General features: G+C 46.4%; 1 protein-coding gene and 1 long non-coding RNA gene across 5 annotated transcripts; one reads left to right on the top strand and one right to left on the bottom strand.

Moving 5' to 3' along the window:
- The first annotated feature begins 72,314 nt into the window (after positions 1–72,314).
- On the top strand, positions 72,315–141,572 carry BMP2 (bone morphogenetic protein 2). Of its 4 annotated transcripts, XM_071582166.1 has the most exons (5): positions 72,315–73,037; positions 73,790–74,148; positions 76,365–76,602; positions 133,693–133,827; positions 141,506–141,572. In XM_071582166.1, the coding sequence occupies exons 2-5, from the start codon at positions 73,797–73,799 to the stop codon at positions 141,552–141,554; spliced, it is 774 nt and encodes a 257-aa protein (XP_071438267.1). In that variant the 5' UTR covers positions 72,315–73,037; positions 73,790–73,796; the 3' UTR covers positions 141,555–141,572. The 4 variants fall into 4 exon arrangements, with proteins under 4 accessions (XP_071438267.1, XP_071438268.1, XP_071438266.1 ...); XM_071582167.1 differs by lacking the exons at positions 133,693–133,827; positions 141,506–141,572 and adding an exon at positions 80,473–80,557 and having other exon boundaries at positions 72,316–73,037; XM_071582165.1 differs by lacking the exons at positions 133,693–133,827; positions 141,506–141,572 and having other exon boundaries at positions 72,327–72,451; positions 72,595–73,037; positions 76,365–77,929.
- LOC139668504 (uncharacterized) lies at positions 118,909–121,338 on the bottom strand. The gene is made up of 3 exons (XR_011697082.1): positions 121,229–121,338; positions 120,129–120,198; positions 118,909–119,199 (listed from the first exon to the last, which is right to left on the bottom strand). It is a non-coding gene; the product is annotated as an uncharacterized lncRNA (long non-coding RNA).
- Positions 141,573–142,864: the final 1,292 nt, after the last annotated feature.

The following is a 142,864-nucleotide window of genomic DNA, read 5'->3' as shown; positions in this document are numbered from 1 at the left end:
GAAGTGGATTAAACCCCCTTACCTTTTGCTCCCTCCTGATTTCATTCTCTTTAAATATTTATGAGTGCTGCAACCCCACAGTAGCTGATGCTTCATGATTCCAACACTGTAGGATTCCTCTGAGGCAGAGAATTCCCACTCCATGCAGAGCAAGGTTCTTCATGACCTATCCAGGATTGCGCAGGTACCCTGAGCCGTACTCGAAACCCACATTTGCATCTCCCTGCTCCTGTTTCACTCATTGACTCAGCTCTCCTGAGGTGCTCCTCCTTTCCTACCCATCTGGGCAGTGCTAGAAGGCCTTCCTGTAGCCAAAAACCCCTAATGAAGCTCAGTAACTCCATGTGGGTAGGTATTTGCTTGAGGTGAGAGAAGCGTTTTCCAAGAGCCTGAAACTGGAATGCTGATGAAAACAAGCAGAGATTATTTTATAACTAGGAAACTATTTAAATCTTCTCTTTAGTGGAGGAGTTTCAAAGGATTTTCATGAAAGAGTAGGAAGCATGGTTTCCTGCTTCTGTAATTTTGTTGCTCTTTATAGTTGATTAGAAGTTGAAGAGAGATCTGAGAAGCTCGTTGGGGCTTCCTTTCCATGGAGATCCACAGTTGCTTTCTTGTAGGACACCCATTTGCAGCTCTGTTCTCAGCAATGTTGCTGTTGGAAAACTGGTATGTTTTTGTCAGATTTAACTTTCTGAAAAAGTCAAGTATCCCTTTGCAAGCTCTGAAATGTTGAAAGTCTCTTTTATCATGGCACCTTTGATCTACAGCTTGTGCCTTCACAGCACAGGCAGGTTGGGTTTTAATAGTTTGTCCTGCTTTATATCGTCTGTGTGCCATGCAAGACCCCACAGTGAGCTTGGCACTTCTATCAACAGGGACAGACCTGTGAGTGAGAGTTATAATGTGGCTTTGGGTTGGAAGGTAAGTCATTCCAGCCCATCTTGTCCTTTGGTGCCTTTTTACAGCTCACAACCTGCATTTAAAAGGGGGGACTGTTCTCTGGTAACTCCCTTGGTGGGAGCTGTGTGGTGATGCAGGGTCAGTAGAGTACACTTGCTTTGTGCCTGCTCACATCTACACTGAACTAACTCAGGTCCTGGTCACCAGAAGTAGTGATGGGGTGTCCTAAGCTCCCATCTTCACCAGAAGCTTGATTGTGAACTCCTGGAAATACTTATATTTGAGAAAAATCCATCTTATTTCAGCAAGTCAATAGGTGGGAAAAGCCTTCCATAGGCACTTAAATGGAAAACAGGAATTTTTATTGTTCAAGATCAATTATGTCTTTGATTGCAAGTCTGAGCATCAAAAGCCACAAGCTGCTACCAGAGTCTTGTATTAAACACTGGGCAGCTGACAGTGTCCCTCAGATGCCATTGTATCCAAAGAACATTAATTTCGCCTCTAGAGTGTGAAAAAACACCTCTCATTTTCTCAGTATTTGAATTGTTCTGTACAAATATATGCAAAAGGCTGTTTCCTCTAGTTTGATGACAAATCCATTTTTCTTCATGTCAAGAGTCAGAAAATGAGGATGACAAATGCAATTCTGCCTCCCAGGAGCTCACATGCAAATGTCTTCCATCCGATTTAGAGAGTTTCACAAGTAGAAAAGCAGCTGAGTGCACAACTCCTGCTAGCTCAGGAAAGGTAGTAGCCCTTAAAGAAGAATTAAGGGAAGTGGCCTTAAAAGACACTCTGTAGTCTTGTGACTGGAGAAGAGCAAATGGTCTTCTAAATTGTTCTTCTAATTCAAATCTACTAAAGAAATGGAGTGTTTCTCACTGACATTTTTCTTTGAATCCAGTCCACATGAATGAGGGCAGCTTTACTGGGCAAGAGTGTCCTGGCTGTACAAATCAGATATGCAAAAACAGTCCTTCTGCTTTGCATCTTCCAAAGGGCTGAAACATCAGATTGTCTGGTCCCAACCAGAACGGGGAGTTCCCTGGGAGCTGCTCCTTGGCTGGATGTCCCGGCTCTGCCAGTAGCGACTAATCTTTCTTTGGGTTCCTCCTGCAACATTCCCCAAGAGCCAGCTTAGTTTGCAACGATTTCCACAAAAGGAGAAATCCTGAGATCTAGAACAGTGGCTTTCAACTTGCCACCCACATATCCTGGGGAAGAGGCTGTTTGGGGCTGACAAAGCTTAGCAGAACTCCCTCTTGAGAAGATCTCCACTCTTGGTGTTCCATGAGTCACCGTCCCACTGCCTCTGCGCTTCCTGTGCAGGGACTGGGAGCTCTGCAGGGCAGGCAGTGCCCTTTGCTCGTGCTGGTGCCTCGTGCCCCCAGGGCCTCCCACAGTATAGGTCAGCTTGGCTGTAACTGATGGGAATGATTCTGCGTGAGGATGCACAAACAGCCAGGAGGATCCAGCTGGCACCTTTGTACATGTGTGTTCTCCAGTGCTAACAGAGGTAGGAATTAAGCAACTGAAGCTGCAGATGCTTGTAAAGACTTTGATTACCCACAGGAAGCACATCTTTAGAATAAATCAGTGTGGTAATTTCTCTTCAGACTAAAAGGGATATTGAAGTCAGGAACAAACTTGCAGTTGTTGGGAATATTCTGAGTGAAGTGGTGTTGTTTTTGGCAGTAGTTAATTATAGACATCTTAGGATGGTAACTGTGGGATCACTGATAATACCCAGGCAACATTCCTGCTTATTACTAGCAGGGATTTGGATCACTGCTTTCTTCTCAGAAGGTGATTATTCCAAGCAACTGAAGACTTTGAAACATGTCACTTCAGCGTACTTGCTTAGGAAATAGTGTGTTTGATCATTCTACTTAGAATAGTAGCAAGTTGTTCAGCAACATGTGGTTCAAAGGTCGAGTGTACTGTAAGTACTACCTTTTTAAAACGAAGTCTTGGAGATTTCTCTGCAACTTGTAGAAAATTGGGAAAGCAGAGGGAGTAGATGACTAAGAGAACTTAAAATGGCCATAGCCTTTACCTGGAAATGGTGCAGTTGGCAGGTACATGTTGTACCTTATAGGTGTTTTCAGCCCTGCCTCAGGTTTGCCTGGCATTAGTTTCAAACTCCAACTGTGTCATTGTGGTGGGGGATCTGATATGCAAGAATAGCATTTAAAAAAGCACAGTACTTTTAATTTCTAAAGTGACTTAGAGATGCAGGTATGACAGTCTGATGGGCAAGACGTAGAGTCCTATGCAAAGCTGATCAAACATTTGAGACAAGTTTTTTTGAAATTATGACACATTTACTTGAAGTTTAAATCTTTTGCAACAATGAATCAGTTTGGATTTTTTTTTTCAGTTTTTGTAAAGGAAAGCTCAGTTAAGTCAGCAATAAACATAATTGATTTGTTGAGGACTGGGGAGGAGATGGAAAGGCATTTGAGTCCTATTTTTCATTTAGGACTGGCTTAAGGGTTGACTGTGCTGAAGGTGTTGCTTGAAGTATATCAAGAAAATTAATCTAGGCCAGAGGGAGCTATTCTTCATCTAGTTCTTCTGGTCAGGCACTTCCCAAATGTCTTTACTCACCTGGCAGAGGGAGGATTGAGCTTGGATCATGGGCCCTTAGCCATGTATTAAAGAGGCAGTCCCCTTATACATGGTTGCAGCAGAGGTTTGAAGTCCTGAGTCCCCTCTGTGCCACTTCTGCTTACAGTGCAGGCTGGTACATCTCTTTTATTTCCTTTTTTTTTCTTTTTCCTTTTTGTTTTTCTTTTTTGAGAGAAGGGAATCTCTTTGGTTTGGGTTTTTATGTGGCCCATTCTTGGTGAAATGGAGGGGTTTGTGTCTGTAGCACAGCACTGACAACTTGGTACCTGCAATAATTTGATGACCTTTGCTTCCCTTTTGACATGTGCATGCTTGAAGAAAATTCAGTTTGAAATAAAATGCATCTCACTGCTAAGTATTTGAGTTATTTAGTAAACATTTTTCCACATGTGCCTAAAGGCAAGCCTGAACAATGCAGTGCAAAACAGAACTTTCTTTGTTTCTTATTAAAACATATTAAGCTGAGCTCTATTCTGGGCCTGACCACTTTTCCGTTTTACTTGATTTAGAAAATCCTGGGAAGGAATCATGCCACGTTATGCACTGCTCTGGTTCTCTCTTTGGAGGGGATGTACAGATACTGTTCCTCTCTTGGAGGGATCAGGATTTTTCATGCTCCAGCCCACAGGGTGTATCAGAGGACAGCAGGCATCTTCCTCCACAGGTCAGCAGGGAACCTGGACAAGCCTGTGCTTTGGGATAGACTGTACTGTCTCCTGGGGCTCAGAGTCCTTCTGTGTGACCTGCAAAAGGAGTCCTGCAAATTGACTGGTCCAGTCTGGTCACTGACCATGTGAAGCTTCCCCAGCTCAGTCATCAAAGTGCTTTTGTACTGAAAAAAAACCACACTTGCCATTGTCATGCCTGGGAACTAAAATAAGTGTTCAGCATCAAGGATTTTAAGGTACAGTTGAATTTCCTGCCCCATGTACGGCACTCTTATATTCCACTGGCTATAAATTATTTCTTCTTCCCAATCCTGTAAAGATTATCACCTTGCACTCTTAATTTTGCACTGCCAACATTCCCCATGAATAGCAGTTACTGTTTCTTGACTAGAGGGTCTCACTGGTCACATGTTGAATTAAACTCTAGGCAATACTTTTTTAAAATTTGCATTTAGTTTAGAATTTTGCTGCTTGTGTTTTAGAGCTGGAAGAAAAGGCCTGTGAAATACCCTGGAAGCTTGTCTGCTTTTCCAGATGGTACTGGTTGGTCTAATTAGGGCCATTCCTTCCACCTACAAACCCTGCCTTGCCATCTCAGATGACAGACAAGCCAGCAGACTTTGTAGGAGCTGTGGGTGTGGAACATATTGGTCCTGAATCTCACTTTTGTGATTCCTCTTGGAATTGGTAGCTTTGGGAAGGAGGTAGGTGTGGGAGAAATGGGGTGTGAAGGTGGAAAGCCTCCACCTTTGGAATTTGTGGGTATGTGGATATGTCCTGGAAATGCCACCTACTCTTAGCTCTTGTGTGAACTGTGCAGGAGTCAGGGGATTGTGCTGCAGACACGGTCTTGGATGGACAAGCCCTGCTGGCCAAATGTACATATTACAGTGGACCTTTATCCAATTGCTTTTCTGCTTATCACATGACTGTTACTGACTCATGTTTAGCACAAATACAGAGTAAGGGAAAGAACTGTAACTACAGTGATGAGAAAAAGAAAAGGTTAATAACCAGAAAATGCAAGGTGAAGGAGCAGAATATTTCTGTTTGGAAAAGCTGCCATGGTACCTGGCTCTAAACTTCTCTCTTTAAGCTTCTTCAAACCTGTCTTCTATTTGAACTGATCCTCTGTGGTCTCCTCCCTTACAGATGATAGATATATGACATTTGAAATGTAATTCATTTAAGGAGCTTGGCTTCGATGAAGACCAAAGAACAAAATCCAACTCCCATGGAACATTGCAAAGGCATGCAAAAATGTCTTTGTGCATGGCTGGAATACTTTAGTATTTTGAACAATCAGTTTCTTCAGGGGAAAAAAAAAGGATCCTTTTCACGCAGAATGGGCACTTTTCAGAAGAATTGTGTTACGAAAAAACCCCATTCTCCATCAAAACATCTGCAATTCATTTCCAGACCACTACTTATAATGATAGCTAATTTAATTCATATTTTCCTCTCTCTTCACAAGTTGGATGTGAAAAGATGGTGATTTTCACATATGGCTTTACATTTCAGCTATGCTTGTCGAATAGTCTTTGCCTATAGATCATTAACTGCCAGTTTGTTGAAAAGATTCAAGGTCCAAAATTTAATAGCTGTTGAGTTGCTGTGACACAGGATAGATGGTGGGATTTTCAAAATAGCTGGTTGATCCACCTTTGCTGCAACTGAAGCCAGGAATAGTATCTGGAATAGAAGATGAGGCTGCCTTGGAGACAAAGGTACCATTCCTGCCTGCAAATATTAGACCATTGGAGCTGTTCAGAGCAGTAGTAAATAGCAGAGCCCGGTTTTCAAAAGATCTCAACACCAAGTCACTTCAGAAAAGCAGTGATGAGTTCTGCCCTTCCCAGAGAGAATACAGGGTGGTGAAGAATGGTTGGGTGTGCTTGGCATCATTGAACAGCTGGGCATTCCTTTGATGTATCCACCAGGGAGAATGTGTCCTGCAGTGTGGATGGAGAACTGCTTCAAAGTCAGTCTTTTGGTGCTTATTTGTAGCTGGATTTACAAGGCTGGGGTTTTCAAAATGCATCTCTAGAACTCAGAGGCGTGAGTTCAATTGAAAATTGATAGTCTGTGTTGCTAAAGAATATCTTATGTAAGTGCAGTTTGGAGATGTGACTATCTGTAAACATCTGACCCCAAGATACCTCGGAAATTTGTACCCTAAATGACTCGAGAGGTTGGAAGTGCCATTGACCTTTTGGGAGGCAGATGCTGGCACTTACAGAACAGCATATACAGGTGCCAGAGTTCTGGAATTGTCTTGGGCATGGCCAGAGCAACAGAGACACAGGGAGGGAAGGACAGGCTCCTCCCACATCACTTTGCATGGCCACAACGAGGTAGGTGTCCAACTCTGGGTATGAGTGTCCTCACTGAAATCTTGCTCCATGTTCAGCTGCTGATGGGCTTGGAATGAGGGAGTCAGGGCACAGATGCCACTGAGTCCTGTCACAAAGGCAGATCTCAGCACAGCCTGTGGTGAGGCCTGTGTGTGTTTCTGGTGTTCCAACCAGACCCCAGGGGGATCACTGTGCCTGTCCTACCTATGGAGAGAAATCCCGGGGACTTTCCCAAGGAAAATGAGGTGGTGGCAGAGTCAGGATCTGGGAATGCCAGTCTGACTAGTAGAATTAGGACTGACTCCAGAAGGGGTTTTTTACTCATAACTTCCTCTTGAAAATGGGACTTTGACTCCTAAGTCAGTAAAGAGCTTTTAAAGACATGAGCTTTACCCCTTTTGAAAATCCCAGCCTTGATCCCTACACCAGTAATTTGCATTGGTACCATGTGAATGAAATTAGCCCAGTATGTGTTCTGGCATTACTTGCTTACTTGGAAAGTCTGACTATCTAGTCCTTCTGTGTCTGAATTCTCTTTTTTCTTGTCTCCAAGCCATCTGGGGCAAATGGGGTTTAATCTTATGCAGACCTTTGGAGTTGGGTTTTTTCCTCCTCTTTTTTTCTTTTTTTTCTCTCTCTCTTTCTTTTTTTTTAATTGTCAGACCTGAGGCATTTGGCTTAGAGCCCAGGGTGAATAAAGAGGATAGAGGAAGAGTATGACTGAAATGAGAAAACCTGGGAGAGCGATGAGCACAGAGAGGCAAAGGACAGAAAGTTGGCTGCCGTGGAGGTGGCGGAGTAGTGAGTAGTGGTAACGTACAGAGAGGGTGATGGCACAGACTGAAGGTTGTATTCCACCCTGGAACTTGGTGGTGGAGAAGGGAAAACTACATTGCATTCAGCCACAGGTTCTGGTGAGGTCTGACATATCCTTGTCAAGAAATAATTGGATAATTTGCTACCATGTCTTCTAAGGATGACACAGGGCTGACTTAAAAAGGAGGTAGAAATTAGTGAGGGAAACAGGAAGAAAAAGGATTAGGAAAACACAAGAAAAAAAAAGGAAGGATATGCTGCTAGGCTGAACAAGGAAAGAGGTAAAATGAATCAAAAGAGAAAGGGAAGTCACAGCAGCAGAAAGTTCAAGTGGAATATGAATTCCTTAATTTTCCAATTTTTCCCATATGGAAATAAACCCCAGCATTTACAGAGAGAACTGCAGTCCAGTGCAAGGGATTGGATAAGGATAACACTTAATATTGGGTTTCTGTTGAGAATACACACAATTAGGAACACTGAATTTCTTTCCCAAGAGCATTCCCCAGTACTGATTTAAAATGTACTATTTCTACAAATATTCCTGTCAGAAAATTAATCTGTTAAAATATTTGTTGAAAGCAAATATGGAAAGGGGGCTGGTACACATTTGAGGCAAATTAATATTAAGGATTCAAATGAATATCAAATCTCTTTTGCAATAGTACGTTCCTGTCTGATTATGGCTCTGGGTGAGCAGACGACTGTAAACTCACTCCTGGAAGGTGCACATACAGCAATCAGTGTGATAACAGCCTTGCAGGGCCACGTGGGTGGGTGACTTGAGCACTGTGGTAATGGCAGATGGAGCCTTCCCTATCCTGGACACAAATCCCACTCTGATCAATGGTGGGGTGTGCATTGTTGTCTGTGGAGAAGCTGTGACAGAGACATCCAGAGGCCATGGAATGTTGGCACTTGGTGGCCACAGCTCCGTCAGGGCCAGGAGCAGCAAAAGGCAGGAATGCAGGCCTGAGCAATGGGAGTCCATGGGCAATAGGCTGCTGTTGGGATACTGGCATGGATGGGAACTGCAGTGAGGAGGAGGTGACCACTCATTCAAACCAGCTTCAGACTTCTTAAGGTCATGTTCATGTAAGGCTAGATGCACTTTTAGGTGCCTGAAGCAAACAGAAGATTTTGGACTAAAATAAAGGATTTTGGGATGTAAAGGGCTGTGGTACACAGGACATCAGCCTCGGTGATCCAAGGGCTGTGGGAATCCTGTGTGGGATGGCCTGGCCTACGGGCACCTATTGTGGTAGAGCTGTGCTGGTTCCCATCAGCCAGACTCTGGCACTGTGTCTGAGGGTTCCTGCCCAGCACTCAGGGCCAGCTGCACGGTGTGGGGGGCAATTTGTCAGGAAAACAGCCTCCACCTTGTTTCTTGTCTTTCCCCCTCTTTTCTTGCTCCTTTGATACTCATATATATGGCCTTTTATTTATGACAGGTGGCTTTGGCTTCATCTTCCTCATGACATTGTTTTTCTTCAGTCTCTTTCCCCTTCTAGCTTTCCTGCTGTCCCCACTCCTTTCTTTCCCTTCCTCCACAGTTTGTGCCAGTAGATGGTGGTATTCAGCAAGCTCCTGGAGTGCCAGCATCGCTCCCCTGTCCCTGGCTGGTGGTTCAGCTCAGCAGCAGGAGAGCTGCTCCCGTGTGCAGTATGACTGTTCCAACAGTGCATGAACAAGAAGCACAAGTTCTACTAAGTTACTCTTTCTTTTCCTGCTTCTTAACTCTGTGAAAGAGCTGTCAGAATGACAAAGAGTCACAAGGATCACCAGGGCGATCAATTATTTGTTGTGATGTATGGGATTTGGGAGAACTTTGTGTACACATTTCTGTGGGGTTACTCAGCCAGCTGGCAGAGGCTGGTGTTGGTTTTGTATCCTGTTGTTTGACAAAAAGTAGGGCTGGAAATCATAGAATAATTGAATGGCTTGGGTTTGAATGGAACTTCAAGATCCTCTTGTTCCACTTGCTGCCATGGGCAGGGACACCTTCCACTATTCCAGGTTGCCCAGAGCTCCATCAACCTGGCCTTGAACACTTCTAGGGATGGGGCAGCCACAGCTTCTCTGGGCAACCTGTTACAGAATTCCCTTGTCCTGTCACTCCATGTTCTTGTAAATAGTCTGTCTCCATGTTTCTTGCAGGCTCCCTTCAGATACTGGAAGGCCACAATTAGGTCACCCCAAAGCCTTCTATTTTCCAGACTGAACAATCCCAGTTCTCTCAGCCTTTCCTCATAGCAGAGTTGCTCCATCCCTCTAATCATCTTGGTGGCCTTCTCTGGCCTTGCTCCAGCAGATCCATGTCCTTCCTGTGCTGGGAGCCCAGAGCTGGAGAGCTGGTGGCACCTCATCTGAGTGGAGTAGAGGTTCTGAATCACCTTCTTAACCCTGCTGCCCCCGTGCTGGGCATGAGCCCAGGGAATGAGGGAACAACATTCTGAGTAAGATCATCACTGCTGAAATAGCGGGCCTTGGGTCTGGATGCCCGGTGCCGGATAATAGGATTATAAAATCTCAGCCCCCTTTAAACTCTCTGGTGTCACGCACCGAAGAATTGAAGCTCATGGCACTTCAGCAAGTATGTTCTCAGCAAGCCTCACCCCTGCTTAAGGGCAGGATTGGCAGCAAGAGGCTGGCTGAGGGTTTTCCTCTTACCATGGAGAGCATAACGGGACTGCACTGCTGTGTACCCTCTGTGATGCCACCAGTGAAGGGCCTTAGTCCAATATGAGAGCACTGCTCTGTAGCTGAAAGTGCGGAAACAATTGTCTTTCACTTCTACATGTGTTTTATTAATTAACCCAATGTCCTATTCCAGTTTGGAAATTATTTTTATCCCATTTGAGTCAATTGAAGGCTACACAGAAGTGACAGAAACTGGATAGAAATTCTGTTAAGGATGAAAACAAAAATTTTCAGACTTGGTGGTGGAAGTAGCATGAAAAAGTCCTTCTGAAAGAGCACAGGCAGCAGCACAGGCAACATGTGTACTTTCGAGGTGCTGTCAGTTCTTGTTCTGCTCTGTGATGAGTCCTCAAAAATCTAACCAGCACTGACCGAGGTTATTTTGAGAAAAGAAAGGCTTGGAGTGTGAAACTTTTCCTGCCTTTTAACCTCTCTATAGTTCTCCCTTGAGTTGTTTCCATCCCAAACTCCTTTTGGGCAGGCTTTAGTGAGAATAGCATTTATTCCTTCTCCGAGGCTGGAATTTGGACTTCCCTTCTATGGAGAACTCAAGTCCAGAAGCAGATCTGAAGTAAATTTGCTGTTTACTATTAAGATTATAATTAGTCAGTTAAGAGTAGGCAGAAAACAAGAACTAAAATACTGAGGTGTGATGCTTTGATTAAACTTTTTGGCTGGAAACTTACTGATTCAACTATATGGAAAACCATGGAGAAATCTGAAGCCATGTGCTGGGTTGGGTGTCTAATTAAAAAGATTTTGCAGGTCTCTGGTATTCAAGAGATGCTGAGAACTTGCTTTCTATGACAAGTTGTTTCAAACATTTTTACCTGAGAAACAAATACTTTGCTGATCTGAAGCAAGAGTCGCTTGACCTTAGAAATCTTAAACATAAACATCAGGAAGACCTTGTTGTAAGAACTGCTGTGGTTTGGGTGCCCCAGCTGTCCTTGCAAACACGCTTATCTCTCCTCAGTAATGAACCTCAGCGAGGCATCTTGTCCCAGGAAGTGTCTCTGCTGCTCCTGCCGTTGCAGCACTCTATTGTTTCTTGTTCTAGCAAGGAGTGTTTCATAGCCAATGTGTCTCCTTCCCATTCTTTCTCCCCTTTGTCATTCCCTGGGGCTTTACCAGCCCAGTTGATAAATGTTCATCAGCATGCTGTGGATTACCTCATCCTAAGATAAGAACTCAATACACAGTTACAATTCTATTTCCAAATAACAGTTGGCCAGGCTGTAATGCCTTTCCTCTTCCTTGGAGAAGAATATTTGATTTGAGCTCCAGAGTCAAGTCCAATGGGTTTTAATTCACTGTTGCTTTTTCAGTACTTCCCTTCTTTAATTTTCATCTAGTTTTTATGGATGTATTCCAAAGATTGCTGTCCCACATCTGAAGTTTTTTGAATAAAAAAAGCATGTTCTGCAAGATCCCGAGATGAATGATATCTGTGTCTCCTAAAGGTTAGCAATGTTACTAGTGCTGCTTTGTCTCCACATGTATTAACAGCAGGACTGCTTTAGAGATGCCTTTCTATGTGGAAAAATCCTTCCTCTGTTATTTTTGATGTATGTTTTATCCAAGTTTCTTTGGTGAGAAGGTTGCAACAAGAAACAAAAGCAGGAACTATTTGAAAGGGGAATTTCAACATCTGAAATGATGTTTCATTTTTTAAAATCAATGGTACTTTCTGATACACAATCAGCATGTTTGGTTTGGGGTTTACATTGAAACTGAGTTTTCAGTGAAAGCCCCAGAATTTTGCCAACAGTTGCATTGCATTAGTTGAAGAAGCCAATTTCCTTCAGCAGAAGTCTTGCCCAGTTCTAATCAGCAGTGCTGGAAAAGACTGTTGGATCCTGCCGAAGTCCCCTTCAATCAATGAAAAGGCATAAGCAGCTCTGTACTTGTTTCTGTTTATGTAACCCTGACCCACATTGCTGCTGCTCTACCGAAGGATCCTGCTGAGCACAAACTGCCCCAGCGTGGGGTTGGAATTGCCAGTGGTGCACTGGAGTGTTGGAGGTGGTGAGCCAGAGCTTGGAACAGCAGTGTCTGCAGCTTGGGGTTGGCTTCCAGAGAAACACATCAGGACAACTGAGAAGCATTTGATTAACCCTAAATCTAGTCCTCCTTTGCAGGAGAGAGCTGCAGCTTGAGTAGCACCTGTTTCTAACCTGTTTGCCCCCTGAAATGCTGCTGTCCTGGAACCAGCAGACCCCACTGTGGGAGTGTGTGTTGGATACTCATCCTGTCCCTTGTTCTCAGCACTGGGTTTAGAGGGGAGGCTCCTGAGCAGGGAATAATAATAAGTCACAGACAGGTTTCTCATGAGCTGTTAATTTTAGGATTCCTGGCTAATTGCCAGGTGGACACTTGATTGACTTAATAGTAAGTACAGCTCAATTCAGCCATAGAACTGCTGGAACCATCAACTACTTTTGCTGAACCAAAGCATTAAGGAGCCATGAGTCAAACTTCTCAAACCATAGCACTGGTTAATAATGGTGAGATTTTGTAAATAACACCTTCTGGGTGTTTATTTGACTGGTGCTTGTTCAGGTTCATGTTTCTGTACTTCATTATCTGCAGCTGTGGCAATTAGAGTTTTACTATTTTTTTTTCTAATGGCAGCTCTGATCATCTCCCCTGAGATTGTCTCACCTATGTCTGTGTTTACAGAGTGTTTGTAAAGGTCTTAAAAATCAAATTGGCTGAGAGCTTTTGCCTTCTGGCCTATGAAGTTTAACTCCCAAACCTGAGCATAACTTCCCCCAAAAATTCTAAAGACAATCATTGGAGCTGGCAATTCATTATTGCTTTAACTTGGTTCATGTGGCATGAGATAGACATTATAACGTGGAAATTTTATAATTTTGTGAGGATTATGTGGTCCAGTGTGAGTCCCATCCATGTTACGTGTGCCAACAAAGCCTGCCATGATTTCTTAAAATGTGTGTCGGATACCGGCACATTGTGTTCCCACTGAAGGCAAGGAGGAGAACAGGAGTCCTCAGGGGGCACATCCAGCATTTTGTTAGGGAATTTGCTGCATTTCTGCAAATTATGATATATTTTAGATGGGCAACTTTGAGCAATCTCTGTTCAGAAAATACTGGATGTTTTACAATATTCTCTCTCACGGCCTATGTCTGTAAAACATTTTAATTCTTTCTTAGTCAGGCCAAATTCAACAGAAGTTTTGCCTGAGTAAGGAGTGTGGAAGGGGTCTATGAGGGGCTTAGAGGTTTTCCTGTGTGTGAGCACATCTGGGAGTGCATCCTGCGCTGAGCATTTAGTGAATCACACCCATCTTTGAGTTCAAGGGAATGACCATTCCCAAATGGAGGTCCTGGGAAGGCCTGCTCTTGTGTAACATTCCAAGCTCACAAAATTTGGGTTTTCGTGAGCACTGGGTGAGGGTCATCATGTGGTGGCACCTCTAGAAGAGCATCCTGTGATGTCCCTTCTTAAAGGGATTCTTTACTTTCCTCACAGGTCTTCCTTTTCCCAGCTTTTATCCACTTGGACATCCAGGGAGGCGTTGAGCCAGAAAGGCGGTTTGTGTAGTAGGGAGCTACTAATGCAGGGCAGAATGGGAGGCCACGTCACTGCTTTCTCCTTTTGTTCTATTTAAATAAAAGGGATTTCCTTTTCAGAAATGATCATTAGTTGATAGTTAGGAAAAGCTGAATAATGTTGGGATGAGTCTCCCCTTCAGCCCCTGGTGTCTCCATGCTGCACACACAAGCCAAATGAAGCTGCAGGGTCTCTTTCCAGTTTGAAGAAGGCAAAGGAGAAAGTAGTTAATTCCTACTGTCTGTGGCTCCTTGGTAAAATGCCAGTTTGTGGAGTCCCAGACTTGCTCTGGGAACTTCTCTGGTAACCAAAGATGTACAGGTGGTTTCTCTTGTATTCCAGGACTCTCCAGGTGTTGCAAAGTATAAAACAGGCACTGATGCTGACGAGATATTCATGCCAGCTCCTGTCCTTTCATCTGCAGTTGGTAAGGAACCTCCTTTGAAAAGTTTTTTTTCTAGAAGAAAGAAAGTTTCTCCGAAGGATCAGTGCCATCACAGGGAAAGGAAATGAATTGTAACACAGGACATCTCCCATCTCCATCTCTTTCATCCCCTACCAGAAGCTCCACTTCAGCACCCAAAGTATCCTCAAATGTAGCATGTACTGTCTTGTATTAGGCTTCCCTAGATACTGCAAGAGGAGCTTCAAGGGCTTTAGACTGAAGAACTCTGCAATTCCATCAAAATGAATTGCTTGTCTAAAGGCAGAACATCAGATTCTTTCCTTGATCTTTGTTATTTAGGTTTAATTTAATTTTTCCTCTTGTAAACAACAAAAAAAATCAGCAGGAAATCACTGCTTTTAAAAACACAGGAAATCTTTTTGTTTCTTTAAACCTTTTGGTAGAAAATCTTTCTCACTTTCCTTCTGGTTGTGATTGGAATGTCATCAGCATTTCTCAGGTGTTATCTCGATCTAATCTGAGCAGGCACAAGGAGATACTTGAAGCTGTCACACTGGCAGATGTATCAGAAAAGCATTCCCTGGAATAAGCTCCGTGCAAGTTGGTGGTGGGGGAAGGGAGAGGAAAACTTAATTTTAAGCTGTTTGGGAGAGGCACTGTCATTATGTGCTGTATGCATTAAATGCAAACACAGAACAGGTTCAGGTCTGTGGCTGGTGCTCTTAGGTGTGACAGCAGTACAAATGAAATAATAAGATCAGGTAATCTCAGTTGGTCATTAACCCTGCAGTAAATGCCTGTTTCATTTACCAGGTAGGAGCACTCAGGGATCTCAGCTAAAATTGGCACCTTATTGTGCTAAGCACACACAGACACCTAATTAAAGACAGTCTCTTTCAATGAAGTGTTTTTTTGGTATAGATGGGCAAGACAGATAAAGGATAGGAGTGAGAAAGCATAATCCTCCCTGTTCCACAGCAGGGGAGCTGAGGAACTCCGGTCTCACAGGACTCTGCTGAGGGTTTCCTGTGCTACCTGGGGACGTGCTGGGGGTTAGCAGGGTCTCACACCCCAGCCCTGTGCTTCAGACACAAGACCATCCGTCCCCTGCATTGAGTTTCTTGTTACTTAAATGGAAACCTCAATTTACATGTTCCTTGTTCCTCTTTAAAAAAACTCCCTGACCATTTTGGTTTCTCTCATCCTCTCAGTGTGTTAGTCATCATTTAAAATACACACAATGATTAAAATGAGTCTGATCATGTTCAAGTACAATATTTCAGGGAGGCTACTTGGTATGACTTGCATGAGGACATGAAATGCCAGAAGGACCAGTGCAATCAACAGCAAACCTCTCTGCCAAAAAGAGTGGGTGGGGTCATGTGCCATATACAAGGGATTCATAAATGTTTACTATAATTTGCTGCCTGATTATATTTGACCTCTGTGGGTTGGCACATGTACTGATTTATTGCATCCATGCTATCTTAATTACTAAGGACACAGCTGAGAGCTTTTTGAAATTAAAAGGGACTTATTTTCCTCAATTACTTAAGTGCAGAGGCTCAGGCACATACGCAGTTGTATTTTTCTATCAGGAGAATATATGATTTGTACAGCCAGTTACACTTGTTTGTGGTTCCCTGGACTTTGGGTATGTGCAGAGACAGGCTCTGGTGCTGGCTCACACAGATATGTTTACCAAGACTTAGCAAACTTTTCCTTCTCCCACTGCTGGTCCTGCTTACAAAATATTGCTCTTCCGGGTCTCAGCTGGAATTGGAAGGCAAAATGAGGAAAGTCTCTGAAAAGTTGCTCCCACTGTTTTTCTAGCCCAGCTGGATGCAGGTATTATTGGAGACCTCATGAGAAGGATTATTCCAACAATATTTTCACTCTGGCTTCATGGACTAAGGGATACAAACAACTTTTAAATAAGTGTCCAAAGTTATCCTTGCTTAGCCAAAGTGAGACACTGGAGCTTTTGACGCAGCTCTGCTAACGTGGACATTGTTGGGCCACTTGAAGTGAATGACACTGAGCAGTTGTGTAGCAGGTCAGCAGCAATTCCCCAGTGCTTGGGTTTCAATTTTTTCATAGTTCTCATGTTGAAAATGTCTCTCAATAATCAGGTCAGACATCAGGGAAGCTGGTTTTCTGTCAGCCATAGCCCTGTCTTGACTGTTGCAAATTTAGGCAAAGAGCTGTTTGCAATTTGAAGTTCTCTGTCTGGGACCTGAGACTTCCTCAAAGGCTCCACCTTGTAGAGGCCCTCTCAGTGTAGCGTCTAAAAAGAGAAGAGTCCAAATTGCTTCTATTTTTCTCTTACTGTTGCACTTCTGTGTGCAGGTAAGATACATCATTGAATCTATGGATCTGAATTTGCAGTTGCAGACTTAGGTACTTACAGATTTTATTCTTATTTCACATTAGTTGTGCTCACACATAATTCAGCTTCAGCTGGTGGCTTTTTAATTCATGTTAGGCAGCAGATCAGTGCAGTGATTTTCAGCATCTGGTTCTGGGACCCCAAGAGTCCTCTGCAGGATCCAAGACAAGTAAAATACTCACCTTTCTTCTGTAAGTGGATAGAAGCTGTAAAAGCTGAACTGGTATAAGAAAGGTGGTAATTCAATTTCTGTAAATCTCTCTAATAGTTCATCTCATGCTCATTCTGGGATTTAAAATACACAATGCAAGCACAACTTCATCTAGAAACGTATTTCTCCCTTTAACAGATCTCTTGTTGAGAAAGCAGCTAAAATAAATCCAGGCTATCCCAATCCTGAGCCTGTCTTCTTTTGCAGAGAGTAGGGAGGAAAGGGACAGACTGAAATATCCCTGAGTGTCAGCTGCTCTCAGAATCCCAGCTGCTGTGGGACAAACAAACCAAGCAGGACCCCCTCAGTCCAGCCTTCCAGCCCCCCTTGTTGTCACACCTCAGTACAGCACAGAATGGGGAACGGTCCCTGGTCACCCATTGTGCACCTACACGGCAACTGGAGGTGTGATTGCAGTGCAGATAACCAAATAACACTCAGCTTTAATCTTCCCAGAGCTGAGGGCAGGCAGGACAAGCCTGCCCGGGGATGCCACATGCATATGCGAGAGCCAGTGCCTGAACGAGGAGTCTGCATGGCTTAAGGTATGCAGAGGAGCAAGGTTGGAGCTGGTCAGTGTGCTCCTGTGGTGCCTTTGACTGCAAGGCAAAGTCACAGCTGCAAGTCAAGGTGTTGGAAGTTCTCTGTCCAGAATTACAGTGGAGATGCTCTCAGTTCTGTCCAAACCTCAGGTGCCACTGCTCTCCCTGCTGTGAGTCCTGAAGGACCTGCAGTTGGAATGTGCAGGACATCGCTCTGTGTAGGCAGAGGCAGATCTGGCATTCTTAATGGTCATGCCAGAAGGCTAAAAGGACCTGGAAACAGAGCAAATTGCCAAGCCAGACCCATAATAATAACAACAACAACAAATAATTTTACCTAGGTCGGGATCTGTTTACAGACCTGTGCAGCAGAAGGGTGTTAAATACATAAGACCTGATCATGGAGATGAGAAAAGCAGAAGGGAAAAAAAATTTGAAACTTGAGACAACAAAGGAGAGAAAACTGAAGTGTTAGTATGTAAATATGGATGATGTGTATACAGATACCTCTGGAACAGGGGGCTGTATCTGTGGTTGTACCAAAGGAAGAAGAGACGCATAAGGAACAAAAAGCTTTCAACAGGCCCCTGTAACAAGTCAGAACTAACCCTTGGAGTGAGATTGGAGGGAAATAAGCCTTGTAGAAACCTAGAGAGCCAGTTAGTAAAGAGTTGTGTAATTAAACCTTGAGTCCAATGGCAGCAGAGTCCTGCATGAAATCATGGTTCTACTGAAATCAGTGGCAGAAATCCCAGTGATGTCAGTGGAGCAGCTCCAGGCATTTCCCCATAGCACTGTCTGCTAGTTCTGCTCCTGAGCTGTGGGACTGTACGTGGTACCACAGTCTGCATGAAAAGAAAAGGGCAGTAATAGGTAGTCTCACATATGCACTGAAAGCATGTTGTTCAGAAATGTGGCTTTTTGATCAGGTATGTTTCTTTGAAAAGTGTTCATTTTCTTTTGGGTAGTGCCACTACTGCATCAAAGTCTGTGAAATCATGGAAAACAGTAACTTTTCAGCTGATGTAGATGACCATCCTGGAAAATCATTTACCTTGAGAACCTGGCCCAAAGGGGAAACACGATTTCATTTCTGGTGGGACACCAAAGCCACCCTGTCAAATCCCAGTGTTCAGGGCCTGGCTGGAACAGTGCAGCCGTGTTTCACTCCATGTCAAACCTCGTGGCACAAACCCGTGTTCTGTTTTGTGAGCAAAGCAGAAGCCGAACTCGGAGGCCTGCTTGGACAAAACCCTGTTTGTCCAGCTGCTGCATAGGAAAAATCAGCTTCTTCCCAGGATAAGCCAGCATCTTGCGTGTATTGTCACCTCTCCAAGGGTAACAGCACCCCAGGCGGAGTCCCTGGATGCAGGAATTGGACCGGGACCGCCTGTGGTAGTCAGTAGAGGGGGGCAGAGAGCCACACGTGGAGCTGAGCCCGCGCTGGGCTGTGCCGCTTTGGGAGCAGATGTGTGAGAATCTGCGATTTGTGCTGTGCTTTTACAGTGCACTGGAGGGTTGGTCAGTGGGCAGAGACCCCGCGTGCTTCGGTCATACGGGTGGAGAATAATAGCTCAACAAAGGAGCATTGTTGCACGGCTCTGACTTAAAATAAAGGCTGGGTTTGCAAACAAAACTCAAAGCCATGACAGGCAAGACTTTTCCTTTTATCTGCTGCTAAAAGGAAGATGCTTAAGGGCCTGTCTCCAAAGGGAAAATATGTGTGTATTTAATTGCATCTTTCCTGGCAAAGAAGGAGTGCATTATTATTATTATTTTTATTAGTATTAGTGTTACTATTATTGTTAGACATATTAGAACGAGCTGTATGTTGTAATATCCTTCATTGCAACCACATTGATTAGCACTAACTGAGAATGTAGTACAATATGAGCACGAGGCACACCGGACTCGTTGGGCCTGTCCTGTTTGTTACTAATTATGCATGCATAAAATGTATCAACAGAGAGGCACAGCACCTGTAGAGATTCCGGGCGGCTCCTGCTACGCCGAGGCAGGAGCTGCCGAGTACGAGAGCAGTAACCAAATCCCGCGAGCCTGTTTGCATTCTGAACTTACCAAATCTCCCCAAGTGGAATGCAGGGTCCGGTTTCAGCCAAGGAACTGTTAGCAGTGAGTGAGAGTTAATGGATCAATCTGCTGTCTCTTGTCAGTGCTTTTACTGTTGACTTCTGGAATGTGTTTGATGAAAAGAAAGCAACTTCTTGAGACAGAAGATACAGATGTAGCATGTTAAGGTTGGGACCTACACGAACAATAAAGCAATGTTATCAGTGCTTCACTTCCCCAGCTCTGCTTGCCAAAACTGACAACAGAATAGCAGCAGAGTATTTCCTATTTTAACTACCCTAATGCACATTAACCATTTGCTCTGATCCTTTTTGGAGACACAGTCAGATGTTGTGCTGGTGTTATAAGAGAAAGATGCTGGATGCTTAATTGGGACCATGTTGCACAGCCCCCCGCTGCCTTTCTGTGGCCAGTGGCAGCTGAATTAAAATGGAATTTGTAGGATCATTCGGCAGAACTAAACCTGCTGGCTGCCTGTGCTTTCTCTGCTGCTCACCATGAAGATATTATGGGATGCCCTCATTCTCCCTGTGTCCCAACAAGGCAGGCTGTGACCCAAACTGCAGTGCTGTGGAGGTACCCAGGCTGGCTCCTGGGAATGCTGTGGTGAGGGCTATCCACAATCAGATTATGTTCCACTCTTGGCTGAATGGTAGCCCAGCACCAGGATATTGCTCTTCTACTGGAGCCAGGGTGTTAAGAGTCAGCTCCGATGTGCCTGCTGGTACTATGGATACCCTTGTGCTGTGTAGACATAACCACAGAGGCTAAACCCCAGATCCATGGAGGTATTTAGGCTTTTAACTCTCACTGAAACGAACAGGAGTTAAAAGCCTAAATACCTTCGGGGATTTGGGCCTAAGTGGCTTACAGCAAGCCTGTGGCCCAGCAGAGGCTCAGGTATTTTGACTCGGAGGCCAGCACCTCCGATACGAAATCATTCTTGCTCCCTACATCTGGTAGCAGTTTGCATTCACATTTCCCAGCTCAGGCCATCAAAAATATGCCCATGCTTAGGACAGGAGGTGAAGAATAATTTAGGTAATTGAAACTACAGCAGGAATGTGGTTCTGTCAGAGGGCTGTTGCCTGGCCTGGAATTTAACCAGACAAGTAGGGATTGGGGAAAATGCGCTGCAGCTCTCGCCTTTCAGGTGCACAGAAGGCAGTTGGTTTCTCTGGTGGGAGGGGGGTAAATAATTGAGCTTATGTGTCTGTTGAAAAGGAAGCCATATTGCTGGGAGTGAAAGCAGGAGACGTGCCAAACACTTGCCTTGTTATCCACATGACTGTTTATCAGTTATAAGTAGAGCTGAGCCAATAATTCTTAATGGGTAATTCATATGATGAATATCTCCCCCTTACACTATGTTTGAATGGTGTATGAACCAGCCATTACTTTCAAATATTTATTTACTAGTCACAATTATTTGTTTAATACTGTGAATAATTCATGGTTTGTGGAATGTTTTCAGGCACTTCTCTGAAAGTAGCCAATACCCAGGCTATTTTCACTGGGCAGAGAAGTAAATGTCGCCTTTTTCTGATTACGCCAGTGTTAACTGAGGATAACTTGAAGTCAAAAACTGGATCCTTCACTGATGTAATTTGGCATAGCTCCATTTTTTTCCATTGATTTCAAATGACCAGTGTTAATTCACACCAACTTACTTGATGGCCCTGAAAAGAAGAATTGTAAGAAGGAAGAATGACTCCCACACCATATTGTCCCAGGACTGGCTAAATGTACTGCATTACACAGTCACATCTTTTCATTAGAATTCTCCTGTTCAGAAATTCAAAATTCACATTTAAAAATCTCATTCTGCATTAATATCTCTGTTACCTGTTATGCATAGCTTTGCAGTGAATTTTGCTTGTGTGGTTGTACACACAAAGCGACAGTTCCTGAAGAAATAGCCAGAGTTCATTTTTTATTTTCAGGGCAGGCGGAAAATTGTTTTGAGGACAAATCTGTGGCTTGTGTTGAGGTTAACCTGAAAAACTTCCTTGTTCAGTGTGCAGGACTTTTCAGTTCCAGTATTACTTTTACCATTACAAAATCTTCCCTTATATAAGTCTCACTGACGTCAGTGGAGCTTTGCCACTTGTATTTGCCTTATCAGATTTCCAATCCTTAAAGCTATTTTAGAAGACATTTTTGACTGCCTTCTCTGCAGTACCCAGCTAATGATGGGAAAAGCAGAGCAGGGAGCTGTGTTGGGTTGCGTCTCTCTGACTCTTGCACCAGTTGTCCGTGGTCTCCAAGGGGTGTCTGCCAGAAGGATGTGGAGCACCTCATGCCTTGCCTGTCTCCTGTATCTGTCCCTCTCTGTCCCATTTCCCTTTCTTACAGCAGCAAATTATATGCAGTGATACCACAAGAGAGCCAGGTATGAATTAAAGTCTTGGTCCTTAAAAGCAGATTTCTGGGTAGCTTCTGTTTCCAGCTTTCCAGAGCCACACACCAGGCTTGCACTCAACATTGCTGCAAATTTCCCAGCTGAATCTCTACATATCCATGTTTTTCTTTGGTGTTTCTTGTCTAGCTGTACAGCAAAAACTGTAAATGCTGCCACTCAGATTGTCACCATAATGTGGCCATGGTCTTGGCTGCAGGACCCTTGTGTTCACAGCAAAGGGATTATTAACAGCACTCCTAGAGAGCTTTTCTTTCTTCTGCTTCATTGTTGCTCTTTGGCATTTCCTCTCTGCTGATGCTATGGCTCCAAGAAATACAAAAGTATAAAGAAAAATATTGCATTTCAGAAAAATCTGTTGCTTTTTTTACTGAAGTAGCACAACTAGTTTGAATGTTAAAGAATCTACGCAGACTGAATGTCCAGGTGCATGTCATTGCTCACTACATGTAATTTACTAATGAGTGGATCCAGACAAACAAACTGAGGATCCAGCATGCCCTCTGGCTGCCTATAAAAATGGAGAAAGATAATGGGGTGGTGTGAATCAGGACCTTTCTGTAGCAGTGAGGCATGAAAAAACTGGAACACAGCAGCTTTTGCTGTTAGGTACCAAATATCTCAACAGTTCTGTACCCAACCATGGGAGCAAGTCAGTTTCACAAACCTTAATAGATTCACACTGTTGGCTGTTTAATATTTTTCATGTCTCAGTTTCATGTTTCTGGTTATTTCCATTGTGAAATTTGTATATATTTGCGGTTTGGCCATGCAAAGGTGAGTGTGATTCTCAGAAAGGCACAGCTCCTGACCTTTCTTTAATCACAAGCAAATGCAGGGTTGATGGATATTGCAATACTGTTGGTCTCTTCTGTTGAGTGAACATCAGTGAAGGGCCTTCTGGAAAACAGTGGGGTCTTTGTCCCGCAGGCTGCAGCTCACCAGGAGCACACCTCATTACACCAACCTCGTTTAAAGCAGAGCCTGCACAGTGTCAAGGGAAAATGTTTTATTGTGAGTGTGGGGAAGAGCAGATACATAAAAGAAAGGACAAAAAAGAAGAGAACCAATTGACCTGCTAAAACAGAGCACCTCTGGGAATTCTTGGCAGAGAACCTCTTTGTCTTCTGACTACTGTGATGGTGCAACCTTCAGTCAGAAAGGACTGCTGTGAGCTGAAAGATACAGTATCTGTTTCTATAAAGACCTTCGAGCCAGTTCAAAGGCAGTAGTTGTTCTTCAGCCATGTACTGGCATTACAGCCGTTTCCTGGACTGTGATTCAGGGCTCAGTCCTGCAGACACTTGGTTGCCCATTTGTGTTTGTACCTGTGTGACTCTTGCTTCCTGAAGCCCAGACCTCAGAGACACAGGATTGTAAAGTTGCCCCTATGGACAGCAGGAGTGACAGGGACAAAGAGCACATCCAGACCCTCACAGGGGATCAGCTCCCCACGTGCTGGTGCAGCCATGTTGTGCACTGCTGTTTGGGGACATTCCTGTCACCCCCTGCAGACCAGCATCAGGTGTTGTACCGGGCTATTGCAGCATGACAGAATAGCCTGGGCACAGTGTCACTCTGACTCTGTCACGCTGCTACAGTTCTCCCTCTGTAGCCACCTCAGGAGGCGTTTGCTCCTGAAATAAATCCCTGAAGGATCGTGTGGGTGTCAGCATGTGTATCCCCAGACCCTGGTCCATGCCCAGTTTGGAGATGCCTCTAAGGGGGACACTGGCCATTAGCACTTTATTTGAGCTAATAGTTCTGAAACAAGTCTCTCAGAGATTCCCAATAAACTGCACTTTTATGTCACAGGGCAGTCATGGAGGACATCAACTGGATTCCTCTGGGGTGGCTTCAGGGCTGCACCTGGCATAGGTCACCTCGTGCCGGTTGCTACTGCCATTGGACTGCAGCTAGTCTGAAGTAAAGCAGGTAAGGAATGGAAATGTCCCATGTGGATGTCAGTTCCTCAGCAGCAACTGTTTCTCTCTGTGTATCTGTTCTGCTTGTTCTGCACTACTTGCTGTCACAGATGTGGTCAGAGATGCCACAAGTCCCATCCCAGTACATTGACCTTTCTTACCCCCTCCTGGGCTGTGCTGAGCAGGCTATTTTCAACATGTGTGTAAGACTTGGGCAAATCAGGTTTTTTAAGACCTTCCACACGCTTACAGTAATTTCTTTACATACACATCTTGCTGAATGGGAACTGATGGGTTGGATCAATGCAGCACAGACCCTGGAACTCATGTATAGCTGCAAAGCTCTGAAGTGTGTGAAGGGCAAAGGGTGAATTTCTTCTCTCTCTCCCCTTGTTGAACACTATCTGATCACATCTCATGATAGTCCCCTTCCCCTTCCCTGCACTCATGTAATTACCAGCCCTTGCTCTCTCGTGCTGCCTCTGGAGACTGACACTGTTGAAGCTTGTATTTAGCTCTGCTGTGGACCCTCTGGGGCAAAGATAGGAAGAAATACTGAAATTAGACGTAGGTGGGGTAGCAATGATAATTATGTTGGATCATAACTTCCACTGATCTAATTAATGCCACCTAAGTTGTGGCTTGTGCAATTGCCTTGATTTATTGGTGATATTCACAGTTGGCAGAATGACGTTTTTGCAGAGAGCCCATGGCTCTGATAGACAGAGTGATAGAAGTTGGATTTCATGAGCATGGTGCCCTACAGTTACAGTGTGTGTAACAGGCTGAAAGGTGCCTGTTTGTGATGCTCTTCAGAGGCACTGGAAAGTGATGATCTGATAGTATTAATTGTGTAGGCTGTGCAGCCCAATTGACTTGTTTGCAACCCAAATCCCTTCACACTGCTCTTAAAGTGCTGTTTTCCTCTTGAATGTAGTGTAACAAGCTCTAGGTGTTTCTAGCATTAAGTGACAGTAAAAGATGACTCTCATCTAAGTTCCAGTTTATGTATTTGTTTTATTACTCAGGATATGTCTGGATTTTACAGCTGAGTATGTTAGGAATTTAGTTACAAGTTGAAACCGCTTTATAATGCGTGGCTATAAAGATCAAAGGTTGCAAAAACCACCCTTGGAGAGCCAGGTCCTGCTCTTTCAAGGCTCATCAATCATGACTGAGTTCTGGCCCATCTCACATGATTTTACACCATGTACTGTCATTCAGATAAATGTTTACCTGTAGCAGTAGACCAGAGACTCCAATAACTCTTAGGCTGAGTATTGCCATTGGGTCCTGGCAGCACTTTCCTTTTTTATTTACCTGGTATCTCTTTTTCCTCCTCAGACTTTTTTCTTTACTTGCAACTGGTAATTCTAGGTATGTGCCTTCTGCTAGTGGCACACTGGGAGTTCTCCTTTCTTCCAGCTGGAAAAAAATCAAGATCAATATAAGATCAAGATAAAGAACTTCCTTGGTTCCCCCTGGGTATTTGCTGAGGACCATTACATTTGTACTTGCTGAAGTTCTGCAATGCTCTGCCAGCCCATGTAGCAGAAATAAAGTGAGAAACCAAAATAAAGTTTTTATCAGTCTGACCATACCTATGGTCCTACCAGACAGGTCAGTAAGGAAGAGCCAAGGTGAGCCAGAGTCTGCTGGGGCTGCTGCTGTCAGTCTGTGCTGTGGCACCAGGCAAGGACAGCTGTCCTTGGCTTCCCATCTGTGCCTCTCCTTCAGTGCTGAGCCCCTCCAGTAAGGGCCAGTCCTGACATCCTGAGGCACACACAGGCTTAGGAGGCTTCTCAATGACACTGGAGGAAAAAAATTATCTTTGCCCAATTCATCATCCCAACTTTGCCTTCAAAAAGTGAAATGCGTATTTCTTATGAAAGATGTCTTGGTGGGAGATATAAGAACAACTGGTAGGCACTGAGATCACTGCCAGTTCTGGGGTTTTAGGTCTTCCTAAATTAATTTTTTGTCAAGATACAAATTCTGTCAAAAACTTTTTAAGAAAAATTACTTTTCTCTCAAATAAAATGCATTGTGCTATCAGGGCCAAAATATTTAATTTTTTTACTTCTTTTTTTTTTAAGCAAGTGATTTTAAAAGTGAAGCAGTTTGTTGAATGGAGAAGCCCAGACTTTTCTAAATGAAATATTTAAATAAAAATGAGCATTTGTAAATTAGTTCTAATGTCAAAATGGAACAGCTGTTAACTTTGGGGTTCATTTTTGCCTATTTTGGTGAGAGAGTTTGAAAGAGGCAGTGTGATAAAATGCATTTTAGTATTTCTGAGACCTAAAATTTTCTCTACTTCTATTTCTGTGTGAACTGTTTTGCAGAAACCCAAGGAGGAGATGGAGTCTATATTCACTTGTCATTTTAGTTACAGGGTTAGAAATGCGAATTGATCTCAGTGGCTGTCCAAATAACTCACTTGTTTCCTTGCTGAAATGGCTGTTTCTGTAGATCCAGCCCTTTTTTTTGCCCTGTGCTGCCCATCGCTCGCAAGGATTGCTAGGAAGAATAATGAGGAATGTAATTTGCTTGTTATTGTGTCTGTCACTGTCATGGCTGGAGGGTCAGAGTCATATTTGACAGTGAAAAGCCAGATTTTCAGAAATGATTGCTTAGCCTGGTTGCTTGTTTTTGGAGTTTTTTTACTGTCTTGTCTTTGGATATGTGAGAGAAGCTCAAAGGACTGAGCTTTATTTTTGAAGGTGCTTGAGAAAGAGTCTCAGGCAGAACTGCTTCCTGTTCTACTTAGTGCCTTTGAGGATACAAGAAAGTTGCATCAAAAGGGAAACCAGCAAAAAACATGAAACAGGGAAGCGTGGTTGCATTATCATTCTGAAGAAGCATTTTTATGCAAATGCATGTAACAGTTAAAATAAAGCTCATGTTGTGTTGCCTTTGACTTTTGTAACTGTTGGGGTGTGACAGGATTTAAACTTTTCATGGCATGCCAAAAATATTTCTTAACATAAAGTTACTTTGCCTAGCTAATGTAATTATGTCCATTACTCACAGGGCTTCCATCTTGTCCTGCACTTTGTCTTATTCCCTTATTTACTGCTGCCGGGAGCTGGGGCCGGGGCTGGTCCCGGCGTTCTGATGTTTCTTGCTGCTCCTGCTCACCCCAGGGGAGCCCGGAGGTTCCACGAGGAGGAGAAGGATGGGCATCCATCTCTTTTGAGGGCTGGGAATGACGGGAGCTGCCGGGGTGGGGTAGAGCTGGAGGTCAGGTAGGATTTGAGCTGGCGGCTGCTGCAGAGCTGGGGCAGTGCTGGGAGAGTTGCGCTGGGTGAAGCCCCTGTGGAGTCACAAGCTCTATGCCCAGCTGGCAGAATCCCTGTGGATAAACTGAGCTGACAGTGGCTGGGGCTGGGGAGGCTGGCTTGAGTGGGGAGTGGGTTCGTGCATGTCCTCAGGTGTGAGGTTGTGGAGGGGTCTGGAATTGGTGAGGACATAAGCCCGTGTTGGCAGCGTTGGACTCCTCTGCTCGGATTCTCATCTAAGGCTGGCTAGGATTTAGGTTAGAATTCAGCTGTTTGGCTGATTTCCTTGAGAATTAGGTTGTGTAGCATTGGATGGGAATTTTAAAGACACTCAGCGCAACATCTTTTAACCTGCAAGAGGGCAAAGTTATGTCTCCCCATTGGTCATCATCACTTCTGAGGGAGCTCTTTTTCTGTCCTCACGGGGCACGGCCTGGATGTCCAAGACACAACCACCTCTGTGAGCACAGGACCGTGTGGGTGCACCTCTGCCTGCCCTCCTTTGCAGGGACATGGGCAGCTGTGGAGACCCAGAGCCTCAAGTTAATTTGCTCTGTACCTGCCTCTGTAATTCTGCCTGGCTTCCTCTGACCCAAATTACCTAACCCAGCTGGTATTTCCTTCCTCATATTCCTTCCCTTACATCTACACCTCTCACCTGCTATAGTTTAACTGGCTGCACTGGGGGAGTGCTGGGGAAACCGTGTGCTAACGCTGAGCCCACCTCTGCCCTTCTCCCTGCCTGGCTTAGAGAGACACTGTGTATATGGAATTTTTAACATCAAAAGTTTCAATTACAGCAGGAAATGTCAGGCCGACAGAGTGCGACTGTTCCAGCTTTCCCATAAGGAATACTCCCACCCCTACTATTTACCCATATGGAAAAAACAACCTCCGATGGTATTTTTTTAAGTTCTCAGGTAAACGGAGCTGAATGGTATCATCACATACACGGCAGGCTTTCTGCAGGAGATGAAAATGTGTAAATCACAGGGTCCACAGCCCTTACAGTGCCTTTTTCATGAAAGAAAATCCCAGGATACGGGATAAGTGGTATGGGGGCTGTTTGAGAGGCAACTTAACCTCCAGCAAGTTAATAGTCTCAGGGACAGAGGAACAGGATGGAAACAGTGATCTCAGGGCAGGAGATTGTATGGAAAGAGGCACTCAGAGTGGCACCTACATGTGTCAGTGGAGAGGAGGGGTTACAGGAGAGCCTTACTGGAGCCTTCCAGGAGACACAAGGTGTCAGTGCCATGACCAGCAGAGCTGTGCACCTTCAGGAAGAACCTGGTTCTGCCTTCTTGGTGCTGTCTGTGAGGTAGCTGAGACAGGAATAAGGTCTTCCCTTCATCTTCTCTTCTAGAGGCTGAACAAATCTAAATCTCAGCATCTTCTTGGTCACTGTGAGCGCCAACTCCTGATCATCTTGGTTGGCCTCCCCTAAATGCATCCGGAAAGTGTATCTGCAACACATCTCACAGGTCACTAGGAAGCATTAAGCTCAGCTTTTATTGGAAGAAATGTAAGGCTTTTACTGTGGCCTCAGAGCTCTCCGGTGGTCTTGGGTCTTGCTCCCCAGTCCAGAGCCACTGCTGAGATGGCGAGACAGCCACTTAATTCACTGCACCCCTGCAGGAACTCCATCACTTGCCTCAAGCAGGAACAGCTCATGCTTTTAATGACAGTGTTCAATCCGTGGGATGTTTTGGACATACTGGTTCCTGGAATCTCAGCTGGGGCTTCCAAACAAGCCTAGGGAACTTCGGTGGTCAAATTAAATTAGAAATTGTGGTAAGGAATTTGGCACTTGAGTCACCTGGCTCTTCAGGATGATTCTGTGTATCTCAAAACCAGGCTCAGTCAACCTATGGTTCAGCCAAAGAGTTCTTGCTCTGGAGTGTTCAGAAGTGTTTAAGCTCTCTGGATGGCTCAAAAAACTGCTTCCTAATGGGAAGTGTCTGTCTTGGTGTGTGCTGTGTGCACAGAGTGGCACTCATTCACAGGAGGGACGTGTGTGGGACATCAGTAGTCAATGTCCTGTGAACCTCCCTGTGTGTCTCTGCTGGCCAGCACAGTCAGAGCACAGTGCAGTGTGTGCTGCCATCGTTGGGGCACACGGAGGGCAAAGGGAACACGAGAATTGATTGCTATAGAAAATGGAGGTTCTGAAATGTGGTTTTATTCTGTAGGAAGATGAAATGTCTCTTGAAATGAAAGTGAAAGGGAAGGAGAACTTTTAAAAACATCTTTTACCTTCCTGGTTAAGGAATTCACCTGGGCAGAGGTACTTGTGCATTGAACTTTCTGCCCTTGGTGAAACAAAGGAGGAATTTTTTACCTACATCCCATGAGTGAGCAAAGAGGGCTCTGTCCACAGCAGGACTCAGGGACATTTGGGATGGGTTGTATTCACAGCATTACTTGGGAAGGTGAAAAGGGAACACATCAGTGAGCAGATCCAGCCATGGTTTCATCCGTGGGCTCTGTTCCTCAGCTCCTCAGCTCCTCAGCTCAGCTCTGGCTCACATGGCACCGAGAGGATCCTCTGACAAACTGAGGAGCAGGATGAAGGACATGAGATAGGGTGGGAGAAGGCATTCTCTGAATCCTTATCTCCAAACACAAGTTTAATGGGTGCCAAGGGTGGTTTGTTTGTCTTTTTTTTTGGAACAAGCTTATTAACTATGGGAAAAAACATAACACTATTCTCCATGATGTAAGTCCATAGATATTTAAATCGATGGGAGAAATTTGCAAACTGTATAAACAGACCTAGTTCTGTTGTGGAGTCACGGCAAATTATATCAGCTAAGGATACATTTCGTATATATAATTTTTAATGATGTAAGGTAGAAAACAAAGGAAAAAAACACAGCATGAGATTTACAAAGTCTCGGCCATCACTTTTCTCAGCCTCTCCATGGAAAACATCTGCATGTTACAGATCACTTTGATGTCTTCCATACAAACTCTGGTCTCTTTACGCACTGAATGACACATTCACAGGGCACTGCTTCCCTGATGGCAGCTGCCCTCGCTGGGAATGGGGAAGCTGGATATTGCTCCCAGCAGCTGAACATACACCACCTGCTGACTCCAGTGAGTTCATTCTGCTTGTCTGTAAATATAAAATATTGAAAGGGTCACAATTATTGTTCCTTTGGAGATATTAAAGTTCAGGAGCTGCCTCTCATGACTGATGCGTAGCAGTAGAGCGTGATCTTTCCATGGAAAGTTGATGGCTACTAGAAGATAAGCCTTGTGTGGGTAAAATAAATAAGGTCTTTCTCTTAGGAGCTAATGCGTATTTGGTTAACCAGTGGTACTGAATTGAATGGGATTATCTATAATTATACCAGGGAACCATGCCGCTTTCTAATTTCAGAGATCTGCTGGGTGAAACACTGGCCAGTGCTGCAGGAGACCAGCAGAGATGTTTGCAGAGGTCCCTGTTGGGGCTTTATGTCTACCTGTGAGAACCTGGCTGAACAGTTCTGTGCCAGCCTTTGTGCACAGTGGAGGTCTCATGCCTTTGTTGCTTATGGAGCTGCAGGAACAGCAGCAGGTTCCCTGTCTTAGATTCAGTCATAAAATGCAGCTTAGAACAAGGCAAAGTAGGTGGGCAAGAACAAAAGGATGCACACAAGGCCAGTCAGATGTGCAAAACCACTGTGGTTTTCACTTGTTGCAGCAGCTCAGCATCTGACCACTCACCTGGAGTGGGATTCCTCTGGCTGCATTGGACAGGTACAGCTGGTGAGGAACTAAATGGCCTTCCCAGCTGCCTGGGAGTGATATTGATCTCATCCTAAGGGAGGCATCTGCTCTAGGGCAGGTGCTTGTTCCCCAGAAGCACCTACTCACTCCATTAACTCTGGTAGGAGGTGAATGTGGCTGAGCAGGTGTAGATACCAGCATTGTTGGAAGTTAGGTGAGGGAAAAATCCATCCTTTGCTGCAAGGCTGGCTCCAAGGGAAAACCAGCAGGTCAGTAGACAAACCTGTCTGAAGCTCTCTGACCTCCCTCCAGCCCAGGAAGCAACAGAGTTGTGCCTTTGGAGAACCGGTCCCGAAATAACCAGTTACCTTTCAGCAGCTGCCAAGTCAGGGCAAGGTGTGACATTGTCTCTGGGTTGTCTTTGGAGACAACCATATTGGAAAAAGCAAAGACAGCATCTTGCATAGCTGGAACTGGTCAGCATTGGACAATTAGTGAAAAATCCTGTTTGCTGGTCCCAGCCAAACCCCATCTCTCCAGTGAAGGCAAATCCTGCGATGACATCAGTGGTGATGTGTGTTAGGTATCATTGGAGCAACAGAGCTCTGGATGGACTTGTCCCAGAGGAAGACCATTCCCTTTTGATCTGCTCTGCAGGTGCTTTGCCCTACATGTGTGGGTCCTTTGCTCCTTCCACACACTGACCTCAGTGGAAACTCCGTGTTTAAGCAGGTGCAGTGGATGTGGTACTGAGATACATCACAGTGATAAGGGCTCTGAACTGTTAACTGTGGAGGAAAATTCTCCATCCTGCTCCTACCCCACTGTTTAATTTTGTGTTACATGGCAGGGGAGGATGGTCCTCTCATGTGTGCTCTTGTGAGATCACTGAGCTTTCTCTATGGTGACACTTGCCATACCAATATGAGTCATTTAAAGAGTTCAATGAGTAATTTATGAAACAAATTAGCTTGATATTAAAGGCCTAGTGCAGTGACATGCTTCTGAAGAGATCTGATGACGGACTTGCCATGCAAGTTATTGTATCTGATAGGCTAATAATAAAGCAAAGTGGTTCATTCAGAAGAAAATAGTCATTCTGAGGTTGCCATCCTGTGCCAGGAATGTGGCACTGGAGCAGAACTAGCACTGTACAGTGCCAGTGAGGAAAGGAGAAGGGTTTTTTCAGTGGGATTGGCAGTAACTTTTAGGTTGCAGTTAAGGAGGTATGAGGCAAGGTCACTATTTTTGTGAAATTCTGCAGAGGTCTTAAGGTGCATCTGAACTGCAATTGGGTCAGAGGGTCCCAGAGCAAGTCACTGTGGCTGGGCTAGCTTTAAGTCCCAGATTTTGGGTGCCAGGTGCACTTACATCATCAGACAAAGGGATGCTGACCTTGTGCAGTGGATATGCCCACTGCTCTTGGTGAATCCTCCAGCTCCCACTGAGAGCTCTCCTCAGCCTGAGTTTGGAGAGGGGCAACAGAGATACAGGAAGGGAGGAGAGAGGTGCTGTTGATGCCCCAGAACATTTTGCCAAAGCTTTTCTTTCTCCAGGTTGCCTGATGTGTGAGACAGACCTCCAAAAAGGTCCCAAACTCAGCTCTTCCTCAGTGCAACATGGAGACTTAGAGCCCAAACAGCACCAGGCTAGCAGTCAGAAGTATGGACAAAAGGCAGGTCAATCACTGGGCTGGGCACACTTGGACTGTTTTGGATCCCACTCATTACACAGTGATGTGGAAATAGCCTTGGATTATATTTTAAAAATGTTTAGCCATGACCCACATCCCAGTGAAGTCAATGTGATGTTGTCAGTAACTTAAATGGGCTCTGGAACAGGCCTGCAATGTTACTGGTGCCTTCAAATGCTTCCTTCACCTGTAGGATGAAAGTCCTTCTCTGGAGTCAATGGGCCTCCTTACTTCTTCCTCCCCTCTCAGTTTCCATGGGCCCCTAGCATGGGAAACTCAGCCTTATTCATCTTTGTATTTCCATGTCTCTGAATCGGGCAGGTTCTGGGTATGTTCCACATAGAAGCCTGTTATCTTTTCAAATGGCAAAAAGAGGGGATTTTTCCATAGTCACATAGTTTTTCCACAGAAATGTATTCATGAGAGTTAAACTTGCCCAAACTATGTTAATGTATGTGGTTGGCTTCTGTGCCAATTTTCATTGTGAATAAGACGCAAAATAAAAGGGCTCTTGTGTCTCCCTTTCCTCCTCCCTGAATCCCTCCCACAATTTTTGAGTTCATAAGCCCATTTTGTATGCGAATCAGATCAGGAGAGGAAAGGCAGGGGGATTGCTTTTCCCTTTAAACTGTGCCTTTGCTTTAAGCTACTGATAGACACGTGGAAGTTCTGACTGAAACAAGAAGGGGTTGATACAATGGGACTGGATATTGTAGTTGGTGTAAGTTGGGATAACTCCATTTGTCCTGAACAAACCTCCCTGAACAAAGCCTTTGCTCTTTAGCTCTGTCCTTTGCTGCCGTGTTATTCTGAGGCATCTGACAAGAGAAATGGTGTCTCTCTTTAATGCAGATGTTCAGCTTCACTGGACAGTGTCCCTGCAGAGTGTGCCCCGTGGGTTAGCACAGCACACACAGCACACACAGCACACCAGTTGAGCTCAGGCAGCTCTGTTAGCCAGGTGGCTATGAAACATTCATAATGCAAGCTGTAGCTGTTATGAGCCACTTCTCTTGGGTGCATGTCCTGACAAGCTGCTGTTATTAAGTTTCAGTGTATTTCTGTTAATGTTACCTACCTATTTTCATTCCTGTGTGCTGTCACACCGAGCTGGTTGGCGTGGTCTTGGGAACTGGGCTTCGAGGCTCCTCCCTGTGAAAGTTGCCAACTCATTTATTTGTTTCTTTCCAGTGGTTCAAACTGGTGCGTTATTCAGAAACTTCTGAAAGAGTGGGGTTGGGTAAACCTCTGATTCAGTTCGTTTGAAAGCACCTTGAAGTCCTCCTCCACGTCTTGCCCTCTGTGGCACTGAAAGAGGCTTGATGAGGTTAATTTGGAGCTCATTCCTGAGGGATCATCAGTGCTGCTGTTGGAAAGCTCCCTCAACTTGAACATCTCTGTCCTTGCTTGCAGAGCTGAGATACTTCTAGTTTGAGCCCTCACTCTCCCTGGTTTCTTTTTCTTGTGACAGTAGTCATGTTAGCATCCAAAAATGTGTAGTCTTGGTAATCTTGAGATTGGCTTCAGATTTTAGTACACAGAGCTGAGTGAATGTTGCCTTCTGGTTTTTGCAGCAGAGACACTCAGCTCCTTGTATTCAAAACTGATTTTAATTGAGAGATGAGGCCCTTAGATATGAAAATTGTTTTAGTGGAAAGTCACAGTATGTAGTGCTACTCACTATAAAATTGTTGGAGTTGGACGTTCTGGAGAAGTCAGGCAACATCTGGTATTTGAGGAAATTATTCACAAAAAAAGGAGAGCCTTTTTGTTCATGTACAGCTGAATATGTAGCAGAACCATCTAAATTACTGTTTGCAAATATTTTGCTACAATGCTACTTGTAAGACCCTTACAGGGTGGATGAGGTAAAAATAAGATCTGCTCTGACAGATTTTGGTGGTTCTCATTTCACCTGCTCCTTTTTGGGGAGGAAGAGAGAGGAGTGAGTGCACCAGTTGTTTTGGAGTGAATAACCTGGGACATTTTCATCACACTTGTAATCTGCTTGGGTGGACCCGTGTTCTCCGTTCCCAGCCAGTGAAGAGAGACAAAATTCCTGGCAGATAACAACTAGAGTATTTCAGAAGCTCCCTGGAAGTGCTTTTTGCCCAAGTCCTGCAGACTTTCTTCCCTTGGCCTTGTCTCGTCTCTAAGCTCCAGTGTTCCTGTTTTTTCCTGAGAGGGGCCTTTTTTCACATCTCAGGTCAGCCAGGTATTCATCTAAAGAAACCAGTCTCGGGCTCTGATGCAGACCCTGAGCTGCAACCAGGAGAAAGGCCCAGGGTACCTGCTCACCCACCAACCTCCAGCTGCTCAGGATCTATGGCAAGGCTTTGGCTAATGTGTTTACAGTGCACTTTGCAGTTGCAAAGGAAGAAAGGTTTTCTTTGCAGTTGTATGTAAATTGTTGTGGAAATGGAGAGTAATAATGTTCTTGTTTAGAGAGTTGTCAGGAATGCTTGGTTTTGAGGCCAACCATTCAGTTCCTGTTATCTCCAGGAATCAAGATGTTTATCTCTCTAAATGATTGCAGTGTGTCTCAGGTATTTGAAGGTGGTTCTTCTTATTTGTGGGAAAAATAAAAAAAAATAAAAAAGAATCAGTCTTTGTTTCCCAAACTATCAAAAGCTTATTAGCCTCAGGCAGATCTTTTTATCTGCAAGGAATAAAGCAGATATGTCCACATCCTCAGCCCGTATAAATCAGTTTATTGCCCTTGGCCCATTATTTTTTCTTAAGCAGTTTCTCTCCACTGGGATCTAGGCAATATTTAAGCATCTTCTTGTTTTCCTGTGTCCAGTGTAAAGCTCAACAGAGAGCTTGCACCAAATGGTATCCTGGTCTCCAGGGCCTGCAGAGTCAATGGATTGAGGATGTGAGCCTTTTTTCAGACAATTGCTTTGATGGATCAGTGTGAGGTCCAAAGTTGAAGGACAAGGTGGTGGAGCTGAGTTCAGGTGACCTCAGACACCAGTAACATGCATGCCTGTGCCTCGGTTCACTGCAAGGCTGAGGCAGCTCATCTCATGTTCAGGCAGAACTTCTCCCGAGGCAGTGGGTGCCCTGGGGGGCTACTGAAGGTTTAGGCTTCCCATCCTCCCTGCTCCCGAGCTGACCTGACTGGTGCTCCAGCAAAGAGGACTATGTCTCCAGAAAATCTGGTTGCCACATTCCATCAGAATTTTTTTTCCTCCCAAAATAAAACCTACAACTTCCACTTGCAGCTGGTGCCTGGGGGACATAGAGTTGAAAATTATAATGTTCATAGAGACACAGAGACCCCTTTGACAAGATTCACATCAGGAAGAAGAGAAGGGCAGTAAAGGAGGCCAACTCCCACTGTTTTGGGGTTACTGGGAGAGTGGGCCCTCCTCCCTTCCCAAGAGGACAACTACATGAGCCAGAAGTGGTGGTGGCAGAGGGTGAGGAGGTGAGGATGGGGGTGCCCAGGGCCATAAGTGCAGCAGGTGCTGAAGGCCCTGCCTGCATTCCCTGGTGCCCAGGGGGAAACCTGCCTGGGTTAGCCCCATCCCTCTGGCTGCTCCCAGCCCACAGAGCACTCTCATGTGTCCCCCAGGCAGGACCCTGCCTAAAACCAGGGCAAACCCTCATGGAGCCACAGGTGGTTTCTTTGGGATGGGGGTACCAAATCCAAGCTGGCTGGCCCTTCTGGCCAAGAAGGTCAGGTTACTGAAGTTCTCCATGACAGTTCTTCATTTTAAGGGTGTGGTATATTTTGTAAGTTTTGTGTTTATCAAGAAGTTGATTGTGTAAATAAAATTGTGGCCTTGTGTGCCAAATAGCTGGGTTATGATTTCCTGGAGGAGAGCCAAGGCAGTGTGTGGGAGCATGCCAGTGTTAATATGTTCACTTTGCTAAGGAATACGGCATGTGTGGAGCATGGAGGGAGGACTCCCTGCCAGCCCTGCCGCTGGTTAACCCTTCCCTGTCTCCAGGCTCTGCCAGGCTTCCCCTAGCAGTGCCTCCCAGACAGTGTGTGCATTCACTGGGGCTGAGGCACTCCTGGGCCAGCCTGGAGCCTGGCCAGGTCAACATGGGAATCCGCAGGGCTCGGGATCCCACCCTGATTCCCCGCCCGGTGTTTCCTTCAGCCAGCACGTGAGGGATCCATCAGACAAACCTCAATGGGCCCTCCAGAGAGGCCAGGTCAGGCATGTGCCTGGGGATGCCAGGGCAGGGAGAGGGACCTTGGGCTAAATGAGAATCAACTGCTATGACTTTATTCCCTATTTACTACTAAGTGCTATATGAAGTTTATCCTATTTCTATCCCACAGACGTAGCCAGATTTTTTCTCCAGTGGCTGTTGGAATAGCAGCTGAATCACTGAATAGTTTGGGAGTATTTTCAGCATGGGATGGTGCTGCAGAGGTGAAGTCTCATGTCACTGAAGGCAATGGGAGCATTCTTAGCAGACTTTGGAAACACCAGAATTATGCTCTTGTTGCTTCTTTTGTCGCTTTTCCCCTACAAATCACACAGTCCCTGTCTCGGAGCGGCTCATATCTCCTTCTGCTCATCCTTAGGTCCTTACATCCTGAAATTATTTAAAACAAGTGAATGCAGCAAATGTAACCTCTCGCTTTCCACCAAAAAAGGAAATCATGAGTCGGCTACTTCTGCAGACAAGGCAAAAGTCCCAAGAATGCATGAAAGGACTTCATTTTGCCAAGCAGCAGGGAGTGGAGTTAGCTGGGTTAAAGTGGGAGGGGGTGGGGAATTCTTGAACTCAGACAAAAATAGTGACTTCCATTATTTACCTACCTAAGCCGGAAACCTGCTTGCATTTCAGGCATTTATTGTAATTCCTTGCATAGCTGGGGATGATAAGCCCCACTAACTAGTCATTGCTTGCTGACTGAAAATGATAGTTAATGTACACCGGCTACCCAAACAACCTTCTTCTGTAGTCCTTTCAAGCTGCTGGCTTTGGGGGCTTGTATTTTCTCAGATAATATTGCTGCTGATCAGCCTCCCCTCAGCCTCCGTCTACATCCAGCACAGTGCAGTGGAGCCGTTTGATCGCAGTCTGATCTGTATGGGAGACTTCTCAGAGCAGTTCACACGTCTGAGATACAGTGACAGTTATGGCTCAGATTTCAAAGGAATCAAAGGGAGCCTTTTGGCCGACTTCCACTGAGTGTCACTGAAATTTGGATGCATAACTCCTGTGCGTGTCTTGAGTAGGCTGGATGCTGTGGTTTGAGCCCATTAATGATCTGGAGCTGTAGCCCATCACAGTCACTGAGATTCTCTTCCCCGTGCACTGTTTGGTGGCATCAAGGCCCAAATGCCAAGGTGGAAGGTGTTTCCTCTCAGGGGAGCATATGGGAGAGGGAGCACCCACCTAAGGTTTAGAGTTTAGTCAGGGAGAGCTTACCTTGATCTGCCTGTGCTCATGTATGTTCTCCCATCTTCCTGCAGCCATCCCAGCTTACCTTTATCTGTCTGTGCTCATGCATGGATCCATGTCTTCCTGCAGCCATCCCAGCTTACCTTTATCTGTCTGTGTTTGTGTGTGTATCCATGTCTTCCTGCAGCCATCCCAGCTTACCTTTATCTGTCTGTGCTCATGCATGGATCCATGTCTTCCTGCAGCCATCCCAGCTTACCTTTATCTGTCTGTGTTTGTGTGTGTATCCATGTCTTCCTGCAGCCATCCCAGCTTACCTTTATCTGTCTGTGCTTGTGTGTGTATCCATGTCTTCCTGCAGCCATTCCATCTTACCTTTATCTGCCTGTGCTTGTGTGTGTATCCATGTCTTCCTGCAGCCATCCCAGCTTACCTTTATCTGCCTGTGCTTGTACATGGATCCATGTCTTCCTGCACCCATCTCGTCTGGCTTTCCCATGTGCAGGAATCTGCTTGGCTGTCCGTCCCTGGCACCCTGTGCTAGGCAGGATTTCCTCTTGGCAGCGTGTGGCATGTGCTGCCTGGGCTCTGTATGGCACATGGAGCCCTGGTCCTGAGGTCACCCCTGAAATTCCTGATGGAAGCATTTACTAATTTCAATTCATGGGGGAAGAGAGAGAAAGAGTTTGCAATTGGGCTCCTGCCTGGAGCTGTTTGCGGAGGGATGTGGCATCACATGACTCCCAGCAGGCTGTTGTTCCAGGGATTTGGCAAACTCAGAGACATAAGGTGCACGTTGGTGTTTGGTACCAACATTATATAAATGCTGGTTGCACAAGATGTGGGGAAAGACATCTTTGTCCAAGGGCAGGATTTAGCCCTAACTGCAATATCTTCCCAGCCATGATACAATAACAATACTTAGCAGGCATGTAGTTCTTAACATCATCAAAGTGATGTACAAGCAGTAACTAATTAATCCTCACAACACCCCTGTGAGGCAAGTATTGCCATCCTCATGTCACAGGTAGGGATGATGTGACTTTGGAAGGTCAAGTGACTTGTCCAGAGCTAAACAGTCTGCAATGGAGCTCATTAGTTCCTGGCTTACAGCCACTGCTCAATGTACTCGCCCAGCCTCTTATTGTATTTTATTATGCAAATCCCCATGGAAATTAGAAGCCCAAAGCAAGCCACAGATCTAAACATGATGCCTTAGATTTAAATGCTGGGTCCATTTTATTTGGAATTGGTTTGGGAGGCCTTGCAATAATTTCACTGGGTTTTGAATGGCAATGCCAAAAACCAGACAAGTCTGTCATGCCTAGAATTCTCCAAGAAAAAACAGGTTCTGAAGATGTTGTTGATGTCTGTCCAGCTTTCCCATTGTTTGTACAGGCCACCAAACTGTGCCAAGCTGGACAGGGTGTCACCAAGAGCAGTAAAATGACAAAGAAAAGTTCAGCCTCAGTTCCTGCAGGTGTATTGCAAGCAGTCAGTGGAGACTGGTCTGCCCAGTCCCTGGAAGACTCTTTGGCCACACAGTTGGCAGTGGCTGAAGGGACAGCCCAGGCAAGCCAGTAGCTGCCCTTAGCTGGGGTCTAACTCAGACATCAAGGTTTTTTCAGTGTTGGCAAGCTTTGCTCAAAGGCTTATGTTGTCCATGCAAACTGGCACTATTTTGATGATTCAGAAAGTAAGCCAAGCCCTGTTTGGCTTGCACAACTGCAGTTCTGCCGGAAATTGCCAGGGATTTTGTGTGTGCAAGGAAAGGAAAAGGTATTCACATGTAACGTTGGATCAGGACTGGTTCTTGGCCCCGTATTTCAGGGACTGAGCAGAGCACTGCTGGATTTCATGAGGGTGTCATCATGCCACTGAAAGTTATTTACACTAAGTCACCCTCCAGGAACTGGGTCACAACTTTTTCCTTCATGAATCTTGGCAGGGATCTCAAGGTTTACTCGAAGCTGAAGAGAGGATGCCTATGTGCAACGCCAAAACCAACTGAGATGCAAAGGGAACTGGGCCCCGTGCCACTGTTCTGTGCGTGGCATGTTGGGCTCCGAAGGCGCTGGGATGGGACTGCAGAGCTTTTGCAGCTCCAGCATTTGCTGCTGGTTGCCTTTTGCACTCTGAACAGGTGTAAATGACTACCCAGAGGCAAAGCAGGGCAGAATCGGGGCCAGATCTTCAGCTGGTGTCAATCAGTGCCTCGGCTTCAATGGGGCTGCATCAATTTGCCTTAGGAAAGGGTGTAATGTGGGAAACAGAGATAAAGGAACTCATGTTCTAGCACCCTATATCCTATATAATTGCTATAAGAGCACAGCCCAAGATGGGTTTGCCAGATGCTGGGGTGGTGCAGAATCCAACCTGTGTTTCATGGGCAGGTTTGTACATCCAAAGGGAGGCAGGCTGTGGCCAGGACGGGATCACTCTCACTCCGAGGTACTGGCGACCAGGCAGGATGTGGCTGAATGGACCTCAGCACAGCAACCCTCTGCTTGCTGGGATTGCTCAGGCCATGCCTCCATGTCCCTTCTGCTCCTCTGACCCACGGGAGCTGGAGTGAAGCCAGTGCAGGTCTGTGAGCTGGAGCAACAATCACACCTTTGTTTTGTGGGCAGATGAATAGATAGATAACAGCAAGTTAATGGATGGCAGACCCTTCCCCCCACAAATGTCAGTCCTATCACTCACCTCCTCCCCCAGCAAAACGAGGCCTCGGGGACAGAAAAAGAGCACAAAGATTAAAACTAACTTTGGAACTCTTCAGTGAAAGGGGCTGATAAGAGGAGGCTGAGATCAGGAATCAGATTTCAGGGGTAACAAATGAATAACCAGAAAATGGAAGGATGCCGAAAGGGTTATCAGAACAGAGCGAGATGGTGAGCACGTCCCAACAGCTTCTCTTTTGGAAAAAAAAAGAGGAAAGGTGTTTCTTTTGTAACAACCACAGACACAAAGAGCTGTTCAGACCACTCTGAGCCCACCAAGACCCTGGAAAGACGAAAGACCGTCCCAGAGCTCTGGTGGAGGTTTGTGAGCTGTTAGTCAAGTAGAGTTTCCATGCTGGCAGATTCCCGGGAGCTGTAAGCCCTACTGTTTTGTGCTCTCTCTGGGAAGTGTTCAGCGCTGGAAAGACTCAGGGAGTAGACAGGGCTCTTGCAGCAGGCTCTGGCTCAGGCCAGGCAATGTGGTTTCAATTTAGGAGTTCTCCTCTCAAAGCCTCCACAAAGGCAGTCTGAATATGAAGTAAGTCCATGTTCTTACAGAGCAGAAGTGTTGGGAAGACTGTCCCCACCTCTAAAGGGAGTATGGACTGTTCATATATTCTTTGCACAGGATGGATTATCCAGAGTCAACAGTACGGTGGGAGAGGGGCATCAGGGAGCTTTTCCTCTTCTGGGGATGGTGAGGAAGGGGATGTCACTTGCTATGTTTCACCCCAGCAGAGATTGCAGGGGGATTTTTAACTTGGAGCACGAAGGCAGAGAGCTGTGGCTGTCCCAGGAAGTGCACAATTAGCAGGCCCCTGCCCGTTAGCTGGGACACCTGGCTGGAGCTCTGCAAGAGGCTGCAAACCGGCAAGGAGGATCCTGGTGCCTTGTCCCTCCTGCCTGGAGTGGGGTGACCTGGGCTGGTTTTGATTAAGTCTTCAAAAATAAAGGGAAGCCTGAGGAAAGGGAGGAGGAGAGAGCTGCCTTTGAGAATTTGTTTTCCCATTCCCGGTGGGTGAGCCTGTCTACTCACTCACTCGGACACATAGTAGTTAATACAATTTTCTTGATAATAACAGTTTCGGGGCTCTGAAAAGCCAGCAGGTGGGAGCCAGATAAACCAGTTGGGAAGGTAAACACTGACAACTCCTCAGGTGTCCCCAGCCATCTCTGCAGGGCTGGGGCAGCCTTGGCCCTGGGGTTGAGTCCCATCTCCGGCTGCTCTCAGGGCCAGAGAGCTCCCTTGGGTGAGCACCAGAACAACATTATCATCAGACACACCTCACCAGGTGTACACACCTCACCAGGTGTCCTTTAGCCACCCACCTGAATGGTAAATAGGCTACAACCATGCTGGTTTCCTTCTTTGGAATTCCTGGATTTGCAGCCCTCATTGGTCCGTGGTTTTGCACCTCCAGTGTCTCTGAGCAGCCCCCAGGGCTGGCTGGGGCCTCACAGTGTCAGGGGTTTCTAAAGTTGTACTGGGCACCATGGGACTTAGGGAAGAGTTGGAATATTAGGCAGTTTTCCTGGCACCTTCTCTTAAGAACCATTTTTAGGCCTAGTTTACATGAAAACTGCCTTGATACAATTTTTTAGGAAAAAGGGTTTTTTTTTTGTTTTTTTTTAATACCACTGGTTATAATGGGACAAGGCCTTGTGAAAATGCAGTTATTTTGGTGCCTTGCACCGTACAACTTTTCCTTCCCAAAAGGGAGCTGAAGTGTTTTCCCTGTTCTAGTACACTCAAAGATGCTCTGCCTTTGTATGTAGATGAGATGTTAATGGCAGAGACTTCATTGCAGCGTGGTGAGGGTGAGCAGGAACATAATTATAGTCTTGCTTTTTATTGTTCTTATATAAAGCCACTGTGGGTATTTTCCACCCCAGCTGTGGCTTCCAGTCTGCCCAGTCTTACCTTCCATTGCAGTGTGGATTATGGATCCCACAGATTCAGGGATACATGGCAGGATATGCCGGAATGGCTCATTTTCCTGAGGTGCAAAGGCAGACTTGTGTCTGCAGATTTTGTATGTGTGTGAAGCCAGGGAGATTCTCCAGTTTTCTAGAGCCAAGACCCCAAATCTGGATTCTTAGAGTGTTAGATTTTTAAGGATACTTGAAACCTGAACTTCAATTTCACCCCAGAATTTCACCCCAAATTTTGTGAGCAGCATTTGGACTCACGGTAAATCAGATCTATGTTATACCATCAGGAATCAGTCAGTAGTTTTTAATTGTCCTGTGCAAGCATCTTCCCTCTGCAGAACACAACCCCCGTGAGTCTGACACTTTTCTGGCAGAGCTGGGCTGTGGGTCAGAGTGTTTTGTTGGGCTCTGGGGCTTTGCTGGCTGTGTGGCAGTGCTGGCTGAGCCTCAGGGGTGGGCTCAGACATGTGGGGGCCTTTCTTGAACAGCAGAACTGTGCTTCTGGAAATCCCAGACTAACAGGGGCATTCCTCAGGTCCTTTCAGATGAGATTTCCAAGCAGAGAAATCAAGGGTAGCAAAAGGAACGTGCCACAGTGGTTCTTAGGCTGTGTGTTGTTCTTCCCCAGCAGTTCTTGACAAGTTCTGCAAAATTACTTCATAAAACCTTTCCCTGAGGTGAAAGTGTTCTTGCAGCCTGGAGAAGCAGAAATCTCTGCAAGAGCTCAGTAGGTATTTCACACCTGATTGAGTACTAACAGGATCATTTAAGGAATATGAAAAAAATCCCAATATTTAGGGCTTTATCCCATATCCAGCAAAGATACCATCAGGGATCTTACACATGAACAATCCTTATGATTGCACATTTAGATCTTCCGTGATTCCTCCAGGAGATAACAGCACACATCCCACGAAGTAACTGTGGTAGGGTTATCAAACCTCCTGTCTCACCACCTTTGTGGTGCTGGTCACAAATCCTTTGGTTGGATGCCTGGTGAAGAGCTGGCATGTTGGAGCCTGTGAGCACCACAATGCCAGTATTATTAGTATTACTCCTATTAACACCACTACTGCTACTAATACGTTAATGAGTCATATCGTTAATAGATTGACTTATGTGCTGAGGTAATGTGTGTTACACTTTGATTTCAAGTGAAGGTCATTTGCAAATGTCATGCATGCCTTACTGTGGGGATGTATTTCCCTGCTTAGGAACTCCGGAGCTACAGAAACCTTTGGCATTGCTCCTGTTTTCCTAGAAGTTTTCCACAGAGTTGCTGTTTGCTAAATGGTGCTGCTCATTTTGCTCTTGTTTTTGTTAATGAAATAAGAAAGAACCCAATTCTTTATTTTTTGAGGCCCAGATTTTCCCGTTAGTTTTGAAAGGAACTAGAAAGGCAAGAAAAAATACAGGGCCAGTCCTCAAACGTGCTCTTTGAGGTAGTGGGTAAGCAAAGAATTCCTCTTTCTCCCTCCTACAATTCACAGAAAATTCCCAGGGAAGCTCCTTTAGCACAATAATATCCCTAGTCTGCCTACCATGGCCCAGCCAATGCTTCTGCAGCACGTGGACAGTGATATTCCATCAGAATGGTATTTGATTTATATTGGCAGGTTTGAAATTTGATGCTGCAATCTCATTTTTGGAGGAACTGTGTTCCTTTCCAGGGGAAATTCTTGTTTAAGAAAGAGAGAAAGAAGGAGGGTGGGGAAAGAAAAAAAGAGCGAGAACGATAGAGGTTGCGATAGTATTACATTACCCATTGGATAAACTGACAAAACAGCCCACTGTGACTCGGGGAGCTTGATTTTGTACATTTTGGCAAGTTCTTAAAGCAGAAAATGAGAGCAGTACTGTCAACAGGGCTTTTGATATTTCTGGGTGTTTATACTAGAGATGAAAGTGCATTCTCAATGAGGGGCGAAGGCAGCAGGCCAGATTCTGACTCTGGCGACAAGAGGTGATAAACTCTGCAGATCTGCCCCCCGTAACAGCGGGGAGGAAACAGTTCTCCTCTTGCACAAGATGTTGTGAGATTTCAAGTTTTTTCCATTCCATTTCCACACAGACACGGGATCTGTAAAGGGCTTGTTTTTCCCGATCACCGCAATAAACCAGCGGAGAGCCAAGTCACTCGCTTGGCACAAGCAACATCAGCGTCATGTTCCTGCTCTTGCTGGTTCCGTGTTCTGCAGAACTGGTCTTGCTGTTACCAGCAAATTCTTTATGACTTACAGCCAGTATGAAGTGACTCCCACAGGAAAGCATCATCCAAGAATGGCCTCTTGCCTGGGGGTTAAGATATTCCTCTTGGATTTAGGAGATCCAAGTTCAACTCCCTGATCTGTATCAGGCCTTCAAAAGTGCATCTTCTGACTGCTGAAACCATTGGCTGCTCTGGCCAGATTTGTTTATGTGTGTTTTGACCAGAAAACTCCTCCTGGACCAGAGAAACCTTTTCCCAGTGGAAGTTTTGCTGAAGCTGATGTGTGTAAATAACCATAAAAACATTTTGCAGGGCAATGACATTGTATCAGAATCAATTCTCTGCACAAATAAGGGCTCAGCCAGATGCTTGCCAGTGATTCAGGGCAGTCTCCATGCTATTGTGTTCTTTTGCTAAGATTTCATGGAAAGAGCTATAAATTGTGGCTTTGATTATCCAGCAAGCAAGGTATCTGTCAGGCAAGTTCTGCCACCCTTAGTCATGTGCAGTGTGTCATTTCCCAGGTTGTCCCAGCCATTCTGCTGGACCATCCCTGCCAGGCTGCTCTGCCTGGCTCCTCTCTGCCTCCAGCAGTGCCATTGAGGGAAGGAGGCAGTTGTGAGTTCCCACAGCCTTTGGTAAGGTACAACTTCCTTCCTTGCTCACAGCTAATGAGAAAGGCTTCACCTCTTCTCCAAGCCTTCTTGCCTGTTTATTTGTAGAGTCCGGGATCCAGACAGGATGGGTAATGCTTCAAACCAAACTTGGACCTGGGATTTAGGCTGGTCCAGCTCAGCTGCACAGTGGAGTTTTTGTTGGGTGGAAGCATCTTAGTGTCCTGCTTGGGACATAATATCTCACCTCTAAATAAATGGTCTGCCCTGCAGGGTAAGGTGATTCTCAACAGGATTGAGGCTGGTGGAACCGGGCTTGTAAAAATATCTGAGCAGGGGAAGAAAATAACTGCTGTTTTCCAAGAAGATGCATTTTTCTATTTTAATTTTTGAAGGCTGTGATAAAATTAACATTTTCTGTGATGTAAAGCTGAAGGGTTGACCAGAACTTCCTTTGTGGTCAAGCTCTTTTTTTATTGATTGATTTTGAGTTCTCTAAATTTGTCAGGCTCACAAGTGCAGTGGTGACTTCAGTTATAAGAGAATGTTTGTGTCTTTAAGGAAAAATACAGTGACCCCTCCTCCCCCTTGCCCTTCTCAACCTTGCAAAGAAACCAACACTTGGCCAGGACCTTTTTTCTCCCTCAGTGGAAAATGTTGATTAAATATTCAGAAAAAAATAGCAATTAAAATCACCAGACTCCTAAATCCCAAGAATCTTTAATAGAAAACTGCTGAATATGGAATAGCTGCATAATTTTGGTGGAGGATGCACATTGGCATTTTTTTTGGTAGAAGCTCAGAACTCTAAGAGGACTGTCTTGGAAAAAAATCACTTTTCTGTTGATAAAAAGAGATCTTTTCCCAAGCATTTCTGTGCAAGTTGTTCTGCTGTTGAGTTGGTTGAGCAAAGCCTTGGCCACGTGGCTGTGTTGCTGAAAGACACATGAAGGACTTTCCATGGTCATTTTTATTTCCCGAGCCAGAAATTTTTTCAGTTCATCTTTTTGGTCATTCTTCACACCAGATCAGACATCAGGCTGGGATCATCAGAGTGGCCAAGTCCAGTCTTGTCATACTGTATTGCTGCTGCTGTCAGCCCCTCAGGCTCTGGCACTGAGAGCTGTCTGCGTTTTTGGGGCACATCTTTGCTTAGCTGGTTTTACTGGGGTTAAAATTCCTGATCTTATTAATCCCCACTGGCATACTCTGCTTTACTGCTGACTCAGGTTTGTTCTGCAGGCAGTGCCCAAGTGTGGTGTGGGGAGGGACCAGGTGGCATGGCCAGAGCATGGAAAGTCAGTGACAAGAAGAGCAGGGCTCAGCTGAGCTCTGCCAAGTGAGGTCACAAAGGACTCGGTCCTCCAATGATGCAAAATTACTCATCCCTCTTCAAAATCCATGCCTGCTTGTGTAGCTGGCTTATGAATGTAGAAATGTATGGAATCTGGGTACATGAAGGGAATTCAGGGAAGAGAAAAACAAATAACTTGAACATGGAAGAGCTTCACCAATCCGTGTGAACTCTGCACTGTTTCTCTTGTTCCCTGGGTGTGCTGGCTGTTTCTCAAACGCATTCAGGGCTCCTCAGGGTCTGCTGTGTTGGGGTCTGAGCCCTCTCCCACCTGGCTGGGTCTTGCTGCTGGGTGGAGATGCAGAGAAGAGCTCCTGGGTATGACTGCACTGTCAGTCAGCAGCAAAACCAGCCATGGAGGTTGCCTGTGGGGGTGTTTCTTCTTGTTGGCTCAGTTTGGCTGTTGTTGAAGTCAGTGTTTCCAGTGAGCTCTGTGATGGGAGCTAAGGTTGGCCATTCCTCACCCACAGCCCAGCTGGCCAGGAGCCCTCACTGTGGCCAGGGGTGCAGCTCCAGAGTAAACCAGATGCTCACAAGGGTACACAAGGGAGTTTCCAGTGGCACTGTGGAAGACAGAAGGGAAAGAGATTTCTTTCCCCACACCTTCATTGTAAAGGGTATTTTGGGGTGCGAGTTCACCTTTCCTTGGGTCTCTTGCCATCAGGTGGGAACCTTTTCAAGTTGTCCTTTTTCTAAGAAGGGCTGAATCGTCCGCCCTAAAGCATCCCTTAATGCAATTAAAACCAGCAGTACTGCTCCTCCAACACTGGGGCCTCCGATACTGGGAGGGGAAGCGGTGGCTCTTCTTTGAAGTCCCACCTACATGAACATCAGTGGCAGCACTTCAAAGGGAAGCTGCTATTTCCTGTTGGAGCTCAGCCCTGGTGCTCAGCACTGCTAACAAAGCAGTCGGACTGGTTGCAAAGGCACTGATCCAGCAGAGAACTTAAGCACATGCTTAAGTCCCTCAGGACTTAACTACATGGTCTGCTGGGTTGGGACTCACCTCCTCTGGGGACTGGAGTGATGGTCAGGGTTGTCTCCCAGGTCGGATTTTCAAGGGGAAGAGCCAGGTTAAAAAGCCTTTCAGACATGGCTGGATGGGTTCTGCAAAGCTGGGCCCACCATCCATAACCTTGGGGCGCCTCTGCAGCAGCAGGAGGTGGAAATACCACAGGCCATACTGTGGAATTTAGCAAACAACCCGGAGATGGACAACAGGACCCAGTAATGATCAGCAAGTGCTTGTAAATCAGGGCTTCAGAGCTAGCCCAAATCAGCACTGTTGAGTTCACTCAGGGAAGCTGGCCAGGTGAGGATCTGGCCCAATAAATAGAGTTGTAAAGGTGGGAGTCTATTTGCAAACAGGTGAGAAATGCTAAAGGCACAATCATCCAGCCCCACCTTTTGCTGAGTAATGTTTTACTTTAGTGTTAGTTCCTCTGCTGTCTTTGGAGCTGCTCACAGACTAACGGGTGGCACAGGGATGTAATTTTCTAACAAGCATTATTTACGTAATTCATGTAATTTGCACCAACTTATTCTCTCAGATTTAGTCCTCAGGCTACAGACAGACCTTGTGGTCCTGATCTGCAGCTAATGCACTGGTACCACACTGCTCTAGCCTTGTTCTTAGCCCATCTCATCCTGTCTTCAACAGCAGGAGAGCTTCTCACTCATCACAACCTACATGGATTGCCTCATGTGTAGCAGTTGAAAGATGTTTGGGAGATGTTCCATGCTGGCAGCATGGATGGGTGCTTACAGCTGGAAAGGCTGCTCTTCTTTGTGAAACAGTTGTATTGAGTTGAACATAGTAGATAGAGTGTGAGAATAAACAGGTCACGAAGCCTGAGAAACCCCAGTAGCTTCCAGGTCTTGTTCCCTGTGGTTCTCCTGTTTCTAGGGCAGCACAGCCTGCCAAACCCGATCCTGGGCTGCAGCTTTCCTCCACCTTGCTCTTCTCCCTATAGGGGAACTCACTGCCTGGTTGCTAATCCCCCACCCCAAGTGTGGGAATTGAGAACCGTGCATTTCCTGGAGATTGTCATCTGAGACAAACTTCATTTGGATGAAACTGTGAGGGCACTGGTTTGGGATGTCACCAGCAGACACCTGCCCTTTCATCTGGGTTCCTGGGAGGAACTCCTGACATATCCTTACCACGTGGACGTGCACTGCACAGTCACTGCTGACTGAAGCACTGACCCAGTGCTGTGCTGACCTGCTCTGTTACGTGCCCGCTGTCCTGTGGCACTGCCCACAAAGGTAAGGCCCCCACAGCTCTGCTCCTTGGTTCAGGTGTGGGGGTCTTGTACAGTGCTGATGTTACTGCATGATATGTCCTTGGCATGCTCCTTGTGGTGTCTCTACTCTGGTCCTGAGTGAAGGCCTGCCCTGGAAAAACCCCCACATGGAGGGCTGACGTGCTGTCCTTTGGCAGGGAGGGTGGATGGGACCGTGACTGGCAAACAGCAGCGTGGTGACTGCCTGCTCACACCTCAGTGCTCTGCAAGGGGAGTTTGTTCCTGAAAGTGAGTCTGGACACTTCACCTGAGAGTAAAGCCAGTGACCTCAGAGACTTGCAGTTCCCCTGGAAAATCCACAGGAAGCTGATGTGATTCCTTGGGAAGGAAGCTTTGTGCTGTGTCTGAGGCACAGGACTAGTGTTCAGGAAAACTGCTCAGTTCTTGGAGCTGCCACAGCTGTCTTGGGTGGCCTTGAGAAGTTCACTTGGTCTCTTTTGCCTTTGGTCTCCCACCTGTAAATTAGGTTAATAACTGCTCACCCCTGTGGCCAGCAAGTTCTCCAGGTGAGGGGTTTATCTCACTGCAGGCTGTGTGGGTACTGGGGTTGCTCTGGACAAGGATTCACCTGTAAAATGAAGAAATAACATTAATAACCAATTGAGACAGGATGGATTTTTGGAAGGATTTCTTCCAAAGACTCTTTGGATTCAAAGAAGGTGCGTTTTGTTAATCTTCTTCATTTGTGTGGTTTCTACCCATGGGTTAGTACTAAAAGGGTTTTATCCGATTCAGGGTGTACATGCAAATATTTCTATTTGAATAATACTGGAGAATAAATTTAGAAATGTTTGAAGAGGGTATGAATACCTCAATCTGCTAGGTGGAAAAATTACTACTTCTTGTGGGCAACCCAACCTGTTTAAGTTGCTAAAAACATACCTGACTTGAGAAAAAAAAAAGAGAGAAGAAGGAATAGCTGAAAAGAGAGCTTTTAAAAAAAACAACTCTCTTCAGATTTTGAGTTTAATATTTCAGTATGCAGCAGTATTTTCATAACTGCAGCTTTTTTGGGCAGAGGTGGGGAAATTAGAATATATTAAAGAACTCTGGAAACCACTTTCTATTTGTAAAACATGTTGTGTGTGTATCATAACACCTACAGTACTTGTAGCTGTGCCAGACTGAGCATCAAGTGCCAGAATTTTCCTCGCTAAATGACATTATATTACTCTGTGGGTATTGAAAACAAGTATTTTGAGGGGAGGGACCATTCTCATCCTTAAAACCTTCGTAGCACTTGCAATATTCAGTCATAGCATTTTATTTGAAGGCTGCTGCGTTTTTCAGCTGCTTGCCATCAGCCAAAGGATAGGTTTGAGGAATGTTTGTGTGCTCTCCAGCTGTTCTTTGGTGTGTATTTTTTGCAATCTAGCAGCCCCTAGGGGCTCTGGAGGAGATGAGGGCCTTGGCATGCTGGGCACCGTAGGGACATGGAGCAGAGGACAGGACTGGAAATTAAAAGGGTGGTGGTTATGCTCTGAAGGGCAGCCCTAGAGCAGGTTTTTGAGCACAAAGTGGTGTTGGAAGGGATGTGAGGCTGCCTGACTGGGTGGATGGAGCAAGGCAGACAGCACTGGCATGAGGTGTGGTTGGGTGAAGGCACAGAACTGCTGGCACAGTGTCTGCTGGGTGGCACTGGGAGCTGGGGGAGCAGCACAGCTGGCTGGCAGCCTCTGCTGCTGCTGCTGCTGCTGCTGCTGCTGCTGCTGCTGCTGCTGCTGCTGCTGCTGCAGGGGTTACACAGAGACTGGCACAGTGTCTGCTGGGTGGCACGGGAAGCTGGGGAGATGGGAGAGCAGCACGGCTGGCTGGCAGCCTCTGCTGCTGCTGCTGCTGCTGCTGCTGCTGCTGCTGCTGCTGCTGCTGCTGCTGCTGCTGCAGGGGTTACACAGAGGCTGGCACAGTGTTTGCTGTGTGGTACTGGTAGCTGGGGAGCTGGGGGAGCAGCACGGCTGGCTGGCAGCCTCTGCTGCTGCCACATGGGTTACACAAAGGCTGCAGCACCTGTGAGATGCAGGTACACTGCTGGTATCTCTGACCAGCTGAGGTTCCCAGTTAGCCCAGTTAACCCACACACTTGTGGGTTTGAGGGTGGTACAAAGGCCTCCCTTGCCAACAGGAGAGGAACCCTGACACCTCCCACTGTACAAAAGAGGAGTGAGGCAGTAGCAAACTGGGTTAGAGGCTGCTGAGGTCTCCTCAGTTTAGCTGCTGGAACAGCCTCCACTGGGCTTTTGCTGCTGCTCCAGAAGCAAAGCTGCCTTAAGACTGCTCTGACTTACACCAGGGTTATGCCCCAGCCACAGCCTGGAGCTTTCCTGTGCCAGAGCCCAGGAGGAGCATGGAGTGTTGCCCAATGCCCTTTCGTGCCCTGGTGTCATCAGCTGCAGCTGCCTTTGCCAAACACAAAAGTGGAGACGTTTGCTGGCATTTTATGTTACGTTTCAATGGCACTCCTGTTTTTGTTTGGCATGAAAGCCGCGACTAAAATGTTAGCTAATTAGTAGTTAGTTATTAATATCTACTTGCTTTTTAATCATAATAGTTGCGATCAGTTTTCACAGGTATAAAGAACCAATGTCTAAAAACTGTGACATGCTTTAATCCACAGCTGAGCAGTTTTCTGTGACTGGATAGACCTGCTGGTTTTAGAATTTGTTATTAAAGATGAATGATTAAAATAGAAAGGAAATGGAAATATGTTTTGGTGCCAGTTTGGAAAAAATCTTCAGGAATAGACTTTTCTGGGGTTTGGGTTTTTGTGGGTTTTTTTTTTTGTTTTTTTTTTTCCCTTCTCCTTCTAGAAGTGATATTATCTGGGATGGATGGAGTTGCTCCAGAGGCTTCAGGGCACATTAAAGGGTAATAAGAAGGGCATGGGGTGAGAAAAAGGTTCCTGCTGGGTTAAAGAGAGACACTTGATAGCTCATCTGGGAGCAGAGAGTCAGGTTTAATAATGTCTTTGCTAAACGGAGTTAATAATTGAGGTCAGGGCTCTGGGTGAGGGCAATGAGGGGATAGTCTCCCATGTGTGGAGTGATGGGGTAAGGACAAGCTGTTCAGAGCACACAAGCCATGCTGCTGGCAGGCACACAGCACAGCCAGGCTGGGCCACCTGGGACCGTGGTGGCAGCAGGTACTTCACCAGGGACTGCTTTTTGTGTGTGTGCTCTTTTTGTTTCAAATGCCTGCTAATTGCATGGCTTGCAGGGTAGAGGGGCAGCCCAGCAGCAGGTGTGCTGGCTCAGCACAGCCAACCCTCTAACTGATCAGCTGGTCGGTGCAGAGCTGGGGAAGACAACAGGCTTGCCTCGCTCCATCTTGCTGATGTGCTAACATGTAGCTGGAATTAGGAACCACGGGGCTGTAACTGTTCCATCGGAAGGATCGGTCTCAGGTACCTGGGGGTCATTATGCATGTTGTGCTGCAGAGTCCCTTCCAAAACCCTGCACAGCCACCCCCAGAGTGCTGTGCTGAAGGCAGGGTTGGTTATCTCTGCCTTGTTGTACACATGAGGAATCAAAGTATCAAATCCCCGAGAGACTTGGCTACACTTGCAGGGGTCAAACAGAGTCAGGCTCTCACTCCGAGCACTGGTGCTGGACACTTCCCTGGGGGCAATTGTGCTCACAGGATCTGTGTGGCTTCTGACTCTGGCGTATTCTCACAGCAATGCTGGGACAAGAGATTGGACCTTCCACAGGAGATAAAACATATGATGATCACATCCAAGACAACATTTTTTGGATTACAAAAGTAACTGACTTTTTAAAGTAGGGTAAATGTTACTTTCTCGTTACATCCAGTTGACATCAGTCTACAAATCCCAAACCACCTCGATATCAAACAGATGGTGAGGAATAGCCTTTATCTGCAAAACTCAAATTTATTTAATGTTCTGCTTGCTTTTCATTGCCTGTGCTTCATGTCCCGGATCCTGCCATAAGGCGTGGGTGGAAAATGCCAATGGATTTTGGTGGGGCCATGGGCTGATGCTGCAGACCTGGTGCTTTTTCTGACACAGGACCTGAGCTGCAGCTTTCTGGGATGAGGCACGTGCCATTCCTGGCACAGCAGGGAAAACGAGCACAGCCCATCACAGTTTCTTCCACCTCATGGCAAAGTTGGAGGGAGGATGGGAAAAAAACCACTCTCTGATTGCAACTCATGTATGTGCTTTGGCAGAGAGAACACAGAGTAATTGTGGGCCAGAATTTTGCCATTAAGTGGTAAATCCTTGAAAACGGTAATTCTACAGACTTTGGGCAAGGGAAAACCCTGTTTCCTACGTTTGCTGTGGAGGGTTCAGCTCCAGACACTTGCCCAGTTTCTGTGGCAGCCTGACACCCCCGTGCACTTGATCAGCCAGCATTTTATTGCCCTTCCCATTACATAGGAGGGGAAAACTACCTCTGCCTCCTTCAAAGGGCTGGGAAAAGCCCTCTTCCCAGTCAATACCTCGCCCAGCACAGCATCCAGTCGTTGCCTAGCACAGGCACAGGCTCTGTGACCTGCAGGGACTGCTGTGCCAGCAATTAATAATAAATCACAAATATCATACAAGTTCCCTGTCAGACCCTTCCTTCCTTCCACAGGCTTGTACTCCAGGCATGGGGTAAGAAAAACAAAAAAGGAAAGGAACAGCTTACTAAATGGCCAAGATTGCATTAGTTTGGCAGTCTTTGCTTGAAAAGGCCTGGTAGCACATGAAAAATTAATCAGTATGTGAAGGACTGGAACATAAGCACAAGATCTAGTAGATTGATGAAGGACTGAAAATACTGCATGAATAACTCATTCATAGCTTATCATCCCAGGAATCGTTTCCTCAGTGATAACAACTTTTTAGAGAGCATAAAACTGAACATGGCACGGACTTAAAATTTAAGACAAATCCGGGTGACATTTTGGCTGTCTGTGAGGCTGAGTGGCAGAGGGGGGTGGCAGGAAAGTAGCTTTTTCTGTGAGCTCTTTGTGCAGGAGCACGTGCTGGGCAAGTCCCCAGGGACAGCAGCACCCAAAGGGACATCTTTTAAGGGATGCAACTTTATACAATTGCTCTCGCATCTAAATGCTGCAATCGTCCTGTGTCAGTAAAATACTTGACATGGCTTGTTGCTGGCTGGACCTTCCCTGTCCCTGCTCTTCAGCATGGGTCCTATTCCAAAAAAGTAGTATGTGGGCAGCAGAAAAACATTATATTGTGGGGCATAAGTTAATCTTAATTGCTGAATTTCCTCACTTTTTAGGCTTGGCTTTGTCACTGCTATAATGTTCTTTTAATGTTGTTATTGTTTCTTACATACATGAAGTGTTTTGCAAATGTTGGATGCCCAGGTCTCTCTGAGGTTTGGTTGCAGCAGCTCAGTTATACGTGGTGATAAAATGTTGGCCAGGGGAGGTGGTTGGGAGTCTGTGTGTGCTGCTAAGATGGATTTAGGGCTTTGGATCCTCAGGCTGGGTGTTGTCTGTCCCACAGGTATTACTGGCCCAAGTTATGCTGCTGTGCCCCCACTCTGACTTGTGCATTACTCCACTGTTCCCATGGGAGAATCCATCCCTGCTCGTGGTGTTGGGTGCTCCCAAAGTCACAGAGTCCCAATTGTCCTGGCTGTGCAATTCGTTTGCCACATGTTTAAAAATGAATGTAGCTATGTGAATAAGAGGAAAAGTTCAGGCAGAGGAATAATTTATAATTCCCAATAATATTGCTTCTAGCTACTGCTCTATAGTGCCAGTTCCTGCCCAGTGTGGTTTGAGCAGCTCACAGCTATAAAAGTTTGTTGACCTGAGAGGCTTAGTATCAATCATAGGTACAGTCAAAGTCAATATGGAGGCTGAAAATCCAGTGCTAATAGAAAAATAGAAGTCAATATTTAGGATGTGAGTCAGGAACTTAAAATAGGAAAGTGAAACAGATGAGGGCTGTAGCTCCAAGAGTGCTGGAGGTGAAATGTTTAGATCCAAGGACCACTGCTGATTACTATCTTCCCCTCTAACAAGGTTGCTCATTCTGCTTCAGAAATTCATTTCCAGTGGCCAGGCCACCTCCCTGACCTATATTCCTCAGGCTGCCATTACGTCAGAGCCTGCCTATTTGGGGCTATAAGTGAAATCCTCTGTCTTCCAGGTGAAATCCACAGGTAATTATATGTGGGGCAAATCTGGGCTGGGGCACAGAGAGGCCAGGAGAAGAGTTTGACTTAGCTCTGTTTATACTGGAAAATCCCCTTTCTAAGGTTGCACTGTTGAGTCTCAGAGGGGAGGGGGCACAGGGGAACTCCCCCCTGCGAGGCAGGAACAGGGATTTCACAGTGTGGCTCTTCCAGCCAAGCATCAGGTGGAAAAGTAACCAGGCCTAAGTGGGGTTTTCACACTGCAGAGGGGCACGGGGAGCTGAGAGCTCTCACCCACAAGGGAAAATGCTGTGGCCTGATTTCCATGGTGAGGGCTGGGCAGCAGAGCCCAACCACGCTGCTGCTGAATTTATATGCCCTTCAGAGAGGGGGTGCTTTAATTTATACATCCTGCCCACAGTTTGGTTGCAGTGGACCAGATCTCCTACAGATGTGATTCTGTCCAGCCCCATTACATTCCAGCTGGGGGCTGCATCCACATCTCCTGGTACTTAAAGAAACTGCCACCTGCCAGGCTCTCCCTGTGCCCTCCCTTTTCACAGAGAGACTTGGTAGCTCAGAAGGTGTTTGGGATTCACAGTGACATTATTTTGCTACTGTAAGAGGACCTCATCACATCTTCCTCTGACATATGTGATGACATTCCTTTGTTTTGGCTTTGATGTCATAACATTGTTCTCTCACAGACTTGCCCTGATCTTGTTGTGACAAGGTCAAGTCCCATTCAATTCAAGAGGAAAGTATTAATCCGAGGGTGAAAAACCCTGGTATTAATTAAGCCCCAAGCAGTAATTTCAGGCAGATGCTGCTGCTTTAGTTCTTGCATGTAAAGTGCTGCAGCCAACACAACTGGTTCGTGCTGCAATCTCAGCTTTGGTTTAAAAAAAAGGGCTGTCCTCTACTGAATGATTGCTGGCCAGAAGGAGCTAGGTTCCAGTTCTGAGCTGTGCTCCAAAGTTGCAGCAGCAGCAGCAGGGAGATAAGCTGGACAAACTGTGTCACAGCACCATGGGGCTGACTGGCAACATCTGCCACTGCAACTGCTTTTTTGTGGAAAGTAAGGTTTGAGCTTTTTATTTTTAAATTCAAGTGCCCCAAACCTCAAATATTTACAGTGAAACAGTTTGATTGTTATAGAGTTCCTGTTTCATGTTGCCCCATCTGACTGTTGTGAACTACACCAGTGTTTAATTTAAGGTAATTTCAGATGTCTATAAGTTGTGAGCATTGTCGTGATATCAGTAATGTTTGTTATTTTTTCTGACCAAGTGCTCAGGCAATATGGCACATCAGCACATCCTAAAATGCATACACTGTGTTATGCAATGCTTGGTAGCTGTTTGACTTAGTATTTCAGGACTAGAAACTGAGACACATTACAAGGAATTATTTGCCCGAGGTCTTAATGCAACAGCCTACAACAGGTTGCATTGATGCAATCCAGTGCATAACTGGATCCCAGTCTGATGGGATGTTTCCTAGAGTAGGAGAAGTCCAGCCACCTCAGGATTCCCTTTGCTGCAGCCTGACTTTTGCTAAAGGAGGAACAAAATGATTTCTGTTCATCTCACCTGGGAGATCAGTATTAAAATGGACAGGGCACCTTTCAACCAAGGTTTTTCAGCTGGAGAGTTCTCAGAGATGAGGTATCCATACAGATACATTATCTATACATCAGGGTGTATGTGGAGAGTTCTCTTAAGGCTGGCAAAACCCCAGGGTTAGAAGAAACTACTTTCACTTTTTAACTTCAAGTAAAGCAGCAGCTGGTGGGTCTGGCAGCTGCTCAGCTTCCCTGCTGGAGCAATTGTGCTCAGGCTGTGCTTTGAAACCCTTCTGCCTCTGAGGGGAAAGTTACTACACTCCTGGTGCCCCGAGTGCCCTGTGGCTCCTGGTCCCATCCCTGCACTGCAGTGGCACCACCTCTCACTGGTGCTTTTGTGGCTGCACCATGGGCTGGGCGATGGGAACTCACTGCCTGCTGATCCCAGTGCACTGTGGAGCTACAGGGAGCTTCCACTATTTCCCTGCTGGGCCACAGGGCAGGGGATGCCCATGCCAGGGTCACACACATCACCTGCTGCTTCCAGGTGTTCCAGCAACACAGCCAGGCCTCTTACCAAACCTCTACTTTGCCTTGGATGGGGAAAAGTGAAGCAGATGCAGAACATTTCAAATTAAACTTCTTCAGGGTTCCTTGAGCCGTTGTGTCTGATGGAACTTGGTTTCCACAGAGAGCCTTTCAATGGGGAGCAGTTTTCATCACCAAACTCTGGGGTAGTCCCATGGTTTTGGAACAGACAAGTCATGAGTTATAAACAAAACCACAAACAAGGTTTTGTTTGCAGACCATTGCATAAAGCACTGGGTATGTGTTAAAGGCTCCGAAGATTTTGGTTTAGATATAGCTGGGTTTTGTAAAACATTCCTGTTACAACATATAGATTTTCTATCATCTGGACACAAGTTCAGCAGTACAGATTTCAGAGGGATGGAATGTCCTAAACTGACCTAAAATTGTTTTACTCTGCATAAACATGTCATGATTTTTAAAGAGCTTAGGCTCTTTCATGGACAGAAACTTGGAATGTCTCCCCTCAGACAGTGCAAAGATTTCCATTGTGAGCTGTGATGAGCCAGGAAATATTGGATCTTAAACTTATCACTCTTGCAAGACCAAATGTGGCATATTCAGTTGCTCAGAAGGTTGTAGTTTTGCAGAGGTGTTAGCCATGGAGGAACAAAACTTGAATCACTGTCACCTGGGCTTATGTCTAAAGAGAGATCTCCGGGGAGGTCCCAGGGAGGAATATTGACTCTGTTTGCCAAAAAGAGGATTAAAAGTGTCTGGACAAGTGGACATGAAGAACATTACAAGGCTGGTCAAAAAATGAGTTCTAAGACAAAGCAACAACCCCTTTATTGAACCCATGACTGTTCAGAGTAGAAGAAACTCTTCCTTGACATCCCAATACAAAAACACGTGTGCCTGGACATGTTAAAACACCAGCTCTATTTCCCAGATCTTCTTACAAAACTGATCATGAATCAAGAGAAGGGAAAGTTAGAAAGTAAAATAAAACATGTTTTGCTGGGAAGTTTAACACTCAAAATAATAATATAAGGGAGAGGGCAAGAGCCCTGACACCCTTACGAATCCCCTGGGAAAAACTGGAGCAAACAACCCCCAGGCTCTTGGGCTAACCTGCTGCAGGTACATTTGACCCCCTTGCCCAAGCTGTATTTCATTAGTATATCTCAAGGAGGATGGGCTGTTAAATGATTCAAGCTGGCTAAGATCTGCTGCAGTGGAAAATGTGTGTGCCTCTGTGCCTCCCCAGCTGAAAAACTCTTTGCAAAACCAGATCAGCAAATGGTCGTTGCAAAGTGGGCTGTTCACCCAAGAGTAGAAAATGCAGGGGATTTGAAACTGCATTTTAATTTGTCACACTTCTGAATAATTTATTGCACATCTCACCATATATTGAAATTAAAACCTGAAGTATGACATACAGTAAATAATTCAGACTGGCTCTTTCATCGAGTGTGAGCTGGGTTATTGATACTTCATTTTAGTTAGATAGACATCCATGTCAGCTGCTCTTGGAGAACTCCCCATGGGCTAATTTTGCTTGTGTTGGTACCAGTGAACAATTTAGGGCTGTGATCAGAGGGCTGGGGCTCCTCTCCAGGCTCAGAGTTGGGTTGTTCAGCCTATGGCAGCATTTCAATACTTTAAGGGAGCTTACAAGAAAGATGGGGACAGACTTTTTAGCAGGGCCCGGTGTGATAAGGCAAGGGGTAATTGTTTTAAACTGAAAGAGGGTAGATGTAGATTAGATATAAGGAAGAAATCTTTATGATGAGGTGGTGAAACACTGGCACAGGTTGCCTGGGAAGGCGGTGGGTGCCCCATCCCTGCACACATACAGGATCATGTTAGACAGGGCTCTGAGCAGCCTGAGCCAGTTGAAATTGTCTTGCTCACTGTGGAGGGATTGTACCAGATGGCCCTTAATGGTCCCTTCCAACCCAGATTGTTCTGTGATCCTCTGAAGTCCTCCTGTAGGCAGCCCATGGATTCCCTGTGCTCAGTACTCCTCCAGTCCTCCTCATAAAACGACTGCAAGGAAGGCTTCCTGAAGCCTGACAGACAAGGGCAGTGACCTCCTCTGAGGGAGCAGCCTCAGGAATCCCTTAGGAGCAGCCCCAGAAGGCTGCAGGGATTGATCCAGCACTGCTCACCCCCAGGACACGTCCCCGGTGGCTGTGCAGGCACAGCAGGAGCAGCAGAGCCGTGTCCTCTGCGGGGCCACGGCAGAGCCCTCACACCGCAAACACACACACGTGTTACTGCACAACTGTTTGTGTTATTTGAGATCCAAATCTTAACAGCCAATTAGGATCTCATTAGGGTTCTATTTACATAGCTAATGAAGATAATTTATGAGGAAAGAAAACATTTGAGACTCCCCAGCACAGTCAGTTGACTTCAACTTGGGTGAAGCAGACAGCCAACTGCATTTAGAACTTCCTTTTTGCCTGGCTAAGAGGGCCAACAAAAGGACATGGGGAGGCAGGACTTAAACCTCTCTGTGTCTCCATTCCCACTAACCAGGGACAATGAGTTTTCCATTCGCCATGCACTGTTTAGGGTATTGCCTTCTGTTGAGAAGAAAAGGTGTGGTTTGCCTTTTCTTTATCTTATTTTTCTTTTTGTTTGTTTATTTAGTTTTGTTTTGTTTTTTCAGTCTCAAAAAAAAAGGGGGGGGGGGTCACCAGACACGCTTGAAATACGTGGATTGGTCCTGCTCAGCCTGTTGCAGAGGAATTCTGCATTTTGTTTTAGGTAATCCAGAGTTTACTGCGGGGAAGTGTGAATTTGTCATTCCTAAATCTGAGGAAATATTCGCTGAATGAGTTTCTGCAGTGAAAGGTGGTGTTTAGAGAGTGGGGCTGTACCCCAGACCCCTTGGTGCTGCCTGTACCCTTAGGATTATAGGGAATGCCTGGAGGCCACTGGCTCCGTCCTTAGGGGGTGGGAAGGAGTCAGTTCTGTTTGATTGGTGGGGGTTCAGCAGCTCTGCTTTGTGCCTCTGCAGCTCAGGTTTGCAGGAACACGAGGGAGTGGAGCCCTGGTCTGCAGGGGCAGAGGGAAGGGACACAGCAGAGCTCTGAGCTGTGAGCTGTGGGCTTTGCCTCCCGGTGCCAGGGCAGGAAGCGCCTGCTCAGGGCCAGTCATGCAGCTCCCTAGGGGGGACCAGACCGACGTGTGGCACCATGATTGTGGCACATGACTGGGACTCATGTGCCACCCTCCAAGCCCATTCCCATGGCCCGGGAAGCAGCTCCCTGAGCAAGATGGAGCTGTGGTTGGAGGTGTCCAGAGCAGCGCCCTGGATGGCTGTGCTTACCTGCCTTGGCACTCCGATGCAGCGCTGTTTTCTTGGGAGAACTGCCTTGAGGGGAAAGACTGCACTTGGGAAGGAAGAGAAGGGAGACACTTGTTTCTCATCAAAACCAAATATTGACATTTCCTGCCTGATAAAGCTTTTGTTCCTGAACCATTGTTAAGGAAAAATATTTACAAGGTTAGAAGAAACTCTAAAGCTGGAGCCCATGGGGGAATCATGGGAGACTGTCTTTAAGGAAAAGATCCTGGTGTTTTGTCATGTTCAGGCAGGGACTAGTCACAGAAATGCCAAGATATTGTAACAAGTGGCTTTAGGAAGGGCTCAGTGTTCAGCTGTGTTGAGCACACACAATTTCAGCTGGGCTTTATAAGTTCACTAGATTTGGACTTGATATTCCTCTCCAAGACTTCAAACAGAAACACTAAAAAGGTGCAAGCCCAGGTTGAGCGAAGGCAAAAAGTGCCCTGTGTTACAGTACTACATATTCAGCTATATAAAAATGTGAATCTGTATTTATGATCTGATTGTAATTATGAGCAAATTGCACTTTAAGCCATTCACAGAGGCAGCAGAGAACCTTTGTAGACCTTTGGGTGGGCACAGGAAATTAAATGCCTAATAATGACATCTGGGCATAAAAAGAAGAAATTAATGTCTTAAAATCAGAAACAATCCATCTTCTTTGCCTCACTAATAACTCCCTGATCACTCCTGGTATCCCTGAGAACCTCTTCAGTGAGATTCTGAAATTTGTGCTTTGCTGGCCTTTTCCCTCCTTGCCACTTATTTTAATGGTGCTGCAGAAGCTCTTCATTCTTGTGGTGTTGCTGATCCAGTTGGTGCAGATCACATGGGCAACATTCCCAGGGAGACTGGGTCACCTAGGAAGAGAAATCAGCTTGGGAAAATCACTCCTCTTTTTTCATACATCCTTGTTCCTCCTCCCCCTGTCCTCATCTGTATGTGTGTCTCTTTAACAGTAAAAAAAAGAGGAGGAAAAAAAGGCAAAAAAACCTTTGAAGGCTTAAATCTCAGATGTGAGCTTACTTGAGCTTTTATGGCCTTTTTTTTTAATCCACAAAAGCTTAAGTTCACTCAAAATGGCAATTACTTGAATCTAATTGGAACCATTTTATGTAGCTCCAGACTCATTGCTTGATCTCAATAATAAATGAACTTACAAAATATTTTTGTTACTGAAAGAATTGTAGCTGGGCAGGGCAGATCATCAATCATGATTTCCTTTTGTAGGCTTAATGTGAACCTCATTTGATTTTGAACAAAACAATGTTAGCTGCAACATTAGCTACTGTACCTTCAGCTATGGCAGGGAAGGGAACCTGGCTCCTATGGATTTTTAAATCCCAGTTTACAAGTTAAAGGTTTTTAGCTGAGATTTACTTATTAAATGAATTTACATTTCATTTAAATATAAAGGAGAAGAATGTATTTGTAATGTGGAAGTTCCAGCTGGGATCAGGACCCCGCTGAGGGCAGTGCTGTGCACATGCTTGGAGAAGGGATTACTTTTCAGACAAACCAGCTCTTTGAACCTGTTTATTGCACCAGTTTTGGCTGAAGAGACGGAGCAGGGCTGGGTGCTGGCCTGGGAAGGAGCAATGTGCTGGGAGGGATGGTGGCAGCATGTGGTTTGATCTGCTGAGTTGTTTGGGACTGTGCTCTTGGAAGCCAGGATTGCTTCACAGAGTTCCTGTGCTGAATAGAGGGCAGATGAAGTGAGGAGGGAAGGGGCCTCCATCTTTGGATGGATTGGCCATGGGAAGTGCCAGGCCTGAACCCAAACAAGGTTGTTGAGCTGCAGTGTGAAGGGGAGAAGTGGCTTTGCTGTGGTTGTGCAGCAACCCCAGGCACAGTTAAGTGATCACTGATACCTCCTGCCCAGTTATGACTTCATAGTGAAGGCACAAAACTTGAATGAGGTTGAACTGAATAGTTGTCTCTGGGACAGATTGTTTTGGGGAGGAATTTGGGACCATGTGTTCATCTGGTGAACTGGATAAAAATGTCTTCACTCCCATCCCTGAGGTGTTGTTTTGAAAAAAAAAAAGACATATAAACCTGCCCAAAGAGGTGTTGGTCACACATCCTCATCTGGCAGTAGCACTTTCTGACAAGCCAGCTGCTCACCCCTGCTCCTCTCCCTGTCCTTGGAGCTCTTCTCCCCTTTCACCTCTCAGCAGAACAGCACGTACAATTAACTGCTCCCTAACCTGGGCTGGAGGAAAGAGTCAGATTTAGCTTAAATGTCCCGAGAACTTTCATCCTAACTTGGAGAGACCTGACATAGGGAATGATTGTGCATGTGAAGTGGAGAAAGCACTAGCCCACAGTGAGGATGTGGGAAGAAAAGGTGACCTCTTTCCCTGGTTCCTGCAACCAGAATAGGGTTTATTGCTCTGGTGTGACACCCTGGTGAAGATGATGCCAGTCACAAGTTGGGTGCCAGTTTGTAGCAGCCTGTGGATCAAACACAGTGCAAACCCATGTTGTGGTACATGCCGTTGTGTGCCAATGCAGAGCCCCACAGATCCTGGCAAAGCTGAGCACAGTTTGTGGCCAATGCTCTTCAGCCCCTCTGTGGGAGTGGCTGAGCACTGCCCACGGCCCTCAGCGAGTCCTCAGAAGTCATTTTGCCTCCCCCCAGCTCCGACTCCCGTGGCTGCCCCGGAGCTGCTCCCTGGATCGCTGCAGCTCCGCTTTCAAGTGGTTTCCCCTCTGGGCACCTTTAAACGCTCCCTTATCAACAGCTGCTGTACAGATAAGAGAGCACCAGCGAGTGGATGAAACCCCCACCAGCTGACTGAAGTGGTGACAGTCCTACCCCAGGTCCCACATCCTCCCCGGGGCTCCGGGCAGGCAGAGGTGGGAATGGCCTCGGGCTACACCTGCTCTGCTTCCCAAGCAGCGAGCTGGGAACGCGGCGGGGCCCGGGGAGCTCCGGGGTGATCGCCAGGCCAGGAGGGTCTGTCCCCAGCGGGTTCCCACCGTGGGTTGCTCTGACCCTGCCAGGGCCATGCCTGGGCAGCAGTTTGCTCGCAGCCACCCCGGTGCAGAAGCCAGCACGGTGGCAGCTTTCCCATGCTAGCTGCCTCCATGCCCAGGAATGTTCCCAGGCACACTTGATTTACTAGTAGAGATGTAGCCTCGGAGGAGGAGATACAAACAGAGCTGTGGGTCTAGCTGGCTCCCGTGGAATTTTGCCCTGGGCTTTGCAAGAAGAGGATTTTGCTCCTCTGCAAATGCAATGGGCTCAGGGGGAACATGGAGATGTGGGAAGGGAAGGAAGTGGGGAATAAGATACATTTTTTGTCACGGCTTTGAGATTGAGCAGTGATATGACAGGCCACTGGTATTGCTGCACCTGCATTTCTGGTTAACGCCCTAAGGTGGGTGTAAATAGTGCCTTCCACACACGTGAAAGGGAACTTGCAGTTTCTGGGAAGGAACTGGAAACACTGTGCCCCCTGACTCCGTGTTTCTGAGAGCCTCGTGTTGGCTGTGTGAGCCCAGCATGCTGCTCAAAGCCTTCCCAGCTGCAGGTGCCAACTTCCACTTGGCACCCCTGGCTCAGCAAGGGTGAGGCAGAGATTAACTGCAAAGAATGACACAGTGCTTTGGGTTCGAGGGGACTCTTCCACCAGACCAGGTTGCTCCAAGCCCCATCCAACGTGGCCTTGAACAGTTTCCCACTCGTGGTTAACTCGTGGTTTCCATTTCCGCCTTAAGATGGAATTCGATGCTGAGGTTTCTTCCACTTCTAGGATGTGAAATATTACAATAAGAGAAAAGCTCTAAAGCCTCCCCATCTGGGTGAGTTTTACCCTTTCCTGGGTTTATTACATAATTTCTGTCAGAGCAGCAGTGTTAGAAATGCTTTTATTAGTAGCAGGGCTAACAAAGGGATTGCCAGGAGCAGGTATTCTCTTGTGGGACACGAAAAAATACTATTTCTCTCAACACAATGCCATTAGTCCTTCTGCTCACCTGCTGGTCTGCTTAAAATTTTTGGAAGTTAAAAGTTTAAATTACTACCATGTGGCAGCTCAGGAGCCTCCTTTCCACATGGGGTTTTGGGAGAGGCAATGAGCAAATGACATTCAGTTGGGCTGGCAGTGAAATCACTTCAGCTCAAGGGAAATAAATCTGTATTTTATCATATATGTGGATATTCCTTTGGAGAGTTTGTACAAAAGCTTTTTCACAGTTTCAGCCCTGGAAAATTCAGCTTGTTTTATCAGAACATGCCCAATGTTGTAAATGAAGGAAAGGAAGAAAGGGAAAAAAATATAATTTCATGGTGTATTTTTTTAATCTATCAAGGTTCCTTAAAATTAATGTCTGATGTTTTAGACATTGCTTAGGGAAAAAAAGAGATACAAAACAGTCCACTTTTTATTAAATTTATTTTGTAAGGAAACTATTTTCCCACCAGCTGCAGAAATGAATGTCACATTTGATTGTGCAACTTGGAATTTCAATTTTCCGCTGGTATGGAGAGAGTGGCCCTGATTTCTCAAGGATTTATTCACAAACTTGAGTTTTAGGTCCTCAGGGTTCTTCCTGGACTGTGTGAGCATCTGAACCAGGACTTACAGAATCCATTCAGTCAGTTTGAAATTATCTGTGGTATTAATTTGGGGCTTGGGCTGATCTTGCCTCTTTCCTCGTTCATGTGCTGGTTGCCTTGTCTGGCAAAGAGGGGCAGGAGACATTTCAGGGCAGTTCTTTTTGCAGTATCCTGTATGCAGAAGGCTTGGGATGCACACAGGGAGCAAGGGAGACAGAGGGACACAATAAAGGAAGGTTATTCCATATTTCCCCAGCTTGCTTGTTTGTTTAGTATTTTGATTTATTTGGAAGGAGTTTATTCCACGGCTGACTAAAGGAATGTGTGAAATGTTTGGTATACCCACCTTCATGGATGGGAATGTTCACTGAGTGTCTGCACATGAATGCTTATAGAAAACAAAGTGTAAGGAAGGGCAAATCCCCTACAGTAACACAACACCAAGGCTGAGTAAGTCCAGGCAGAGAATGCAGAATTGATGGGAATAATGGAATTAGTAATTGGACAATGCAGCACATCATGAATGTTTTATGGTGCTGCCTTTGCAGACTAATCCTGAGCAGGCTGATGGATGTGTTCCCTTTTACAAGCACAGAAACTGAGGACAGATAGGCCACTGCAAATATCAGGGGAAAGCAGGGAGCTGAGGTGTGGTGAGGGAAGGGAGTTAAAGGTTATTAGGGAAGGTAAAGGTTGGCCCAGGCTTTCCCAAAGTGCTGAGCAGGTTGGCTGTACAACATCCCTCCTGCAGTTGGCCTGAGGAAAAGCAAAGGGAGGAGATGATGGCACAGCAGGAGAGGGAATTCACTGTGTGTTCTGTATAGCAGTAGATGGGTTTGGGAACAAATCTCTGTTGATTCTCTGACCAGCACCTTTATAGTCCTGACCAAGGCTGTAAAAAATCCTCTCTCTTGAGTGGAGATAGACACTTATAATATCAGAGCTTTTCCCTGTTGTCCAATGAAATTATCACACTCTTGCTGGATTTATGGGTTGTGGTAAGAACTGTGGGTGAGGCGCTGCAGGAATTCATCAGAAAACTCTTGGGTAATAGATTTGGTATTGAGCTTCTCAAAAATGTCTCCGTGAGCTGAGCACTTAATGTCTCACTGAAGTTTTGGGATCTTAACCCAAACACTGTGTCTAATCTGCCTATGCATCAGTGAAAGTCTCACTGTGACCTCTGCAGATCTTTGGGCCCCTCTGTGCCTGTCATTAAAAACAGGCTGTCTCTGCCCCTTTTTCCCTTCTGTAAAATGGAGACAGAGGTTCTTCCTAATCTTGGAGAGGAACGTGGAGGCTGAAAAATTCTTTCCAGAGAGAGTAATCAGGCATTGGAATGGGCTGCCCAGAGAGGGGGTGGATTCCCCATCCCTGGAGGTTTTTAAACAGAGATTGGCCGTGGCACTGAGTGCCATGATCTGGTAAAGGGGCTGGAGTTGGACCAAGGGCTGGACTTGATGATCTCTGAGGTCTTTTCCAATCCAATTGATTCTATGATTCTATGAATACAGGGAGATGACTCTGACTAGGACACTGACTTCGAGGCTACAGATGCTCTGAGGATAAACAGCACCTTGAAGCAGTTCAATGTGTGCCTCTAATAATTAGTTTCTGCAGTTTGGAATGTGCTTTCTGGAATGCCACAGAGGGAGTGGAGAAGAGCTTGGGAATGGCCAAAGGATGCTGCTCTCCTAACACCCCTCCCAGTCAGCAAAGTTTGGAGCACACAAGCAAACAAACTACCAAATAAAAGCTACATGGTGGTGTCTGACCAAAGACCTGTGCCCATGGAGCTTCTCTGGGAGCCAGGAACAAGGGATGGCATTGAGAGCCACTTGCAATGGCTTCAGTGCCAGTGCAGAGCAGGTGCAGCACTGACCGCCCGTGCCCAGCACACGCCGCAGGACAGGCACAGAGCTTCACTATTGCTGGCTGCAGGGCTGCCTGGTTTTAGGAGGATATTTAAAAATTGGAATGATAATAACCTGAGAAAACATGACTTTAGACTAGAAACTAAAACTGCAAGCATTCATTATCAAAGGCAAAGAAGTGTTAGAGAGCATGAATGCCTGATGATGCAATGTTTTTCATCCTGCAAGTGAGCACAGAAAACCTTTTCATATGCCCTAAATCTGCAGCTACAATAAAGCCTTCATACAGACAATCTGCTTAAACAGAACGTCACGCTTGCCTTTATTTTATTTTAATTGCAAAACATTATCCAGTTTTGCTGCTAAAATATGCACTTCTTAAGGCAATATGCGTAGCTTTATTTTATCCTCCATTTTGCTTGACGTCGTCTCTGCAGTGATGAAATTATAAGCTCCTGAAGTGGACCACCTATGACGCAGCCCTTTCCATTTTTTTTCTGTGGAGGAACTCCCTCACCTCATTGTCTTCCAAACAAGACTTATATAATTTAAAAATCCTGCTTTACTCTGAATCTTCTAACCAGAATAGTTGGCATCCCTGTCTCTTCATTGCTTAAACACGGGAGCCTGTACCACCAAAACAAGGAGGAATTTTGACTCTGTCTTTAAGGCAAGATTGAGCCCTGGGATTCCAGGTATTTGAAATTATTATTATTGCCATTAACATAGTATTTAGTCCTAAAAAATAGCAGTGCCTTACTCTTAGTGCCTTTACTTGAAGGTCATGCAGGGACTTACAAGTGGGGGTCAGTGTGATCATCCCCATTTCCAAGGAGGGAAAACTGAGGCACTATGGGATGTAAAAGGACTCTTCTTTCACTGGGAAGAGAACTGAGGTCTTCTAAATCTCAGTCAGTTCACTGCCCACTGAATCTCCCTAGGTTGACATTCTGTGACCGTTCCTGCTGCATGGAATGAAATGTGCATCAGTGGTGGCACTGCCTTGGGATCTGTCCACTCCAGGCTGTACTAAGGTGTTGTGGCATTTCCACCCCTTCATGATAAAAGCCACCTGTCAAATACCGAATTTTGAAATTTGGAACTTTGTAATATCAAGGGGAAACAGTAAAAAAAAGGGTTGTCATATTAGGCTCCCTTTTCCCTCTTTCCCCAGGAATTTTATTATAAATTGTAGGAATTGGTCTTGCAATTTCAAAGCTGCACAGCCACGTGAAGTGGTTGCTGCAGCCTTTATTTGCAGATGTAACAAACTTGGGAGCAACTGTTATCATCCACTAGCAGTGAAGACATACTGGAAACGTAGGAGATCCCAGGCCTGCACTGTATTTCCTGATAAATTCCAATTTTCCTGCCGCTGTGATGGAAAGAGCTGAGATTTGATGAATGAAATTGAGACTCGCTACGAAACAGAGCAACAGCTTTGAAGAGCTGCCAGATTTCAGCAAAGGTGAATAAGACAGAAAAGGACATTTCTGAATAAGCTGCCTCTGCGCTCTTCAAAAACAAATCACCGTCTTGTAAATTATCTTCTCAGGTGAGAACTCATCTTTCACAGAACAGGAGACAGGCTGTGCAGCACAGACCCTTGATAGATGTTAACAGACAAACCACCAAAAGACAAATATGTCTTCAGAAAACAGGATTAAGTAATGTTTTAAAGAATGGCCACACATCATATTCACACAGATGCCAACAGGAAGCACAGCTCAGGAACAGAAAAGCTTTCAGATAATCTCCACCCATTACGAAGGCAAAACCTCAACATCACTAACACTTCTTAACTCATTCTCAGCAGTCACCCCTGGTGCTGTACCCTGTATACATTTCATACTTCAGTACAGAGTTTTATCAAGAGGCTTATTCACTAAAATGTGTAAAATCTATAGAAAAGCTCACCTCTATTAATATTTCACGTCTCACATACTTATCATATCCAGGGGACAGTGGGCTGGAGGGGGAATTTTCAGGAATGCCCAGCATGGGTCTGTGGGGTGGCTGCTGAAATGAGAAGCAGAACTGTGGAGTATCAACGTGCAGAGAGTGATGGGAGACCTGCAGACCTGTGTCTCTAACTAGACCAGAAATTAGGTTGTTTTGTTAAGGATTGCAAGGTGTGGACACAGAGCTTAGTGAGCCTTTCTCCTCTAGGTCTTCCAGCCAAAGTTTTCTGCCCATCAGCAGTGATGGCTACAATTTAACCAGCTTGGGAAAAAAGACACTATATGGTGGCAGTGGATACATGTGATTTGGTATAGAGTTTGTGAGAAAAAATGCTGAGGGAAGAAAGATTTTTCCCTTTCCCTCACCATGTTGTAAAACCTGTCCTTATTTAGATACTTTTCTATTATTTAACTAAGAAACCCCAACAACACCTGAAGTTGATACCTGTCAGCTGTGTTTGGGTCCTGAAAAGGAACACCTGGATCTGAAACATTAGCAGCAGGTGCTGCTGAGTACTTACTGGCTAAACACCTCTAAGAAAACCCACTAAAAACCCAACAACAAACAGAATGCATGTGGGAAAGAAGAAAGAAATTAATTAGTGCAGTTAACTATACAAAGTTCAGGAGCAGGGAAGTGAAGTTTCACAAAGGACATTAACAAATATGCACGTTTGGATTTCCCAAAACCAGATCTTTTCAGCATAAATGACGGTTTCTCTCCCTGGCAGGAGTTTAGCTGAAGAGCAGGATTGATCTGAAAGGAACTCTGTAAAATGAAGTGATACCGTGGGAGCCCACTGTGCCGGGGCTGGACCTTTGGCTGATGTACAGCTCGACTCCACCATTTCAGGTGAGGAAATAGAGCTCCAGGAAAGGTGCCCCTCGAGCTTTGGTTCCTTTCTCTCTGGTGCTGCTGCACAGCTTGAGGGGTGCAAAGGGCACAAGGGCTCATTTGAGGAGCTGGAAGTCTGGGTGGGCACATCCAGACGTGTTTGACTCCAAGGGCTGCCTTCATTACACTGAAATACACCAGTCTCTAAAGCTCTGTCAGGATAAAGGCGCTTCTCCACTCAGTGAGCTCAGTGTGCTGGGGTGGTGCGGCAGAGCAGGCCCGAGCACCGTGTTCAAAGGCAGCAGTCAGTCAGTGATGAGGCACAAACCATAAGCAAACCTGCATGGATGATACTCTGAGGGCCTTATTCCTGTATTCACCAGGGCACCGGCTGCCAGGGAGACAGATCTGCCCTGGTGAGGCACCTGTATGTGGTGGGCACAGCTGAGGTTCTGACGTGAGTGCCACTGCACTCAGGGCACATGTGACAAGTGCTTCAGTGTTGTTCTGTGGGACTCAAGGAAACAAATGGAAAGGCAGAATTGCTGTCCCAGGAGCTCCTGATCTAGACTGAGAGATGACAAAGTAGAAGGGAAATGTGTTTTATGGCTGAGAGAAGACTGTGAGAGCCTATTTTATTTGAAATCAGAGAGGGGCAAACCTAGAAGATCCCACTTATATGAGATCAGAGCACATGCAGGCCTCCAGAACAACCACAAACACGTTTCTCCCTTCTAAGGCTCATCATCCTAATAAAGAAAGCTCCTGGAGATAACGTGGAGCTGGGCAGTCAGTACAGCCTATGCTCCAGGCACAGGGAGTAAGTGTTGAGGCAAGAAATGACTTTTTCCTGGCATGACCCACAAAGATTGAACTGGAATGGCAATTAGAAGTTGAAGTGCTCATTTAATGTCAGTGATGTGTAAACTACGTTGCCATTGTTATTTTAGTGCTGATTTACATAATTGGCATACCCTGAAGTCACACTGCACGAACTTTCAGTTCATGCTAAAGACTTGCAGGAAGTCATAAAATTAAACATTATCTGTGCTGGAATGCAATGGAAAAATAACGAAACTTTTGAAGGATTTCTAAACTTTTGAAGGATTTCTTCTCGCTCAGTGTTCCCTCTCCCACTGTATGGGTGACAGGGAGTGAAAATCGGGTTAGCAAATGCTGGGAGCTGTTGATGTGAAGGAGCTTTACCAGCTCTCTAATTACACTAATGTGTAACTCCCTGTGTGAGCTTCTCATCCTGCAGTGATGTTTCACCAGAGTAGCTGAGCTCACTCAAGTACGATAGAAAAGCCAAGGGAAGAAGGTCCATAGGAGGAATTACTCCAGTCCAAATGTGATGAGTTCCTGCCTCAGATCAGTAGGTTTTCTATGCTGAAAATGGAGGGAAAAGGCTGCTTCCAAAGGAGGAGCTGTCTCAGTTGTTATTGCCCTAAGTCCTCCTCCGCAGGAATTCCAGGTGTCACGGGCTGGCCGTGTCTTTAGCAAATGAAGCCCCTGAGAGGTGTTGGGAAGAGGAGGTGCAGCGCAGAGTACTCGCCTTGCCAGGAAGGCATCAGGTCCGCGGCTAATGATGGTGTGTCAATGGCTTTGGCTTTGATAAGGACCCTAAATTGCTAATTATCGCATACCTATGCGAGGGCCAGGTCATGCCGCAGAGCCGGAGCGGACAAACAAGGGATGGGGCAAGGGGTGCGTCCTTACCGAGCTACTCGTTGTATCAAAATATTTGCAAAGATCAGGGCAGGGAGGGAGGGATGCAGCTCTGACAGAAGCCGGATCCCGCTGACCTGCCTTCTTCACCTCTGCCACCTCTGTCCTTCTCCGTGCCCGTGGGCGATGCCGGGGCCGCAACCCGGGGAGCACCGGCTTGGGCGCGGGTGGTCGCGGCCCCGCAGAGAGCGCGGCTCAGCCCCGGGGCAGGTGCGGGGCGGCAGCGAAGGGCCACGGGCCGGCGGATCGTGGTTTCTGCCGGGGCTGCCGCTCCGGGACCGGCGATCCGCCGCCGTTCCACCACTGGAGGGCAGCCACATCTTAACAAAAACAAACACCCAACTCAACCCAACCCCTCCGCCGCCCGCACGGGGCTGAGCCCGCATCGGATGCGCCGCAGCAGCGCTGCGGGAGGAGGTTCCTCCCGAGCCCGGGCGCTTCTCTTGAGGGGAGGAGAGCGAGGAAACCCCTTGAGTCTGCAGCCTTCCCTCCCTGCTCAGGCAGAGGGCTCCGCGCTCTGGTGGAGGCAGAAAAATAATTAAGTAGATACATGTATTTTAAGTGGTTTTAAAGCACCGGGATTCTCCCGGTACCTTACGTGACCTTCACACCTTACCACCCCGGCAGTCTGGGGCACGGCGCTAATCCGATTTGCGGCGGCGGAGCGCTCGGGGCTCTACAATGGGTCATTGTTCGACCCGGCCCAGTCCCGCGTCCCGCTCCGGCACAGCAGCCTGGAGCGGGACCGGCTAGGCTGGGGGTCCTCCTGCATCGGATCAGCCTCCGGTACCGCAGTTTAACGGGACCGCCGCCCGCCCCATCCCTCGCCCCGGCGGCACCGCGACCCGGGCGCGGGCGGCAGCCGCGGCGAGGGAGGGAGCGGGCGAGGGAGGAGGGAGGGAAGGAGCGAGGGAGGGAGGCGGCGTCTCCTTTAAAAGCCGTGCGGGGCCGCAGCCCGCTCCCACAGGGCGGCTGTGATTGGCGCGGGCCCCCGAGCCTCCGGGGTCGTGACATCGCCGCGCAACAAAAAGCCCCGGCGGCGGCGGCGGGCGGCCACCCCCGGCCATGGTGCGGTGCGGGGCCGGCGGGGAGCCCGGCGCGCTGCCCTAACGCGGCCGCTCCACGCGGGACGGCGGCGGGCGGCTCCCCACCCTCTTTTTTTTTCCTCCTTTTATTTACTCTCCTCCCTCCTTTTTCCTTTCTTTTTTAAGGGAGCGGAGACAAGTCAAACTTCGTCTTGATGTTGCTGCGGGAGTCTCGGTAAATGACCATCTGTCCGATGAGCGTGATGCAAAGGATATTTTTGAAAAGGAGTCTTTTAACTCCGTAGACACGTAGGAACCCATTCACGAGCAGGCACACGCACACACAGGCGAGGAGGAGGAGAAGGAAGAAAAAGAAGAAGCAACAACTTTTCGATCGCTGCTTTTAAAAGGGAGAAGCCTTTTCCCTGGCCGGGACTTGCCTTCTGCCTCCTCAGCTAGCTGCTAAAAGTATGTTTCCGAGGCGGACTGTACTTCAGGGAACTTCTATTTTCTGCTCGGCAGCTGTAGAGGAGCAGCAGCGAAGTTTGGAGTAACACCAAGTGATGCGGGAAAAACACCCCGAGAGCAGAACACCCTCCTGCAGACACAACCCCTCCTGCTGCACACAGGTATAGCCCCGGCGGTCGCAGATCCGCTGAAAGCCTTCTCCGCAGGATGACTCCGTGGGCCACGGCGGAGGTGCTAGCGCTCTGGAAGAGAGAGGGGGGACGGGACACTAATCATAACTATTATTATTGTTATTATAATAATCCAGCCCAGATTTTCACGGGGGAGAATGTCAGCCTGCGGGTTTGGCTAAGGACGTAGCAGGATTTTTACTTTCCTCCTTCCCCTTTTTTCACTCCACAGAGGGAAAGGAACTTTCCTTTTCCCTCCGTTGGGGGAAGCCGCTGCCCCGCCGCGGCAGGAGCGGAGCCGGCCCCGAGAGCCCGCGGCTCGGCTCGGCGGGGTGTCGGGGGGAAGCCCGGGGATCGGGACGGGAGCGCAGCGGGGAGGTCGCTCTGTGGGGCAGCCGCCCCTTCCCTTCCCTTCCCAGTGGAGCGGTGCCGGTGGGGCGAGGGAGGCCCGGCCCGGGGCACACCTGCGCCCCCTCCTCCCTTCACCTCCGCGCTCCTTTGTTGGGGAGCGCCCCACTCCGCTCCGCTCCCCCGGCCCGGCCCGCCGCGCTCCCTTTGATCTCCTGCCACGGGCATTTCGGTGCCGCCGCACACCTGAAGCGGCCCCTCGGGGGCTCTGCCGGCCATGGGCCGGCGCCGGGGTCGGTCCCACCTGCGGACCGTGCCCGCCCGTCCCCTTCCCTCCCCCGGCGCGGTGTCCGCGCTGACTGGTTCCCATCGCCTCCTCCTCCTCCTCCGCGCAGGTTGATCATGGTTGCCGTGACCCGCTCGCTCCTGGCGTTGCTGCTGTGCCAGGCGCTGCTGGGCGGCGCGGCCGGGCTCATGCCGGAGGTGGGTCGGCGGCGCTTCATCGAGCCGGGCCGCGCCGCCTCGGCCGCGCAGCGCCCCGAGGACCTGCTCAGCGAGTTCGAGCTGCGCCTGCTCCACATGTTCGGGCTGAAGCGGCGGCCCAGCCCCGGCAAGGACGTCGTCATCCCGCCCTACATGTTGGACCTCTACCGCCTGCACGCGGGGCAGCAGCTGGGGCAGCCGCCGGCGCTGGGCTTCCCGCTGGAGCGGGCGGCCAGCCGCGCCAACACCGTCCGCAGCTTCCACCACGAAGGTCAGGGCGGGCGGGGGCTCGGCGGGCTGTGGGAGCGATGGGCAGGGCTGGAGGAGGAGCGGGGGGCGGATTCCCCCCGCCGGTACCGCGGGGTTCGCGCAGTGCAGCGGGGCAGGGCGCTCCCGGCCGGGCGCGGTGCCCGACGGGCTCTGCCGAGGAGCTCTTGGCTCCCTTCTCCCCACCCGCCGTCCGGCGGGGCGCTCCCGTTTGTTGGCCTTTCCCGCTAAACCGGCGCGGCTCCGCGGTAAGGGTTCCCGCAGACCGCTGCTCTCCTGCCGGGCTCCCTAACGTGCGGCTGAGCTGCGCCGCTGCGGAGGTTTCTAATCCTTATCTAATCCCCGTGAGAGATCAATGAGACAATCAACGCGTCCTCCTCAGGCGTTGCCGTCGAGGAGCGATGTAGCCGAACCCGCACTACGGCTCCCCAGCCCCGGCGCCCCGTGCCTGGGGTTTGGCTCTCACCAGCGGTGTCTCCAGCAGCACCTTTGCAGCCCCTCCTGGCCCTGCAGCCCACCGGGGCAGCCGACGGGCCCTCGCTCAGCATTTGGGTGCGTTTCCTGGCTCTTGTAGCCAAAATAGTGGCTGTGGCATTAGCCATGGCACAGGTAGGCCCGGGGAGCTGGTGGGGCACGTGTAACTCACGTGCTTTTAGGGAAACATTTCCCCAGGTTGTAATTGCTCCTGGCTGCTGTCTCCGGTGTTGGCATGCAGTGGCTCTGCTGGAAAAGTAATGAAAATTCAGTTTTCCCATGCTTTTACCGTGAAACTGTGTCAAGAAAAGAAAATAATTAGTGTTTAAATTTCTGATGGATGAAGGAGGTGGCCTCGGAGAAGTTTAATGGAAAGCCTTGTCGTGAGAAAGGAGATGGATGATGAAATCTAACCTCTTCTCTTCCACGTTTCCCTTCATGGGAAGTAAACACGTGGCAGTAAATGGGGAAAAGCCAGTGAATGGGTCATTCCCATTAAACCCAAGTATGGCAGACAAGGGGCTCAACAAGAGAGGGTTGATAATGTTTAGGCAAATGTAAAAATCTGTGATTTGAAGTAGTCATACTGTTACAACAAGGGCTGGCATTGTTAGAAAATCAGGGTTACAATTTTCACAAAATTTGAAATAAAATCAGTGTGACTGCTGCTTTCTCACTGAGTTCTTACTCTGCATTAGTGGTTTCTTGAAAACAGAAGTTTGTCTTGTGACCATTCAAAACATTTGCGTATTTGCAGATGAAAGACAGTAAGGCTGAGTCTTACCTTATTCAAAGAGTTGTGCTGGATTCAATGGAGAATGGTTACATGACCAAGAACTGCTGACAGCAGTTATGCCTTCCCTTTAGAAAGTGATTTTTTTTTTCTCCAGAGTGCTTAGCACCAAAATTAAAAAACATGACTTGAGGGAGATTTGTTTTGGCAAATACTTTTAATTTCTTCAACGTCTGTAGCAACAATGTACTTCTTAGCAGCCCTCGGTCTGTTTTACTCTCTCTGAAGATCCATTCAGTTTTTTGTTGACTCAAAGGTGAGAATGGCCTGGGGTTTAGTGACTTCTTGAATTTTGTTTTTGCTGGTTTTGAAAACTTGTTTGGAAGTGACTTGTTTCATTGTCCCTTTACCATCCACCTCTTCTTTAGCAGTTGAACCCTCCTGCTGTTCTTCATGGCACTTTTGGGTAAAAACCAGGATGTGCTGTATGAAGTATTGTTACAGATGCTGAGTCCACAGTCTCTATACATTAAAATTTTCAAATTACCTGAATTGCAGAGTAATGTTTTTCAGAATGCAGTTTCAGGGATTGATGTTAGAGCTGCATCCTTGAAAAGAGCAGAAACATAATAGTTACCCACAGTCCTCAATCGGTTTTAGTGATTCCCCACTAACTACTGGGCTTGAGTTTTCTCACTCCTGTCCTTGAATTCCAAATTAATGCTGTGCATGTCTTGCCACCTCTGAAAACCATCTGGACTGCAAAGAGCACCAGTGTTCAACCCAAATGCATAAGTTAGTGCAGCATTTTTAACATCATGCATTATGTGTTGCTATAAAGGGACAAAGGAGATGGTATTTTCTGCCTGAAACTCTTGTAGATCTTGTGTACCAGATGTGTTAGCTGTCATTTGGAAGTTGCCAACAGCAGATGATCTTGAGGGGTTTGGTTGCTTGTCTCAGTTCCTGATTTTTTTCCTTTTTTTCTCCTTTTCCCTGTTTAATCAAATTAGAAGTTTTGGAAGAACTGCCAGAAACAAGTGGGAAAACAGCACGACGTTTCTTCTTTAATTTAACTTCCATCCCTAATGAGGAGTCTATCACCTCAGCTGAACTCCAGATTTTTCGGAAACAGGTGCACGGAGCCTTGGAGAACAACAGCAGCTACCATCACCGTATTAATATTTATGAAATTATAAAGCCAGCCACAGCCACCTCTAAGGACCCTGTCACAAGACTTTTGGACACCAGGTTGGTGCATCATAATGCAAGTAAATGGGAAAGTTTTGATGTAACGCCCGCTGTTTTGAGGTGGATTGCACATGGACAACCTAATCATGGGTTTGTGGTAGAGGTGGTTCACTTGGACAAAGAGAACAGTGCCTCCAAGAGGCACGTTAGGATTAGCAGGTCTTTACATCAGGATGAAGATAGCTGGTCTCAGCTGAGGCCGTTGTTAGTGACGTTTGGGCATGATGGCAAGGGACACCCGCTGCATAAAAGAGAAAAGCGTCAAGCGAAACACAAACAGCGTAAACGCCACAAATACAGTTGCAAAAGGCACCCGTTGTATGTGGACTTCAATGATGTGGGGTGGAATGACTGGATTGTTGCCCCGCCGGGGTATAGTGCCTTTTACTGCCATGGGGAATGTCCTTTTCCACTGGCAGATCATCTAAACTCAACAAACCATGCCATTGTTCAGACTTTGGTCAATTCAGTGAATTCCAAAATCCCCAAGGCTTGCTGTGTGCCGACAGAACTGAGTGCTATTTCCATGCTCTACCTTGATGAAAATGAAAAAGTTGTATTAAAGAACTATCAAGATATGGTTGTGGAGGGTTGTGGGTGCCGCTGACACAGCAAATATATTAGACAAATGCAAAAGAAAAAAAAAAGAAAAGAAAAAAAAGAAATAGCTGACACTTTAATATTTCCCAATGAAGACTTTATTTATGTAATGAAATGGAAAGAAAAAAAACACAACTATTTTGAAAATATATTTATGTCTACGAAAAAGTTGGGAAAACAAATATTTTAATCAGAGAAATATTCCTTTAAAGATTTTAAATGTATTTTAGTTGTACATTTTATATGGGTTTAACCCCAGCACATGAAGTATAATGGTCAGATTCTTATTTTGTATTTATTTACTATTATAACCACTTTTTAGAAGAATAGCTAATTTGTATTTATATGTAATCAAAAAAGAAAAAAATATAGGGTTTGTACATAATTTTCCAAAATTGTAGCTGTTTCAATTGTGTGTATTTAAGTTGAAAAGAATACATGGAAGGTTACTATGGCAAAGTGCATAGCACATTTGCTTTCTGCTGTGCTACTGTTAAGGTCACAAGTTCAAGTCCAGAAAAAAGTGGATAATCCACTCTGCTGACTTTCAAGATTATATTGTACAATTCTCAGGAATGCTGCAGGGTGGGCTGTCCAATCCATGAGAACTGGCATCCTCTTTAGGTGGAACATTTGGATAAGAACCAGGCGTTGCTGATCTAGTATAAATACTGTTATTCCCAGTTAATTTGCAGCGTGAATACAAGAAGGGCCAATAGAAATCCTGTGGGAGGTGGGGGTGGGGAAGACTGAATCCTTTCTAGAGCTACAGAAAAGTGAATGTTTGATGTTTCCTTTAAAAGTCCTTCCTTTAAAAGTCCTGGCCAAATATAAAATAATAAAAACTCAAATGTCATCCTTTTTTTGTGATTATCTATGCTAAAGAGGAATACTCACCTTGTTTGTACCAGCCCTTTCCTTTAACAGTTGGAAAAGCATTGCATGCTTCCTCACCTCAGAGGAGAGCTCACTTCTGTGGAGTGTTATAGTGAAATTAATCTGTCATTTTTGCCCTGCATACAGCAAGTTGTTGTCATGTGCAGCCTCCTCTCTAACCTCAGCTGATGGTTTTGCTGTTTGGCAGATTAGCATCTCTTCATTTCCAGGGTTTTGTGTCTGATTTTTTTTTCCTCTTCCCAAATGTTTAAATCTATTTCAGATAATAAATCATGAAACTTTGATATTTCTTTTTGACAAGTCCAGTCTGTAAGAAAAAAAAACTTGTGCAGCAATCACAAGAACAACTTGTGCTTGCATATTCTTGCTTTTTAAGTCCTTTGTGTGAGGGGCAAAGGTGTGATTTGCAGTTGGCAAGTGCAGCACCCGGGCTGACAGTGGTGGTGCCTGCCGTGTGTTACCAGCCTGGGGTGGTGTTTGTGTGCCAACTGAGCTGCAGTAGCAGAGTGGCAAAGGAGCTCAAATGGACTTCTTGGTCATCCCCTTGAGCTCTGTTGTGGATCCACTCCTGGGTTTGGTGAACTGAGGCTGCACTTCCTAAAGTCACGTGTACAGTGGGCTTTTTGGAGACCTCTTTAAGTGGTCTCTGGGAATCTCTAATTTGGGCCTCCTACTAGCCTGACTTTTTATTAATGAAAAGCTCTGCTTTCTCATGGTTCTCCCCAAACCTTTTTTTTTACCAGCATCATCTGGGTTGCAGTGAAGGTGCAAGATGAGTCAATCAGAAAGCCTAACTTGATCAGCAGGTCTTCTTGTAGAAAAGTTCTCTACTGATGAGCATCACTAAAAGCAGTGGGTGCAGAGGATGGCAGAGAAAATCTAATTTCCTGTTGGCTGCTTCCATTTATTTTTTTTTCTTGTGAGCTTAGAAGGTTGTAAGGTTCTGTGGAGAGATAAAAATTTAAGTATTTGTCCCAGCAGTATTTTAATGGCTGTTAGGGAACAGTCCTCCACTCTGCGTTTTGGCTCTCCTTATTTTGAGATGTAGCTGATGTTGGTCATGCTGATGTTGGTTGTGCTGATACTACACGGTGAGCTGACTGAGTGGTGTCCAGGTGCTTTTTCTTGTGCTGTTCTGGTGTTTAATGTTTTTACTGGGGAAGCAGCATACATGGAGAAGTTTAGCTTGCCCTCTGTTTGCTGCCAGCTTTGCTGGTGATGGCTGAGTTTGTGGCTGTTGCTTTAGCAAAGGTGTCAGTCCCAGGATGTGCCGTGGTGGGTTTTTGGTGGGAATTTGTTCCTTGGCATGTGTGGCTGTGCCAGTCAGGATACAGCTGTGTTAGTGCACTGGAAAACCTAAGCCTGCAAAAGCTGGGTATAAAGTGCTGAAAATGTGGTGATGAGCAGGAAAGGTGTGAACCCAAAGCTGCTGAAATCAATAAAGAACCCACATCACTTTCAACCAGATCCTCAACTCTGGTGTTGCAAGGCTTAAGTTTCACAGCTCCTTCATGTGTAACGAGGCTGAGGGAGGCTTTTTGCAGAGTGGTGACTGCCTGACTTCTCCTGCAAGGCAGGAGAACACGTTGGTGCTAATCTTGTTTCCAGAGAACTGGCTGTGGCACTTGTTTATGCATGAGCAGCAGCTGGTCACGGTGTGATGCTGCATTCCTTGCAAAGACAACCCTCCTGTTCCTGACAGAATCTCGTCCTTAGCAAAATACACAGGGTATAATTGTGAGCCTATTGAGACCCACTCTTGTAGGCATTTCTAGAACTGCATAGTGTTAGTCACAGAATCATCAGTTCCATGCTGATTTTGAGGAGGAAATATGCATTGTGTCAAGCTCAGCACGTCAGATTTCTGCAGAATTTGTTTCATAATATATCTTTAAATCTTTAACCTTTAGACTCAGTCTCTACATTGGAGACAGAGGAGCGCTGCACTAAAGACTTTGTTTAGGATTTAAAGCAAAAGAAAAACCCAAACATTCATAGATGAGCAGTAGAAAATTCTCCTAGAGATGAGTTGAGTTCCTGAATTCTTTTAGATAGGGCTGATGATCAGACAGCCCTTCTCAAGGGTTTGAGCTTTCTGACATCTTTTAAAAGTCTGATAATGACTGAGAAATAATGCTGAATGCTACCATAGCACTCCAGTACTTACCTTGGGTATTTAGTACTTACTAGTATTATAGTAATCTACAAGGAGAAATGAGCTTTTTTCCCCCTCTTGAGAAGAAAAAGCAAAAGGTTTTGAAGGCAAAACTGCCTTTGTTACCCTACAGCCCCTAAAGATTTTGCTTCTAGGCACTTATATAATCGATATAGGCAGAGATTGTGATAGATAATGTCACCCTTTGTGCATTTCAGATAAGCATCTCTCTAAACACAAATGTGATCAGCATCTCTCCTTGTCCTTTTGAGCCTCAGTAGCAACTTTGTCGAGTGGCTTGATAATTTTTGCGCAGAATTCAGTTGGACTTCCGTGGTGAGCACCACATAAAAATGCCGCGGGAGGATCGCCAGCCCAGGTAAGCTCTCCCGAGAGCATTGGCCATTCCCCGAGCAGGGGCCGCTCTGCTGCCCCCCCTGGGCTCACCACCGGCAGGCACCGACACCTCTGCAGCTCCTGCGGGGTTTGGGTGGCCACAGAGCATCTCCTGCTCCCGCCGAGGTCTCCCATGTGCCCCGGTGAGCCTTGGAGAGGAACGTGCTTTGTTGTACTTTCAAGCTTTGGAGAAGGAGCTCCTCTGGACTGAACTTGTATTAGACCCACTTTGCTACACTATTAGAAGAGGATAATTATTGAACTATTTTATTATATAGCTTTTCCTAAATAGTTGGTTTTTTGGTGTTTTTTCCCTTGTTTTATTGATTTCGGGAGGCAGCTAATTGCCATGTGGCAGCTTGATGTTAATGTTTTATGAAGATCAGGAAACAAAAGTTTATGAAAAGCTTTTGTATAGTAACTGCAGAGTTTCAAGAACTGTTTTATACTTCCTGACAGTGCAGGTCTGGCTTAATGGTTTGTTTTTATTGCTTAAGAGTGTAAACCTTTCTTTAGCCGATGTGTGGAAATTATATCCTCATCCCGCATTACGCATTGCTCATTGCTCATTACTCATTCCTGCTTTCATTGCTGCCATCTGTAATCAGAGCTTTACTGTTTCAACTGCATGCAAAATGCTCCTCTCCTTTGCACAGTAAGATACTTTTCCTTAGCACTCACCCACCCGTTCAAAGAAAAAAAAAGGAGGGAAAGGGGGGGAAAGAAGGGGGGAGGAAAAGCCTACTCTGTCTATATTGTTTTCCTCTGTTTTGGGTGGAGTCTGTGTTAGATTTTGGTTGCTAGATGGTTTCTGTAGTAACAAGCAGAGAAAAATCCAAGACTGAAAAAGCACTTTTAAAGGTGCCATATCTTGCCTGAAGTATTATTTATCTAATTATGGATATGGAATGTTTAGCTTCTCCTTTATATTAGGGCAGCCCCCTTTGCAAGGCAGATTGTTGCTGTGAGATCCTGATATGCTGTGATCTTACAACACAAGAGCAGGAGAACCACAAATCCTGTTCCCTGTTGACTAATCTGCTCAAAATAATGATGGAAAGCCAAAGGCATTAAAATATATTTTTAAAGATTGTTACAGGCACAAACAACTTTGTTTTAGTTACACAGGAAAGAAACAAAAGCTGGGTTCAGAAGGACACTTGGATTGTACATGTTGGTGCTGTAAGGGGTTGTTGGATACAAGCAACAGTGTTTTATTTTGTTAGACTCCTGTATACAAGGGAAAAGTCCCACCTCCTTCAGAATATAACCTTACTATGCTGTACTCCACATTTTTCTTTTATTTCTCCTTAGAGATTTTGCAAGTGTGTGAGAACCTAACTGTGTGTGTCTACTGCTTTTGCCTTGCTTGGGCACAAAAAGGATTCAAAAAGTAGTTAAGATTACTTCTTTCCTGTCTCTGCAGTACTAATCCTTCCTTACCCGTGTTCCTGACAGCCTTGCCTGCAACAAGCAGTAGTGGTTTCCTGAGGTGGAGTTTCCCCTCTTTTTGGGATCTGGTCACGTGTCAGTGCCCACCAGGACTCAAAAGCGTTCCGCCCGTGAGCCTTGTGCGGTGGTCACTTAAAGAGCAGGTACACTGGCTTTGTCCTGGTTCTGTGTCCCTTACAGAGGCTGTGTGTGCCAGCCTTCAGCCAGAACCTTAGTTTGGGAAGGATCTGGAGGTTTGTACCCGCTGGGTGCAGCAGGAGACACCCTGTACCAGCAGGGACTGTGTCTGTAACCTGCCAGGAGTCTGAGGGCCAGAGCTCTTTTGCATCTGTATTTCCATTGCTCGGCTGCAATACCTGCTTGGGCTTGTGTGGCCCTCCAAGGATGAGCAGAGGCTGAGAGCTCTTGGACTTCTCCAGGGGGAGGGAATTTGCAGTGGGCCAGCCTGGCTCTCATCTCCTGAGAAGTGGGTTTGCTCTTCACAGCTGGGGCTTTGCGAAGTGTGCTTGGCTGCCCTCCCAGAAGGGAGAGCAGAGTCACTGGGTGAGGGCTGTGGTGGAGGGAAGCACACAATGTGGGTTTAGTTTGGAAAAAGGCAGGGATTTTTTGGGGGAAAAGTTGTAGGGGAGGGAAGTGGGGAAGGTCCCTGCAGGCTTTGGAAGCTGAAAGTGTTAAAAGCTTCAGGTAGAAAGATCAGAGCAGTGAATTGATAACACTATTAAAGTTCAGGTTCCCACAACAGCCGGACTGTGGAAGATTTACAATTTAATGAGGCTGATAATCCCATTAGAGATTAAATTAAGAAGGTTTTTCTGGGAGATCACCAAGAAAATTATGAATATTGTGCTGTAGCTTGGCTTACAATGCCAAGGCAGTGGAGAGCTGACATGTACTTCTTGCACTGCAGGACACTTTCATTCAGAGTGTCTCATTAAAACAGAACCTTCAACTCCAGCAGTGTTCCACTACAAACAGAAGCAAATTATTATTAGACTTTTTATTGCTTCTTCTACTATTATTACTATCATCATCATCATCATCCTGGAAACAATATGCAGATTAAAATATGGAAATATCAACCAGCTCTGCAAAGGAGCACAGCTCTCCTGGCTGCGTTCTCAGACAGTCCGGTCCTTTTCATTAAAGCAAACCCTCAGAAGGCAGGGTGACCACGGGGGGAAAGTAATGGATTTAAGGTACCCATTGACATAACTCCAGTAGCTTGGAGGTTGCACAAACCACTTTTTATGGCACTCTGCACACCCTAGTGATGGGAAAGCGTTGTATGGAATAATGACTCTGCAACCACAGACTTCAAAAGTATAGAACGTCTGCGGCATGATGGAAATAGCTGTTTCCACATCAGTAATACACACACAGGCATTTTGAAGCTTAATTGCAAGGCCAGTGGTGATGGGAGGAGGGAGGGGTAAGGGCTATCTGACTGCAACTGCTCCAGAAGCCTGTGCTTTACAGCCAGAAACAGCAATGTATTTCATGATAAACTTGACTTTTGTGCTTTTCTCATGACTTATTGATAACTTCATATGGGACTTCGTGGACCAAATAAGTTATTGACTCCTTAGGATTTAGGAAGATGGACAGGGTTTGTATTCTTTCCTATAAATATCACTCTGGCTGTTGTGTTTAAATTGTTCTTTATGCTTGCATTTTGTCTCTTCCTTTGGATGAAAAAACTTTTTACTTACAAGCAGTCTCTCTCACTTTAAGAGCTGTTTTGGTCCATTTTCATGAAGAATCCTGATCTTCTGGTGGCCATCATAATATTAACATGGAGGCAGCTTTGTTATCACAGGCTGTTGCTGTTGGATCAAGTCCTAAAGCACATGAAGATGTTTTCCCGGTGCTGGCACTGTAAATAACAGGTGGGCCCAATGACTTTAAGTGACAAAAGGAGCAGGTTTGTTCTGCAAAATACTGGCATTATTGTTGCCCTTTTATTCCTGTTGTGCAAATAGATTGGCATTTGATTGCTTTTGGTGTACAGACTTAGAGCAGGTTTACTCTAAACCTTCCCTGGCTGGAATCTCGTGAGGACACCATGGAGCATGAGATTCTTAAAAAGAACATTTCTTCCCATTCTCTGGGGAGAGGCCTCAGAATACTTTGAGACTTAAAGATCAGAAAGAAATGGAATTGAAGTTCTCCTTGTCTTAACCACTAATATTTTTAAAGTCCATCAACGTTTTTGGTTGCTTAGGATTAGCAGTAACCCATGTTCTAGATGTTATTACTGAGGGGAGGATCAAAGACTAATTGATTCATATTTCCTGGTCTGGTGATTTTTTTTTCTGTATTTTGTTTTGTTGGGTTTGTTTTTAATAGTTAATTGTTAACTTCTTGACGTGTTGGGTAAAGAAGTCTCCCAGGTTTGCAGATGAAAAGATTTTCATCTTTGAAAATATAACCCAAATGTACCCTAGAGGGCAGAGTCATTTAGAGAGAGCTCCTGCACACCTGCCGGGCTCCTGGAGCGTGCCCACTGCCAGTGCCTTGGAGAGGCACCCAGCCCTGGGAAAGTGGGCTTGGGAGGGGGGGTGGAGCCTGCTGGCTTTTGTCACAGCAGAAGTGGAGGAAGTGGTCTGTGACTCCTGTGTGCAGGTTCTGGGGGAAAAACCCAAACCCAACCAACCAAAGTCATTTAAAAAAAAAAAAATCTTTGTTCTGCAGACAGCCCCCTGTAACCCAGCAGGCCATGCTGCTGGCAGGGAGCCATTGCAGCCCTTGCTTGCTAGAGGATCTTAGCCCTATTTTAGTGTTTAATTTTCAAATAGAAGCAGTTTAACTTTTGTTTTATATCAAAGAAAGTAAACCAGGTGTTGCCCCTTGCAAGAGCTTTCTGCCCTTGAGCCTGAGCTGCTCAGGGGGGTTCCTGCTGACTTTTCTAAGTGGTGAGGAAGATTTGTTGCAAGACCTTTCTCTGAGTATCTGGGAAGAATCTGGAAAGGTCTTTCCAGCTCCTCTTGTACTTCCTTCAGGGTTTCAGTCTCCATTCCTCTCTTATTTACCCCATTATTCTGGGGGGGGGAAAAAAAAGAAGGTCAAGTACTGGGACATTTTGAAGAGTGTGCCTTTACCAACCTTTAGTTTTTCTCTCTTCCTGGAACCCTCATTACATGATCCTGGTTTTCTGAGCCAATTGTTAGCCCAAGGCTAAATCCTTAACCTTGGGCTAGATAACAAAAGCACAGCTGAGGTGATCTTGACTCCTTTAAAAAGGCTGTCTGCTCTTTGATGCACTCGGAATGAGACGCATAATTCATTTCATTCCAAAGGTGGTTCTGAGCTTGGGAAATTAGCAACCTCTGTGATAAAAAGTCAGCATGTTAGGGGTGTGTGTGTTTTATGTTGATCTTTGTCTTCCATGGCATTCCACATCCTGGAGGGTGTTGGTGTGTCTGGGGATAACCCCAGATTGAATCCTCTGTGGGGAGTTTTGCTTTATGTAACTGCATCTGCTCATTCCAGGGCCTGAAGACTTTGTGCCAAGGATAGGGATCAGCATTTGGAAAATGTGGCTTTCTAAGTGAGAGGAGTGTTTAACTGTAGTGTATGCTCAGGAGAAACTGGGACCAAGTGTTTCAATGGGTATCCAAACTGGCTTGTGAAGTACAGCCCTTCTACATGTAGTGACCCCAGAGGTGTGAGAGGCCAAGGGGGTCATTCTTCTTTGTGGTGTGCAGGTTTCTCCAGCAGGTCCTGTCTGAGTTTTTGCTTTGGGAGAGGACTCCTCCACCATAAGCTCCATTGCTGAAGCCTCTGTGCTGCTGAGGGTTTGTTTGGTGCTGTGGTTCAGCACAAGCCTGATGGCAAACCCAGCATTGCTGGGGTTGGAGTATCAGGGGGTCAGATAATGGAAGGCAGTGGAATTCAGAGAGAAGATGGGCTTTGGTGAAAAACTGTTGGCAGAAAGTGCTGCTGGTCACACACGGCATCAGGAAGGAGGAGTGGGGCCACCAGACTGAGGACAGGAGAGACAGCAAACTGCTCAGCCATGGAGCTGGAGTGTGCCATTGGAAAAGTCCCTGCTGTCCTTGTGTGCTGATTCTCAAATAGCTGCTCCTGCCTCCTGAGTGTTTTGCAATGGTATGTCCCTTAAAGAATTTGGAGGTGCCTAAATGCACTGCTGTTTATCCTGTAGGCCAGAGATAGAGAGTTACATTATATGGCATAATGACAGGTTTCATCCATTGGGAACCACTTTGCATGTGGACCAGGTCTGGCCAGTACTAAATTGGAAAGCAAAGATGGCTTTGTGATTAAGGAGCTGCAGTGGGACGCTAGAGGTCTGGGTTCAAGTTGTGGGTCAGCCATAAACTCCCTGTGTGACCTTGAGCAATATAATTGTTCTGAGACTTCAAAGGTATCTGAACAATTTTGACACCCATTTTCCAGTCATTTTAATTAACTGGGATGCTTTGAAATGCTCAGCTTTAATCTCTCTGTGCTTAGGATTCTCATTTGTAAAACCAGGATAACAATATTTTCTTGCTCTTGAAGAGGAATCGTGCACTGGGGACTGGGAATCGTGCACTGGGGACTGGGAAGTGTGCAGCTATTCAGACTGCAGCAGGTATGGAGCTTCCAAGCTGAGTTTTGCAGGTGTGGGTTTTAAACTCAGACATGGGTGCTCTGTGCAGGACAAACAGCCTGTGAGGTGCAGAAAGCAACTGGGGGTAGTTACAAACTGTGATGTATTGCCTTCACTTTAGTCCCTGGGAGATAAATACCACTCAAGCAAACTGCAACCAAAATATTTACTGAGAGGAACAGCTTATTTCTTCAGTATTTCATTTAGCTCCATAACAACATCTTGCTGTTTCTTTAGTGTCTTGCCATTCTTTAATAGCAAACATTAAACTTTTACAAGATAAAATGAGTAGTTATTAACATTTCCATTTCTGTGCTTTGTAACAAGCCCTGCCCCCCTTTAGCATCACCAATGGTTGTGTCCCTTTGCCTGGTGCTGTGTAATGAAAGCCTGGATTGCACACAGGCAGAGGGAAGGGTTAAAGGAGCCAAGGGAGCCTTTAATTCCTTCCTTTTCTGACTTTTGTGGGTTTAATACACAATCTTAACATTCCATTAGTAAGTGGTTGCATTTTTTCTTTTTAACTAAAGAGATTAAAGGTTCCTTCAGATTTTACATTTTTTTCACTACTCTTTAGTCATGTCAGTTGGGTGTGCTGGGCAGGCAGGAGGTGAAAATCTGTGCTCAGTAAGTGCTGGTGCTGCTCCCAGAGCCCAGTGATGGGTATCTGGGACACACCTGTCCATAGGGACTGCCACAGCTGTCCAGAGGGAACTGCTTTTCCCAAAAGGTTGTCTGTCAGAGTAGGGAAATGTTCCCAAGGCCCTGGGACTTGGGTTCCTCACTGGCCTGTGGTGCCCAGCCCCCAGTGCTGCAGTGGCAGAACATCTCACCCTGCTTGTCACAAAAGTGATGGAGGTGTCTGTGGTGAATGTGCTGAAATGAGGTTCATATTAAATGTGAAGGAAGGACGAGGCTGCTCCTCTGAACAGCTGCCACTGAATCAGTGCCATCCCTGGCTTTAGTGTGGATCAGATCAGCCATTTCCACTCCTCTGTCCTTGGCTTCTCAGAATGACTGCCCTGCAAACAGGGAAATCCGACTTTCCCATTGCAATAACTTGTTATTTATCAGAACTAACTCTCAAATCTGCCCATCAAGGTGGGCTTTGCCCTTGAAATTTGGTTTTCAAGCAACCACGAGCCAGGGGCTTCTCCACTGTGCCGTCTGTGCTTGCAGGACAGGGGACCAACTGTTTCTCAGTTTTACCCTAAATTCTGTATTCTGAGCATCCTCAACATTCAATGGCAAATTTTGCACTAAAACTTCAGTGTAACAATATAGTAAAAGTTCTAGTTGTGGTTTTCTCTGAAAACTAACAATCAAGAATTGTAAAGAATTTGGGCTGTAGCTGTTATTGCTAAAGATTTTCCTGTCGCTTTGATTTCGTTTTTCATTGAGAGTGAGCAGGTAAGAAATACTGTCAAATTATTGCTTCATACTGTGTGCAAGCAAATATCATCTCTAAAGGTTGTTGCAGAATACAATTGTTTTGTGATTAGTCAATTAAGCATTTTCAGAGAGTCTCACATTATAGAATGTGGTAATTTTTCTCTGTTTGGTAGGTGCACAGTTTGGAAACAAAAGCAAGCAAGGCAGGAAAAAAAATCATGTCTTGATACCTTCCAAAAGTTAAAATGACCTTAATGAAAAATGGCTCTGGATTTTCCAGGGGAAAATAATGTATTGGGAAAAATTATAGAAAGAACAAAACATGGTAATGCTGCCTTTTTTTTTTTTTTAAGAATGGCCTGATTCAGCAAAACCTTCCTGTTCTTATTAGCTATTTTGTATTCTTGGCCTGTGAAAAACTTTTGGAGAGAACTTAATTTAGTTACCAGCTCTGATACCTGCCTGACTTTATCCAAGTTCATGAACCTTTGGAGCAGCAACCCCCCTCCTGCCCCCGGGGTTCTGGAGAGGATTTATGGTTTCATGTGCAAAACAGTGTGAAACTTGGCACTTTTGCATGGCCTGAACTCTGACAGCTCCAGGAGCACAAAGCAAAATCAAGGCTTATGAGCTCAACCAGTTCAGAGGCAAAACAAAGCTTTATGGAAGTTCCCATGAACTTGAACCAAATTCCATTTTAAAAAGGCTGATCTTTACTATCCACCATTGCTTTGTCATTGACATGGAGGGAATCCATCCTGCAGGGCAGCTGGGAAGGCAAATTCAGGAACATTTATCAGGTGCTCAGATAAGGGTGGTGGCACTGGTGGGATTGGAGGGGGATTGAGAACTTCTGATGTGCAGGAAGGAGAGTGATGACCCAGAGCTACGAACATCCTAATGGTCAGTGCATGGAGAGCAGAAGTTCTGAGCTCCTTGTTGCTGAAGAGCCAGGGCAGGCCAGTCAGTAGTGCTGTCTGACAGGTGAGTGAGTCACAGGCAAAGCAGGCACTTGTTTCCTCACCAGGTTTTTCCAGAGCCTGGGCAAACTGCAGGCTCCAGTTCACACTGAAAGCCAGGTTTGCCTCTGCTCTCAGGGGGGTTGGGAGATTGACTGGGATTTTGGCAGTTCTGCAGATCCTGTCACTTCCAGGGATGGAAGTCCCTAGCAGTCACTGGAGTGAGTGGTGGTGGGACTGGGCCCACAGGGCACAGAAACAGTTCTTCCTTTGCTCAGTCCTGGCCTTGCCCTCTGCACTGTCTGGCTTTGGAGCTTTCATCATTCAGGTAGGTCGTGTTATGCCTCTTCTTAGCAGGTCCCAAAATGAGCCAGTGTTGCTCAGCTGCAGGCCCAGACTGACTGTCAGTGAATACTCCTGTGTTTCTGCACCGTGTAAAGTACTCCAGGGATCCTCCACAAGTGAGACCATGGGATTTATCAAAATTCACCCCTTCCAAAGGTGCTTGTGATTGTTGCATTTACATGGAATGGATTCCAGCTGTGCTTCCAATGGCAGAACCTTGGCTTATGAAGCCACCCCAGGAATATTCTGCTGTTGACTCACACAAAATGCTGCTTATCAAGAAGTGGGATCATTTTGCTGGCCGTAGGCTGAACCTTTCAGGATAACCAGGACTCTCCCCACCTGCTGGAAGGGCAGTGTGCTGGGGCACGAGAAATTTGGGAGGTGTATGGGATTTGAGAGTCACAACATCTTGATGCTGGTGCTGGATGAGCTGAGTGATGGACATGCTGTGCTGGGCCTGTTTTGGGGTGATTTGGCTGCAGTGGCATGAGGTGGTTGTTCAAGAACATGGGGAAAGTGGGAAAGGCAAGTCATGTGATAATTACTCAAAACTTCAGGTGTGTGGACTTTGGTTTGTTCAAGGAACTGGTAAGCAGCATCTCCTGGGAGTCCCCTGAGGGGCAGAGAGACCCATGGAAGTTGCTTGATCTTCAAGGGCAGCCTCCTCAAAGCACGGGAATGGCCCATCCTGATGTTCAGGGTGCTGAGCAGGTGTAGCAGGAGGCCAGCTTGGCTGAATGGGAAACTGCTGAGTGATCTCAAATGCAAAAGGAAAGAGTACAGAGGTGGCAGCAGGGACAACCAACCAGAGGAATACAGAAACATTGCCTGGGCTTGTAGGGACAGAGCTAGGGAGGTGGAAGCTCAGCTGGAGCTGGAACCGATGAGGCTTTTGGAGTGTAACTGGTTTTTTGTGTGGCCAGCACCAGGAGCCCAAGGGAGATCAGGGCCTTTTGCTGAATGTGGCAGGTGATGACAAGCATGGGAAAGGCTCAAGTGCTCAGAGTCTTGGTTCTCATAAGCAAGATCTGCTGCCAGCTCTCTGTGCATAGTGACAAAGCCTGAGGGGAGAGGTGGTATGAGTGTTAGAGAGCTGGGAATCCTGATGGACCCCACATCCATGGGCAGCAACTTGGCTCCTGCAGGAATGAGAGCCAATTGTGTGCTGGCTTGCCTGGAGTGGTCTGACTGTTCCCCTCTGCTTGTGCTTGTTGGGGTGCCAGTGCAGTGCTGCATCCAGTTTGGCACTCTGGTGGAAACACTGGCAAACTGGGGAGAAAGAGCTCTGAGCAGCTGTGGTGGGTGAGCAGCTGGGCTGGTGTCATAGGAGGGGAGCAGAGGTGAGGAGCCCTGACTGATCCAGCACCCTGCCATGGGCCAGGAGGAGGTGCAGAGGGGCAGAGAGAGAGCAGGGAGCTGCCTCAGATCATAGTAAAGGGTTATCTGACTGAATATAAGGAAAAAATCCTTCACAGCAGCAGCGGTTGAGCATTTGAACCCCAAGAAGCTGTAAAATTTCTGCTTTTAGAGATTTCCTGAACTTGATTAGTTAAGGTCCTGAATGACCTGAGCTAACCTGAAGCTGGACCAGCTCTGTATGAGCAGGAGATTGAAGGGGATGAGCTCCAGAAGCTCCTTCCAGTCTCACCATTTCTGATTTTGTGACACAGAGAAAAAACACTGAGCAAGAGCAATAGGTGGGTCAGTGTGAGTGTTGTGGCTTCCGGGTTCAGTGTATACTGTGGTGTTTCCAGTCTGTGCCCCATCTAGCAGGCCTAGTGCTTTTTTTATTCTTCTCTTAAAAATGTGTAGACAGGAGATGTGCTCAGTATGCAGATCAGGGTGTCAAGGTCTGTGTCCAGTAGCAGTGAAATAATGTAAGTAATAACTGATAATTTATTTCTGGCAGGTATTTTTTTTCTCACAAATATCAGTTTTGAATGAATCTTAGCAATGGGTTAAAAATATCTGTGTGTACAAGAGAGACCTTAAAGGAAGCTTTGACCTGAACTTTTACTACAAAAATTGTTCAGTACAGGACAGGAAATTATTTCAGTAGAAAAATAAAGTGTTTTGGTTTTTTTCTAACAAATTGTAACATGGACAAGAAGATGACACAAGGGTATCTTTGACCAATTAAAATATTTTAAAAAGACAGCAAAGTATTTGGCAGCCAGTGGCACCTGTTAAAATGGGAGCCCACGCTGTTATATCAGGATTCTGCTGAAATATGTACTGGGTGTATTTTTGTGTTTTAAATAGGACTTCCCATCCTGGTATTTGCAGGTGCATTGTACTAAAGTGAACACAATCATTTTGTTAATTGCAGTTCAAGCTCATTAGGGAACTATAAAGGCAGAAGAATGAATGTAACCGTGCATTAAATGGTAAATGATTTTGGGGTGGGAAGCAGTCAGGTGTGTTGCCCTGGGCTATGATTTTCCCCAAATTAACATACATAGCAAAGAGAGAAAGAATGAGGCGGGTGGGAAGAAAGAAAGGCCACAGGTCACCCCAGCAAAGCTCCCAACCTGTAGTGCCCGAGAGGGGCTCGGTCCAGCTGGGGCTGGCTCGCACCGGGCCAGCCTTGCCTTGGTTTCCGTTCATTCCAGCCTCGCACGGGCAAACCCGAACCCCCTGGGCTCGTCCCGCAGTTCCTGAGTGACCGAGCTCGGGGCGGTCCCGCTGGCCCGGGGTGCCCCCGGATGTGTCGCCTCAGTGGCTTCTGTCCCGAACCCGTCCCGGGACCCTTCCCACCTGCCTGAGTGAACAGCCAAACGTGTCCCCCGCAGTTCTGCAGGAGGGTTTGGAAACCTCTACATATGTTTATCCCAAGGCTCGGTTGCTTCCATTCCCCACTGGGCTCTGAGGCCAGCAGGGATCCAGACATTTCCACATGGTTCTACAAGCATGTTTGCTGCCCCGGAATAACCATCATGGAGCAAAATGAAGGCCTTGGCCAGCACTTAGACTGAGTAGCAGGACTGTGCGTCTCAAGGTTTGGGGTTCTGGGTGGACAGAGCTCCAGGAGTGGTTTTTTTGGCTGGCCATGATTTGGTTCTGGAAAATCGGGCTCATTATGTTGCCTCTTGTTTTCTGTTTTACCTTGGCTTGAAGTGGAAATAATTGTTTGGAGCAAGGAGGAAGGTACATGAAGAACTGAACGAGAATTTTCCCCTGGAATTATTTCAACTGATACTGCATTTTATGTAGAACACCTTATTTTTTTCTATGCTGTTTGTTAATCTCTTGCCCATTTCCTGAAAGCATTTCCATTTTATGCTGCTCTAGTTATCTGTTTAAGCAGTGACCAAAGGTAAAAGTTTCATGATTTTCAGGATATATCTGTAATATTTGAATGACAATTGAGGTGCAAATATCCTGAGGTCTTTTTATTAAAGCTTCCAGAAAAAGACCTGGTTTCTAGTCCTAAAAAATTCCTTTGATAGAAAAGAGAGAGAGAAATACCATTATTTATTAATGTTTCTGTCTGGTAAAACTACACTCTTTAGCCATTGTTTAATCATATTTGGTTCAATTTCTTTGTTCTTTAGTTGTATCCCAAAGAGAAAAGAAACACCTGTGGACAGTCTTCTCTCAGAGCTTAAACATAACTATGAAGAGCAATTAGTCCAAATTAATGAAAGTCTGTATATTAGTCACTAATTTTATAATTATTCAAGAAAATAATTGCGCTCTTAAGCCCAAAAAGTGTAACAGACAGGAAGATTAATAATTTTTTCTGCTCCCTCTTGTGCAGCTGGTGCTGTGTAGGGTCAGGGAAGAGCTGCTGGAATGGACTTGGCTGAATCTTTTCCAGCAAATCTTCTTTCTTTGAAGTCCCAGCTTTGGCAGCTGCTGCCAACTTTACTGTCCAAGATGAGACCAGTAAAACCAGACTTTGCTGGTAGCCCCAGTCTCTGAGGTGGCTTCCTTTTGTAGAACCAAATATGTACAGTTCATTTGCTTTTGGATGTACATCATATCTAACAAGATGGATATTTGTTCCTAACAGCTTAAACACAAAGGCGTGTGCTCTTGTCTGCTGTGTCTATTCCAAATTAATCTACTTGCAGCTTTTTTTAGCACTTGTTATTTGCTTTGTAGGTCTACAAAGAAAATGTAGGCAACTTTGTGAGTCTAGAATGGAAGTTCTCAGCTTGAGGTAGGCTGGTGATGAGTTGTTCAACCCAACAAGGGAAAAGAAAAAAACTCTCTTGCCTGACAGCAGATCAAAAGTAATAATATTTTAAAAACCAAGCACACACCCATGGCTAGACTGGCACAAAAGTAATCTTTATTGGTGGCATGTGGACAAATATAGTGGAAATACTTTTTAAAACCTTACAGGAAGGAGTTCCAGCCGTTGTGGGGTTTGCTGTTATTATGATGGGTGGATCTGAAATGTAAAACTTCCCAGACACTTGCTGTAAATCGGGGCAAACCCATCTCTCCCCTTGGCACGGCAGACGTTCCAGTGGCAGCGCTGCTGGGTGTGTGTTCGTGCACATGTGTGTGTGGCTGGTGTGGGACTGGCACCACCAGCCTTTGGCGAAAGGGAAAAAAGGAGTTTTCCTTGCCTTCAAACAGTGAGATATCCTCCAGTTTGAGCAGCTCTAGCACCACCGTGCTGTTGAGATTTGGCAGGAGAGTGACTTTCACTTTGTTTGCCTGCCAGACTCAGCCACTTAATGAACATTTCAAACCTCTCCACTTGCACGTGCTCAGCCGCTGTATGAGGGGAAAATCTGCTCTTTGCAGCGCTGGCTGGGGCTTCTGCTGCTGCTCTCCCACAGCCCCCACCCGCGAAGGGTCTGTCCCTCGGGGAGATGGAGCGGGGCACGGGCGAGGCGGAGCTGCGCTGGGTTTGCAGCTGCCTTTCCAGGTGGGACAACCTCAGCAATGCCTGCGTGTCTGCGGAGGATCCCCGCGCTCGCAGGAGGGGAGAGGAGTTTGCAAAGAGCTCCTTGTCTGTCCGAGATACAGACGGAATAGAGCAGAAAAGAGGGCAAGGGACTTCGGTATTTTGGGGAGGTGGTAGAAAAGTTGGTGTTCAGCATGTTTCCTTCCAGGTTCCTGAAGTGGTTTTGGCCATTCCTGCATTTTGCCCTTCTGCAAAGTTCCCAGAGAGCGAGCTCAGCCCCCTCTTGTCTGCACAGCAAAGGCCACGTGCTCTCCCTCACACAGGCACTTTGTCAGCTTTCACTACTGGGAGTCTCTTCAGCAACTCCAAGGCTGTCCCAGCCCTGCTGGAATTTGCTTCCAGCTGTGCAGTGGATTTTTGTACCTTCATTTTGATTATTTTTTTTAAGTCAAAGACATCACACACATGTGTGCGCAAACTGTATTTAAGGATATTGAGGATATACCAAAATTATCTTGCAACTTTAATTCTCTTCCCAGCCTTGCACCCATCTTCTGTGTTACGATACAGTCTTTAATTAGACCACTACAATTACAGACCAGCTTGGGCAACGCATCAGGGTTGTGTGGTAAAAGACACCATTGTCCAAGGATCTCTACCCCATTTCTGGCAGGAGGGGAAAGATGGATGGTGAGTGAGGTGGGGGTTTGTGGAAAGAGGAAAAAGTATTACAGGCTGCTCAGATGTTCACTGGGGAATTGGCACTTTCGGTGCTTCTGCCAGAGCGATTGCAGGCAAGTCACTGAAACCAAACTCTTCATGGGTGGTCACTAATTTAAGTGTTCCTCATGTTCTGGGTATCTGAGTAGAGACCCGGGTACTGACCTGAAAACCTGAGCAGTCACAGTTGCAACACAAGCTCAGGAGAGCTGTGGTGTAGCGAATACCCCTGCAGAGCTCTGGGAAGAGAGAAGCCTTGTGGTTGTGTCCCCAGAGCCGAGGCAGGGCGAGGACCCTGCCGGGAACACAGGACTGTGGCCACATCGCCACGGGCTGGGTCATCACGCACATGCAGGAGGGAGGGAAAATCGCCCACTTATCATAATTTTGCCTTTTCCTCACCTTTGAGTGCTCAGCTTTGCAAGAACATCAAGTCACTTTTATCTGCTCTGTGAGCAGCAAACATCCCTATCCACCCCCCAGCAAAAAATACTTTCCTAATGGTCCTTTGAGGCAGAACTGCCTTAGTGGCTTGTTATTAGGAGCGAAACTCGGAGGCACAAATGTTGATCTTTTGCTGCACAGCAGTTTATGGCTGGATAAAAGGATGCTGAAAATAGGTTTGATTTAAATAAAACAGCTCTCTCCGCTTTAATTTTTCATGTGTGAACGCTTCAGAGAGCCCTTGTGTGGACGTCATCGCGGCACAGCCAGTGCGTGCCAGAGGAGAAGCTGCAGGGGCTTTGAAATTAGGCATCTGTTATCTCTTGCCCGGGGTTTACTTAAGGAAAACAAGAATTCAAAACATGAATGCGCGCGATCTTTACAAAAATACAGATGTTTACAGTTTGACCTTTACTTTCTAGTGTTTAACTAAGGGCTAAGTGTTTGGAATTATGCTTTGGCTTATAAATGTTTATCATCAAATAGGAATGATAGCAGAGTCCTTGCAGAAATAAGAGTTCCTTGGAAAGATCTGACTGGAAAAAGCTCCACAAGTAAGAGGAAGGCAGGGAAAATAAGAGCCGAAAGAAAGGCTTGGGACTTTGTGGCATCACTGCAGCTCTGACTGGGGCAGGTGCCCCTGGTGTGCCAGCTGCCCTCTCCCTGTTCCTGTGCCCAGGTAGAACCCAGAGCTGGTGGCAGTGCTGGGAGGGGCTGAGCTGCAGCGCAGTGAGCAGAGGGACAAGGGCAGCCCACATTGCAAAGCCCTGTGAAAGCTCTTTTGCAATAGTGGGGCTGTTCTGCAGCGGGGCAGCAAAACCTGCTGGGCTTGGTCCTTCTGCTTTGCTACAAAGGCTGTAACAGGTGGAGTTTCTGATCAATGTTTTTGAGAAGCTGAAACAGGGGTGAGATGATGGTGTGTTGGGCAAAGGGGGTGGGGTCAGAAGGGAGCTACAGCCTTACAATATATCCATACAATATCCTGCTTTTCCAGTTCCCTGAGCACCTCAGGTTGTTGTTGGTCTCTGTAGGAGGTGCTGGGGTCTTTCCTTCTCGCCTTTTCCACACAGGTGCAGGAAGTCAGTAGAATTCAGTTTAAGAAAGGGGGCTCAAGGAGCCACTAGTGTGTTCCTTTTTCTGTGCTGATGTAAACATGCTGTGATGATGTTTGGATTCCTCTGCTGTAGGTGAGGGCAACTCCAGGTCAGTCTTTGGGGCGTTTCTTTCACCAGTTCTGTTTCTTGATGATTCTTCAGGATGTCTTGGTTCATGTATTAGTAGATAATGGCAATGCCAGTTTGGTCTGACTGCTTGGCATATGGATGTTCCAGCTGGAATCATCTGCCCACAGGTAAAGCAGAGATTCTCAGAATTAGGACAGGCTTTGCAGACTGTTAGACTGGACTTACAGGTTTGTGCTAGAAATTTATTTCTCTCAGACAACTGTTTTTTCTCGTGGCTTGGAACAATCCCTCCTCCAGACTGGTGACCAGAATTTGAATTCAGGTTTTGCTAAGAGAAATGCCTGCCATGATCCACCTTTCTGTATTTCTGCTCCTTTGGGTACTTCAGCTATTTTTCCTCTGCTTTCAAAATTGTGGCTTCTAAATGCCACTTCCTTTCAATGACCAGTGGCAGATGAATTCCTTTTCCTCTCTTTTGAACTAACTAATAGATGGAGCAAAGGGAAGTGAAGCCACTGCTGGAATACCAGTCTTTCCATCAAACCTACATATCCTCTGTAAGGAAAACCTTCCAGGTAAAATGAGTGTTTATGTGGAGCAGTTGAATTTAATAGCTCAGTGTCTGAATAGTACCATTCTTTTTTTCCCTGCAAACTTTCCAGTACTTTTTTTCACCTTTCCAAACAGCCCATTGTCCAGTGTTATCTCTGAAGCCACTGTCAGATAACACTGGACAATGTGTATTAATTGGCTAATTATCCACTCCTCTGCCAATACAGTTGTAATAAGGGAACTGGTCTTAATGAGATGACTGGTAGAAATTGGCTGGTTTCCTCGTTCTGCAAATGCTGTTGGGGGGTTCATGTTGTTGACTCCATGTTTTGGTTCAGATTTGGAACTGATTGTCCCTCCACGCTGATTTCACTGCAGAACTGCTGTACCTCCTGCAAGCCTCTCAGGTTTGAAGGCCTTGCCCTGTGTGTTGGAAGGGCAGAGGGTTCAAGCCTGTGTGGCTGGTGCTGAGCTGTGTGATAGAGATGCCAAGGGCCAAACCACCAGTGACAGAACAAACACACACTTTTACTGAAATGCGCTTATTTTGTGCTTTTGTCAGACCTGCATTGTATTGGCATCTCTGCACTGAAGGATGTTTAGGTCTGCTAAGAGGGACCTGTCCTGTAAGGATGCTGCTTGTGTCTTCTGTCCTCTGTGAGCTTTCCAGAGGTTTTGGGCGAAAGAAAACATGTGTGGTACCTACTGCCATTTACTGATTGGGAAAGAAGCTTCCCCAAACCCACTTTTATCCTAAAACTTTGTTTTCAAATTGAGCTCTATTCAACAGAGTTGTAAGGAATTTTAGCTGTCAGTGCTAACACACTTAAACCCGAGGGTCTGCTGGTGAGAGTTTTACCCTCCAGACTTTCTTTGGAAGTCAATGCCCAATTCCCTTTGGTCCACCACGCTCCACTTTTCACATTTCTAGTTTGCTGTTGAAGTCCCTCATTTTGTAACAGTACGGTGAGAGTGTGACCCCCACAGCTGCACTTGCAGGTGAGTGCTGCTGTCTGTCTGTGCCCAGTTGGGCACTGCCCGGTGCCAGGCTGGCCCTGTGGGCAGAGGGTCGCTGTTCTACCTGTCTGTCAGAACATTTCCTGCTGCTGGGGACTGGAGGAGCCGCTTGCTCTGCGAGCAGATGGCCACCTCTCCCCCATCCTCTCAGGTGTGGGGAGGCGGCCAAAAACCGGCTTAAAGAGCAAAGCGTAACCTGTTCAAAGGAGAACAGAGAGGAACATTTTTTCAAACAGCTTAATGAAGCACTTGTTAAGGACTGCCAGGGACACATTTCCATTCTACACGGGATATTCATTAGAAAAGCAAACACCCTCCAGCACCATTGGTAGGAACAAAGCAGCTTGCATTTTCTAACGAGGTGTTAATTTAATGAAGGAGGGGACTGACAGAGGAGCAGGAGGCAGGAAACCGAAGGACAGACACCTTTTCCTGGGCGGACGGGCCAGCTGTGCCGTCCCTTGCGGTGCGGTGGAGGCAGATGGGGCTGTGCGCTGCAAGGCAAGGAGGGCCTGGGTGAGGAGTGGGGCGTGTGGGGGGGTCTGGTCAACTTTGGGGCTTGGATCGAGGCTCTCCGGAGCCAAGTGCCTCAGCTGGACAACCAGGGTCCCTCAAGGCGATGGTTTCAGGGTAACCTCTTGGGCACCTTTTTCCCAGGCACAGAGATTGATGGGATGGAGCTGCAGGGGCAGGTTCCACCTCTGCTGTCCCTGGGCAGGAGCCCAGAACCCCACTGGAGTGGGAGCCTCTCCTGCTCCTGCTCCGTGCCCTGCTCCAGGGCCTGACATCCTGCCATTTCCCCAGCCTGCCCTCAGGGTCCCCGATGTTTATTGTGACCCCAGGGCAGGGGAAAGTAGCAGGTACTCAGGTGTCAAAAGAGCCAGACATTTATTTGTTTCACCAGGAACCAAATCCTGTGGAAGGATTTTTCCCTCTTAAAATGAAACAAAGTGTTCTGAGTAATTTCCTTTCTGTGGGAAATTGTCTTTCTGAAGCTGATCCCACACACAGGCACTCACCAAATGTCACAGCTTCTTGACAAGTACAGTGTGGCAGGTCAGTCACCTCCTCTGTGGTTGGGATGTCCACGGATTTGGAACTCTCAGGCCAGGAAGAGCTGGTGCAGGGCTAAGGTCATCCTGAGGGGTGCAGAGCTCTGGGGTCGCTCCCAGCAAAGGGGCACAGAGTGTCCCAAACTGCTTCTCTGGAGGGGTGAGAACCATCAGGAGGGCTTTGCCCTGCTGCAGCTGGGGATGGAGGCAAGCTGTGTGCTCCCAGGACTAGCCAGGTGTCACCGAGGCAGAGCTGGGGGCTCAGGGCCAGCTTTCTGCATCTCAAGCAGCACTTCAGCCTCAGGCTTATCCCTTATTTTCATACATGTGTGTAATTCCCACCGGGGGATTTGTAGCAGAGTATCCAAGCCTGTGGGGACAGGGCCAAGGTGAACCTGCACTCCCAGCTCTGGGAGAACAGAGTGACTGTGGAGCTTGGCCAGGGAGGAGGCTCAGAAGGCAGAGGGAAGGCACAGGACAGGAGGCCAGGCCCTATTTGATGCCACTGTCCTGGTTTCTGATCAGAGCCCCCAGCACACTGCAGGAGAGCATTGTGGCCATGAACCCACCCCATCACTGAGAACACTGGCCCAAAGGAGGTAATTTCTCGTGTTTATATTTTAACACACATTGTGTGCTCCCTGTTCCTCCTCCTCATGTCACTAGGATGGGAATTTCCTGCACATGCACAGCATTGTTGGTGCAGGACTTTTGTGAACATAAACCACTTCAAGCAGTAAGGAGGAATAATACTCTGTTCTGGCAGCAAAAATACAAAGTTAGGAAAACTCCCACTCCCTCAAATCATTTTCCTTCTGGTTGCTTGCTGAATATTTTACTAGGAGATTAGAAGGAGAAGTGGCCACATTCAGCAGCTGCCGACACGTTCCAGCACTCTCAGCATGCCGGGGTCAGCTCTGGAGTGCTGTAAATCAGCCCAGCTCTGCTGCAGCCTGGCCCTGCTTCCCAGCTGGGCAGGGGCTCATGGAAAAGGAGCACATGGAGCCCTTCCCTCCTGCTGCACTGGGGGTCATCTCCCAGATCTACAGGCACAAATGTGCCTGGGGGGTGAGTTTTTACCTTGCAGTCTCTCACCTTTGGGTCTGTGTCACTCGTGACAGTGGGGCAAGTGGGAAATGTGTCCCCTTAAATAGGAATATCCGTATTTCTTTGGCCAGGGAATGAAAAATGCTGGTTTGCCACAGGAGTGAAGTGTGATGGGACACGGGGTCCTTGTCAGTGGGCCAGATCTGTAGGGATGCAAAATGGCTGCAATATTCCAGCAATATTCCAGCAGAGGCCAATGAAAAGCAGATGTGCAAAGAGGGATCACCTCCTGTCCACCCCCTCACTGCTGCCCCAGCATCAGCCTCTCAGGCTGTGGCTTAGGCCCGCAGAGCTTCCCTGCTGAGGGCAGGCTGAGCCATTCCAGAGGTGGCCCAGCCCCAGGCCCGAGGCCAATCTGTGCTGTGACCACAGGAGCTGTGGCAATGCAGAGTGAGGCTTGGGGAGAGAGAGAGAGAGAGCCATCCCCGGGGCAGCCCCAGGGCACAGCTCCCCTCCCTGCCACTCCCTGGCAGCACATCCCCTTCCCCAGGTGGCATCACTTTGGGAACAGGGAGGTGGTCCCAGGCTCTGGCCAGAACACAACTGTGTCCATGTCCCACCTGGGAAGGGAAGGTGTCCCCGGTGAGGTGACAACTGTGGGACAGTGCCAAGGTCCAGCAGCCAGACCTGAGAGAAAATGGTGGTGCCCCAGACACGGTGATAACACACCTCTTCCAAAATTACACTTGGAAGAGGCTTCAGAATGCAAAAAAAACAACAGAGAAAGAAAAAAAACCCTGAACAAAAAGCCAACCCTCATGTAAACCCCAGGGCTGGAGGAATAAAAGTGCCAGAAAACATTTATATTGGGCTCCCTTGATATCAACACAGATGAAATGGATCCCCGTCCTGCCCTCCAAACCACAGGCTCTAAAGTGGATTCCAAATCCCATCCCCACTTTAATTTAAGGGCCTCCCAATTAGACCACTGGATGCCTTTCAAAGCTGTGTATAAACTGGAGATTATGCATCCAGCAGCAGAGCTGGAGCTCCCTGCCCGAGCTGGCCTGGCCCTGGGGCAATTCAGGGGCCAAATGTGGGGTCCAGGTGGCCCAGGAGGGTTGGTGTCTGCTCCAACCATTCCCCCTTGGAAAACCCTCTGTGCTGGGGCTGGAAGGGGCAGGGCTGTGGGAGTGAGGGATTCCTCTGATGCGCTGACTGAAGTGGGAAAATCTCAGGAGAGGGTGGGGGAAAAAGTCCTTTCAGGTTGATTTGAAATGTTTTTGCTGTTTTCCTTTTCCCTCCTCCCCCAAACCAGCAATCAAAAAAAAAAAAAACACTTATCACAGAACATGGCACAAATTCAAATAGTTTTGGTCATGCTTTATTCTTCACACTTGATTTTAAAGACTTTTGTTGTTGTTGTTGCCCAGACCAAATATTCTTTATTTCCCTAAGAAATAATAGTCCTAGGTGGTGGAATCTTTTAGTGGGAGAAGGAAGAACCAGAGATCTTTTATTGATGTGTGAACCTCAAATGTTTCCTCCTGTCCCCCTTGCATCCCCTCTGCTATCCCTGGAGAGGGTCTCTCTCCAGGGGCTGCTCCCACCCCTCAGCAGCTCATGATGATGAGTGTTGTCCCCAGGACTGTCCCCTGTGTGCAGGGAGATGTTCTGTGGGATGCAGGGGCAAAGCTGTGGGCACAGCCACCTTCCTGCAGGTACTGGGTGGGGGACCAAGGAAGGACATCCCAGGCTGGAAAAGGTGGCAGGGGCTGGTGGGTTCTGCTCTGGTCCTGCATTTCTCTGTCATTTCCCATTTCCTTCCCCACCCTTTGCAGCTGCTGCATTGGCAGAGCCAGAGCAGAGTCTGAGTCCTGTCCCACTCTGTTCAGAGATCAGGAGCTGCCACTCACAGGACTTCAGATTTCCAGTGAAATGAACCAAACCAGCTGCAGAGAGATAATTTTATTAAACTTCATATTGATGGAATTGTGATCATTATTCTTACTTTAAGTATTTTCCATCAGGCTCCTGAGCCCAAATTCAGTCAGAGTGGACCAGCCCATTGCACTGGCATTAACTGGCTTCAGTGAGTGGATTAATTTAATAATTAATGATTAAGTGACCAAGGGGTTGGGAAGTCATTTACTCAGGCTTTTCCACATGAGTTTGGGTTCAGACTTCCTGAGGAGATGGAGTTGCCTGGAGTCCTGAGCCTGGTTCTGTCCCCCAGGGCAGAGTCCTCCCTTGTGGCCCAGCTGGTGGGTGCTAAATGTAGGATTTGATTACAGCAATGTGTTTTTCATCTCTTTAAAGTAATTTTTCATGGTCCAATGCCCTATTTGGCAGTTCAAATTAGGACAGTCTTTCTGTTTTTGGCAGAGGAGTGGAGCACTTACAGGGTGGCTCATTTTCTGCTGCCACTGATGCCAACTGCTCTTGACTGCTGAGCCCTGAGTGAGATGTGCAAGACTGGCCTGAGCTGGAAGTTCTTTTTTCCTTATGCACAGGAATGTCCCACTTTTATCAGTCTTCCCTTGAAACATGAGAATGCTTCTTTAAAAAAGCAACAGGCAGGAAAAAGGTAATCATAAAACCCAAAGGGTAAATTTGTGTCTCTTTTAATGTAAAAACCACGATGTCACCATTAAACTGTCAAATTATCCTCTGTTTAATTTCTATATAAATTTTAAAACTTTCTGCAGACAGCCAATAAACCTCAAGGTGATAGCACTAGTTTCTGCTTCCATTGAAGTCGGTGGCAAACCTCCCATTTATTTTGGTGTGTAGGATCAAACCCCCAGCACATAAATAATCAGGCACTGGGATTCTTCTGTCCCTATCTCTGCCTTCCTCTCTGAAAACTTCTGAGGCTGGGCCCAGCATTGATCTGATGCACAGGCTGGGAGCATCTTCATTTCTTTCTTTCTTTCCTTTTTTTTTTCCTCCTCTTCTTTGTGGGTTTTGATCTCTGCCTTTGAAATGGAAGCAGTTCCCTGCAGGGTGCTCTGTGATCCTTCCCTGGGTGTAGCCGCATGCTTTCACTTCTTGCTGTAGGTGAAATGGCTCATGTGCAAGGAGATTAACTCTCTGCAGGGCAGGAGCAACGCTGCATTCCTTCTCTTTTCCTGGATTCTCAGCACAGGAGCAGCTTCCCCCACCCCATAAAAGCTCGGGGTGTGCAGTGGAGTCGTGCAGTGCAATGACAGAACAAGATGTGTGTTTTAGGGAGAGCCACAGGTCTGCTTAGTTGATCAAAATCAAAGATATTATCTCTTCCTGGGAATTGGTGCACCATCCAACGGTGGTTGTCAATTATGATTTACTTGCTGTGGAAGAAAATGTCATTTCCCTTTGGTTTCACTGGAATGAGGCAGTTGGAGAGGGTGGTTGAAGAGAGAAATTACAGTGATGGGATAAGTGTTGGGAGAAAAAAAACCCCTAGACTGTTTTAACAGGAGAACTCTGGTTAGGCCCAGCCCAGAGAAATATGTAAGAATGTGCTTGTGATTTGCTTCCAACAGAATTTTTAAGCTCATACTTAACTAAAAGCATGAGTATCTCATTGCTGAGGGTTAAGCACGTGCTGAAATACTCATCTGGAGGTAAGCCCTGGCTGGCAAGGCTGGGAGAAACACAGATCACATATTCATCTTCCAAAGCAAGAGCCTAATCCTACCCAGGCAGCTATTCTGGGGGAGTTTCCAGGAAGGCAGAGAGGTTGCAGGAGGTGGATCTGTCTCTCTGATCTCCCAGATTTCCTGGCAGGTGCAAAAGCAACTGTTCTGCACAATACCAGAGGTGTTTGCAGGATTGGCCTCAGGCTTTGTCTGCAGCAGAAGATGAGGTTAACAGGCTGTTTAAAACAAACAAACAGCCCCACCTTCCTCCAAAAATTTCATGAAGATGGTCCCTGTGGTTGTGGTGTGATTTTTAAGGAGATTTAAGCAGGATTGCTCTGAAACCCTTCCCATAGCTCTAGAAAAAAACCCAGCCTTTGCTTCTTTGTCCAACCCATTTTGCAAATTCCTATCCCAAAGTCACATCTGTCCAAGGGACTAAGTCTGGGCATCTCTTCCTACATGCCACATTTGGGACTTTCATATTATTTAAAAAAAAATCAAGTGATCCTAAGCAGTTCTTTCCATTATGTTTATTTATTTAGCAGGAATTTTTAGCTGGAAATTTTCCAAATAATTGCACTTAAAGAATGTGTGTGTATGTGCAGTGGGGTAACCTATGCTCTTTGATCCTTACAAAATGCATGTGTACACACATGCACAAACTCACAAGGAAGAAAAGGAAAGGAAAAGCATTTCCTTAGGGATGTGAATGGCAATTCTGGAAACTGGCTTTATTTTCGACCCTTGGAGGATGTTACAAGGTCCATGAGTGTGGTGCCTTCTCTTCCCACCTGCGAAATGCAGGGTCGTGTTTATGACCAGCAGGGAGAGGAGCAAAGGCAAGAGGAGGGGAAACAAGACCAGTGTGGGTCTGCTGTGGCTGTGCCCGAGGTGCCAAGGTGTGCTGGGGCACAGGGCAGGGGTTAAGGTGGGTGTTTGCTGGGGCAGTGCTCGAGGTGCCAAGGTGTGCTGGGGCACAGGGCAGGGGTTAAGGTGGGTGTTTGCTGGGGCAGTGCTCGAGGTGCCAAGGTGTGCTGGGGCACAGGGCAGGGGTTAAGGTGGGTGTTTGCTGGGGCAGTACTCGAGGTGCCAAGGTGTGCTGGGGCACAGGGCAGGGGTTAAGGTGGGTGTTTGCTGGGGCAGTGCTCGAGGTGCCAAGGTGTGCTCGGGGCACAGGGCAGGGGTTAAGGTGGGTGTTTGCTGGGGCAGTACTCGAGGTGCCAAGGTGTGCTCGGGGCACAGGGCAGGGGTTAAGGTGGGTGTTTGCTGGGGCAGTGCTCGAGGTGCCAAGGTGTGCTCGGGGCACAGGGCAGGGGTTAAGGCAGCTGGAGAAGAGAGTCTGGGCACTCCACGTTTGGTCCAAACCAGGCTTAAGGTCTTGTTTTCCTTGTGAAGGCTTTTGGCAAAGGCACTGTTGATGAAGCCACTGGATTTCTTCTATCGAGTGGAGATGTGAGGGAGGTGATTGAAGTGTTTCCAGGTGTTTCTGGCTTCAGAGAAACCTCGGGAGAACTTTTGGCTCACAGTGGTTTGTGTGCCACGCTCGGCACTCGACTTGGCTGCCCTGCGGGAGGGAGGGTCGGGCACCCCGTGGTGGGTCCTGCAGCACCCACGGGCCCTGGCAGAGCTGCCTCAGCCTGGCCACCCCTCAGGGACAGTCACATCACCCCAAACACCCGAGGCTGTGCCACCAAAGGGCCTGGCAGCTCCAGGAACACCTTCTGCAGACGCTGCTGGACCTCAGCTGTAAGTGCACTGGAGAACAAACCCCAGCAGGGCGTTGGGAGCCAGGCTCGGTGTGTCTCAGTATGGAATAATGAGCTGGGATCACAAGGATGGGCATCATGTGGCAAGAATACCTTTGAAGGTGCTGGGTGGTAAGTGGGACCTGTGCAGTGTTTCAGCAGAGACCTCGCCCTTGGGTTTCCATGGAGCTGGTGATCCACAGCAAAGGTACCGTGTACAAACAATGGGAGTTATCTGCTGGTGTCTTCAGGAAGGCCTGGGGCTTTCAGATGCAAATACAGAAATATATTTAACGTCTCTACTTCTATTCTTTTGTCATAATACAAAGTGGAAAGACAATGTTTAGTAAATGTTTACATCTTACAAAGGGGAGTTTTGCAAATTGCATTGTAGCTCTTTGGGAGGAACCAGGAAAGAGGGCAGGATGTTAACAACATAAAAAAGAATAGCAATAAAACCCACCCCTAATATTAATTGTCTAAGAGGAAATGCATCTATCTCTCATCAGGACATTTCAGACTCTGCTTTGCATTGCTGGAAGCCTGAGAACACTAATCGTTTTTTGGCATGGAGAAGCAAGTTCTTGCATACTTGAAACACAACTCATTCACAGTTGTTTTGGTGGATGCTCATAAGCAATACAGGAACCTCCCAAGCCCCTTCAGCTCGCAGAGCATCAGAGCTTGGGAGCCACAGTGCTCACACGCAGCTCTGGCTCAGCTCCCTGCCATGGGGACTGACCTCCATGCTGGTTTGGTCCCAAGGTTGGCTGTGTTATGCAATGACAATCTCTGCACCCAAAAGGATTCTTGAAGGATCATTTACACCATCGGGATGGCCCAGAGCCACCACAGAGCAGCTTCCAGCAAGGTGGCAATGCCCCCATGCAGAAGGAAGGTGGATGCAGTGCTGGCAGGTTAAAGGCAATCCTGGGAGGGAGGCACAGCCCAGAGAGCTGCAGCCTTGTCCTCTCCCTCCCTGGGACAGCAGCTGGAGCCACCAAGCCCTGGGGTCAGGGACACATGTGGTGGGGAGAGCACAGGCTGAGCTGCAGGGGCTGACCCGAGCTGTGAGTGTGTTTGTGCACACACGTGTGTGAGTGAGTCCCCCTAACACCAGGCGTGGGCAGCACAAGTCAGGATGATCCTTAAGCAAACAAAAACTCCTGGGTGGAAAATGCTAGAAAATCTTTTTGGTGACTTGATAAAGATCCTGTAGATCATTCCTGGTTTTTAGGATGTAGCATTGCTTTGGGAGGCTCTGGCTGTGCTGGAAAAGGCTCTCAGTGTCTTCACGAAAGATCCCAAAGGAGGTGTTATATGGTTATGAACATCATAGCCAAGATTCACCCTGGACTATTAGACTTTTATTTTGTGTCTATTATTAGTTATATTAATTACTGGCACTGTCCAGGCCCTGCACAGCCCCAACTGCTCCGAGGTTTCCCTCCCTCCAGAACTGTCTTCTGCAAAGCCTCTTGGCCAAGCAGATCCTCCACCTTCCCCACTCCTAGGTGGAGTTCAGATCCCTTCACCTGCTCTTACAAGTCAGCCAGCAGCAAGTCTGCAGCTCCCTGCAGGGCTCCAAAGCCTCCTGCCAGGGTGGAGCAGGAAGAGGCTGCTGCAGTTCCCCTGCCAGCTCAGAAGAGAAGTGCAGCCCAAGGAATGACAGTCAGGCAGCTGTGCTGGGAGAGGCAGAATGGATGCTGGGAGGAAGAAGGGAGAGGAGGGAAAGGAGAGGAAAAAATAGAGAGAGATGGAAAAAAACTGGGCTCAAAAAAATTAGGTATTATCCAGCTACTGGGATGTGCTTTGCTGGGTTTCACAGGGGGGCTGCTTGCAGAGCAGGAGTGAATCTGCTGTAAAAAGCACGAGAGCTACACCACAAAGGAAATCCAGAGCAGGTATCTGGTTCACCTGCGAGGAGGGAGGTGCACAGGCACTCATGGAGTCTGTGTGAAAGGGAAGATTTGGCTCTGAAGCCCTTGACATCAACTCTTTATATCCACAAAGCATTTCCAGTCTTCATGTAGGACTCTCCTCTCCGTACAAACCCACACTGTGAGTGACATGCAGGACTCCTTGATAGTCCCACTTTATAACCCCACTCCTTTTCCTCCCAAGAAGGGGATGTAACCAGAATGTTATTCATTGTAACACAGGATTTGGCTCAGCGGGGAATGAAAATCATTCTACAGAAATGTAAGTTTCCATCCCTTACAGAAACTGCCCGTAGAGGCCACTTTGCTTCAGGCTTTTGCTTTCTGGGCCCCAGGAGAAATGGGCTGTGGGTGGGGAAGAAGAAATCATTCTCCATGAGAGTTACTGTCATGGTGCTGATCTTCATCTTCCAGCTCATCTTGGGACAGCAGTGTGGGAGAAACCGAAACGTGGGGCCAAAACTCAGGTGTAAGTAAATAACACCAACAGCTGAGGCTTTCACACCACATTGGTGTGGCCAGCAAGGAAGGATTTCACTGCAGCCACAAACCTGTTGATCCACCTCCCTCCTGTGATAATGTGGCAACTGGGATAAATAAGAGGACATTCAGGATATTTAACTTCCAATGTGATTGGAACTGTGGATATATAATTTTTTTTTATTTGCATCAGGGCAAAATTTCCCAAATTGGCTTACAGGCTTAAAGTAGCATTTTAAAAAGGAATTGAATGTTTAGGCTTTGGCCTCCCTCTGATTTTCTGTGGGAGAATATCAAGTCAAATGTTCAGAAGCATCACAGTTCTTTAGCCAAACTCCTTGTGGGTACTTGGTAGGTTTCCCTTCCCTGTTTCTAATTTGGTTTATACCCAGAAGCCAACTGGTTTTTGCTTTTCATTCTGTGGGTGGGAAAGCTTGTGAGAAGGTATTAACAGTTCTGCATCCCAGTCAGGCAATTTCTTCTCTGAACTTTCCTGGATGCGAGGAAATTCCTCTCCAAGTCCACAGCATGTTTTCAGGTCTTTATTGTTGTTGTTATTTTTTTGTCAGGCAGATCTACATCAGGAAATCTGAGCACCTGGAGAAGGTTCAAGTGCACACTGAGCTTCAGGTCTCAGCTTGGACTCAAGAGATACTAATAACAACTACCAATCTTTCATCAGCACAGCTCTGCTCCGTGTTAGTAATACCTGAACTATTGTTTGTTACTCAGGGCTGGTGCTCTGGTTGTTCTGCCCCCTGGTACAGGCTCAGGGATCCCTGCACTGTGAGCAGCTGCCCCTCTGCTGTGTGCTCTGGGTTCCAGGGGGTTGGTGCTGTGGGGCTGCAGCCACCAGCTCAGGCTGTGTGTGTGAGTGTGTGTGTGTGAGTGTGTGTGTGTGTGTGTGTCTTTGTCTTTCTTGTGTCTGTGTGTCCATGTGTATGTCTGTGTGTCCATCCGTGTCTGTGTGTGTGTGTCTCTGTGTGCGTGTCTGTGTGCGTGTCTGTGTGCGTGTCTGTGTGCGTGTCTGTGTGTGTGTCTGTGTGTGTGTCCGGGTGTGGCCTCCACACCCTCACTGTGGTGGGACACACAGAGCAGCAGCTGGAGCTGCAGTTGTTCCTCACAGGGTGTTAGCCACAAAATGAGATGGTTCTGGGCAGGCTGGAGGGGCCCTGGGGAGCAGCCCAGCCTCCCCCAGGGCAGCCAATTCCACGTCCATGACCACTGGCTGCTCTCAGGCACTCGCTGGGTCCCACCTCTGCTCACTTGGGCCAAGGGGAAGAGCTGCATGTGAAAGCCCTTCTGCCTCCTGCTCTGCTGTTGAGTGTGCTTTGAGAAGGGTTTATGTTTTGGCAGCTCCCCAGTGACCAGTGACCTCCTAAGAAACAGGCACCTCCTCTCTTGAGGCAGAGGACAGTCGGTCTCCATCTGCCCTCGGAAGGAAGGCTGACGGGCACACAGGGATGTAAAAGCTTGGAGGATAAAGCACTTCTCAGGAAGGAGAGACACTGAGGAATCTCCTGTGTTAAGGTTTGCCCAAGCCTCCTCTCCTCAAGGCAGTTTGTTTGCTGTCACCCTCAGAAGCACCCAGAGATGTCCACTAAGAGCTTAATGGGCTTCATTGTCCATGGTTTGGGTCAGAGTAGTAATTCCTGCAGGAATTCCAAAATCTGGGGAAACACATGCTCCAAACACATAGAATAGCCTATGGGTTTTAATCCAATTGTGTATTATTGCAATACCACAGTTTTTTTCAGGTGATCAAAACTTTTCCCTACCTGTTAAAATGGGGTGGAGGGAGAGCCCTCACCCACACGCCATTTAAAGGTTTAGGGCTGATAATGAATTTAGCAAGTTACTCCTCAGGCTTTGATGCTAATTATTGTAAGTATCGTAGTTCTGATTCACAAGGCAGCAATCACAGGTCATTATTACCAACATTATTAGGTTAAGTTAAAAATTAGCTTTTAGCCTCAGAGCACAACGTCCAAATGCTCTGAGATGGAACACCTGTGCGATGCCTTCGCAGGCAATGGAGGGAAATTAATTAGGCTCCTTAATTAACGGAGCTCCAGCCCTGCACTGTTTGTTGTTACACTGATGGAAAACGCTCTTTGCACCTTTAGACAGCGACCTGGCAGAGCTGAAATGGGACACTGGTTGGGAAAAATGAGCGCAGGATTTGCAAACCAGCAGTGCCTGAGGGATTGGGGTCAGTGCCCCACACCCTCCAGGGACAAACTGAACCCCAAGTGTGGTTGTTGCTGGACTGAACGGGGCAGCATTGACAGCCACGGCCGGGCTTTGTGTTTGGGGGAACACAAACCCTGCCCTGACACAGCTCCCAGGAACAAGACAGAAAAGCAGATTTTTTTCCCCTCTCAGTTGCCCATCTCTGGTTTAATAGAGTTTGGAACAGGATGATTATTTGCAGAGGGGCCAGTCCCCTTCCCTCAGCCCGGGTGATCCAGGCTCCGGAAACACCTTGTTTAACAGGGATGTGCATTCCAAGGGGACCCTCCCGGTATCCAATCCAGTGCAAAGCACCAGCAGGTGTCTTTGTGTGGGATGAGGATCCCTTTGCATCCAGCAGAGAATGGACAGAGATTTATTTCCAAGGGGGAAGGAAGCAGGAGAACATCCTCGGCTCCAAAGGTAACATTTTTTACAAGGAACTTTGGAAAGCTGAAATGATTCCCCCCCAGCCCAGGCTGTCCCAGGGCAGAGTCCCAGCCCCTTCCTCACCCTGATCCCGCGGGGAACCCCGAGCCAAGGGCAGGGAATGTCCTGGAGCTCCTCTCACTGCTCCACCTGCCCAGGAGGGCCGGGATTGGCTTCCCCTTCGGAATGAGCCCAACCAATAACATGGAAGTGGAATCTGCCCCTTTGAAAACCCACGTGAAGCTGAACCGGCCCTTGTGCCGCCAACCCTCACACACCTTCCCTTTATTGCCTGTTGTCATTGGCCTTTTAATTTGCTTTCTCCTTTTGAACGTTTTTACCTATTCCTATTTATTTCCTTTTTCCTTTTATTTTTTAATAATTTCCTTTTTATTTTTTCTCATTTTTTCCTTTTTAATTTTATTTTTATATTTCCCCTTTTCCTTTCTAATTTTCTTTTTACTTCTTCTTTAATCCATTTAAATTTCCTTTTCCCTATAATTTCCTTTTCCTTATAATATCCTTTTCCTTTCATTTCCTTAGTTTTCCTTTTTCCTTTTCATTTTTATATTTTACTTATACTTCTCTAATTAATTTTCCATTTCCCTTTTTATTTTTTCCTTTTAATTTCCCCTTTCCTTATAATTGCCTTTGCATAATACTTTTTTAATCGTATTTTTCTTTTTATTGTTTGCATTTATTTATTTTTACTTCCATAATTTATTTCCATTTTCCTATTTTATTTCCTTTCTTTTTTACTAATATTTTTATTTTTTCACTGTATTTTTATTTTTTCCATTTTCCCTTTTTCTTTCCATTCTCTTTCTGTTTTATTTCCTTTCCAGTTTCCTAATATTTTTCATTTCAAATTGTGTTTCTATTTTTCCCATTTATTTTATTCCCCTTTTTTCCTGTTTATTTCCTTTTTAATTTCCGGTTTCCTCATATTTTTAGTTTTTGTTGTATTTTTATTTTTCCTGTTTATTTTTATTTCCTGTTTATTTCCTTTTTTATTTCCGGTTTCCGCATATTTTAATTTTTGTATTTTTATTTCTCATTAATTTTTATTTCCTTTTAATTTCTGCTTTATTTCCCATTTCCTTGTAATTGTATTTTTATTGTAATTTTAGTTTTCCTATTTATTTTTATTTCCTGTTTATTTCCTATTTATTTCATTTTTATTTCCTGTTTATTTCCTTTTTTATTTCCTGATTATTTTTTATTTCCTATTTCCTGTTTTATTTCCGGTTTCCTTCTATTTTAATTTTTATTGTATTTTTAGTTTCCATTTAATTTTACTTCCCTTTTACTTCCTGTCTGTTTCCTTTTTATTTCTGATTTTCCTTATATTTGTAATGTTTGTTGTATTTTTACTTTTCCAATTTGTTTTTATTTCCTGTTTATTTCCTATTTTTTCCTTTTTATTTCCGGTTACTTCTATTTTAATTTTAATTGTATTTTTATTTTCCATTTATTTTAATTTCCTGTTTATTTCCTTTTTATTTCCTGTTTGTTTCTTTTTTATTTCCGGTTTCCTTCTATTTTAATTTTTATTGCACTTTTCCCCATTTGTTTTCCTTTTTATTTCTGTTTTATTTCCTGTTTATTTCCTTTTTATTTTCTATTTTCCTATATTTAAATTTTTGTTGTATTTATATGTTTCAATTTATTTTTATTTCCTTTTGATTTCCTGTTTATTTCCTGTTTATTTGTTCTATTTTTTCCCAGTTATTCTTTCCCAATTTATTTCCTGTTTCCTATATTAATTTTTGTTGTATTATTTTTACAATTTATTTTTATTTTCTATTTATTTCCTCTTTCGTCTTATTTTAAATTTTTGTTGTATTTTTACTTTTCCCATTTTTTAAATTTCATTTTAGCTCCTGTTTTTTAATTTTATTTTAATTTCCTGTTTATTTCCTTTTTATTTCCTCTTTTGTTGTATCTTTAATTGATGTTGTATTTTTATTTTTCCATTTATTTCTGGTTTATTTCCTGTTTTCTTATATTTTTAATTTTTGTTTTGTAATTATTTTTCATATTAATTTTTATTTCCTGTTTATTTCCTCTTTATTTCCTGTTTCCTTATATTTTAATTTTGTTGTATTTTTATTTTCCCATTTTTTTAACTCCCTGTTTATTTTCTTTTTATTTCTTATTTCCTGTTTCCTTATATTTTTTATGTTTCATTTTCATTTTTCCATTTGTTTTTATTTCCTTTTTAGTTCCTGTTTCTTATATTTTTAATTTTTGTATTTTTATTTTTCTCATTTATTTTTCTTTTTAATTATCTATTCCTTTCACTTACCTTTTTATTTCCTTTTTCCTTTTACTTTTTTATAATTTCCTTTTTCATTTTCCTTACATTTTCCCTTTTATTTTTAAAAAAGTTTCTCTCTCTATTATTTTTTAGTTTCCTTTTTACTTCCTTTTAATTTTTATTTTTCTTTTTCCTTTTTATTTTGTTTTTCTTTTCCCTTACAATTTCCTTTTTCCTTTTCTTTATATTTTTGTATTTTCATTTTTTGGTTTTATATTTCCTTTTAATTTCCTTTTAAATTTTCCTTAAAATTTCTTTTTCCCCTTTCCTTATAATTTTTTAACCTTTTTTATTTTTATTTTTACCTTTTCGTTTTTCCTTTTCTATTTCCTTTATATTTTCTTTTCCATTTTTCCTTTATATTTTTTCTTTACCTTATAAATTCCTTTCCTTATATTTTTCTTTTCCTTTTTATTTTTACCTCTTTTTACTTTCCTTTAAAATTCCTTTTTATTACATTTTTTTCTTTCCCTTTTAATTTCCTTTTCCCTATTCCTTTTTTCAATTTTTCATTTTATTTTCTATTTTCTTTTTACCTTATCTTTTCTATTTTTTATTTCCTTTTTCCTTATCATTTTCTTTTCTCTTTTCCTTTTTTCCTTCTCCTTTTCCTTACAATTTTCTTTCACTATTTTTTCTTTATTTTTTTTTTTTTACTTTTTTTCTTTAATTTGCCTTACCTTATTCTTTCTACTTTGATTTTTTCCTTTTCCTTTTTCCTTATTCTTTCCTTTTTCCTCCTTTTCTGTTCCCTCTCTGTTCTGGCTCAGAGTTGGTCTGCCCTGTGCCAGCTCTGCCCCTGCCCTGCCCGTTCCTGGGGAGGGCCAACCCTGGCCTCCGGAATTCGCTCCTGCCCAGGAATGCCAAGCCCGGCTGGGGGCATGTGAAGCGCTGCCCTCCCTCCCTCCTGGGGATCTCCTGGAGCTCCTCCTGGAAGGGAACACTCCTGGATGTGCTCCGAGCGGGATCCTGAGCTGTTGTCCCTGCTCCAGTCCCTCCTGCACTGCTGGTTTTAGGGCAAAGTGCTCCTGCCCTCTCAGTTTTCACTGGGCACTCCCCCCCTGCTCAGATGCCCTCAGACAAACCCAGGGGAATGAGGAATTCCAAGACTGGGTTTCCCTTTGCCCCAAAGCTGGAGGAGCTCCCACCGGGAGCTGGGCATGGCTGGTGGTGGCCTCTCCTGAGGATTCCAAGCAGCCATGAGCACATCCCTATGTCTCTGGGTGCTCCTCAGCCTCGCTCTACTCCTCCAATGGCCAAAGCTTCCTCTGAATTTGAGGGAGGAGAGGAAAAGAAGGGATAGAGACAGACACAAGCAGGTGTATTCACTCTTTATTATCCCGTATTTCTGCGTGTACCAGCCCCAGCCACTCCTTGTTATGTGGGAATTCAGGGGCCCTGCTTGGCGGAGAGCAGGGCCGGGCCCTTGTGTTCCCAGCTCTCCCAGGCACAGGCCTTGTGTTGAGGGAAGAGGGCTCCTTGCTCTCTCCAGAATTCACAGCACCACTCACATTGCTGCCCCTCAGGTACCTGACGGGCTGTGCTCACCTCAGAGCTCAGCTCCAATTCTTGCATCGAACACAAGGTCCAGCCAATGCCTTTCAGGTTCCACCAAGAGCACTTGCAGTAGCTCTGCTAGTTAATATTAAGATCTACTTACAGCCAATAAAACACTAATGATCTGTACTTCAAGGGCACCTTTGATGTGATGATCTCAAAGCAAATCAATTAAGGCTTATCCCACACCCATGCCATGGCTGGAAACATGGAGAAACAAAGCCTGAATTCACTGGCAAGCTGGAGAGTGCCTGGTTCTGAGGTGGGGAACACCAACCACGTCTGATCAGATGGAGTGCTCTTGTCCTCTCTTGCATCCCTGAGCGGTTCCATGCCCAGGGATGAGCGGCCAAAGAGGCAGGAGCAGAGCCAGGGCTGTGAGAGTGCAAAGTCAGCACCACATTTTTAGTGCTGTATCTGTAAACTCTGCAGGATTAAGCAGGGCAAAGCTTTCCCTCCCACACCCCGAGCACTGGGGGCAGTGGGACACGCAAGCACTGAAAGGCACAGCTGTGGCAGAAGAAGGGGGAAATGGCTTCTCTTCAACTGCCCCGGGTGAGGATTATTTTCTGCAAATTGCCATAGGATGTGATGCTTCTTTCAAGCTCACGCCTCCTTAAACACGTGTCTCTCTGTGAGGGATGGATTTCCCTCCAAGCTTCCAGTGCAAGAAAGGGCTGGAAAATAATGGAAACTCCCTAAAGCTGAAGAGATTCTCCAGTTTGTCCAGTTGGGCAAACATCTGCGTGTGACCAGAGGCTTCTGTGTTAATCTCACCCTCTTGCAGTTCTGGGTTATCCTTTCATGTGAGTCATAGTTTGTATCTATACAAAGAGGAGCTTTAAACTGCCTCAAGTGTGGTATTTTTCCAGTCCTTTAGCACTAATTAATCATTAAAGTGCCGAGATCAAAGAGTGGGGAACTACAATGTTGGTATGTTCTTATGATCACATTGTGGCCAGTTCCTCTCATAAATCCTGGTATTTTGTGAGTTTCAAATCAAATCTCCCATGGGGAATGATTTGGCAACAAGATGGTAGACTGATTTTCTGCTCACCTTCCAAAAGCAAAGGGAGCTCTGACTCCCCAGGGAATGCTGGGTCAGCCCCACAATAAAAAGACCAGCTATTATTTTGAACAAGTTGGCACCCAAAGATGCCAGTGATTTAGGCACGGACTTAAAACCCCAACCTCATGGAGTGAGAGACAGCAGTCCCTGTCCTGAAGATCTGGTAGCTCAGCCAGACAAGCAGCAAAATGGCTGGAGCCTGGAGCCTGTTTCAAGGGTAACTCAAGGCAGTTCAGGGTGTAAACCTCACTTTGAGCCAGTAAGACTTACTAGTTAAGTGCTTAAGTTACTTCTGAAAGTGAAGCTTTTAAAATAATGCTGCTGCTTTTGAAAAAATGTAGCCTAAGGCCACGACTTCAGTGAAGCATTAACCTCAGTCTTACAGGGCTGTTGTCTTCTCACCTGAAAGGCCAGGGCTGGCATCTGATGGTGCTTCCAGCTGCAGCAGAGCTGGGCATGGCAGAGGCGTGGGCTGATGCTGGGCTGTGTCTCTGCTTGCTCTGGCACCTCTGCCCTCCCCTAAGCCACGGCCGGGGGCCTGTCTTTTTTCCCCCAGAATATGGGGGGTCTGAAAAGGCCAGTATTCCCCCTTTAAAAAAATAAACTTGTCTTCTGCTCCTCCTCATTTTTTCTCTTATGGGACACCTGGGACCTGACAGTGTGGGCTTTTGTTGAGCATTTGTCCTGACCTACATTTTGGTATCTTGCTTTTTTCCCCTTACCTTCTGCTTAGCTGGTTACTACCTCTAAAAGACATGCATATAGTCTACAAAACATTTGTGTTTCCCAGTAGTTCTAATTTCTGTTTTCAGGAGATTCTAAAAACCACAACCAATGAAATTTAAATTACAATGACCATAAATGCTTTGGGCTGCCAGGGCCACCTAAACGATTGTCATAGGCAAGGGACATGCAGAGATTCCTGTAATCCCCTGTTGGCAACAGATCAAAAATAAAGACAAAGAGAGGGAAGAACACCCCGAGAACACTGGTACCAGTTCAGTGATGCAGCCCAGGCTGTTGGAAGAGCAAAGGGTCTGTGCAAAGTGAAATGTGGAGGTTCTTGATAACCTGTGCAGGTTATTGATGGGTAGGAAGAGTCTGGTGTGGGGCTGGAAACACCAGGCCTTTTCCCTGTGGCAGACGGGCCGCCCGTTCCCTGCTGGGGGTTATAACCACCTGGCTGTGCCCTCTGTGCAGAGGGGCACAGAGCCTCCCAGCAACGAGGCAAAGGCTCAGAGGGAGCTGAGCTCCCACTCTGTGTGTAGCTCTGCTTACCTGGCCCTGCTGCAGCTGAACGAGTCCGTGGGGCAGGTGTGGGAAGGATTTCCAGCTGTGTGTGCCACACTCTGGGCAGCGCTGGAGCAGCAGGAGCCAGGCACGTGCCTTGGGTTTGCCAGGGCTCCAGGGATGTGCTGAGGCACAGCAAAGAGCAACACCAGCATTCAGCTTGATCCCTTCTCCTCCCCTCCAAACCCACCAGCCAGGTGTGTGCATGCCCCAAGGATTGCAGTGACTCCTGGAAGAGAAGGACAAGGTGACTGTACAGCCCCAGCCCCTTTCCTTTGCGTGTGCTGCACCACCCAGTGTAATTCATACGCTAATCCTGTTTGATGATCCAGAAAGAATGTTTCAAGAATGTTTCATCCCTCGGTAATTTTGTTAACCTCTCCTGGCAACAAAAAAAAGGCAGGGAATGAAGTGGTGTTTTCAAAAAGCATAAAACCTAGAGAGCATTTCTGTGCCCTGGGAAGGGCTGGGAAGCGAACAGAGGACTTCTCCACATGGCTCCACACTTCATCTGGGACTTGAAAAACAAACCCACCTCGTGGGATACTAATTCAGTCCTTGGTTTCTTTCTTGTATCAAATGCTGCCAACTGTGCCTTAAATTTGGGCCAGATGCACGATGGTTTTATGATGTGGTGCTGTGAGGAAGTCTGGGTTGAATCTAACAGAGGCTCTGCTAATGGGGCTGCTCCTTCAGGGCAGCGGGGCGGTGCTGGCATGGGATTCTCCAGCTATTCCCTCTGTGGGAATGTCTTCAGGGGGAGCTAAAGGTTGGGTTTGCCGGGGTGGCTGGGGCACAGTGGGGCTGGTAGTGTGGGGAGAGGGGCTGAAGGTCTTCTGATGCACTGGGACCTGGGGAGAGCCTCCTGTGTCACTTGAGCAGAAAATGTCAGGGTTTGTTGAGGTTCGTTCCTGGATCACTTGTGTGCTGCAGGAACTACATTCATACATTGCCAGGGCAGGTCTTGCTCCTTGTCCAGAAGGACAGAACGGGCAAGGATGGATAATGCTCCTCCCAGGGTCTCCTTACCCAGCACAGCAGAGACAGCAGCTCAGGAGCAGCCCAGCTCAGTGCATGGCACTGTCCTGCAATCGAAACCTAATCACAAGACTGTCCTGCTCCTTTCTGATCTCATCCCATCCCAAAAGCTTTGTGGAGGATCAACCAAATCTCCTGTGTTTTCATTTGCTAAGCTCAGTCAAGTGATACAAAACCCAGAGCGCTTTCTCTGCCAGTCCAAATTTGCAGTGATTAAATTGTGCTGTTGTAGGGGGTTAATTTCCACGGACAGATATGAATAACTATCAGTTAATATGCCTAGGGATCATAAGGAATATGTGGTAGCCTTTACAGCTATTTAGCTGACAGAAATTGGCATAATTCCTTTGAATTCCTTTGAATCTAACTCAGTGTTGTCTCTCTCCTGTTCTCCTTCCCAACAATCTGATCACTGTCTTCACAGTGTGGGGAAACTTTCTCCTCTTTACCCAGCACTTATTTTCCAGTGAGAGCCCAAACTGCTTTGTTGTCCCCTGTTCTTAAACCTGCCTGCTGATTCCTGACCCTCCAAAGCTTCCCATGGCAATGGCACACCCACTGTCACTGTGCAGGAGTCTGGGGCTGTGAGCGAGGTCAACTCAGCATCAGCTGTGGAACTACAAGTGTTTTATATAATAAATAAATACATTATTTATTATATATTTAAAATGCACATAATTCAGCTTTGCACAGGCCTGACCAACTGAATTGCATGGCTACTATCATGTAGGGTGGCAAATTATGATGCCAACAGTTTGATGTACTGAGTACAAACCATTCCAGGGGAACATAGAACTTGCCCAGTTTTTCCTGTGATTGATAAATATAAATAACTGGAAAAGTTCTCTACACAAGCACAGCAATTTCTCTGAATTTAACAGATTTGCTAAAAATAAAGGGAAATACAGTCAAGTATCATCAATAGCAGCATAAATCCAGTAACTTCTAATTCAGGACAATTAAATTCTAAGTGTGATGCAAGAACTCTATAAGGCAATTACACTTCTGTCTAAGACACTTTTCAATAAAAATACCTGCCTCCGTTCCTGCAAGTTGGGCCAAGAGCCTCCAGAGAACAACCTGTCTTGGGAGCTTTTCATCTCCTCCTGGTGTGAGGGAGTCCCAAGGTCTTCCAGCCATAGAGCTTTTGCAAAATACTCTGCTCTTTGGAGTTCAGATTCTGTCTCAGAACAAGAAACACAAAGAAAAAATAAAATAAAAAAATAATATAAAACCAACATACATATATCCCCCCCAAACCTTCCAACTGGAACAGAACAGTGTTCTTGAGTCAAATTAAAAATGCAAAAAAAGCAGCTTCTGAGAAGTTTGATAGCAGGAGAAATGTTTGGCTCCATGTTTAAGCTCATTTAGACCATTTTCCTGCCAGCAGCCTCCTGCCCTGGTGCCCATGGCATGAACACTGCAGACATTCCTGTGACTGGGGGCTGTTTGCTGAGCTCAGTGGATGCAGCTGCACAAATCCAGTGGAGTCCAGTGGGATTTCGCAGGACAAACAAGTCTATGGCAGGGCTGATGGCAACATTGTCAGTACTTGGGTCGATATTTTCCTGCTCTAAAGTAATGACAGAGCCAGGGCTATTTACTGGAAACAGTTAATTAAGGGTAAGTGAAGATTAGACTGTGCCCATCCATTTTATTTGCCCCACAGTGATGCAGCTGGCCCCACCCTCTGGGCAATGGATAACAAACCTCCTGCTAAAGTTTGCCCCATTTATACTATGACATAACTTTCAAAAGTATTTTGGATGTGGGTTTGACCTTAGTAAGTCATCTTAGGAACAGGCTCCCCCTCCGCTGGGGCACTTCTCAGGTTGTGCTGCAACACCGAAGCAGGAAGGGGGTGGCAGCAGTTTGGTTCCACATGCAGAGTTTGGTGTGGCTCTGGGGTCTCCACCACCCCACGGGCTCGGTGCTGACACACAGTAAATCCCTGAGCTGAGCCAAAGTGCCTGACTCAGTGTGGGAGCAGAGGTTCACTGCAATAAATTAGGCAGGAACAGGGAAAACCACTGGTTTCTGCTATCCAGCAGCTCATTTTTGTTCTTATTCTTCAGTTAGCAATCTATAAAAAAATTATTGCCAAACCTGACTCTTCCCTCCAGAGTCTACAACATCCTCTGTGCCAGGTGGTGCAATAATTCAAAATAGGGCAGACCTGGGAGAGAGTTAGAGGAGAGTTAGGAAGCAAATTCCAAAATTCCATCTCCACTGCAGCTGGTTCCTTCCTGCTAAAGGCTGAGTAAGGAGAAACCCAATATTGCAGCTCTGTAGTAACACTGGAAGAGTGTAATTTCCATTCCATTCGAATTTTAACATGAACAAAAGTATTCCTTTGGCTTGATAGATTCCACACATGCTTCCCACCTGTTTCCATTTTAATGCAAAAATAGAAACACTCCAGTTCATATCTCATTTCCAAGTTGGCACAAGTCCCTGGTTGGTTGGTAGTGCTATAACTTAAGAGAATGGTGTAACTCTGCTCTTATTTTGCTACGTTTTTCTTCCCCCCCAACATACTGAACACGAAGAGCTGGTTCTTCATTTGGTGCCAACTGGTGAAGTTCTGGCTCTTCTGCAAAAGAGACCCCATGACAAATGCAAATTACTGCAATGTTGGGTAACATTACTAAGAAATGTAAAAATTATGTTTCTGCCTAAGAAATGAATGCTTAGACCAAAATAATGCAGGAAACCACAAAGACCCTCCCAAAAAATCTGTCCTTAGTTCAGTGTTACAGATCCAACTATGCTGGCCTGGATTGAGGAGCTGCTTCATACACAGCTTGTCAACAAACATGGAGAAAGGATTTTTTTGAACTGTGGGTGATGTCAGCAATAAAAGACTTCAGTGAATAATCCTAAATAAGGAGTAAGCATTTAAACAAAGAGCCACTGTGGAATTTACAGACAAATACATCAATTGTATTACATTACATCCCTTGTAAAATGGACAGCATTTGACTCAAGGGTGCAGTGGTCACTTCAGTCTTTTGCATCTCCACCAACTTTTAGAGGCTAAGAAGTACTAAAGAAGATGAAAAAGAATTATGTTAATCAGTGATGAGGATTGCATCTGTCCTGAGAGTTTTGATAGGTCCAGACTGGACATCAGGAGGAATTTCTTCATGGAAAGGGCTGTTAAACATGAGAAGGGGCTGCCCAGAGAGGGGGTGGAGTCACAATACCTGGAGGTGTTCAGGAAATGACTGGCTGTGACACTCAGTGCCATGGTCTGGTTGACAAGGTGGTGATGAGTCAAAGGTTGGACTTGATGCCCTCAGAGGTGTTTTCCAACCTGTGACAGCACATAAGCACGAGCCCATCTTCAGTACACCTGGACTGGCCTCAGCCCTCAGATCAGTGTCCAGCTGAGGATGGGCAGGCAGCAGCAGAACAGATCTGCTGGCAAAATACAGCTGGCCAGTCTGAAATCCTGTGCACTCCCATAAGCTCCCACTCAGCCACGCTGGACCTCCCTTTCTGTGCCCAACAGCAGCAGCAGCTCCTGCTGTGGCAGAGTGCTGGTGCCACACGTGCAGCTCTATTGCAGCCTGGGAACACTGCTGCTTTCATGCTCTGGAGCCAATGAGAAGGGGAAAAAACTAAAAAAGAACTAGCCCTGCCTTAGCTCTTTGGCAGAAGAGCAATAATTTCAATGCACACCCCCCCATGCTCTGCTGGGTTCCAGGCAATGGTGTCGCTCGCAGTGAAACAGCCCAGCTGTGCTCTCTCCCTGAGGGACTGCAAGGAAATGTTCTCTCCCTCACTTCTGCTTCAACAGGGGGGACATGATTTCAGATTACACCACTCAAGTGATCAACATCCAAATTATTGGTCCACAAAAAAAACCCCCAAAAACCCCAAACCAAAACCACCCATGAAACCTGTGGTGTAACTTCAAACATGTATATGAGGATTTCCATGCTTGCAACTCTCCTGTGTAGGTGTATAATGATTCCCACTGATTATCTCACCATATGTCTTATTTTCCTTTAAAAAAAACCCCAACACATTTTTGTGACATGTTAGACAGCCTAAAATAACACATGTAATCCTGCTCTGACAGAATTTAATGCCACTATTCCCACTGACTGAACTGATTCAGGATTTGGCCCCAGTGAGGAAAAGCCCACGCTGTGTGCAGAGGTGCAGGGCTATAAATGCAGTCCCTCTGCACTGGGGACACACTGATCTCTTCTGACATAGATGGTCAGTCCTGTCACGGTACAGGCACAGCTACCACTGAATTAAAAAGAGAAAAAAACAGGTTCAAGATTTGCACTTGAGGTCAGTACAGCAGGATCAGTGTGGTTGGGAAATCTGTACATGTGCTTTTTCTTTGGGAAAAATTGTGGCCCAAAGATGCTGCTCAACTCTGGAGAGTCACAGCAAGAATTCTATAATTCCTGCAGTAAATTTTGGTTCCCCCTTACAGTGAGGACCTCCACAAGCACCAGGCTCTCATGTCTGTGGTACAACTTCCTGCAGTGTATTCCCTGCGTGTCCAGCAAACAGGTTTTCCAGGTGCAAAGCGGTGCATGGACCAACAGCCAGAGGGATAACGCTCAGAAGCACATGAGAGCTCCATGTGGCAGGTCCTGCACCACAACAGAGTCAGGGCAGCCTTGAGTCACAGTCCCCAGGGAGGCTTCCCAAACACAAAACTTTCTAGGAGGAGACACAAGCTGAGCCCCAGCTGAAGTTTATCCCAGGTTTGGCCCTTCCTGCTGTTCCACTGGGACACCTGCCTGACCCAGGACAGGGAGCAGTGGTGACACCTTGTGCAACAGGGAAATGCCTTGTCAGTGTCAACTGCCCTGATGGCAACTCCTCCAGCAGGGCTGGATCTCCACCATGGCGTGGCAAAGAGACAAATCTCTTTTGCTGGCAAGTGCAAACAGGGCTGTTTTAGAGAAATTAGGTCCTGGTGCAGCTGGGAATTCCCTGAAAGGAGGGCAGCTGAGAGCAGCAACAGGCACTGTCCAGCCACTGCAAGCCAACTGACCATCTGAGGGCTCTTGCAATAGGGCGTTACGGACAGATTCTTTGGCTTTTTCTCTGATGACCTACAGGAATTCAGTACAAAAGGTGTGCAGCTCACCTGCAAACAGAAGGGATTCTGTATCTGGCAGCAAAAAGGCACTGCTGTTGCTGAGTCTTTTTTACCTGCCTGAGGTCTCTGTTTCATGCTCTGCTTGGATTCCAGAGAAACCACGACCAGCAGGGGCAGACTGATAGTTATTAAAAATAATAAGCTGAAGAATGACATATCCCTGGCTGTGGAATGAAATACTTGACACACCAGATGGGCCTTCTTATCACTGATTTCTCCAGCTTACCCACTCAATATTGATAACATGCTCAGAGAGTTTGTAAAGTCGTGCCAATAAACACAAATGCCTAAAACTGTCTGCAACAAGGCTTTGTGATAAGAGATGAGAGAAGAAAGTTCTTTCCTGAAGTTATAAGGAGTTTGAAGCTGTCTTTCTGGAAGATGGGTATAAAGCTCTGAGTGTTCACTGCTGGGAGAGGTTACTGGTGGATCCCCTCAAGGCTTGGGCTCTGCCACACATCTTGGTGTCAGAGAGAAAGTTTTGTGCATTACCTGGAACTGAGCTGTTGAAACACTCATTTGAGAGGGTTCATATTAATAAATATTCCAGTAAAAAGAATGAATAGTGAGATGAGAAATTTTGCAGATGATGCAAATGTGGCCACAAAGTACCACCGAAAACCCCGAGTGGCAGTGCAGCAAAATGGCTGATGTGGTGCAGTGTCAACAGAGGCAGAGAACTCACCCTCACTGCACCAGCCCTGACAATAACATCCAGCACAGAGAGCTGGGAGGCCTCTGCAAATGTCATTTAGAGTCCATCAGAAGAGCAACTATCAGGTTAGGAATGAGTTGGCAAAGAGGCAGGAACAAATCAGAAAACATCATTACAGCTCAGTGAAAATGCAGCCCCATGGGAATGTGTTTTCTGGCCATTGAACTCCAGAAAAGCTGAGGTGAACTGGAAAGCACAGGAAGGAAAGCATTCAGGATGAGGGGAGATGGGCAACAGCTTCCACAAAGATGGAAGAACAAGCAGATGGGGAGCCCTCAGGGTGGGGAGGGGAGACAGAGCAGCAGGCTCAGTAAAGGTCTGTCAGATCATGACTGATACCGAAAGAAGCAAATAGAAACTGTCTGTTCACTGGTTCTCCTAAGAATTAGAGGGAACCTGGTGGTGCTGTCACACCAGAACGTTGAAACCAGCAGAAGGAAGTACTTTTTCATACAAAGCATAATTAAATTGTGGAACTCATTGCCACAGGATGTTGCGGAGGCCAAAAGTTATAAATGGCCTGAGAAAGGGATCAAAAACATTTGAGGAGGACAGATCCATGGGTGGCTGTTAAAACACCCTGGGCTGGAGGCAGCCTCTGCTTTGGGAAGTCCATAAACCGCGAGTGCCTGAAGCGATTTGGGTGCAGGAGGGGAGGGACTGCTGAGCCCCCTCCAGGAGCTGTCTCCTCCTGCCTCCCCTCTTGGCTCTGCTGGGGGAGAGGATGCTGGGACATGGGACACTGGCCCACGTGGCCTTCTGGTGTGCCACTGGTCAGTTCCCAGCTCTGCTATCTCTTCTTACCTTAATTAAAAAGGAAACCCAACAAAAGTATGACCTAAAACAGGAGAAGGGGAAGAAACCACCCCAGCCCTCCACACACTGTTAGTAGGCAGCCTAGTAGTTGTTTTATTTTCTTTAGAGTGGACTTTGTGTTGCAAGTGGCAGGAAGCCATGAACCACAAAAATAAAATAATTCTAACCCTAGTGCTAAGTAAGGAAAACAAAGATGGCTCAGCAATTAGCAGCATTATATATGTTAGTACTAAGTAACAACAGATGTCAGGACTTGAGCCCTTTGCATTCCTCACGATCCTCGGGAAACCAAAGCCCTTTGACGTCGCTATACATTCCTGCAGTTATTTCGGTTCTGAGGCAGCAGCAAAGGCTGTGGGATGTTGCAACGTGCAGGTTGCTGGGCCTGGCTGGGTCTCACCTGCGTGTCCCTCCCCGCGCCGTGTCCCTGTGCAGACGAACAGGCGGCTGTGCCGTGACCCTGCGCCGGCAGACCCTGCAAAGACATGCGCTGCCTGAGTCATTAGCAAGCATGCGGAGCTAATTGGCAAAATACTCATAAAAGATTTTGAAGGTGGGTTAATTACAATTCATTACACTGTAAACTGTCCCCAGGCTATTGTTAAAAAATGCAGGAGTTTCAGGGTCCAGTATTTTATGATTCATTTTGCCATGCAGTGAAAAACAGACTCTATATCAAACTGCATTCATTATAGTTAAGACCACAAAATCTTTATGGGTTTTCCCAACATTCCCTCCTTGTTATATGAATTCATATGGACTGCACATTTCTAACCATTGGCAAGAAGGCATGAAATAAAATTTATTATATTTTCTTACCTTCTCCTCCGTGCAGATTTAAAACCTGCCCGTTCCAGTTCCTTTACCTCCTCCCACCTCAATTCGAGCTGATAGGATGGGAAATGGAAAATAAACAGAGAAATGACAGGGAACAACTTTGCCACACTGAAGATCTGGTTGTCTTATCAACCTGGATGATGCCTGTCCTCACAGGGACTTCAGCTCCAAAGGAACACCAGTAATGAAACAGTTTCTTCCTGAATAGACACATTTTTACTAGCCACTTGTATTTCCAGATGAAGGCTTTTGTATCTAAGCCCAGGAGGCACCTCCAGATACGTGTTTAGGCAAAGGTACCACTTTACTCACACTTGTGATAACTCCCCACATGCTTTTCTGGACAGGGACCTTTGTCCCCCCACAGCCAAATCCTCCAGTTTATAAAAGAAGATAACAGAGACTTTGACTGTCTTTGCTTATGCCAGCACTGTCAAATACTTCTGTTTTCTTATGAAAGGTCTGTGGGAGGGAGGCATTACTAGTGATTAGCTTGGTATAATTCTCAATACTGCTGTGTTGAGGCAAATTTAATAGAGGACCCAGCTGTGACCTCTGTGGGAGCCCAGCCAAGCCCTGCTCATCAGTGCTACCTTTGTACCCTTCTCTGGGGTGCTCCTTCTCTCCTTGTGCTGGCTGGCACTTGGGCTCTCCTTTCAGGCTTAAATGCTGCCATTCAGCCAGGCTTTTTGTCCACCCCAAAATGCTGAGCTCTGTTTGCCTCTGCAAACCCAGTGGAGTTTCTGCTGCGTTGGCCCAGCCTGTCTGACTGCAGCCAGCCCTGCTGTGCAGGTACATCTGTCCTTGAGAGAACTGCTGGCATTCCCAGCTTGGCCGAGCTAATTCTGGGGTTAAATATGTTGCCTCTAAACGTATCATTACTGCAAAGTAAATTATGGAAGCAGCCAGGGACTAGAGCTCTCTCCCATGGAAAACACTGATGACATGGATGGATTTGGTTCTTTGAGTTAATATTTTACTTTTTGATTTTTTTGAAGTGATGGGGAGAAGAAATCTCTTGCTCAGGCAATCACCAAATTACTGGTCTTAGTTTTTTCTTCTTGAAACCTCTAAATCTTTCAATGAAAGTGGACAACTTTGGAGGCAAAATTTTGCATTCAAATTGAAAAATGTCTTCTCCATTACAAAAGAAAATTAATAGCAAAACCCAACCCAAACCCTTCCAGCCTGAAATGGGTCACGTGGGAATACCAGTTTGTTCTGGTAAGACTCAGTAATGGATTTATTGCAGTGTGCGATGGTTTTGTTTGCATTAACATAGTGTGAAGTGATAAATATCTTGGATTGGGTCTTTTGTCTGAGGTTTTCTCTGGGAAACTGGATTTTCTTAATGACAGTGCCAGAGCTGCCATATTTACTGTGACCAAGGCTCTGTCCAGCCTGACAGGCTGATCCCTCCCAAATGATGGGAGTGGAAGCTGCGACACTGGGAATGAAGCTCGAGGGGTCACCTGTGCTGTGTGATTTACGACAGGGGCATTTTCCTACCTGGACATCCTCTGTAGATGTGCCTCCTGCTTCCCCTTCTTGCTCTCCCAATTGCACTGGTGGGGACCAAGAGCTGGGCAAACCCCAGCAGGAGTTCACAGCCCAGTGACCAGAGCTCGGCTGGGTTTTTCTTTGCTCTTTGGGAGCAAAGAACTTGAAAATCAGAGTTCAGTGACAGTGATATTTACGGCAACTCTGACTAATCTCTGTGCCTGGGACCTAACAACTATATCCAAAAACATTAGCAAACACTTCTTTTGTCTTGTTTTGTTTTGGTGAGAATTACTGTTGTTCCTGTTGCCATCTCACCTGGAAGCAGCACATGGAGCCACTTCATCAGCTTCATTTCGTGACATTTAGCAATGTCAGTGCTGTTGTTGGACAGATGTACCAGTGACTGAAATGGAAACAAAGAGGGGGAAAATTAGTGACCAGAATTTTCCAAACTCTCACAAAATATTTGTTTCTAGTGGTGGAGATATTTTGCAAGTGGCAGGTGTCAGCATTAAGTACTGAATTCTTCATTCTCCCTTTGGTCTCATTATAAACACAGTATTTGTTTTTAAACTAGCCTGACCTTTTTCATCACTTCTCTTTAGGGTCAGTCCTCTGCAAGGCACACAGATGCTGAATTTGGACAGGACCCCTTAACCACAATATAATATACTATACAGTATATAATATATGAAGCTCCAAAATTTCAGAGACTCCAATAACAATATTGTGCAGAAATTGGGATTTTCGCCATTGGCTTGACTGGCTCTAAAATTATACCCTTGCTGCTCCTTGGAATTCATTTTTGATTTGGAAATCATCTTGACAAATGCTGTGATCCATTTCCCTCCAAGGAGATTCCTGCTACTTCATTGTTTCAGCGAGGCTGTAAATAACAGAAGAGCCTTACTCACCAAGTGCTGCTCCGGTCCCAGCTCAGCTCAGAGGAGTCAGGAATGGGCAACAGCAAAATGTTAACCAAATTCCTTCAAATCTCAGAAGAAATGTTGAGTAGAGCTTCTCCAGGACTGCAGAAAACTCTCCATGGGAAACTGTCAGCATTTCTATTTAACATGTTGTGTCAACATTTGGCATCTGAATCAGCTGGTGAAGTGTTAGGAAAAACCAGGAAAAGACAATATTTTGGATACTAGGAACATACAGCTTTGTGAGTTAACCCACACAAAATGCATCCATCTCTCCATCTAGAATAGACACACTACCTACATATAAAGTTTTCCTTGCCAACTATGCACTTGTGCATATGTGATACTGACATACAGGAAACTCCCAGCCAGCTCCAGCTTTGAGCCACTTAGAAAGCAGGTTTGGTTTTTGCTTGGTTGTTTAACAAGCCTCATTTTGACCCACGGCCTCTCCCAGCCAGGAGATGGACATGTCAAAAGCCTCTCTGGGATGTTATGCCTTTGGGATTGGCCATTGCTGTTGGTGCTTCCAGAGTTACTGCCATCACTAAAGACCTCTGGATACCTCCCTGCAGGTGTTCAGGGAGGGAGTTTGTCCCCACTGGCCACCTGTGGCAAAAATCCCGTTGGCTGCAGTGAACCTGCATTTCATTCCCAGTCCTTGGAAAATTTTTACAGATAAAAGCAACCTGGAGCCTTTCAGTGAATTGGGGTGCCCTGTGTGACCCTGGACAAGGTGCTCCTTGCCTTCACTTCCCCTCTGCAAGATGGAGCAGTAACACTGGATGTGCTCCTCATGTTTATTGAAATGCTGAACACCTCCAGGCAAGGCAATCCCTCACAACGTGTCTCTACAGTGTCTACTGGAAGGCCCTTGTCTCAGCTCAACCTCCAGGGACTACATGAAGGCAAGCACTAGGACTTGGCAGGCTGCAGAATTGCAGCTAGAAATCTAACACCACATTAGTTCTCATTCTCTCCTGCTGCTGGCACTTGGCCCTGTTCAGGATGATTTTGTTTTGGTTGGTTTTTTAAAGAAGGTACAAGACCAAATCCCAAGGGTCCTCTGTCTCCCATTCCCATGACAGTTTTCTTCACACTCACAGTCTGTCTCAGAAGTGTCCCAGGGCTTCCCCTTCAGATGTTAAACTAGCAGAAAGCAGGACAGCAGCCCTCTCACTAGTCCTGGAGCCGCAGCTGTAATCAGCAGCTTTATGATGAAGTTCATCTGGAAGAGCAAAGGAAAGGAGAAAAAAACAAAACGCAAACCAAAACAAGGGAATGCCATCAAAGTCTTTCCAAGTCAGAGATTCATTTTACCTTTGTCAATGGCTGTGGTTTTCAAGGATAAAGATCAAAGCGCTGACCGTGGGCAGAGCTCTGACAAAGCTGAGATCAGTCTGTTGAAGCCTAACATTAGTGCTACAGTTAGACTGTGTCTAGACGAGCAGTGGGTGCCCATGCCAGGTTTGGCAAACACGGCAGTGAGGGCTTGCATCAGAGCTGGAGGAAGAGGAGTGAGGCATCCAAACTGCACAGGGCAGGGAGCAATCAGGCTCCAGCAGAGTGGAACTGGAAAAAGGAAGTTTAGTGAAAAACCCCAACCCCAAAAAACCCATTCCCACAGAGAGACAGCTGAGAAGATCCATCCCCCCCTCTCTGCTCCTTTTTTTTGTATTGTGATTAATGTACACAGAAAGCTGAGATATCTGGGGGAAAGTAATGCCAAATTCTTATCAATACAGATGAGCTGGCTTCATATTCCTCCAGCCCTTTCATGTGGAAATGAGACTGCATTTGATGAGGCCAAGCCCATGTTTGAAATAGCTCAGCTGGGATGTGCTCCTGGTGAGGGTTCAGGTGCCTGTGCAGAGAATGGCTATAGCAGGACCCTTCCTGAGGGCACAGGGAGCCTTCAGCTTCCTGCCTTTCCCTCTTCCCCCTCGGGAGGACACAGCCCTTGCTCCAAGAGATAAATCCACACTGAGTCTGAGCTGCCTCGGTGGAAGGAGCAAGGTGGGTTTGGCTGCTGAGGGGCCGTGGCCTGCAGGGTGCCCACCTTTCCCTACATTAAAAACAACACCCTTGTCATGTCCCAGAGGAGGGGGTGGATAACAAGACAAGTACATACACATGTACAGCAGCTTCTGTTATTACCCCTGGGGCCCTGCATGTGCTTGGTCCAGGGCTTGGACAGAGGAGAGAGGAGCACCAGCATCGCTCTTGTGTGTGTGGCACTCTGTTCTTGGCTGAGTCTGGGGCTGAGAACGCTCTACAGGATGGGTACAGGATGAACTCCAAACACTGCGTGCTGCTGGACAGCCCCAGCACTAGAGCATCTCAAAGCTCCCCAGGTCCTTTAAATCAACCCTTTCTCCTCACAGCTCCATTGGCTTCCTCCAGTCATGACAAGTTCAAAGGAAGCTGCGGACTGATGTGGGCAAACACGATCTCCAGTGGATGACGACAGACCAGAGGAAATATTTTCATAAACTGTCTGGTTTCAGCTGTGCTTTACACAGAGGAATGCCTGCCCATTGTCAGGAATATGGCACAGCAGTTGCTGGAAACAATTAGCCAAAGCACTGGTCACACACTATTCTCAGCTCTGCCACTGACTCACCTGCACGGCCTCGGGGGAGTTACTTGCATGCCTGAGCCTCAGTTTGCCCTTGGTAATGGCAGAGATAGTAACAGTCTCACCGAGTGCTGCGAGAATTAGTTAATTAATATTTGGAAAGCACTTTGTGCCTTGACGTCTTTGTGCCTTTGTTTACCCATCAGGAATATCAGAGATAATAACTGTCTCATGGAGAGCTACAAGGATTAATTAATTATTTGAAAAGCAGTTTGAGATCCTTGGATGAAAGATCCTATATGAGTAAAACATATCATTAAAAACATCTCCCGGTCCTCTGTGAAGTTAAAATAAAGCTGGAGCTTCTTAGTCATTCAAATAATTAAACCATAAATACTGTTTATTTTAATCTTCCCTTTAAAAATAATCTAATCTAGGCAGCGATACCAGCCGAAGAATGAAAAATGTTTCAAATTCAGGAGACCTATCAATTTGAAAAGCTTGATTCTTAATTGCTTCTTGATGTCTATCAATGGAAAGTGAGAGCAATTGTATTCCCAATGCCTGCAAAGGCACGGGCAGCTGGAGGAGCCCCACAGCTCCTCTGCAGGGTTCCAGCCCGCACCTTCTGCGGACACAGCAGTGTGGCTGCACAGGGTTTCTCCCACTACCCCATCTGACTTGCTAACCAACAGGGAGGTGCAGAATAGCCCATCCCACAGGCATGCCAAGGACAGCTTCCCCCAAAAACATGGGGGCTCTGAAGCAGCTTCTCCTCCCAGGAACGGGGGCAAAGGGACAATCAGACTGAGCAAAGGCACTGGTCATCAGCAGAAAAATTGGTGGAGTTTGTATTTAAGATCATGTTTCGCTCAGAGGGGTACATGCCAAATCTGGAAAGCCCACTCAGTCACTTCTCTGGGGACTTAGTGCATATTGAGACATAAAATATATGTGCATCTTTCTTTCTCTGTAGCTTTTGTTTTACAAAGTACAGATGTGAAGCAGGGGTTTGCAGAATCAAGGTCCCAGCTTTTACCTGAAAGGGGCCTCTTTTAAGGTGTAACTCCTGCTGGGAACCTGCTGCGCTGGCCACCCCAACCACCACCCCCAGAGCCTTCCAGGAGCCCAGCGGACCTTGTCTCAGCCTTTCCAGGGCCTCCCCCTCCTCTCTGCCCGTAGCTTTGGCAGCCATTGCCAAGTAGCCTGCGTGGGAATGTGGGGAGGAAGAAAGGATCTAATTGCCTTCCCCAGTTCCAGCGTTTTCATTAGTTAAATGTCCTTCTGCCTTTCCACGCTGGTCCAGCTTCTACTGAATTTTCATCAGCCCAGAAGAGGCCTTCAGGGCCATTTGAAAGTACCCATCAGATAAAAGCGATTGTCATCCTCCTTATGTGGCAGGCCAGGAAGCAGCCACAGGGAGACTGGTCACACAGGAAGAAGAGGAGAGAGCTGGTGACTCAGAGCTTTTGATTCCCAGCTGGGAGCTTGAGACGCCACTCCAGCCAAGCATAAAAGCACATGGTTATCTCTCAACTCATGAATAATCCCATTGATTTAAGTCATAAACTTCAGCATCATGGCCTTAACCATCTGTCTATGCTCACCAAAAGCAGATCAACACGATACAGGTCTGCAAAGACACAAAATATTCCTCTTGACATAAAGGAATAGGAGCAAATGGTACTTTCTGTGGTGCAGGTTTCTGTGTAGGAGAACCAGCAATGGGGACGGAAAGGTGGCTTGGTCCCCAAAGGTGAGGAGTCCCTCAGGGATGATGGAGCTCCTGTGCCCCCCAGAAGCTCTCTCCATGCTGGATGTGAGTGGGCTCAGTCACCTCCCTCGCAATCATCCCACTGGATGCACGCAGGGAGCTGCTTAGCCAGCTGCAGTGACACTGACCTTGGTGGTAATTCCTCAGAGCCCAGTCCCCAGGCTTTGCTGGAAGGGAACCAGGCTCCCCTGGGAGGTGAAAGGGGCATTTGCATGCATGATGATAACCAGTGTCCTCTCCCAACTGGGATTTACTGAGTTCTTTATCCCTTTACTCATCTGGTTGTGGAGGACGCTCACTCATAAGCAGAGACATCCCTCAAAACTCTGAAAACCAGTTCAGGATACACTTCACTCCACCCCAGCTGCTCCTGACCTGGCCTTTCCAGCGCAGCACTAAGAGATCAAGGGAAAGAAGAAGGAAGCTACGCCACTGCTGCTGGTGGGAGAGCAAGTGAAGCGACCTAAATTATTCAGGGTGTTGCTTCCAGATGGCCTGAGCTGTCCATATCCTCTATTATGCAAAGGAATAGTTTCACAGACAAAGTACAGAGGACCAGAGATACCAGAGCATTTGGGGAACATAGCTGACTGAAAAATGTTTTCCTTCTAGCTGGTGACATGGGAATTTTGTGTTGTTCAGCCCTTCACCAGAGGGGAAGTGTGTTAGCCCAGAGAGGGAGCAGAAAGGCAGTGAACCCAATCAGAATTAGGTAATTCTGTTAGCAATTTGTAAGGGCAGGGTTTAGGTTTTGCAGACTGGGACAGAGGTGGTAGTTTAAATAAAATGTTCTATAAACCTGGGCAAAGCCCATTTTACTTCTCACTTATGAGGAGTTTTTGGTTTGGCCCTTTGCAGCTGTGGCCGCTGCCTCGTGACCTCTCAGCTGGAGATGTCTGAGCTAAATGGACCCAATCCTCATTGCCTAATATGTCCAGCTATTCTTCCTGGGCTGCATCCCTCTGCTGCCTCATGTCATTATGGCATGTGGACATGGAAAGTGAAGGTGTGAAAGGAAAGCTATTTGTGCTGCCTGTAACTCACGACAGTTCCGATACGGGTGCAACTCTCCCCGGGCACTGCGTGTGCTGCAGCGGGGCTGGGCCACAGCTCTGGGGCTGGGGCTTCCAGGGGGGCTCCAGGATAGAAAACTAGGCCAGGCTTCCCTTCTGGCTTCTTGATAACTGAAATTCAACTGATTAAGTCCCGGATTAGGAAGGGTGGACTATCAGCTCTTGGGCTGGTTTCTGAACTGGTTCACTCTCTAAGAATCAGTGGCCAATATGGCATCAAATTCATGCCCTTGCCCTTGGTTGCAGATTCCCCTGGAAAAGAGGTTCGAGCTTAAAATTTGTAGTTAATTTTCCTCTCTTTAATTTTTCCCTAGGAATGCAAGGGGCAACAAAATGAGGAAAGCACAGGAGGGACAGAGGAGCCCTGCTTCAGCCTGGCACACTGCTCAGGCACTTGGCAGTCCGACTCCTGCTCCAAGCCCTTCCTTCAGACTACTGCCTGACCTCAGGTAAACTGCACCATTGCTCAAATAGTTAAATACAGCATTCCTTCTACAGCATTTACAAACCAAGAGGTGAGAAGCATCACCTTGGAGCCAGGCACTTGTAGTACTGTTTACTAAGGTATCTACTCCCAAATTCAAGGCATGGAAAAACCAAGGGTTTCATAACAAAGTGTAGAAAAACCCCAACAAACACTGGCTCCAACACTCCCTTTCAGACCACACCCCAAAGCAAGTGAGACTAAGGTGGACAAATCCTCCTCTGGCAGGGCGCCAGAGCCAGAGCACCCTTTGCCCAGTCCCAGTCTATTTCCCACCATGCAAAGTCATCGCAGGAACAGGCTGGCATGGCCCAGAGACTCCATGGCACTGCACCTTTGCTCCTGACAGCACTGCCAGCCAACTGCCAGCGTCTCAGTGTCTGGCCAAAGCACATGGCAGACGGCTGTCTGTAGCTGCGACCTGGGAAAATGGGGATAACATCAGGAAAAAACAAAACCAGCTGACGTACCTACTGCTCCCATCTCAGCCCACTCTGGGAGATGCCTCCTTGCCGTGCACTGACTCAGCTCCCGCTCCTGTGGGCCTTCAGCACTCCCTGGAGCTGCCCTGTGCTCGCGGGCTCGGGGCTGTTGGCATATCCCGTCCTATCTGCTGGTGTGAGGACTTCACAGCCAGTGCTGGGAACCAGTGGCTTGGCTATTTCCACCCTGTTTTGGCTGGTTTGGCCCACCTGTGTGTGTGAACACACCAGCAGCCTCCCCAGTGGGTCAGGAGGTCAGGATGGAGCAACAGCACCCACCTGGGAGTATTCCCTGGCTCCTTTGGAAAATCTCCCCAGATTTTCATTGGATCTCAGGTTACCCACAAAGTATCTGCCTGGATCTCAGCTTTGATTCTCCACTCTGTAGCTTTGTCCCAGCCTGGCTGGGGCAGTGCCTTTCCCTCAGAGACCACAACTGACAGCTCTGCTCTCAGGGAGAGGGAGGAATGGGGCAGTGGTTGTGTTTTGAGGGTGCGGAGAGGGAAAGGCTGTTTGAGGCCACTCTTTGCAAGGGGCACCTGCAGGGCTGGTGAGGATGATCGGCAATCATCTTCTTTCTCCTTCCCTGGGTGGGTAACTCCACATGGGGGACCACCATTGCTGGCTGTTCCACTGCCCCCTCCCCAGGTCCCACATTCCTGGCTCTCCCCACGCAGCTGTGCCACGCCAGTTCTCCACCAACCTCCCCACCAGTACCCAGGCAAGTCCTGCCCCTTTAGCTGTGGTGTGCCACCTTCAGAAAAGTGGGTTAGATCAAAGAGTTCTCCAGATTTCCACCAGCTGTGGGGCTGGCCAAGGGACAGTGAGGCAGGATTGTCATTTGGCATGGATGGCTCACCTCTTCACCAGCTGTGACAAACACAGGGGACTGAGCTCCACCAGTAGATGTGTTGTCTTCTCCACCTGCTCTGCTGGACCAGTGGCTTCATCTCTGCAAAATAAGCACACACTGAGAGGCTGAAACTGCCAAGTGGGAATTGAGTTTGTATGCACACAAAGAGCCAGCCAAAGAAGGAGAAAACATCCATCTCTGAAGGTTTTCAAGATTTGGACATTTGACTTCATGTTTTGGTATGTTCAAACACAATCTGTCTACTCCCATCCAGCAAAACAAGAGGAAGCAAAACCAGCCCAGTCATTTAAAGTCAGGGTTGCTGTGGCTAAAAAGCATATGAAGCTAAAGATAGATTAGTCCAAACCTATGACATGAACACAAATCCGCACCCCATCCTGAGGGGGGGGGGTTCCTTTCTCTCCTGTTGTGCTAAGAAATTCTGGTCAGAATAGCGGGAAGTGAAATGCAAAGAAAAAAATACTCCTAAAGTAAATAATAATCCTCCTTCCAAAACTAAAGCTCTGCTGTAGAACTTCCATGTTCCTCAGCCCTGTATGTTTTGTGTTTGAGAAAATTCCTCGTAGGGTGTAAAGATTTTACCTATCTGAGCGTTGGATGGTTTCATTATTAGCAGGCCACAAATGAATAGAGTGGATGATGCAAAAATGAGTGCCAATAAAACATCTACACCAATTCTTCATTCTGTGTGAAACATCTTTTATATGTATGTATATACGTAATACTATAAATAATAGAAATTATGCTCATATTTTATACCAGGGATGTAAACACTGGTCCCAGCAGCAGTGGCAAATGAACCACTCACATTTTCTGATTGCATAATTTGCCTAGAGGATGAATACATAATTACACTATAATTAAGTATAATAAACAGAGAAAATGATTTGAGAAGGAAAAATTATCACAGCCTCAACCACATCAGCCAGAAGCTCTCTTCTAATTAAGTTATTTTATTAAACAAAATGTTTTTAAGGTGGGTCCCCTTTGAAAATGTACATTATAGCCCATGTAATGCAATTTACTTTATAAGTAAAACACAGCTTGTGTATGGACAGATGATGGTATCTGATGGGCCTCATGGAATACACAGCCACTGGGGCCAGTCCAGCCAGGTGCTCACACCCTGGGCTAAGGAGCAGACCCCGAGTGCAGCCTTTTATTGGCACTCCCTTTGTGTATTGCTTGTTTGGGGTTTTTTCCCCCTCATTTAAAGAGAGAAATGCTTGGAGCTAATTCTGATGTTGTCATTCTGAAATGATACAGCAGAGGTGAAGGACAAGAAAAGAGGTGGCTCAAGCTGGCCCAAACAGCTCATGCTGTTTGGAGTTGAGTCTTAAACAGAGTTTCAGTTCCTCTCAGATGCTCTACCCTCAAGCTGTTCAGTGCTTGACAAGAAGCAAAGATTGAGCTTTTATGTTCCTGTGGCTGAAGAAATCCCAAATAGAGGCTCCTGACTTGCAGGGCTCAGGAGGATTCACCTCACCTGCTCCTGTCCATGGCAGAGGGACACCCTCCAGCTCACTCCTCTCAGAATCACAGCTGATTTTGGCCAACACCTGCCCCCAGCCACCTTGGGCCTGCAGGAACCATTAGAGGAGTCCTGGGGCATTACTTTGCAGTCAGCAGTTTCAGCCATGAGATTACTGGACACATCTGCCTCATTTCCACATTCCTCTTCCTCTTGGGAGTGCTTGGAGATTGTGATCAGGCCTCTCTGCCTGATACCAATCTCTGCTGGTTTCCTGGCTCTTCAAGGCTCCCACAGCCTTGCAATGTTCTTTGGGAAGATCTCTGTGCATCAGTGACCTGATTTCTTAACTATTTACTCCTTTCTTCAGTTCCCAAGTCAAAACTTCGAAGGTTAACTTGCAGTGATTTAGATTTTCTTTCAGGTGATTGTAAGAAAGACCATAACCTCAGTAACTCGTCCCTTTCGTACCTGCTAGGGATGAGATCTCAGAATGGATTTACACCCCAGCCTGGGGGAAAAACATGCCTGGTCAGCACCAGGTTGGATGGGGCCCTGAGCAACCTCCTCTAGTGAGTGGCATCTCTGCCCATGGCAGGGAGGTGGGAACTAGATGATCTTTAAGGTCCCTTCCAACCCAAACCACTCCATGATTCTATGGACAGTTCAGGGAAAAAAGAGGCTGTGTCCTAAACTATCAGTTGTCCACAGCAGGACAAGGTCCTGGAATTCAAACTGTTGAATGTTGTGTTGTGAGAATGTCTCCAAATGCCCAAGGAAGATGTCTTTCCCTCACTCTGCCTACTGCTGACCAGCATATCAGAAAGGGTGCGGAGGTCCAGAGGAATCTTCTCTCGTTTAGACTTTTCCACTCTTACGTATTTGCAGACCTCGGAGCCACAACATGTGGCAGGTTATTATTGATGGATTACTGAAACGCCCCAGGGTCTGTACACTCCTTGTTGCAGTTTCTCTCCTCATCTCCTTCAATCCCACTGGAATGGTGACCTGATTTCAATGAGGAGCTGCCATGACAAATCACGTGGCAGTCACAGACGTTGCAAACTTGAGCCAAAGAGTCATTCTCAAATGCTTGGCAAATGCCAGACCACAGAAACTCAATGTGTCGTAAGATTCAACTTGGTCCCATAATGATGGGTGGGAAAAAGGAGGAGGATTAGCGTAGACCTCAAAGTGTTTTACAAAGGGAGACAAATGCTGCTATTCCCATTTATTGGATAGGGCAACGGCAAGTTGAGACTTGCACCAGGTCACCTAATTAATCAGCCAGAAAACTGCCACTGAAACCCACATTCTGGTCTAAACAGGTTCTCAGACTGCCCTCATCACTGTAACATCTGAGTACCCTCCAGTAGTGCATCAGGAGAGTTTGGGCATGTCTGCGCTGGTCGATGCAAACAGCTGCTGTCACTCCAGCCCCTTCTCAGCCCACTGGACAAAAGCCACCTCCAGGTGGAAGGTGTGCAGCCACAGTCACACCATCCCCAGCCCAGGTGTAGGAACCCCACCACCAACTGGGCTGAAAGCTCAACACACCACCTCTCCAGCTCACCCCTGTGGCTTCCAGGGCAAAGCTTGGTCATGAGGCACGGACCAAGCAGACGTGAGACTGTCTCTGAGAGCAGACACCTTTTTTGTTCTAAATTCAGTTTCACCTGTAGTGCCCTTCAGAGTATTTCCTCGTGCTTTAGTTCTCACTGAGCCATGGAGACAGAGCACAAATGTGCTGGTTATCTCACCACAGCCTTATGGCTGCTCAGAGGAGAGATTTGGAAGACACTTAAACAGGGGCATCTGGATACACCAACATAAAAAAAAAAACAAACAAAAAGAAAAAAAGAAAGTATCCAAAATACATTTAGTCAGTAAGAAAAAAGGGAAGAGAAGGAGGGCATCTCTAAACTCAAGATCTATTTGTCATGAGCAAGAGTACTAAAAAATGGGTAACTTAATGACCTGAAGGCAGACTGGCTGTTATTACAGGGCACTGCGCTGGCAAAGCTCCTGTACGTCACAACAATCATTCTCCCCAGACTTCTCTTGCCTTCCAAGGCATGAGGAAACACCAGTGCATTTGGCCTCAATGCCCTAGCAGGCAGCAGCACTTCCCCGTGGGAGCTGACACAGCCATGGCAAGGCCGTGCTTTTCAGCAGCTACAAAAGCCCCGTGTGACCCGGCGAGTCTGACGCAGAGCTGAAGAGACGAGTCCTGCTCCAAGGAAGCTAAAAATCCCAAGGTGCCCCGAGACCTTGTCCTGGACTACTCACACTCCCAGGTTTAGAAATCCTTTGAGGGTTGCTAAGTTCACACGAACCACTCCCAGCTCTGGAAGTCCAACTCTGCTCACCCTGATTTTGTTTTCCTCCCCGGCGCCTACTTCCCATGGGCAAGGTGGGCTTTGATCCGGAGCAGCACAGCTCCTGTCCTGGATCCGAATCCCTGCTGGCAGCTCTCCAGCGGCTTCCCCAGCTCATCCCCCTTCGCCTGGGGAAAGCAGGGCGGTGTGTGGGCGGCTGGTTCTTTACAGCTTTGCATTTGTTGGACTTCAGCACAAAGCCCCGAGCGAGCACCGGTCACGCATATGCAGAGAGGGCACAGACGCTGCTGGAAAAACGGACCTGCTTCCCTTGGCCACTATCATCCAGGAAGTTTGTGGCAGAGCTGCAAATAAAATCCAGACATTTTGCCTTTCGGGGCTGTGTCTTCACAACAACGCTGCTCTTCCTCTGGGCATCTGGGCTCGTTGTCTTATCGCTGCTCAGTGTGTTTCCTTAAAGGGCAAGAGCGCTGGGAAAGCCACGCTTCAATTCTGTAGAGAAAATGACACCCCCGCCATAGGAAAACCCCATAGATTTTTGCAATTATTGCCATGCACGGATAGCTTTCCCTCCCTTTGTGATCTTTACCACTTCCTCACCATATGGAAAAGGCCTGATCCTGATGAAAACAGTCATGGTTCCAGAAACGCCACTGCGACGCTGTTGATTTACCTCCACAGAGGATGTGGCCCAACACTCTTGGCCAGACTTCCCTGCAGGCAGGCAGTCCCCTCTCGGGCTCCTCCACCCAGAGAGCTGGGGGAAGTCATGCAACAAGAACTTTGCTCCACTTCACCTGGCCCACCCAGGGAACAGCTATTTCTGTACAGACACGGGAAACCCAAGCCTTGTCCCTTTAATCTAACATCTCCTGCATGTTGCTAAACCTAATTTGAAAAAAAAACCAACCTGAAAATAGCATTAAAGGAAGCAGAGGATTTGAACAGCACTATATTTTAAAGACAGTCTTTCTGGAAAACACTGTATTTAAAAAATGAGCCTTTTAAACCATGAGGCTTCTGAAACTATAAAGCCATCCCAAGCTTCCTCTGAGATAAGGCTTGTAATTTGGAACTGAGTAATGGAGTATAAACACAATTGGCTTTGTATTAAGAGGCAATGTGTAATCATCTGGCAGTGTCATGCTGCCCCCACTCCAGAGGGGTTTGGGGCTATTTGTGCTGGAAATTAAAGCTAAGAGCAGCTCAGTGATGAAGGCTGATCACCCTCCACACCCGGCAGAAGGATGGTGTCTCACGGTACAAATCTGCCTGGAACTTTGGAGGCAAAAATCCACACTTTTGAGCATTTATGGTCCTCTATCTCCCACACTTGCAGGACTCTTTATTTAAGATGCAAGCCTGCAACTCGAAGTGTTTGGAAGGGCAGCTGTTGAGCTGTGGTAGGCAGAGGTTTCACACCGCACCTTTTAAGTGAGCTGACACAAATTCAAAATTATTTTAACAAGAAGATTTCATTCCTTCATATTCCCTTATGCCTGTTAAAGGCATGGCAAACCCAGAAAAACACAGCAGTTTCTGTGGGGGTTTAATGCCAGGTATAAATATCTATGTAGGAACCTTTCAGACCTCCTTCCATTCCCAGAGCAAGGAACCAGATCTGACTTGGGATTTTTTAATTTTCTTCCAATTTCCTGGCATGGAATGTGACAGCCAGGCAGATGTGTGTGCCTTGATCTCTGGTGTGGATCTCCTCCTGCACTCTCCTCTGTTTTTCCAAGCCTCAATAGGGGAAAGTGGAATTGCTGTCCAGAAACATTAATCACAGCATCTCAGGCCTGTAAATTCTGAGTTCTCCTCCTGGAGCTTTGGAAGACTTTGACCCATTTTCAAAACTGGGTCTAAAGCTTATATACATAAGGGGAGCACACATACTTGGAGCATCTGCAAAAACATATGGTAGTTTCACATGCCACTAACCAGTTTCCTGGACTAAACACACATAAGTGCAGGCTTTGTGAGAACCAGCAGTTTCTGACTCTCATCCCTGAACCGCAGTCCTTCCTCCACTCAGAGATACCATTTCCCTCCTAATTTGGCAAGTTACTGCACAGAGTCTTTCTGGATCCTTATTCTTGTATGGCCATTTTTGCAGGTGAAGCTCCTCTCTGGCCTCCCTGACAATCTCTTGAAACACCTTCCCAACACAGAGAGCTGTTGTGTCATCTCTGCTTGATCCCAAACGGCAAAAAGAAGCCTTTCCAGGATCAGTAATTACACTTTAGATATCTTGGGACTGTTCTGGACTGCTCATCTGCAGACCTCATTGCAAAATTTTCCATCTAAACGTTTTGTTTAATGAAAGTGTTTTGCCAAAAGACCTGCTTTCCTTAAATATATTTTTGAAGCAGAACTTCTAAACCTTCTGGCAGCTGTTTCTGACAATATCACTTTTCCTGTCTTATCAACATTTTCTGTGCAAACATACCCACTTACCAGCATGTTTTCCATTTTAGCCACCAAACTGGAGTCCCACATGGCTTCTGCTCCTGCCACTACTGCTGACAAAGCAACAAACCCCAGGGAATGGATTTAAGCAAACATACATACATGTGGAGAGTCCCTCCTGCCCCTTTCTGTGCCTGTACCTATGCCTATGCCACTCATGTGGTACATTAGTTTAAACTCTCTGAAACACCCAGCAATGGAGATCCAAAGCCTTTCTGCATCATCAGTTCCAGCATCTCCCTCTCTTTATGGACAGAGCTTTCCTAAACCCCCACCTCCTTTGTTTTGCTGCAAATAAAACCAAGTAGGTCTTGTCGCTTCCCTTGCAAACAGACTCAGCGATCACTGTACTCTTTTACCACACCCCTTTCAGCAACTGTCTTCACACATGAAGTCTCTCATAGCTGTCCCTCAGTCTTTTCCAGACTAAACAAATCCAATTAAAAAAAATTCCTCACAGGTCATGTTTTTTGAGCCTTCTTATCAGCCCTGTTGCTCTCCTCCAGACTTCCTCCAGAGTTTACATCTTTATTTTTAGTATGGAGCGCTGATCTGAGGCCTGGGCCTCTCCAGCACCAGAATGACCTTCCTACAAAGGATGCTCTTTAATACCTCTCCTAATAACAAGTATCTTCCTGGCCACAGCATCACTTGGCAGACTCAGACTGGAGCTTGTTCTCTACTGGCTCCTCTGGCACATTGCCAGGACCTTGACCTGATTCCTTACACGTATTTTAATTATGCACTTCCTTTTTACACCTAAGGCCATTTCTAAAGTGTATTCAGAACATTTAAAATCAACCCTCCTCCCCAGTTTCAGGTCTCCCAGCCTATTTTGTTGGTTTAACCTTCTGCAAGAGCCCTGTCTGCTCCACCATCCAGACTGCTAACAGAGATTTAAATGAACCATGAGCAGCACAGACTCCTGTTGATGGTCCTCTCACTTTGACAGTGAATCACACCTGCCTAATCAAGGGTGTTATTCCAACTGATGGCTGAAAAATAGCAATTATTTCTGATAGGTATAATTTCTGATACCCATGGCTGTGCAGAGGAGACCTGAAGCCAAGAGCGATACCAGTGAATAATGGGTGAATCCCTGCTCGTCACCCGCTCCGAGAAACAGGCTCGAGTACCTGAAACTGCACTCTCTCCTTTTGTTGATGAGAGGACAGCAGCGAAGCTGGATTATTCACGGCTCTGACAGCAGGATGGGCACATCACTATGCCCCTACAGCCAAGATGATGAGCTAATCAACCTCGTATTGTTAGAAGAGTCCCCACCTACACTCTCACACAAAGGGCCGATTAGCTCACAGGCAAACCCCTGGGAGGCTGCCATCCTTCAGCGCCACCAGGAGATGGTT

Source organism: Pithys albifrons, chromosome 2, assembly GCF_047495875.1.
Source record: "Pithys albifrons albifrons isolate INPA30051 chromosome 2, PitAlb_v1, whole genome shotgun sequence".
NCBI classification, from domain to species: Eukaryota; Metazoa; Chordata; class Aves; order Passeriformes; family Thamnophilidae; genus Pithys; species Pithys albifrons.
Note: the sequence above shows the minus strand (reverse complement) of the source record. Positions and strands in the feature narration are given on the sequence as shown.

Coding starts and splice junctions, on each gene's coding strand:
- BMP2 (XM_071582165.1), top strand. CDS start 73,797: ATGGTTGCCGTGACCCGCTCGCTCCTGGCGTTGCTGCTGTGCCAGGCG. Junction 74,149..76,364: donor CCGCAGCTTCCACCACGAAG/GTCAGGGCGGGC, acceptor TAATCAAATTAG/AAGTTTTGGAAGAACTGCCA.